Here is a 144,179-nt window from a genome sequence, read left to right on the forward strand (position 1 = left end):
TCATTAGAGTGTCCAGTTTCATGAAAGTGTTCGGTGATTCTACCTTCAAACCCACATGGCCAAAAATAGAATTAATTAAATAAACCAACCATTATTCTTAAAATGTTCTGTACCAAGTCAGGAAAATGCCAGTTGTTAGTTTATAGATTGTTTCTGTGTGTGTTGCATTGTCGTTTGTTTTTTTGTTGCACTTCAGTATTTCTGTTGTTTGTTTGCTTTCCTCTTGTAGTTGGTGCGTTTCTCTAATTTTAAGTATGTAACCCGAATTTGTTTACTCTCAATCGATTTATGAACAGCGGTATACTACTATTGCCTATACTTATGGTCCTTCAAAGACGATATTTATTATTTTTTTGTTTATTTAAAAAAAAATGAAAAGTAAGGAAACTGAAAACATAAAAAAATCATTTGCAATGCAGCGTTCACTAAAAAAACCGCAGATAAAGTAATGAATGATTTTATATTCCTTGAGTGCTAGAGAGAACGTCACAGACTCGAGTCTATAATTTAAAGAAGAAAAATATAATATACATGTATTCGCTTAAAACTATGTTCGCTATATTCTAAATTGATGTTCGTGTTAAAATCTTGGTTCAGTAGAAACAGACTGGTCAACTTCACGCTGATGGTTCACTTCACGCTGATGGTCAACTTCACTCTGATGGTTCACTTTTTCAGAAACGTAACCCACATCAGGTAATACAGTACTGGACTCTTTTAAGTTGTCATACTTATCTGCTTTAAACTTCTTAATAATAACTCGCCGCAATATGACCTCGTAACCTTTAAGCTTGAAGATGATAAGGGTTAATATTATGTTTAGTATCACCGACACAGCCAGAAAAACTGTACAAACAACTGATCCGTCGTTGCTTTTACAACCTTCTTGTAAGCCTAGAAAGAAAGATATATTATATGAATGTATAACTTTAATAAAGATTTTCTATTGTCTGTAAATTGTTTTTAAATGGTACTTAGCTAGGAGGAATGTAGCTTGATGGTTTATATTCATCCATCTTATTAACGGGTACCTTAATTAAAATAACAAGAAGTGGGGACATTGTATGTAAATCATATTTAGTTTTCATATCCCAATTTAAATGCAAATAACCAAAGGACGCACCCTTACCCTCTTTTAAACTATTTTTTTTATATCATGTGATGACCCGCTAATTTGCAAAGATTCTTAAAAGGAACAGTAAACATAAGAACTTTTTATTTTGCCTTTGTGTTTTACCATACAATTCATATCGCCTTTATAGACAGTGTGAATTTGTGACTTCCAAAATCGTTGTACTATTTGCTAACAATATCATTAAAATAATTTCAACACAACATATAAATTGTTTCTGTAAGAAAAGATTTCATTATTTTGCAATAGGCCAAATTAGTCAAATTACATAACTTGCAATATTTGTCAAATAATAAGAGACATGTACTACTGTCAAATACAAATAGTGTCAATCCCTCGCATGTTATAACATTAACAGTGCCATTGGTGAAATTCATTTTTTTCCAGAACATTTTTCTGTTATTTGGTCTACTTATTCAAGTAAATGTTTCCTATGTTAAGCAGTTTTTGGGTTTGAGTGTACCCGATGACTATAAATCCAGAATGTCGACTCGGACTTCCAACCCATTGAAAATGTTTATTATCAAGTACAATATTATGAAAATACACTTCAATGCTACGTTTTTAGTGAAAACAGTACAAAGCAGTGTATAAAACAATTATAAAGGAAAGTTAATCGTGTAAAATAATATAAATAATAAAAATAGAAAAATAAAAAATAAATGCATTTTTTAATTTTTTCTGAAACATAATTTAGAAGGTTTCTTTAAACAAAATACTTATCCAAACAATGTTCATAATTATGTTTATCATATACTTGTATGAAATATTACTAAAATTTTACAGTTCAATAACATTTAAAATATTAAAAGGGCTTTTAAAGGTTTGCTAGGTTTATTGAACAGATTTCTCAGAATTTCATCAGCGGGCTGATAAAGGGACCTTTATTGACTGCTTCCGGAATGTTATTACATGACTTTCCGTTCATTTCCGTGACGTTTATCACATGCAACTTCGTGCATTTCCGGAAATTTGTTCGAAAACGACAAAACAGTGCGGAAAACCGCAAGTGATTTAATACTTTTCACAAAATAGTTGAGGGGCAAATATATGTTGATAAATAAAATGCTTGTGATATCAATAAAAACAATTAAATCAAAAAAACTTTTAATCAATAGTTCTTGTCTGTATTTCTTCTGCTGAAGTATATGATAAAAAGATCATTACATGTCATTTTTCATATCAGACCCTTTATCGGCCCTCGTTCATGATATCATCCCTCGAGCCTGCGGCTCTTGGGCCGATATCATGACCTAGGGCTGATAAAGGGTCTGATATGAAAAATGCCATGTAATAATCTATACATGTCGCAGGAAAAATGGGACACCATATAAAATCGACTTGGGATGAGGGATAAACCACCATAAACCCATACACTTGTCGTTGTAATGCGTGTGGGCCATTTCTGCATTTAATGAGTCGTCCAATATATAAATACTTTATTATATATAAATCTGCAGCGTATACACATTAGTCTGCCGCCTCCCTGATTGTAATAATGACCAGTGACTCACTTTAAAAGTGAAATTGTATTAATATATATATGGTTAGTATTGCCGCGCTTTGAGCTCATGCATAACTCATGCTATTTAAGAATTGAATGCTTCTTTTTGTAAATTTATTGGGTGGTAAAAGCGTTGACCGAAGTACATTTTGTATGAAGCGCGGAAGCGCTTCATTCTAAAAATGTACGCACGGTCAACGCTTTTACAACCCTATAAAGTTTCAAAAAGAAGTATTCAATACTTATAATTACATTTTTTTAGCTAAAATCATGAAAACAAGATTTTTATCGAGTTTTATTTAACTCACCTGTGCACTTTTTTGTGGGACCTCGTGTCATCATGCTTGTTAAATGTTATTGTCTGATGCAATTGTTTACGGAATAACATGTTAGCCAATCAGAATAACGTATTCTCTTATGGTTGGTGCCTGTTATCTATTTCTCGCATGAATAGATAATTCTCGTATCACACTGTCCGGAGTGTGATACGAAAAAGTGATACGAAAAATGCGTTAATTTGATTGGCCAACGAAACCTCCTGAAACGATATTGCGGCATTTTCATTGGCTATTCGTTAGGTCATTGTTGACAGTTAAAGGTCACAATGATGTACATTTCATCCATTGCAACGGAGATAAGCGATTTCTTCAATAATATAGAAAATACGCACACTTTTCACCTTATTATATATTCTTATTCAAATATTATTACATTCTGAAGCGTACAAAATGTTTAAAAAAGTCTTATGTTGAAGATTGACGACGAACAGGACATATGACGTCACAATGCAGTTATGTTCAAGCGACTGGGTCGACGTTTCGCTGATTTTTTTTATTAAGCACAAAAAGCATGTTTACCATAAGAGAAATAGGTTTCACAACTCGGGAGAATTAGATATCGTTTGATATCAACTCTCTTTATTTAATTTAAATAGTAATAACAAACTCGCCACAGGCTCGTTTATTATTATATTGAAATTAAATAACTCGAGTTGATATCAAGCGATATCTAATTCTCACTCGTTATGAAACCTATAATTATAATGAAACTTACATCTAATGTAATTATTTTTATTTAAATATAAATATATATCATTTAAATAATAATAGGAATCGCTTTAACTTTCTATTGTACTAATTTAAATATTGAGTACGTAAAGCAAAGCATAGCGTATAAAGCTATAGTCTATTTCAAAATATGCAGCGCAAAACTATTGTCGTCAATCGTCAAGAAACATGATGATATGAAATTAGTCTCGATAACCCAGACGCATATTTAAATATAGCGTCTGGGGTGATTAACCGGACTGGTCAGATATTTATAGGGGGCGTAACAAATAATTAAATATAGAACATATCTATAAATAGCACTTCCGGTATCCCCATTCTATTTAAAAACAATTAATGCAAACAGTAAACAGTGTAACGTTACATGTATAAAAGTTATGTGATTATTAAAACTGACATTTTGTAGTTGACCCTATTTTGCCCAAATTGCAGATGGGCAAATTTAAAAGAACGATCGAAAACTGTAATTTATAGCGGTGGTCATTTTTCCTGAATTTTGTGTCACATGTAAAAAAAAATAATTAAGAATTAAGACAGAATTTTTTTTCGTGGGAAAAATTTGGTTGATTATATAAAGAAACAATGTAGCATGACTGTAGAGTGCCCTCATTATAACAAGGTCTGGGTCAGCCACTGTTTGAGTATAGGGGGTATCACGCTCCGCTATGCGCTAAGAGAGCCCAGGTATCCGTATAGGTGGACCGTTGTACATAAAGCCATACAATATACCCTAATTTTCTGGTGAATTATAGTTTCTCCGACATGTATCCCGAACGGCCTATAATCTAGGACCTCATCTTTATATTTATTGTCATTTTTTCAGTCCTGAACATTTAATACCAATATTTACCACAAGACGATAACCAAGCAACCCAAAATCAATCTATTTTTATATTATAAAACACCACGTTTAATATTCTCTTATCTTCATACTATAAAATGCTCGATAAAATGTCATTTTTCTATATTTGTATTATAGCATACACTCTCTATTCTATGAAATATTTTCCACTTGACGTTATAAGCAACCAACAATTTATATTGTATCCACATTAGTCTGTATTCTTTATTTTCCCCCCTTTTTTCTTAGTTTTGTCTCGTTATTCTTATTTCTGTAAATCCTTGTTATAATTTATGCTTTCCTTTTTATATAATCTTTCAGATATCTGACGCACTTACCTAACTCGAAAAGCACACATCAAGTTACGTTTATGGAAAGAAAAACAACTCATACAAATACTGAGATTTCAATGTAGAAAATCCTCCATAACAACTTATTACTGGCAGATTAGTGAGATCATACAATGAGCCAACTTTTTATTTACAAAATTAACTGATCTTAAAATTGCAAACGACAGAATAGTCTGAATGTTTCACAATAATCTATATCGCTCATCCTTTTGGGAAGAAAACATTTAGGGACCAATGTTCACACAATACCACTTTGTCAGTCTCCGTGTTCATGAGGAAATACATAAGTTAACCAGTCATTCATGAAACCCAATTTAATACTCTCTGAATACATGTATAAATCAATCACATGGAAAAGATGGAATGGTATTTGTCCCATACTGCATAACTTGTAAAAAAAATAACTGAAAAGTGTATTCTCCTACTACAAACTATTATGCTGAGTTCACACGTAATATATTATATACGAATTTGATTCCAATATCCATCATGTATTTAAGGGCAGCTTCACAGAAATTCTCCTGTACATGCGAACCTTTACATAAAATAAGTAGATTGGTATGATTGCTGATGAGAACAACCTAGCAAAGTTCAAATGACATGGATGTTCGCAAATATATTCACTGCTGGGCCTTCAATATTAAGAAAACTCCATACCATATAAATAACTGAGAAGGGCCAGACATGTAAATGAGATAAATTCAAACGTGAAAACTGTTAAATTTCTTATATGATTGTTGATTTGTTTAATTTCTCTGACATATCTGACAACAATGTGATTCTTGATTTTTGTTTTATTTACTTAATGACTGTCTGTGTACCTTTTTTCGCTTTATGGTTGCTGTCAGTATAATGTTTATACTGTGATTATAATGATTGCTGGCAGCTTCAGTATTTCAAAACAAATCTTTGAATATTTTTTTCTTATAAAATTGGAGCTGTTTATGATACAATGAAAATTCAAGTATTATAGATTTTTTTTAATTCTTCACATTTTACACATAATATCTGTGTCCAGAAATCTTCATTGGTTTGTCTACAAAAGAAAGTAAATGTTAAAATCATATTAATTTTTGGTCACCAGCATAGCATATATGAAAAACAAAATGTTTGGAAAAAACATCATATATAAATCAGGCCTCTACATTATCATTTTTTCTAACTTGTCCCTTCGGACAAGTTGCAAGAAAATTAACTTGTCCGAACTCTGAACTCACTTGTCCGAATTTTTAATTGAAATTCCTCCATATTGATAATATATGCTATTTGCAATAATAACACTTTCCCTTTGATTGTACCTAATAAAGATCAATAAAGGAGGCATTTTATTATGTTATATGAATACCACATCGAAATTCATTTTGTTATTTCAGACTGAAGGCTTATTTGCCAGTATGAGCTCTCTGACTCATTGTCACTATCATGTGTCGATCATTAAATCATATCTCTTTCCATACCACTAGGTTCTCCTATTCATGGACCTATATTCATTCTGAAGTAGTGGTATGGTGTAAACCAAATACACCTGGCACCTTTTTATAAATTTATTGATGGTGCCAAACAAGATTTTACAATTTATTTTGATTTTTACATACATTGATATTGATATACATGATATATGATCAGGAAGTACATAAAATATTTTAGTAAAAAATCTGCCTTTTTAGATTTTTTTTAATTTTTACATCTTAACTTATTATTTTAACATATATTTCTTATTAAATAAAACCTTTCTTAATTTAATGTTATGCTTAAAAGCAAAATCAAATGACACAAACTTTAATTTAAAATTTTAAAGTTAAGGTAAACAATGGTAGAACTCCATATCATGCATATGGAGGTGCTCCTAATTCAAGGAGGCTTATACTAAGAAGAAACATTAACATTGGGTTACTTCCCCTTACTTATTTCCCCTGGTCAATGGCTGCCAGCATGTTCAAATACGTTCAATCAGAGACATATTATACAAGTTTACATGTCTCTGGTTCAATCAATGAATATTTATTTCATTTTGTATGAACAATAAAACAATCATTCATGTTTTTAGGAATGTATAAGTCTTGAATTTGATCTATAAACATCTGACATCGATTTTTTCACTTGTCCCATCGGACAAGTAGTAAGATGAATCTACTTGCCCGACACCTATTTCCACTTGTCCCGGACAATCGGACAAACGGTAATGTCGAGCCCTGTAAATAAACATTTTAAAATGTCTTGGCGCAAGCTGAATCCCGCTACGGCATGCAAGATTATCTCGCTGTGTTGATGACACAACCCATTGGTAGCATTGGGTTGTTTCCTGTTCTTTTGTCGGGTTGATGTCTCTTTGACACATTCCCTGTTTGTAATCTCTATCAAAATCATGCATGAACTGTTATCATTATTGAAGGCCATACCGTTGCCTATAAGTGCTCACATCCACCTTGTTTGAACTTGGGGTGGATAACTGTTTCATTGGTATTCAAACCACATCTTCTTATTTTTATAATGTTGACCTTTTGGTACTTTTATTCTCAACTTTTGTTTAAGTCAACAGTATGTCCTCTTAATTATGTTGATGTCTACTTTTGGTAATGTATATCACTGGGATCAGTCATCGGTTGTTGCCTCATTGAGACCTCCTTTCATTGATGCTGGATCTATTGTTTTGCATAAAATCGAATTTTCAGTGTTTTCCCCATGCCATGTTTTTATTTTAAGGTTTAGAAAGCCAATTGGTATATGTTCACCGACAACATTGTATGATTTCTTTTATGATTTTTTTTTAGTATGGAAAAAATGCCTTTTAAAAGTGCAAAAAAAGTATTGTCCAGTTGACCAGTCCAGACTTTGTTTACTAACAGTATATTTAAACTACTTTTTATAACAACGTGTCCCACTTCTTCTATGTTTGTTTAAGCTAAATGCATTTGTTTAAAAAAAATCGAGCACAAATCATTTACACCGTTTGGTATATGTTCAAATTGGCATCTTCTAGATATACTTTGTTTGGTTTTCTTCTGCTAATGGTTTTGGATTGCTTTCCCTCTTTTAAATGTGTACAACATTGCGCATCATTCCTCCCCCTTTTTTTTTACACATATCAAAATGCTTTCTCCATTATACATTGCAGACAGATACAACAAACTTATCCTGGATGAAGTTCATATTTCATAGCACTTTCAATAAAATTTATAAAGTTAAAGATTATACAAATCAACCACAAAATGTATTTATAGCGTACACACGACTGTTCGAGTGGTCCCAGTCAATACAAAAATTGCCATTTATTATATTATTAACTGCTTGCGTAGCACGGACATACATGAAAGAATATAACTACTCAGTGTTTCAGGTTGTATTAAAATTTATGTAACAGTTTGTGTTGTTATATTATGATTATATCTTACCAAAGTTTGATGTGCTGTTATTTTCCTATGCGGTGATGGAAGCCATGCTGTCTGGTGTTTTCCACGACTTGTATGTCGTCACAGAAAAATATAAATAGCTTTAAACAACAATCGGTACACTCGGGCTTTTCAATAGTATTATCGTAATATAATTTCTTCCGAAGTCAATAACCAACTTCTTGGTTATTCGTCTTGGACATTATCTTTAAATACAAGCTAAAAAATCCGATACTATTCCGAATGTCATAAATTACCATTTTTATATCACTTGTCATCCAGACGCTCTACTTTGAAAAATAAAGCGGCTGGATGATCGAGACTAGATATGAAATATGAATATGATATGAATGGAAAACATATAACACGGAAAACACAATTAATATGAAATGCATAATCATGAACCAAAATGGATAAATATATCCGGTGACATACATATTGTTGAATTATATTTTTTTGTCGATTCGTATATATTAAACGGTTGTTTTGTTTTTCTTTCCGTTGAGGCATATGATAGAAAATTTTCATATTGAATGTATCAAATTTTTGGTCCGACGTCCGTGAACGTTTTTACTCTCAGTTAAACTTCGGGAAACACGTGAAAGGATTTATACCTTAGTTTGTTATTTTTTCTTTACTATTGAAGCATATGATAAAAAGATCACAACATGTCATTTTTCATATCGCATGTATTATCAGCCCTAGGTTCAATATCAGCCCAAGAGCCGCACATAATTGTACGACATATAGAGACACCATGTGACACTCTTAATTTTTCGATTATATTAGTGTAACAGAGTTGATTTTCTACTGAGATCTAGAAAAAAAATAACGGATATATTTACATCAATTTTAATGCTAGTAGAAAATTTAAACCCGATTTCAATATTCAAAATATGAAACTTGTATTTAAAATATAGATTAAAGAGAATGTGCCCTCAGAACACGAATGCCCCACTCATACTATCATTTTCTATGTTCAGTGGACCGTGAAATTGGGGTAAAATCTCTAATTTGGCATTAGAATAAGAAAGATCATATCATAGGGAACATGTGTACCAAGTTTGAAGTCGATTGGACTTCCACTTCATCAAAAACTACCTTGACCAAAAACTTTAACCTGAAGCGGGACAGAGGGACGAACCGACACACAGACCAGAAAACAAATAAATATAACATAACATAACATAACTATCGTAGGTGGGGCATAAAAATAGAACTCGATACGGTTAAAGAATGGAACTCTAAAACAGATAACCGAGTTGCTTCGTGTCTTAATTTTTTTACAACACGTACGTCTTTGTTTAATAGGCACATGTTTTTTGTGTAATTCACGTCTTTTTTGGTAGAGTTTAGTCATATATTTAACTAATATTCTATAGTGCGTCTTTTCGTTTTGTAATGTCATACATATACGTACTACTTTTTAGAAAGGGGAGAAGGTTGGTGCCTTTTAAAACATTCATACTTCATACATCGTTGTCGTCGGCGTCGTCTGCGTCGTCCGAAGATGGATGGTTTCCGGATAATAACTTTAGTTTTTAAGTTAATAGAAATTGATAAAATTTTGACACAAGGTTAATTACCACTAAAAGAAGGTTTGGATTGAGTTTGGGGGTTTTGGTCCCAACGGTTTGTGAATAAAGGACACAAATAAGCATTTTTCTTTGTTTTCGCACAATAACTTCAGTAGAAGTAAATAGAAATCTATGAAATTTAAACGCAAGTTTTATGACCACAAAGGGAAGGCTGGGATTGATTCTGGGAATTTTTGTCACAGCAGTTTAGGAATTAGGGACCAAAGGGTCCCAAATTAAACTATGTTTGTTTCATCAAAAATTGAATTATAGGATTATTTAATATGCTGAATCTAATCGTGTATTTAGAATCTAAAATTTTGGTCCCGTTTTCAAATAAGTCTACATTAAGGTCCATTGGGGTTCTTTGCTGTCCTCAATCTAAATATGTACTTATAGTTTCGATTACGTGCCCAGTTTTCAAGTTGGTCCAAAGCGGGGTCAAAAATTAAACTATCTTTGAATATGATCATATATTAAGCTATACTCCCAGTTCATACATTCCCATATCTAACTGAATCTTACCTCGAAATCCAGAAGTTTATAATTTTTATAATTTTTTAGATGACACGACTACTTCCAGAGCTAAGGAAGTTTGACCTATTTTTATAATTTGGATTGTCAATGGTTTCTGAGATACAACAGGGATTGAAGCCAGAGGCAGGGGATCACCCCCACCCCCTCCCCCTTTTTTGTGGAAAAAATGGTTGATTAAATAGGGAATCACTGAAGAATAACTGGAGCCCCTCTAAGGCAGTCAATGGGCCCCTTTTATGAAAGTTTCTGGATCCGCCACTGGAAGTGGTATAGATTTTATTTTAATTCGATTAAGATAGATTATTTTCCATTGTGTTCATTTTGATCCCTTTTGGTAAAGTCAATGTTGTTGAGTTTAAAGTGAAAATCACACTTAACCTCATTTTTTTTATTAGTATTTAATATTCTTATTTCCAAACCGAAATTTATGGGGTCTTTTGCATAATGTTCCTAATTGTCAACTCTTTTAAACGTAAGAATTAAAAGCTTTAACCGTATCCAATTCCTTACTGTGTCCCAACTTTTTGTTTCAACACTTACTAAATTGTACTGCAATTACGCGGGCATCATTCAGTGTATGCTTATATCAAAGAAAATGCATCGACTAGCGACGTTCTATCAATGTTTTCTTTAATCTTTATATTTAGAGAAATGGAACAAAACATCTGTTATTCGATTTTTTAATAACTGGATTTAAGTATGGCCGTTGCATTTTGGGTACTCCTCATTACGGAACCATTTGAAGGTCTGTTTAGACCAATTTTTCTTTGATTCAATATGGATTCAAAAACATAGTTTTATTTAATGTCGATACATAGTAAACAAAGTACTAAAGTTAGCTTTTAAAATCGACATTTTTTCAAAATTCAAAATTAAATTGGTGTAAACAATGATACCTCTACAAAATAAACACAGAAAGGAAATTTTGTCTAAATAATAAAAAAAACGTAGGTGATTTTTTTTTCAAAATAGGTGCAATTTATACTATTGTTACTGTGTATATTGTTTGGTGAATTATGTGTAAAAAAAAATAATGATAATACTTTATATTATTATTATTTTTTAATAGTAATCAATTCATTATGAGCTCTGTAAATTGGGAATAAAACATCCTCTTTTAAACGCTTTATCGATTACCACTGTGCCTGAAGTGAAATATTTATAAATAGATATTAGAACGTTGACGTGATAGAAAGCCTAATTTAGAACATTGTCTAGTCTAGAAGAATTAAAGCCGGGAAGGAAATAAGTTGAGTTAAAAGTGAATTTATACTTAAGATTTGCATTATTCAATGCATGGAACGACAAACAAATGCTGGCCCCTCGTCATTCTTTGGAGATATGTTGATAGTGGCCTGGGTCTTCCCATGGACAGAAACATGTAAGCGCCTGTGTATGAAACACCTCTTTAGTCTTCCTTATTTTTTTGTAATTTTTGAACAGGCAAATTCATCCAATGTCCCTCCTCCTGAGTTCGGAAGTGCTAAGGGATGTATAATAAACGTATTTACTCTTTTGGTATTTAGCTGTATTTTGCCTCCGAATGGCCTTACATCACCTCCGAATAACCTTTTGACGTCAAGCAATAATCACTTTCTAGTTGTGACTTCATATGTTTTGAATTATGAAGTCAAAGTTTACGGGAACCTGTGTGATGTTATGTAATGGCGGACAAATTTGCATACAAGTGTAAATACGTCTATTGTATTACTAGCACTTGTCGCCCTATTAACGCCATGTAAGTCCGCCAGTAATTATCATTTATAGAAACCATGCACATCCCCTTTTCATAACTTGGTCTAACCATAGTCCCCCAGCCAAGTACACGATAATATAGCAGTTAGTGTAGTAAGTATTGTGGTGCTGAACACCAATATACAGTACTGAACCAGTCCATGTTTTATATGTGCCTTATCATGTATCCGTGACGTAGTACACAGAACACACGATCCCGAACTCTACATGTATTAACATTATTGATTGCATTGATTATTCCTATTATTACTGTATTTTATGTATAATTGCTGTATCACCTGAATAAACCCTGGTGAGTTTCATATATATTGTTCTTATATTATTAATTATATGCTCGGATCACAACAGTAATATGGATTTACCTACTACAGTTTTATGCCAGGACTTACCTTTTATTCACGATCATTATTTACGAAGGCTTAGTGAAACGGCTGTAAAACCTCAGATTTATTAACGATGGTTGACACTATCACTTATTTTTCTTTTCTTTTTTATTTATTTTTTCAATAGTCAGGATTTAACATCACCCTTACAGCACCACCTGACTAAGGTTGTACAGGGTTTCAAATATATAACAACATAGGACTATTGTTTTATCAAGATTAAAACAATCAAAAAATAAATTTTTTTTGAAAATCTCTTTCACTATCACTTATGGGTCTGATGACACGTAGACTTCCGAAGGCTTTGTAAAACGGTGGCCAGGTTTATGAACAAAAGATGACTATGTTTCCTGTACGAATTAAAATAGTTATCAAAAGTACCAGGATTATAATTTTATACGCCAGACGCGCGTTTCGTCTACATAAGACTCATCAGTGACGCTCAGATCAAAATAGTTAAAAAGCCAAATAAATACAAAGTTGAAGAGCATTGAGGATCCAAAATTCCAAAACGTTGTGCCAAATACGACTAAGGTAATCTACTCCTGGGGTAAGAAAATCCTTAGTTTTTCGAAAAATCAAAGTTTTGTAAACAGAAAATTTATAAAAATGACCATATAATTGATATTCATGTCAACACCGAAGTGCTGACTACTGGGCTGGTGATACCCTCGGGGACGAAACGTCCACCAGCAGTGGCATCGACCCAGTGGTGTAAATAGTTATCAAAAGTACCAGGATTATAATTTTATACGCCAGACGCGCGTTTCGTCTACATAAGACTCATCAGTGACGCTCAGATCAAAATAGTTAAAAAGCCAAATAAATACAAAGTTGAAGAGCATTGAGGATCCAAAATTCCAAAAAGTTGTGCCAAATACGACTAAGGTAATCTACTCCTGGGGTAAGAAAATCCTTAGTTTTTCGAAAAATCAAAGTTTTGTAAACAGAAAATTTATAAAAATGACCATATAATTGATATTCATGTCAACACCGAAGTGCTGACTACTGGGCTGGTGATACCCTCGGGGACGAAACGTCCACCAGCAGTGGCATCGACCCAGTGGTGTAAATAGTTATCAAAAGTACCAGGATTATAATTTTATACGCCAGACGCGCGTTTCGTCTACATAAGACTCATCAGTGACGCTCAGATCAAAATAGTTAAAAAGCCAAATAAATACAAAGTTGAAGAGCATTGAGGATCCAAAATTCCAAAAAGTTGTGCCAAATACGACTAAGGTAATCTACTCCTGGGGTAAGAAAATCCTTAGTTTTTCGAAAAATCAAAGTTTTGTAAACAGAAAATTTAGAAAAATGACCATATAATTGATATTCATGTCAACACCGAAGTGCTGACTACTGGGCTGGTGATACCCTCGGGGACGAAACGTCCACAAGCAGTGGCATCGACCCAGTGGTGTAAATAGTTATCAAAAGTACCAGGATTATAATTTTATACGCCAGACGCGCGTTTCGTCTACATAAGACTCATCAGTGACGCTCAGATCAAAATAGTTAAAAAGCCAAATAAATACAAAGTTGAAGAGCATTGAGGATCCAAAATTCCAAAAAGTTGTGCCAAATACGACTAAGGTAATCTACTCCTGGGGTAAGAAAATCCTTAGTTTTTCGAAAAATCAAAGTTTTGTAAACAGAAAATTTATAAAAATGACCATGTAATTGATATTCATGTCAACACCGAAGTGCTGACTACTGGGCTGGTGATACCTTCGGGGACGAAACGTCCACCAGCAGTGGCATCGACCCAGTGGTGTAAATAGTTATCAAAAGTACCAGGATTATAATTTTATACGCCAGACGCGCGTTTCGTCTACATAAGACTCATCAGTGACGCTCAGATCAAAATAGTTAAAAAGCCAAATAAATACAAAGTTGAAGAGCATTGAGGATCCAAAATTCCAAAAAGTTGTGCCAAATACGACTAAGGTAATCTACTCCTGGGGTAAGAAAATCCTTAGTTTTTCGAAAAAATCAAAGTTTTGTAAACAGAAAATTTATAAAAATGACCATATAATTGATATTCATGTCAACACCGAAGTGCTGACTACTGGGCTGGTGATACCCTCGGGGACGAAACGTCCACCAGCAGTGGCATCGACCCAGTGGTGTAAATAGTTATCAAAAGTACCAGGATTATAATTGTATACGCCAGACGCGCAAAAACGTTTAGAATGATGCGAAAATCGGAATATTGTCAATTAAATTTATAAGCTTGATTTTCTCAATCGACTGATAAATTTAATCGATTTGGCGTTCACACGGTCCGATTCCAGTTAAAACGTCGGATGGAAATAGCGTACGTTTCGATTTCAAAACGACGTTTTGACTTGACATTCGACTTCAGATTTTAGTGTTCACACGATACGATTTTAGTCGAAAGCAGGTGCACAGGTAAAAATCGAATGAAAATCGAATGGAAAATCGTATCGTGTGAATGCACCTTAATATAATAAACCGACGAAAAGATGAGGAGTATGTCTTATTGACCGTAGACATTCAATTGGTATTGTAATGTTTAATAACTGTTAACATTATTTCTTGGAAATATTGTGATACCTGATGACATCGATGATTTTGTTGAGTCAGTTATCGATATCTTTGTTGATGAATCAGTAAGCAATGTCTTTGTAGTCGAATCGTACACCTTAGTTGTTAATTTTGACATCGGTCGGCTATAAGTTGATGAATATGACGTCAACCCCTTAGTTGAAGATTTAGTTGTGGGTGCCGTTACAGAAGAGTAGGTTGTTGACCCCTTAGTTGATGATTTAGTTGTGGGTACCGTTACAGAAGAGTAGGTTGTTGACCCTTTGGTTGATGAAGTACCTGGTTTGCTTGTCGGTTCAATGATAGGAGGGCCCACAGTTCCATTGAAAACATTCTTCATTGTTGTCATTAACGGGTATTTGCCATGTCCACATGTACCATGGAAATCATCGATGTCTATTGCCCATATCATACCTCCACCTAAACTATTGTTAATGACATATTTTGTCTGAAATGAAAAAAACCCAAAACAAATGTATGCTAATCTTCGATAGTGACTGCTTCACGAAAATATTTTTATTCTGCTACATAAATATGTGCTGTTTTTGACATTATAATCCACATATATCGGGTACTTGCATCATTAAATCATGCTAAATTACTGAAATCTTTACAATTTTAGCATTTTAGTTAAATTTTAGACGGTTTTCGACTTAAATGGAAGTGGGCGCATTAGTGTTCATTCTAAATATTTAAATGGAAGTTGTAGTTGATGATAATAAGTAACATATTTAAAGGTTGAGGGCGAACATGGTTGCGGCCACTTTCATTTTTGACAAAAACTATCTGAAAAGTGACATATTATGGCATATTTGATAGATTTTTCATATTTAAGCTTGAATATGAGCGTCTGAAATGACTTAATCAGTTCAAACATTTAACCCAAACTAATAGAATCGACTGAAGTAGACACTTAAGTGTTTAAAAAGTGTCCAAAATCTTTCATCAGATGAACCTGAAATTTGAGGCCAAAATCGGCCATTACCGGACCTACACCTTTCCCGTGAACATGTGTGTATCCACTCTCCAAAACCATGACTGTTGACATCTTTCCCAAAATCATTTCGTTTTTAAATGCGCAATTGATTTTCCAATCTTACCTTTATTTCAATACTTCTAGGATTATCGTAACCAACCCATTGATTGCCTTTGAAGGCATATGGTACTTGTTGTTCATCTAACCAACCTTCCGTCCATCCATGCTTGTTGATATTAGTACAGATCTATGGAAAAAAGATTGAGTTAAGAGATAGGTATATAGTTACAACAACTTCAAAAAAAGTTTGTATTTTATTAATCAAAACAAAAAGATGTGTTATGAATGGAAATGCGAATACTAGCCAACTGAAGGACGCCTCCGGGTGCGGTATTTTTTCGCGGCATTGTAGACCCATTGGTTGCCTTCTGCTGTTGTCTGTTCTATGGTCGAGTTGTTGTCTGTTTGACAGATTCCCCATTTCCTTTCTTAATTTTCTTAAAACAAAAGAACATTCATCATAGATCTGCATATAATATTTGGCACAGAATATTAAAAAAAACCACCTGTCAATCAAAAAGACAAAATGCTTTATGATAATGTGTCATTCTGATTGCATTCTTCAAATGACTATAGTAACACAATTTTATTTGTTTTGAAATCCATTATGCATCACGATTTTTAGTAATGAGAGTTTACAATCAGTGCTTGTTACAGATATGGTTTGTAACCTTCTATTCTAAAATTCCTCGTTGAAAAGTGATTTTTTTTCTCAGTACGACCTTTACTTAATTTAACTATTCTGTTAAAATCCATTTGATTTCCTGATATTTATCTCTTACGATTAAAACGTAACCACATAGCTCTAGGTTTCATATGTTTAGTTTTAAGCATTTAGAATGAGTATAATTCATTACAGTGCCTTCGACGCTCACAATTCAGAATTTTTTTTTAATACAAAATGACATAAACATATACATAGAAATTGAGGTCCTTTTATTTAGACTTTATATTAAGGTGGATGGTCAGTATATACGTCTATATAAGATAGAACTGTCTTACACTGTCACCGAACTTGTTTTCTTTGAACAAGTAATAGATGAACATTTTAATATCATTCAAGTACAAACATTTACTATATGAGCTATCTCCCCTGAAGTTAACAAGTTGAGACATTGATTAAAAAAAAAACCCAAATATTTTGTATTTGTTAAAACATTATCGATAATGCAATAAGTCATTGGATTTTATTAACATAAAAAAAAGTCTTACACAAACCTTGCGAGTCTGTCTGAAAATATGCATAGTTTGGCAAGGAACTAAACCGATTATGTACTGCTTTTGTACAATACAAGATGGCGGTTAATAGTGAATCTACCTTAAAGCAATTTTGGAACCATACCTCATAATACGATTGAAATCCCTTTTCTCGGGTATATGTTCCAGCTGTACCTTGACCGGTGGTAGGAGCACCAAATCCTGTGTCGGCTAAACTTCGTAATGTAAAAGATCTTCCATAGGTTGCCATTCCTACAATCAGTTTATGTTTCGGTGTTCCCCCATTCAACCACATCTTAACAGCAAAATCCTTAAAAAAACCCAGAAACATTAAATGAAAAGTAAAATCACAAAGATACTGAACGAATGGACAAGAACTGTCATATTCCTGACTTGGTACAGGAATTTTCAAATGTAGAAATGGTGGATTAAACCTGGTTCTATAGCGCCAACCCTGAACCCCACTGGTATTAGTGTAATTCTGACTGTTAAATGTAACACTCATTTAACAATCATTTGCATTGTCATTTCGGGGCCTTTTATAGCTGGCTACGCGGTATGGGCTTTGTTCATTGTTGAAGGTGGTATCTAGAGTAGTTAATATGTGTGTCATTTTGGTATCTTGTGGACAGTTGTCTAATTGGCAATCATACCACATCGTCTTTTTTATATCGTGAATAATCTTGTGTGAAATTCTTAACGTGAACTTTTTTAAAGAACGCAAGAAATTTTTCAAGGTTAAATTCATATTCAAAAGTTGAGATGTTGAAAATAATTATCTTTGTGTTTGATGATATACAAAGCAATCACTATTGTTCACTGTGACAATGGACATTAATACTTACTATATTATACGCTTCGTTAGGAGCCAAAGATTTGTACAAAGGACTGTTATGTTGTGTAACGCTGTTGTAATCGCTGAACAAATCATATGACATGAGATTGATGAAATCCAAATGTCTGAAAAAGCATGGAATGAAAATAGAATAACATAAACAATTAATTATGTATGTTGGCGACATTAACAGTACATTTGAAGCTAGACATTGTGATTACTATTATATATACGACCCAAGATATAGAAAATAACAGCTGATAATAAATAAATTAACAAGAGGATTTCAAACTCTGAAGTTAAATACAATAAGTCAATACCATGGCAACAAATAAAAAAAGTCGAAACAGGAAAACAACAGTCTACAAAACAGGTGCTTCAGATGGGTAAGCAGATACTGCCTCACATTTGGCACCGTCGTATTATTTGTGTCATGTAAGTACAAATTGAGGTATAATTTCTTGTTTGAATATGTTAAAAATCGAGAAGAAGGCATTATTGTGGTTATGAAAGTTCAAATGTTTGGCTTTAAGCGTTCCTGATGAAGGTAAATCCAGAAAAACTTTTCGGATGCATAGAATTATTAAACGTGTTGTTTTCAATTTTTTTGTAACAAATCTGTTGTCATCAATAAAACCGAAATTATTTCTCAACAGTTATTAACCATGTATCAAGCAATCATGATGAGAAATGCAATCATTGGAATATCTTTTTAACCTGGAGATATATGATTAATATGCAGAGACAACTGGAAAATCACCATATAAAAATAAAAAAGTTAACAATTTGAAAGTTGGAATCATCTCTTATGTAATTAAAGCTGACCCTTTATTGGCAACTTCTATATGTAAGTTTATTGATGAATTAATGTTATTGTATCCATGGTATCATATATCATCTCTAGTTAGATGGAATAGATGCTCTAAACATCGTAAGTAACCAAACTTTAAGTTGATTTGTTAAAAGAAATCATTTATATAGTAGAACTTAAAAATTAAAAGACATTCTAAGCTGTTCATTTTTCTTAAAAAGCTTTCTATAAAGTCAGCCTCAAATGAATTAAGAAACGATTTTGAAAGAAGAGGTGTAAACTTGTTTTTTTTATTGAAATGCCAATTGTTTGTTAAAAGAACACACATTCTCAGAATGATACAAATATGTAATCAATACAAAAACGTATCCATTTGGCGCTGACAGTATAAGAAACACCCTTGTTTGAGTCAGAGAGTTTTTTTTTTTTTTTCTATCTATGATTACACATCGTAAAACAAGTTCAAATATAGGTTGATTAATATACCATAACATATAAATATCGAACAAAAAGGAAAATTAAGAACAGGAAGTCCCTTATTATAAGGCAAAATCAAAAGTTATAATATATTTAACGAGTATGAAATACGTGACGGTTATACTTAGGTTATCATTATGAATGATACACCAATACATAATACACGTACTTGTAGTTACTAAAATAACAAAATTTTCACTTTTCTTTGGTCGGGTTGTTGTCTATTTGAAATATTCCAAATAACCATTCTAAACTTTATTGATTACAAAATTTCGAATAGTATATTCAATATCTGAAAATTGCTTGTTTAAAAAGAAACTATTTCTATACTCTTTTGAGAAAGTTGGTATGACAAACTTACTGTGCAATTATGTTGATTTCATACGCACTTTCAATAGTAGATTTACCGGCTGCCACAGCGGCAGTCAACAGAAGACGTGATTTCCCCGATTTCAATACTTCATTGTCATACTTTGTACTTAATGTCTGGAATGAAAAATGATATACTAGTATACACAAATTTGAATGTGAACGTTCCTGATGGAGGTAAATAATAAAAAGCGCTTCTGACAGATGAAATGCTTAGTTTTTTGTTTTCAATTTTCATTGATAAAACTTTTGTTTTGCATGATTCCTGTATTTATGTCATTTATCGATACTTTCCAACAATAAGAATAATCAACTGACCTTTACTAACTGAGAGAACCTCTGTTTATCTTCAGACGGACTTCCTCTGTTGGCAGGATATTCCCAGTCAAGATCTAAACCATCGAAACCATTAGTCCTGAGGAATGTCAATGAGTTTGTAGCAAACTCGTTTATATTTAATTGGTTAGCTACCACCTGGGTGAAAGGTGCACTGCCATGATTCCATCCTCCGATAGCTAGCAGGATCTTTAAGGCAGGATTTTTACTTCGTACATCACAAATCATTTCATACTGACCTTTAGCTTTGAAACACATTAAGTCAAGGTAAACAGTAAATAACAATACATGGAAACAAATATCACGAAATAAGATAACGTCATCATTCATTGAAAGACAAATTTATTATTTATTGTTTGCTTTTGAAAAAGTACTCATTTTATATTAATGAATTATTACATATACTTATAAATTTAGCTTTTAAGGAATATCAATCTATACACAAGCGTCCAAAGCATAATTTCTAATATTCCTTTAGATATCCTTTAACTATTCTTTAGCTATCGCCTCTATTTATAAATTTGAAGTAATGCAATCAATATTATGAATACATTACTCCACTTATTAATATCATTGCATATTGTACGGTTCTATATTATTTCATGTCATTTTATATAATATACGCTGGATAATTTACATAAAGGTAATAGTAGTACTGTATACCGCTGTTCAGTAGTCATCAATCCATAACAACAGAACAACAGAAACACTGAACTGCTACAAAAACAAACGCCAACATACATAGAAACGGAGTATGAGATAACAAATGCTATATAAATAAAGGCAACAGTAGTATACCGCTGTTCAAAACTCATAAATCCATGGACAAAAAACAAAATCGGGGCAACAAACCAAAACCGAGGGAAACGCATTAAATATAAGAGGAGAACAACGACACAACACCGAAACGCAACAGCACACAGAAACGGACCAAGCAACAGACAATACACCACGAGAATAACAAATATAACATCAAAACCAAATACATGAATATGGGATAGACAAGTACCGTGCCACGTCTTATCTCAAAAATAAGAGAAAACAGAAACGACTCAACGTTAAAATGCAACACACACACACAGAAACGAACAATATTATAATTGCGGACTTGATACAGGACATTTTGCACCTGTTTTTATAACTAGTTAAATCTCTTGCTTATATGGCAATGTTAAAATTACCACAGATTGACACAAAAACATTCAGAACAAATACATGAATAAATAACCCGTTCATTGAAATCATTTCATAAATACGGTTTGATATTTTGTAGACCTTATATTATCAACTATTGAAAACCTACCCCATTCATTGATATCATTCCATTCGTACGGTACGATGGTGTTGCCCACCACTTTGGCGAATGCATATATGACGTGTGTACATAGATAGGGATCTACATCACTAGCCATATACTTTCCGGTTCCAGGTCGATACTGGGCCCAGTTTGTAAAATAGCATACTCTTTTATAATTTCCCAACACTAAAATATATACGTATTCAATATAAAATTATGCAATTTCATGTAAAACATTCACCCAATCAAAGCTGTAAACGTTAACCTGTTTTACTTGCATAATGCAAAGTAGAGTTTGTGTTGCTCATTCATAATTTTCTTTGGTAGTATTATGTGATATCGTCTTGTCGGCGTTTTGTTTATCAACGCATTAATTATCTTCTTCTAATATGATTTAAATGATCTCGTGTAAGTCCCCTTTTCAAAGACTAATACATTTATATTGTAATATCATAAGAAGTCATGTTTTTTCTCCAGACTGTTCATGGTAGCTCTTCAGTAAATCCCTTAGATATGCACTGATAGTAGTTATCAATAGTACCAGGAATATAATTTAGTACGCCAGTAGGCTTTTCGTCTACATAAGACTCGTGAGTGACGCTTATATCAAAATAGTTATAAAGCCAAACAAGTAAAAAGTTGAGGAGCATTGAGGATCCAAAATCCAAAAAGTTGTGCCAAATACGGTTAAGGCAATATATACCAGGGACCAGAAATTACTTAGTTTTTCGAAAAATTCAAAGTTTTGTAAACAATATTTATAAAATGACCACATATATGATCTTCATTTCTACACCGAAGTGCTGACTACTGGGCTGGTGATACCCTCGGGGACGAAACGTCCACCAGCAGTGACATCGACCCAGTGGTGTAAATAGGTATCAAAAGTACCATGATTATAATTTAGTACGCGAGACGCGCGTTTCGTCTACATAAGACTCATGAGTGACGCTCATATCAAAATAGTTATACAGCCAAACAAGTACAAAATTGAAGAGCATTGAGGATCCAAAATTCCAAAAAGTTGTGCCAAATACGGCAAAGGGATCTTTCTGACCGTTAACAATAAGCAACACTCAAAATTGTACATTGAGATATAAATGACATAGAAAAAGAATCAAACGATAACGCCAAACCACAATAGTATTAATATCTGCTTTTTTTATTTGAAATATTCAATTATTATTCAAATCAATGTTCTAGTGCTCACGTGACTGTCTTCTGTCTTTGCAATTTGTGTTCGTTCACCAAACCATTGCGACCAAATATTTGAAAATAAGTGTTAAGTTATATTCCAAAATACAAAGGGCAGCAAGATGTACGAAATACATGTAAAGCAGTCAACTAATTTTTGTGAGCGATTCTTTTTCATATGTTTCATATAATGTTGATCTAATTTTATGATAGTTGGTTTTGAAAAAAGAAATACAAACAATCCAAAAAACTTTAATTTCAAAAAGTGATTGTTTATAAAAGCTGACAACACCAAACACTATGAATCAACGAAACAAGAAAAACTAACTGCCATATTCCTAAACACTTGATTATTCACATGTGTTAAATGGTCTGTGAAGCAGCCACAACAAGCACAAAAGATAGTATCTTGTAATGAACTACATCACATCTAACTATGAGGACGATTACTTAATTGTGACCAACTGTTTAACTTGAAATAATAATCGTCTTTGATTTAGACAGAGGTGTTCACTAACGAGATTTTATCTGTGTCTTATTTGTTTGGAAATATCGTGACTAACAAAACTTACCAGATGACAAAGGAAGTAAAAGAACCAGACCTTTGAACCAATTCATCTGAAAAGGAAATAAATGTATACTGATATGAAAAGAATAGAAATTTAGATAAGACTAGTTTATAACTGAGGTTAATAGAACGCAAATATTTGTTTGTATATTCGAATCTTTTCTTCAAGGCAATTTTCATGTAGGACATTTTTCTCTTAAAGACAATATAATAAAATGTTAATTTAAACACTTCTCTAAGAGTTTATGTTTTTTATCGTTATTAATGAATTAATAGGAACAATATTTCTAAATCCAACCAAAAACATTGTTGGTATATTTGTGCAATCCAATCACTAACACACGTTTACAAAACCCTTCACAACTATTTGATGTAATGACAGAAATTCTCAATACGTATGTTGTCTTTTCAAAAAGTAAAAAAACTGAAATACCTTACTCCGAGAAAAAATTAAAACGGAAAGTCCGTAATGAAATGGTAAATTTTTGGGAAAACATTTTCTTATGTACAAAATGGTAGAATTTACTTGACAAACTACCTATAGATATGAATTCACTGAATATATTCCGTGGTTACCCAGTGACTAATTCACAGAGATACTCGGCCAACTGCAGTAGGTAGAGTAATTTGGCAAAAATTAAAAGAAAAGTGCAATAAAGATATTATTTTAGAAAAAAAAAGAATTTACCTGACTTTATAACTAACTAAATCGTGCACTTGTATGACAGCCGCATATAATTCTATCATATTGACCTTGATGTGTGAGCAACATAAAACAGACTGCTCGATGTGAACCTATAATCTGTATTGAAGACCGTTTTTGAACATATAATGTTTTTTTTATTTTACAAATTGTGACTTCGATAGAGCGTTGTCTTATTGGCACTCATACCACATCTATTATTGGTAAAAAGGTCAAAGATAGGGGTACAGCAATCACCATTGTGTCATTATCACTATGAAAAGAATTAAATATGCAAAAAAAAAGGCTTAAAGACAGACATAAGCTCATCAGAAAAAAAAGAATTATAATTATCAAAAGACTTTTGCCCATTATTTTTTTTATATAAATTAATAAAAACTGTTTTACTCTAAACAATTTCAAACTTACCACTGTCCTGAAGTGACATACGATGTCTTGAAATAAATAAGTGTTCTGTGCTCACTTGTAAGGAAACAGTTAATTTAAAAGATTATTAGTGGTTTATATATCCTTATATGGATCTTTGTTTTTTCATATGTTTTGTTGGTGTGATTTACTGTGTAAGATAGTAAATTAACTTAAACAATGTTTTATTTCCTCACATGAACTTTCAATTTTTGTTTTGATTCTGTTATAAATCTTTTCCCGCTTATTGTATAAAAGCGAAACAGAGTTTACATACACATATATATTAGTCAATAACGCACATGACAACGTTTGCCTTTGAACTGTATAGACAATATATATTTCCGAAAAATAGTACCTAAACGAGTATTGTTATGATTTTGAAATGGTGTATTCAATATTAAAGAAACAAATAAACATTGATAGATATTTTTGATACATGAACAATTTTCAAAAGTAAACAAAATTATTATCTTGGTATGTAAGCGGAAGAAATAATTGTTGCCTCCATCAGCAAACGTTAAGTCAACATATATTACACATTTTAACGTTAAAAATCATTTAAGCTAGAGATATTATAGAAGAAATCAGCAGAGTTACGGCATATGTTGAATTTTCTACGTCTGCGATAGTCTGAAATAGTCAAAATTCAGCCCACTTATGATAAACGTCTTGATACTTTGTTATATAATTTAATAGAAATGTGACAAAAGTTTGAAATAACGTACAGTTATTTTACAAATGATAGACCAAACGCCATTACAACATGAAAAAGGTACAGTAACATTCAACAATTGTTAGATAAAAAATGAAAACACAAACATACTGAACTTCGAGGAAAATTCAAAAAAGAAATCAAAGTCCCAAATCAAATGCCAAAATCAAAAGTTCAAACGCATCAAACAAATGGATAATAACTGTCATATTCCTGACTTGGAACAGGCATTTTCTTATGTAGAATATGGTGGATTGAACCTGGTTTAATAGCTAGCTAGATTTTTCAGTATACATAGTTGTTGGATATAATAGCCGAAGTACAAACATAAATGTAATCGCCAAAGTCTTCAGATTGGGTTTACATTCATTACAAGAGTGCTAATCGTTAAATGACATTTTTAGTAATATTTAGTGAATGACAAGCAAATACATAATCGCCAAAGTCTTGATAAATCACTGTATTTTACAAAGCAGAGAAGTTTCGATGCATTTTAAAGCTGACTATGCGGTATGGGCTTTGCTAAAGGCCATACGGTTACATGTAGTTGTTAATTGCTGTGTTATAAGGTCACTTGTAAAGAAACATTAAAATCACAAGAATACTGAAATTCGGATAAAAATTAAAAATAGAAAGTTCCAAATCAAAGGCATAATTCAAAGCACAAACACATAACACGAATGAATATACTGACATATTCCTTACTTGGTACATGCATTTTATTATGTATTATTCATGTAAAAACCGAAGTGTTGACTACTGGGCTGATGATACCCTCGGGGACAAAAAATGAAAATGTGGTATGACTGCCGATGGAACAACTCCCCACAAGAGATGTCTTTTTGAGTTTCTTTGTTACATATTTGTTATATTTCATAGATTTTCAGATTGTAAGACAATGTTGATTGCTGTATCCTTTTTTGACATTGTTACCTATTATTCTATTTAATTTGTTCACACACCTTTTTTGCGACCGTTATACAAGAGAGGGGTTTAGGAAGCTGTAAAACCATCTTCTACATAAGAAAATGCCTGTACCAAGTGACTTTCCAATTGGATATTACTAGTTCAGTAGTTCCATGATTGTACTTTTTATAACGACATTGTAGATGTTACAACCATTAAATATTACTGTATTATTGAAGAAGTAAACCGACCTCAATTAACACCGTTATTTTGATATATCTGTGGTGCTTGCGGCTTAGACAACATTTGATTTTCGAAATACAGAGTCAGTTGTGTGTATACCATATATAGTCCATCGTTCTTTACAAGACAATTCCTAATATATGTGTAGTGATTCATAATGAAAGATATAGATCTTAAATAATTTTTCGTATAGTTTTATTTCCTTACATGGATTTATTGCACAGTCTTATCTATATCTTATTTTTTCTGGATTATTGGTTACTACAATATATGTCACTTATTTATTTTTAAGATAACAATTTGAAGGAACCAGGAAGGCATTTCGAAAAATAATTTCTTTTCATTCAAGCTCGACGCAAACACATTCAAACTTCCAAAAATATGAAAGTCTAAACTAACCCAGATGACAACACCTGCCATTAACCTTTTAACCACTGTTCAAACTTCAATCTGATACATCAAATATAAAATAAACAACAAAAACGATTTATTCCTCTGCATAGGTCATATGCTTCAAAATGATTATTTCAGACTTTTGTGACTTATAAACGTATTCGTTTTTCAAAAAACACTATGGCATGATATATTTAGCAGATAATAGGTGACTCATTAAGGCAACACAAGTCGTAAATCGATTGAAAGAAAATAAGTCTACATGAAGGTAACAAACCAAAATTGACGGAAGCACGTCAACTTTATGAGAGTTTACACTCTAAAAAATACATGCGAATTTCTAATTGTCAATTGCAAACATTCGTCCCTAAAGGCTACCTATGCTGAAAAACATGTAAATTGTGCACATTTTATACAAATATAGAATAACCGTTTCACAAATGATATCGGATATGTTCCTTACGTCGTAATTACAATCCCCTTCCCTTTCATGAATGTGACTTACCGAATTATACTATTTACCGGATTTGTAATCACATAATCAACACGACGGATTCCACATGTAGAGCAGGATCTGCTCGCCCTTCCGTAGCACCTGATATCACCCCTAGTTTTTGGTGGGGTTCGTGTTGTTAATTCTTTAGTTTTCTATGTTGTGTCATATGTACTGTTGTTTTTCTGTTTGTCTTTTTCATTTTTAGCCATGGCGTTGTCAGTTTGTTTTAGATTTATGAGTTTGACTGTCCCTTTGGTATCTTTCGTCCGTCTTTTATGTTCGGATTATCTTTTAATCAAATACAAGCTTATCAAGTTGGTACATACGACAGTTATGAATCAGAACATAAATGAAAACAAAATGCAAACAATTTAATGCTACAAAGATTTTGATCAAATTCTAAGGACGCATGACTTAAAAAATATGATTTATGTGTTTTACTGTCCCTTTGGTTTCTATCGTCCCTCTTTTATGTCCGGAGTATCTTAAAATCAAATACAAGCTTATCAAGTTGGTACATACGACAATAGAGGGAAATTTCTATTGTTAACAAAAATATCAAGCTTTTCAATAACAAATATTTATGCTGGTCAAAATGCTATATATCTAATGACATTTTCCCGATAAAGAGTGTGGTTCAAACTTTTTTAATAATTTTTTTTTCAAAGGGTCAAAAGTAAATATTTCGTCAAAATTTAAATTTATATATTGTCTCTATTGCCACTTTAATGGATAATTAAAAAATAGCGAAAATAGATAAACTCGAAAAAGATTACCTTTCAATTGGATTCATATTTATGTATATCGATGTTTGGTACTCTCATAACTAAGGAGTAAACTATTTTCTATACTAAAGTCTGATGTAATGAACGTTTACTTAAGAATTAAAATTTGATTGATTTTTGTACGTATCAGAAATGTATGAGGTTTTATTTTATCAAAATAAGTAGATAAGAATTGAAATAAATTTGATTTATTTAACATGATATAATTTGATAAAATCAATACCTCTGTTTTTGTATGGTATTGTATTTGTATTAAAATGTGTCTACATTATCTTTTAATTTTGAGAATATGATGGAAAAAGTTATATCCGTAAAAAAACAGTTATGATACAGAACATAAATGAAAACAACACGCAAACAATTTAATGCTACAAAGATTTTGATCAAATAAGAGATCACGATGAATTCTAAGGACGCATGAATTAAAGAATATGATGTACTTTATTCAAAAACCATAAATAAAACTTGTAGAATTGGAATACACACTGGACGTGCATTGGCAAACACAAAAAATGACACAGATCATAGCTAAACAAGGATCAAATGAAAGTGACAAGTTCCTAGGATATATATTTTCAATGAATATGCAACGACATATGATAAGTCATTACTGATTTAGACTTTTTCTTATTGACAATTATTATGCAATCAAAACGATTACATGTCGTTAAATTCCCTACATTATATTTGTACAAAATAGATATAGGATGATGTGGTGTGAGTGCCAATGAGACAACTCTCCATCCAAATAACAATTCAAAAAGTAAACCATTATAGGTTAAAGTACGGCCTTCAACACGGAGCCTTGGCTCACAACGAACAACAAGCTATAAAGGGCCCCAAAATTACTAGAGTAAAACCATTCAAACGGGAACACCAACGGTCTAATCTATATAAACAAAACGAGAAACGAGAAACACGTATATATTACATAAACAAACGACAACTACTGTACATCAGATTCCTAACTTAGGACAGGTGCAAACATTTGCAGCGGGATTGAACGTTTTAATGGATCCAAACCTTCTCCCTTTTTCCGAAACAATAGCATAAAAGAGGGACGAAAGATACCAAAGGGACAGTCAAACTCATAAATCTAAAACAAACTGACAACGCCATGGCTAAAAATAAAAAAAAGCCAAACAGAAAAACAATAGTACATATGACACAACATAGAAAACTAAAGAATAAACAACACGAACCCCACCAAAAACTAGGGGTGATCTCAGGTGCTCCGGAATGGTAAGCAGATCCTGCTCCACATGCGGCACCCGTCGTGTTGCTTACGTGATTACAAATCCGGTAAATAGTCTAATTCGGTAGGTCAAATTCATGAAAGGGAAGGGGATTGTAGCTACGACGTAAGGAACATATCCGATATCATTTGTGAAACGGTTATTTCATAACGGTCAACCAACTCGTGATGGCGTGCGTAAAATTTACGAAGGGATGATTTCAACTTAACCATTTGGAACTCTTGGTTTAATAGCTTCCTTGTGAGCATTAACCCTCTATCAAGAAAATCATGATAGGAAATGCAAGCACGGGAATATCGTATCAGTTTGGGAGATATATACCCCGTATGCAGGTGCTGCTGGAATGTTGTTACTAAGAAATGGAAAGTTCACAATTGGAAAGCTGAAATCATCTCTTTTGTCGTAAAGTTTTGTCTTCAACCGACCCTCATTGTCAATTTCTAGACAAAGAAATAAGGATATTGCTAACTTCTTATCTTTCTTCCTAAGAAGTTCCTGCATGAAGTCAGCCTCATAATAATAGAGAAACAAGTCAGCAAGTAGAGGGGCACAGTTTGTTCCCATTGGGATGCCGACAGTCTGTTGAAAAACACGTCCTCCGAACGTAACACATATGTTGTCAATCAAGAAATCAAGCATCTTGATAATATCGGTTTCAGAGAATTTTTTGTTTGAATCAGAGTAATTCTTTACAAAGTAGGATTTATCCCTCCCTAAGACAAGATACTTGTATCTACGTTGGCCATTCTTTTTTATGAAGCAAAGTAAAACCAACTCTTTTAATTTGTCTTTTAGTTTGGAATGTGAAATACTTGTGTAAAGAGTGGAAAAGTCAAATGTTTTAATACTGTTACAAGATGAAAGAGAGTTAGATTGTATGTACTCTAAAAGATCTTTGGAATTTTTAAGTATCCACATCTAATTCACGCCACCTCTAGAATAAGTAGTTTCACAATAACGTTGAAGCCCGTCTTTGATTGCTGATAAAATAGATGTTAATAATTTAGAAAGGGGTTTCGTTGAGCACTTGGAAGACCCAGCAATATACCGTTGTTTGTAAGGACACTTATGTAGTTTAGGTATCCAATACAATGATGGAAGATCCAGTTCTTCATCTTTGGTTGATCTTACACACATTAGCATCTTTCATCATAACATCACAACATAGAAAAACACACGATAAAATATCAATTGGCAGACTTAACTCAATCAAAAAACGTATGATTACACAATGAAAGAATAAATTTGATCTGCGATATCTGAATACAAATACACAGTTAATTAAATATTAGAAACAAACATTCATGAAATACCTTTCAAAATAAAAGTATGTGAAAAGCAAAATAACAAAAATATCGAACTCCAAGGAAAATTCATAACAGAAAGTCCGTAGTCAAGTGGCAAAGTCAAAAACTGAAACACATCGCACGAAGAGATAACAACTGTCATATTTCTAACTTAGTGCAGGCATTTTCATATGCTGAAATTGATGGACAAAACTTGTTTTATATGTGGCTAAACCACTCACTTGTATGACAGTCGCAAAACATTTGATTTTATTGACAACGATGTGTAAACAAAACAAACAGTTATAAAAAGTAAACATGTAAAAAAAGATGGGGATTCAGCAGTCACAATTGCGTTATAATATTAATCACTATAAACACCAAGAAATATGTAACAAAGAAATACACAAAGGCATATATACAAAACACATTAGAGAAAAAAGAAGGAATACAAAAGTTACTTAAGACTGATTTTTTTTTATTCGAGCATCTCTGACGAGTTTGTTGTAGACTAAACGCGTTTGACGCAAATAAACAATTTAAAAAAGGTTAAAAAGGAAGTAATATGTTAAAGAGAATTTAGGACCTTAAATTACAAAAGATATCAATTACATCTAATGTAATTTGTTCCTTGGATAAATAACTCTTAGTTATTCGAAAATGTTAATGTTTTGTAAACAGTTATTTTATAATTCAAACCATATCAATAATAATGCTACCAATGTAAGGTCTCCAGACACAATTCTAGATATTAAAAACCTTTAACATGTTTGCTGAGTTCACTGTAATAAATGAATTGGTTTATAACCGACGGTTAACATTTTAGATCCGTCGCAACAATTTCATCAGTTTCACCTTCTATGTTAATTTCGTCATAAATATAACCAACATTCGGCAATACACTTGGACCTTTCAAGTTGTCATACTGTTCTGGTTTAATCTTCTGTATACAGAAACGCAACAGGACGACCTCATAACCTTTTAGTTTGAAGATGACAAGGAGTAGCAATATAACTGTTGCCAGCGCTATCGCCAGTAACACACCAAGAACAACATCTACAGATATGTTACTGCTTTCGCAACAATCTTGAAAGCCTAGAAAAAATGCAGATTGAAAACATTTTGATATCAAATACAAATCCAGTACTTGTGACACAAACTCAATCAAAATGTCAGAATGTAAAAAACCATTAAAACAATTAGTTTTTCAACTAGATAATATATTGGATGGACCAGTATTTTGTGAACTAGATAAATATATGATGGCCCAATATTTTGCAAATATAGTTAATAGCATGGTTGATTTAATTCAAAGAAATGACGTATTGTGAAATCAGGACGAATTACTAACTATTCCGTGGTCCGGAATGCAATGTATTCTTATAACATTTTAAAAACAGTAATTCCCATAAAGAAGAGCTTTCATACCTGATGATTTAGTTGAACCATTTATCGATATCTTTGTTGTAGAATCACTTATTGATGCCTTTGTTGATGTATCTGATGTCGATATCTTAATCAAAGATTTAGTCGTTGAAGATTGAGTCGTTGATACCTTTATAGAAGAATAAGTTGTTGATCCTTTAGTTGATGGCGTTATGCTTGGACTTGTTGGTTGAAAGACAGGAGGAACCGCAGTACCATTGAACACATTCCTCATTGTTGTTACAATCGGGTATTTTCCAAGCCCACATACATCATTAAAATCATCAACATCTACTGCCCATATCATACCTCCACCTAAATGGTTGTCCATGACATACTTTGTCTATAATAATAAAATCAGAAGCAACTCTTTTTTCGTAATTATATAGTATAAAGACTTTTGCTAAATTAATGTAAATTTTGATTTCTTAGTTTCTTTTCGTTGGATTCCAATTTAAAACCAATAAGATTTAAATCCGTTATGAAGGGAAATGCACGTTTAATTGTTCAATGTACATGTTTCTATGACATATGAATTTTTAGTAAAAAAGTTACTTCTAATTGTTTAAAAAAAGTAATCTTCAAAGATGATAATGTTTTCATTGTATTTTAAACGGATCTGAGTGCTAGTATATTTTCTGGGAAATGCACAAGGCTTTTTGTATTGCTCTCTGACAACTAATAAGCCATTTGCAATATATACCGTCGGAGGTGAACTGCTTGACAGTCTTGACAGTAAAAAACAATGACCTTTACTTTGTCCCAATTGTCTTTTTGAGATATATTTATTTTGTTTATTAAAGTGAATGGGGACTATTCGACTGCGCATAATTTCACGCATGAATTACAATGGGCACGAAAAATATTTGTCTTAAATCGATATTATTTTTAAAACATATTTTGATTGATTAGAAATGTTAAATCATTGAAGTTATGTCACTGAAGAAATATTTTCGTTATTAGGTGTATCTGTTAAAAAATGACATCTCACCCATTTTCCCCATTTTCCAGCCAGAATTTGGACCAAGTATTATAGAAGGTTTTTCTGTTATTATGATAAAAAATTGTCAACACCTACATTTTATCTATCATTTCATTGAAAAAAGTTTTAACATACCTGTTTAAATTTATTTTTTTTTAGATTAAATGGTACATGATCCCCTATTTGTTTTTCGACCAATTTGATTCACTATTGTAAAGAATAAAATAACAAAAAATACGGCACTTCTGATAGAAACTTCGAATAGGCCCGAGCCACCACCTTAAGTTCGATTTTAACAGTTGCCTCTAATGACGTGTTTAAACTCCATTGTACGAGGTCAACACACTTAAAATGAGTCAAATATGTTACAACTCGCTTCTTTATCTATGTGTATGTCCAAAGCCAGGAACATGCTGTTCAGTGATTGTGGTTTAACTTTGTTGCTGTCGACCATGTATATCAATTTAAAATTTTCCACAGAGCAAATATGCGGTGAAATTAAGCAACGATATCGGCGTCAACAATGTACAATATCAATAGCATCAGCTATCAAATACCACAATATAACCATATTGCGATATCACAACTGTGAAACAATCTAAACAACCAAAAAAAAACCACAAAAAAAACCGCCCCGATTTATGACAAAACAATAAATAAAATTTCAAAAATATAGTCATTAATAACAAGCTTGAGTTTGGACAGGCACATCCATAATTTGGCGAGGTAAACATGTTTCCATCTGGTTTTACGCTGCAATATCTCAGCAACAAAACTGTAAATGACTGAATTCAGTTATTTAACTTCAAAAAAAGACTCAGAACAAATCAAATGTCTGCGAATTGTAATATAAACTTATATTCTTGGACATGCACGTGCTCTTTGTCGTTTGAAGTTTAGCATTCAGTAAATTTTGAACCAATCAAAATTTGTTTTTGGTTAATGAAGGAGTATGTTTCGTGTTTTGAATTCTGGTTATATCTTACCTTTAATGCCACGCTTCTAGGATTGTCGTAGCCAACCCATTGATTACCTTTGTAGGCATATGGTACTTGTTGATCATCAAGCCAACCTTCTGTCCATCCCTGATTGTTGATATAGGAGCAGATCTGTCGAAACATAAAAAGTAATTACACAGATCGAAATCTTTTAATTAGTTGTTTCTTGAAAATATATCACGTAAATGATGATCGAATTGCTGTGAAAATATTCAATGTGTGGCTAGAAACTTCATGCATACATACACTCATCATAAATACCAGGATTCAAAATTCTTTTTTTACGCCAGACACGCGTTTCGTCTACAAAGACTCATCAGTGACGCTCGTATAAAAAAATGTTAAAAAGCCAAATAAAGTATGAAGATGAAGAACATTGAGGTTAAAATTACTAAACATTTTGCCAAATACAGATAAGGTGATCTCTTCCTGAGGTAGAAGAGCCTAAGTATTTCAAAAATGAAAAAAATTGCTAGCAGTTAATTCTAATTCATAATCATGAACATATCAATGATAACTCAAGTCAACACAGAAATGCTGACTACTGGGCTGTTGATACCCTCGGGGTAATAAATATCCACCACTAGTTGCATCGACCAACTATATCTTTATAACTATATATTTTATTATAAGAACCAGTTTGTCTAAAGTCTTAACAAAATATTTTTTTATATTGACGCAACTGTGGGCTTATATAAAAGAAACATGTTTACATGGTACACTTCTTGTAAATATACGGCATATTCAGTAAATTGTCCATTGATATTAGGACATAACTTGAGAATGGTAAAAATGACAATATTCGCACCTGTTTCTAGCTTTTTGGAGTAGACATTTTGTGTAGAATATTTGGTTGAGGCAAAGTAATGTTAAACTTGACAGTTTTTCCATATTCATAAATGATCTGTAATTGGTGATAATTAGCAATGTGTTAAAGCTTCATAACAGTTGCTTAGGGAAAATAATGTTGAGATACAGAAACTTATTTTTGGGACCGACGTACAGATGAAGAATGATAAATCTTAATACCCATCTGAGAGAAAAAAAAATCCGGGTTACAAACTAAAACTGAGGGAAACGCATCAAATAAAACTAAAATGTAATGTTTAAAGTTCTTAATAAATGCTTCGTTTTATATCAGTATCTAGATTAAAACGAGATATAATAATCTACAACAGTAGTACTGTGGAATGACAAACTAAGCATTTTGTCGTTTATTAGACTGCCAAAAAAAAAAAAGCAAAAGAAGAACATGTAGAGGTCTTCAACTTTAGATAGAATGTCTACTCTGACTATGCCACAGAAATGTCTGACTTGAGACAGGGGTGTGAACTTTGTTATTTCAGGGTATTTCAATCTTCCCCTTTTTATTTTCAATTGGGGCAATGATACAGCGAAAGTTATATTTAATCTATTATACTACTTTATTTTTAATTTCTGGAAAGTTATACATTTATTAATAGATCGTATAAAATATGATCTAACATTCAATATCAGGTATTGTTTGCTACCAGACATAAGTTACTTCTTTAGTTTTCTTTGTTGTGTCATGTGTCCTTTTGTTTGTCTGTGCCATGGTGTTTTCAGTTTATTTATGATTTATGACTTTGACAGTCCCTTTGGTATCTTTCGTCGATCTTATACCTCGTAATATGATAGATATCCTTTTTCTTTTGTAAATTTTCCTGGTGTTCCTGCTCCCATTGTAGGAGCACCAAATCCTGTCTGAGCTGTATTTTGTAACACAAAAGACCTTCCATATGTTCCAATTCCAAGTATCAGTTTGTTTGTCGGTGTTCCTCCATTTAACCACATTTTGATAGCAAAGTCCTTTAATAGAAAATTAGAATAAATTCACATAATTTCCTTCTGTACTACATGCTTTTTGTAAAATTGTATGTTGCTCGTCCTATTAATTGTTTACGCCTTCCTTTAGAAATATTGTTTATATTCTGTCCCACCGAAACCTATAGAGAGGGGTGCTCATATTCGCCGTTTTATGATTTTGATGTGTAAAAACTTCAAAGGATGGCTGAAATGAAAGTAATATGGCGGTACATTATATTTTTATAACAAATATGACTGTTTTTTTAAACTTGGACACATAACGGCACTTACCGCAAAGGACCAAAAAACAGACTAGGATTTTCGGCCAATTTCCTGAATGAAAAATACGATAATGGAGAAATATTTCTTAGTAATTCCTTGACTCATTGCCCTTTAAATTTTAGTTCTTTACATCTCTGAAATGTCTGCTATCCATCTATTATAAAATTGATTTGATAAATATTGTTTAAAGCTGCAGTTATTTGGTTTTAAATAGATGTGTAAAAACGGCGAATATGTGTCCCCCTTTGACAAAACAATCAGGAAATTTCAGATAGCCTTTAATCTAACTTTTCAGGTTATTTCTTTTTACAAAAACGTGATTTCAAGCTAACCATATTTTACTTTTGGTGTTATGTTCATATAGAAATATTAGAATACTTCAAAAACATACATACTATAATAAAATTAACGGTACCAATTTTCTTGCACTAGATGCGCATTTCGACAATACATGTCTCTTCAGTGATGCTCGTGTCCAAAATATTTGAAATCCAAAGCTTATATAAAAGATGAAGAGCTATAATCCAAAAGGTCCAAAAAACTGCAGAAAACATGGAAACATGCAAAAATTAGTACCCCACTCTATATAAATAAGAGAGGTTGATTAAAACCTAATTAGTTTTTGATCTGAGCTTTTGAGTTATTAAAAAATTGATAAGGTCATCATCGGTGAAAGAGTATGTTAAAATCCGGTCATAGATTGAAGTTCACACCTCAAATTTTTGAATCAGAATGATGTCAGCTTGAATTGATTACTCTTATCTTCATCCTCTTTTCGACGTCCAATTTACTCTTCAACTCAATGCTCTTCAACTTTGTATTTGTTTGGCTTTTCAACTATTTTGATATGAGCGTCACTGATGAGTCTTATGTAGACGAAACGCGCGTCTGGCGTATAAAATTATAATCCTGGCACTTTTGATAACTATTTACTGTCATGCATAATCAAACGTTCTACATGTTCTACAGAGAATATTGAGTTAATTATATTTAGTGTATATTGAGAGCACTGTTTTACAACGAAAAAGATCAAAGCCGCATCTGCATATCGAGTAATTTCTTACTCTTGATACGATGTTCCGGAGTTTGTACACATTTACTGTCATAGCTTCCTGATTAGAAGATTGCTGTTCACAAGCCAGTAATTGTATAACAGACCTCTTTACTTGGCGCAATTATTGTATAAGCATTGTATAAAGGACCTATATACTGACGCAATTATAGCCATCTAGTGTTTAGAGAGAGAGAGTGTTGCATTTTTTTTTTGCCTCCATTTTGCTTACCCTTGAATTCATAATTTACATACTTTGTACTTGATCAAAAGGATGCTTTATGCAGTATGCTAAAACCTTAGTTCTCGTCGTCTTTGTAAGTTTGATACAACCCCTTTCCTGTTGGTGTGTTTTATATTAGCTACAGCCTCTTTTCTATTGGTGTCTTTACCCTGAACTGCACGCATTTGTTGTTGATGTCTTTTTTTATGAATTTTTTGTTGGATAGTTTTGTTGTATATGTCCATTGTGTTCATTTGCATAGTTCACTACTGGCCTGTTATATCTGCATGGGTTGCACATTAACCATTGTCATCAAATAATGGAACTCTTATGATCTGTCTCATAAGTGAAAGGTTTGGCTAGATATAGACAAAGGTTTAATTTTTACGTTAAATGCATGTAGACAATCAGAAATTTGATCATTTTTATTAACGTCCTTGGAGCTAAGAACGTTGTTCTACATTTGCATATTACGGATCTTTATACTTACTGCATTGATGGCGGTTAAAGGAGCTATATACATGTATTACGGTAATTTATACGTACTACATGACGGGTGCCCTATATGTGGATCGGCTTACTCTTCCGTAGTAACAAAGATTACCTCCAGTTAGTGTTTGGGATCGTGTTGCTTGGTCTTTTTTTCTATGTTGTGTTTTGTGTACTATTGTTTATCTGTTTGTCTTTTTCGTTTTTTGCCATAAGATTGATAGTCTATGTATACTTACAACGTTAAAGGCCTCGTTCGGGGATAACGATTTGTACAAGGGACTGTTATGTTGTGTAACGCTGTTGTAATCACTGAACAAATCATATGACATGAGATTGATAAAATCCAAATGTCTGAAAGTGATAGAATATTGAAAAATTGTATTTTTACATTTGTGTATTTTTTTTCAATTGACAGTTTCACATTTTATGATCCTTAACATTAATACTTAATCATAAGATTCATGATTGATGACAGAAACAAAATAAATAGATGTAGTCTGATTAACTATACTAGTTGGTAAACGGAACAAATGAATAAAGACGAAAACCCCATTAGAATAAAAATTGTATTGCAGGGGAAATCACATGACTGAGATACAATGTTGGTAGATATTTAGTATGTTTGTGTTGTTTCTAAATACACTGCTTTAATCACATAGTATGCTGTATTCTGTCAGGAATCTGATGTACAGTAGTTGTCGTTTGTTTATGCAGTCTATACGTGTTTCTCGTTTCTCTTTGTTATTTAGATTAGACCATTGGTTTTCCCGTTTGAATGGTTTTACACTAGTCATTTTGGGGTCCTTTATAGCTTGTTGTTCGGTGTGAGCCATGGCTCCGTGTTAAAGGATGTACATTGACCTATAGCATGTATAATGATTCACTTTTATAAATTGTTTTTTGGATGGAGAGTTGTTTCATTGACACTCACAACACATCTTCTTATATCTGTTGAATATAATATTGCTTACTATTACGAACATGAAAATGAAAACAAAGCATACATATTTAATCTTTTTACACTGCTCTCAAAGAAAGTAGGAATTTTTACGAGGTTTTCAGGAATATTATTTTGAATAAGGACTTAAGTCTTACTGTGCGATTTTGTTGATTTCATAAGCGGTTTCAATAGTAGATTGTCCGGCTGCAACAGCGGCTGTCAACAAAAGACGTGAGCGACCGGAAATCAACATTTCACTATCATATCTTGTACGTAATGTCTGAAATATGGAAATATAGAAAAAAAAGCATATGTTGCCTAATCATACAGTTCATTTACGATTTTTACAATAGAAGAAACGATGTTGGTAATTGTATTGAAACGACTTTTTTGTAATACGTATTGACACTGTAACATTTCGGAGTTTTTCACATTTAAAAAATGTTTTACCATCAACATGTATCATAAACTCTCCAACCAAACGTACCAGTGGTATATGTTCTGACCATTGTAAAGTTTCTACATCACTTGGCATTACCATGGGATTCTGTCGACTAGTGATTTTTAGTGTGCTTTTAGTAGATTCCATATAAAAGACCTTGGACTTCCTTAATATAATTGCTGAAATATGTTGGTTCATAAATAGGACTTGATGATTTAAAGTACTTTTTTTTACAACTTATTATGTTAAACCAAGATTAATAAATGCACGTTTGCTTTGCGTGTTCTTTGCAAATTATCAAATTGAATAATATTACCTGTACTAATTGAGTAAACCTTTGTTTATCTTCTGGAGGACTCCCTCTGTTGGCAGGATATTCCCAATCAAGATCCAAACCATCGAAACCATTAGCCCTGAGGAATTTCACTGAATTTGTAGCAAACTCCTCTATATTAGATTCAGTGGCTACCATAAGTGTAAAATTGTCACTTCCATGATTCCAACCTCCGATAGCTAGCAGAATCTTTAAGGAGGGATTTTTACTGCGTACATCACGAATCATAGCATACTGTCCTTTACCTATTGAAACACAGAAACTGTTTTAACATTACCACTCAAATACAATTTATATTGAAAGGAAAAGAAAATGATCAAATGAAATGTGGAAAACAAAATGAATTTCTTTGGTAAAATATATATTTCTGGCTTTTTTGTTATAGATGACAAAATATTTTTCAATTACCACTTAAAAATGTAGTTTGAAAAAGAACCAATAGCGCAAATATAGGAGAAAAAATATACATTTTCACTGAACTATTGCACATTTTTTTTTAAAGTGGCCAGCTGAGTACTACCTGCGGGTGCGGGATAGTCTCGCTGCGTTAAAGATCCATTAGTGTCTTTCGGCTGTTATCTTCTCTTTTGTCTGGTTCCCATTCTTACTTTTACATTGTAACTTAAAATAATATTGTATCGATCGATAACTTACCCCATTCGTTGATATCATTCCATTCATACGGTTCGATATTGTTTCCCACCACCTTGGCGAAAGCATATATTACGTGAGTACAAAGATACGGATCAACATCACTAGCCATGTACTTCCAAATTCCTTCCCGATACTGAGCCCAATTTGAAAAGTAGCACACTCGTTTATAATTTCCATAGACTGTAATTAATATTTCAAAGATATATGAATATATTCAATCATGCAATCTCAAAAAAGACTAACAATGTGTTTTGACTCTTCATTTACATTTATCATCAGTGTTCAACATCCTACATGTCAAACACGCTTAAAAATTGTCATTTATCTGATTTATGTTGTGTTTTTCTTAGTTTCAAAGAAATTGATGTAGGAGAGTATTCACAATTATTCTTTGAATTTATGTAAAATACACAGTGGATATAATGTTAAGATAAAAATGAAGAATAACCAAACATGTATCTTTAACAGTTATTGGAACATTTCGAGCTAAACAAGAGTCATTGTCCTTGTTTCGAACCTTATTTTATTTTACTTAAAGTAAAACTTATTGTATTTACATTTCATTTGTTCTAATATATCGCAATCAAACTTACCAGTTGCCATTACAATTAAGAAAACCAGGCCATTGTATCTGTTCATCTGAAAGGAAAATATTATAAAATTGTATGCAATAACAGACTTTTGTAGATTTCTTATTGACAATATCTGATAAAAATAGATTAGCGCTTTATAATAATGGTCAAAAGTGATAAGGACGTAATAAATAAACAGTATAATAGTGAGAGAAAAAAGGTGAACAAGAGGGCAATAAATATTTCTTTTTACATTTTGAACCTCTTTCGCTTATTCATTTTATAACTGTATAATATGATTTACATAGAAAAGTCAAAAATACGGTTTTTTTTGTTTTTTTTAAATTTTTTATATAAATCACATATTTAGGAAATTTAAAGAACAGCCATATTAATGGGACAAACAATAATGCTCGGTAAAGGAAATTACGAATAAAATAATTGATTTTTCATGATAAAAGAATAAAAACTAAGATATCGATACAAATTCATGCAGAAAATAAATACTACCGTTCCACATAAAAGACAAAGAGGGTAGAAATAAAAAAAAAATAAACAACAAACTCAGAACTAGTTTGACACTGCCACATTTGAGACACATTTTTTGTCGAAATGCGAACCTGGTGCAGAACAATTGGTACCGTTAATGTTATTGCTACCACTGGGTCGATAGCTCTGCTGATGGACTGTTAGTTTCCGAGAGTATCACCAGCCCATAAGCCAGTACTCCGGTACTGTCACGAAAATACGGATTTTTTGTGTTAGTTAGAAATTGTTATAAGTTAAGGAATGTATCTCCCTCATGCAAAGCTCTGATTTCTTTTACGGATTTTGCTATACTTTTTGAACCTTTTGGAAAGCAGTTCATCTTTTGTATAAGCTTTGGATTTCAAATAGTTTGGCCACGAGCATCACTAAAGAGATATGTATTGTCGAAATGCGCATCTGGTGCAAAAACAAATTGGTACCGTTAATGTTATTGCAGATGCGTATCTCAAATGCAAGTCAATGACCTCGTCTTATCGTCTGTTAATAGGAGATCATTAAAGCTAGCTAATACATTATATTATTCTTCAAATTTTTTGTCTTAGTTTTTAACTGCAATAAATAATTGAAATTTGCACTCTATTTATAAAAGCTTAAGATCATCTTGTTGCTAGGTTATTCAAAAATACACGATAACTATTATCATAATTGATGGCTGATGTGGTTTGTGTTTCTGTTGTACATCTAAAGTGTCTTTGTTTTGTTCACGCATAGTTGTCAATATAACGGAATTGAATGCAACTGTCGTACACGTGAGAGGTTTAGCGTTATCAAACCATGTTCTGAAAATGCCTGTACCAAGTCAGGAATATGGCAGTTGTCCTTTTGTTTGATTTGTTTTATCATTAAATTTCGCCATTTAATTAGGGACTTTCCGTTTTGAATTTTTCCCTAAGTTCAGTTTTTTACTTTTTTATAGACGAAATGCGCGTCCGGCGGACAAAATTTAAATCCTAGTTTCAAAAATGAATTCATCTTCCACGTAGGCACTTGTTTTAATAATACAGTAATATATACTTTTATACAATTTTTTAACTTACCATTGTCGTGTAGTTCTTTGTCTTATTTTGAACGGAATAATTGTTCACGTCTACGGAAACAATAGCTCTTTAAATCAAAGTGACAGTTGTTTGTATTTCCTTATATGGCTCGCCGTTGTGGTTTTTTTTACAGAACTTTGTTTTATGGTGTTGTAAATAAAGGTGAAAAAAAATCAAATCAATTAAAAGTTATGACTTTTAGTTTCATTTCTATTTCCTTAGCGCCATGTGAGTTTAAAGAGAGGTAGTATACACGTCGTCGCGATATCAAACAAATGACAAACATAACCAGAAGACAATCAGAGGCCAGAATACTGTCTTAATAGTAGATAAGTCTTCACAGTTTGTGATACAATTAATCATGTTAGTCAACCCGAGTCAAATAAAGTGGAGAAATAGTTCAACAGAAACAATTACAATTCTGCCATCAATGCTTTATTATCCAAATAATGAAAATATTAGAAAACCGCACATTAGGTTATTTTCGCGTCAAGATTTGTTTTCGGCTTGGACATGCTATTCTAGAGAAAGTCTGTATTATAGTTTTTTACAATGAATTTAATTCAATGAACATAACATTGAAAAGCAAATCCGAGGACTGATCTAGTTTATATTGGATACCACAGCTTCACAAAATTCTATACAAAAATGGTACATTCCTAATCTGCATGTTTGACAAAATAGTTCATTAAATTGAGAAAGATTCTGTCCGCTGTCAGAGAGGGTTTGTATGATTACAGTGAAACTGTTTACTCGCGTAATGATATACATAAAGGCAAGAGTAATAAACCGTTGTTCGGAAATTCGTAAATCGATTGAGAAAAAGAAAATATATGGGTTACAAACTAAAATTAAGGGAACATATCAAATATAAGCCATATGTGGATTTTGAAAAACTCAAAATAATAATAGATTATATAAATCTCAATCTTTCTCATAATTAGAATTCTCAAAACTTTTGATTATTCAATCCTGTAAACCACAGTTCTCAAAGTGAAATAAAAAAAGTATTATAGAAAAAAAAATCCACAGTGCTTTTAAACATAAAATTGTTGGCACATGCCTTGCATTCATTTCTTTTGGACAAATTGGCATTTGTTGTTTGTTGTTACTGTGAACAGAAGTTTAAAAAATGCTACGCATATAATTAAGTTATCATTGTAATGGAGTACCTTATTGACAAGATATTTGTTAAATTTGGAGACAAATTGTCGCAATTCCAATGGGAATGAACTGTGTGCATCTTCTCTTTTTGTCATATATGAGTTTGAGTTCCTTTCACCACTTGACAAACACAAGAAGATAAAAGAAGCCGGGAAATTTAATTTCAAATTCAGATATATTGATGATGTTCTTTTCAAAAACAACTCAAGCATTTTCTGATTGCGTTCCATATAATATATCATCCAGAACTACATAATAAGGAAACAAGAGACACGGCTTCCTTCGTCTCATTTTAAGACTTGAATTTGAATGGTGAGTCATATGACACTCTCGTTACCAATATATAGTTTGTACTTTTGACGACATGTTTATTGGATTTTGATGTAGAATTTTGAAGCACAGTATTCCTGGAGGATTGTTTCATACTTATAAATGTGTCAGATTTCCCGTAGTCACTTGTAAAACAATGTATATAAAGAAGCAAGATTATTTAACATACAGGTGCATTGGTGGTTTTCTTTCCATTAACAATCCAAACTTTTCTGATTGGGTCCAAATAATATATATATATATATAATATCAACTTTAAAAAAAAAAATTATATATAAAAGAAACCACATATAAAACTTCCTCTGCATCAGTACAGGACATTTTACTCGAATAAGACAACAGCGGTAATCTCAGTACCAACAATAATTTGCATTTCTATTTACATTTTTTAATCTATCGAGACAGTGAACATACATTATACAATATGTTTACAAAGACAAGTTTTGTGTCACGTTTGCTATTTTATAAGGATTTTCTTATCCCTGGCATTGAATATATTAGCCGTATTTGACATTTTGGAATTTTGGATCCTCAATACTTATCAATTATAATCCTGTTATCTTTGATAACTACCTTCACCTTCCTTTTGTTCCATTGTCAAATTTACTATCTACTACACCTTTAGTGTTGGTAAAATTGAGAATTTAAATGGAGAATATGTCAAAGAGACAACAACCCGACCAAAGAACATGGAACGTGGAGGGTTACCAAGTAGTCTTCAATACAGCGAAAACATCCCGCACCCGGAGGCGTGCTTCAGCTGGACCCCAAAAAAAATGTGCACTCGTTCAGTGATAATGAACGTCATACTAAACTTCGCAACATATAAATGAACTAATATAAAAAATCATACAAGACTCACAAAGGACAGGGGCTACTGACTTGGGACAGACACAAACATGTAGTTGGGTTACATGTGTATTTATTTGTTTGTTAGGTTTTTGTTTATTTTTTATTTTTTGTTTGTTGGTTTTTTCATTTTTTGTTTTTTTATCTCAAGCCTTCTTTTATACCTCTTGCCAATGTAGAAAAAACAACACAGAGCTATACGCATAGTAAAACTAAGTTAAATATAAGTCCAAGTCCGATGTCAGAAAAGGTAACAAAAGAAACTATACAAAATAACGATGATGCATAAATTAACAAAGGACTGACATGCCAGCTCCAGTGTCTTTGTTCGAATAATTTATCTGTTTGTCTGAATTTTTTATCAGTTGTGTTATATGTCTGTGATGCATGTTGACACAGTTTTGGCTGATGAATTCAAATAATGGTCACTAAAACTATTATGTCTTTTCGGGTTACCCATCCAATTTTGTCAATGGTCACCTATTAACAACTGGAATATAAGAGTAAGGCGAAGTAAGCTACACAAAATATAAATCACAAAAAAAAGAACTATGCGGAATATTCAAAATGAAAAATCCACACTCAAATTAAACAAGCCAAAGCTCAAACTCATCAAACGAATGGATAACAACTGTCATATTCCTGACATGGTATTGTCTTATCAGGGCCTTTTATAGCTGACTATGCGGTATGGGCTTTGCTCATTGTTGAAGGCCGTACGGTGACCTATAGTTGTTAATGTCTGTGGTTTTTTTTTGTCTTTTGTGGATAGTTGTCTCATTGGCAATATATTTATAACCATACCACATCTTCTTTTTTATATAGTACAAAATAGTTTCAATCTAATTCAATTCTTTTTCGGAAAATGTTAGTACCTAGTCAGGATTATCAGTCAGTTGTGTTTAACGATATCGTTTTATTTTGTCATTTTTTTACTCCCCTTTTAATTTGTCTTGCAGAGCGTTTTTTTTTTGTAAGATCTCCATCTAGCCGTCGGCCTTCGAGATGATCTTAGACTGGCACACCAAGTATTCATGGGATAACTGTTATTTATCAAATTGTTCTTTTCTATGTATGTTTGCATATGTATTTGTTGAACTTCAATATTCAGATTTATGACTTTAGGACAGCAGTATACTTCTGTTGTCTTTATCTGTTTGAGATGTTTGTAGGCCATGCAGTCTATTGTCAAAATATGAAAATAAACAGATGCCCGGGAAAAGATTTATTTTTCAATATAATTCCTGTGAATGTAACATTATACAACGAGTAGTACTATACGTGCTTTGTTCACAAGTTCCATAGAGTTGTGCCCCCTTTTCTTCAATATGACGTTAATCACAGATGTGAATACGGACAATGTTGTTATGAATTCCAACTATTCTGTGTTAAACTTAGCATTATGTATTCGGGTTTAGTTTTCTGTAATTAGTTAATACTTCAGTTTCATTATGTATATCTCTTTCATATTCATTTGTTAAAATTTACTGTTTGTAATAGCATGAATTGTTCTATATAATAAGGATGTTCTTATCCCGTGCATAAAAACAATGCCCTATTTGGCAAAACCTTTTCAACTTTTGATCTTCAGTGCTGTACAACCTTGTATCTTTTTCACTTTCGATCATTTATATCTGGGCTTTATGTATTCGGGTTTAGTTTTCTGTAATTAGTTAATACTTCAGTTTCTTTATGTATATCTCTTTCATTTTCATTTGATAAAATTTACTGTTTTCAATAGCATGAATGGTTCTATATAATAAGAATGTTCTTATCCCAGGCATAAAAACAATGCCGTATTGGCGAAACCTTTTCAACTTTTGATCTTCAGTGCTGTACAACTTTGTCCTTTTTTCACTTTCGATCTTTTATATCTGGGCGTCACTGGTGAGTCTTGTGTGGACAAGGCGCGTTTTTGGCGTAATGAATTTTAAACCTGATGATTTTTGTTATCTATTAATCATGTTTTTCTTTGTCTAATACGTTCTCCTATTTATTTGTATTGTAGTCCTGTAATATTATGTTGTCATTTCAATGTTATATTTAACTTTGCCATTAAAGTGCGAGGTTTGGCATGCCACAAAACCAGGTTCAACTCACCACTTTTATTCCCCTTTAAAAGTGTCCTGTACCAAGTCAGGAAGATGGCCATTGTTATATTATTGTTCGTTTCTGTGTGTGTTGCATTTTAACGTTGAGTCGTTTGTGTTTTCTCTTATTTTTGAGATATTGAGATAAGACGTGGCACGGTACTTGTCTATCCCAAATTCATGTATTTGGTTTTCCTGTTATATTTGTTATTCTCGTGGTGTTTTGTCTGATGCTTGGTCCGTGTCTGTGTGTGTTGCGTTTCGGTGTTGTGTCGTTGTTCTCCTCTCATATTTAATGCGTTTCCCTCGGTTTTAGTTTGTTACCTGATTTTGTTTTTTGTCCATGGATTTATGAGTTTTGAACAGCGGTATACTACTGTTTCCTTCATTTAAGGTAATGAATAATCTTTCTCAGTATAGATCCACAACAATTCCCACAACAAATACACAAAAGTCTTAGTCACTTTTGATCAATAACATATTTGCTCAGATTGATGGATCGACATTCCATCATATATTTCGGTGCTCCAATGGGAACTTATTGTGTATCACTATTTTGATACTCATCCCAAGCATAATTCATATAGAATCTTCTCAACGTCAATTATAAAAGAAACATCTTGCAAAGTTCTTTCATTTCAATATAATTTGATGATGTCACTGGCGAACTAGCGCCTTTTAGATTTAATATCAGTTAAATCGTGTGTCCTATTTGCAATAGACAATCTAATTATGGACATGTATATCAAGAGATGTCAACTCTGTAGGAACACCAATTCTCTCTCATTTTAAAGTACATGTGATTGCCTCAGTTTTAGTAATTATCATCATAAGAGCATGCAACTGTAAGGCGGTTTAAGAAAAGTTACGGTTTTGTAGAAAACATTTAATGCATTGGTTTGACATATCACAAGTAGAACTAATAAACATAACTTTAATATTTTATAACAAATAGGAAAATATCTAAATACATTCTGGAACATTGCAATGTGTGTTACATGTTTTTAAAACGTGTTTTACACATAAAAGTCAGAAGAAATTTAAAAGAAAACCAGCAAACTTGCATGACTTCAATCAATATCTGAGGTGTTGTGAATGTTTTGAAAAATAAATGGAAAGAAAATAATTTATGTAGAAAGGTGTTCCCAAATTCGTTCAATAGCTATTGTAGTACGTTATTGTAAAAATCCAATGGTAAATTAATTAGTTATCTCAAAATTATATCGGTGGATTATAGTAATTTGTTTTCAACGATGAATTCATTGTTATGGACCACTTATGTAACGCACACAACCATTGCATACTAAACATTTGTTTAATGATATGTTTACATCGATGAAATGTAAAAAGAAGGAAGAAGCTAAAGCTGTTAAAATGAATAAAATGAAATCAATTACAAAATATGCATTACCTAAACACAGTATTAGATGAAAGGTGTTATTGTCGAGTGAACAATATTTCAAAACAATAACTTACATAAGGAACGCGTTCATTTCAGAGAAATTTTAAAAAGTAATAAAAAAAAGTAATAAAATTAAATAATTGAAATGAGTTTATAAGGTGTGAGAGTTTACAACCAAAAGATAACGAACACAAAGATAACAAACCTTAATGAAAATATCTTCACATGGTATTATGCACAATGCATTTAAACATGAAATGTATAACTTAAATAATTAAAATTACAAAAAAAACACAAGAAAAAATAAGCCTGCGGTTTGTAAGCGTATTAGGTCAACATGATTAGATAGTGTGATCACTGTTTAATGGAATTTATATTTTAAGTTAATACAATAAAAAAAAATACAAAGTAATAAATATACCAGTCTATGCGTTATAAACTAAGTTGTTAATGATTTGACGTGTATAATGTCATTATACATTGGTTGAGGTACCTAGTTTTCCAGACTTTGATATGACTGCGTTATAATTCGGCGGTTCAACCACATCGAAGTTATTGTAGTTACTATTCCTTTGTTCAAAGCCATAATCTTCACTTTCTAATGAAGGGTTTTCATGTAAAGTAACATGTGACTGTTTTTGTCTTAGAATGTCATCTGATCTTGCACTATCACTTATGTTTCTTGTGTTATTTTGTCTTAGAATGTCATCTGATCTAGCACTAGCACTTATATTTCTTGTGTAATTTGATAGAAGAACGTCAGGGGATGAAGCACTATAATTCACAGGATTCGAATTAGGTGGTGGAAATCTAGGCGGAGGTGTATTTGGCGGTGGTTTGTTAAAAGCATCGAAACGACTTACATTGCCATGCACATGATTAACACTGGGAAGATATTTCGCCTGCTCGGGCCGATCGTTAAAATACACTGGTTCAGAATCTTTTTTAAATCCTGAATCGTCCATATGCATATTAACTGTTTGAACACTTGGTGGTGGAATGCTAGAAAAATCTGATTTCTTCTTTTCTGATGATTTCTTACCGCGTATTATATACAACGGGTTTATTTCATAACCTTTGAGTCTAAGGATATATAACACTAAACATATAATGATCACTAAAGCTATGGCCAAGAAAACTCCAAGAACAGCTCCTACTGCAGATCCATCATTATTTGGACAATCGCCTTGTAATCCTACAAAACAAGGTGGAGAAGTAACATATAACTGACGCAAAGTAATCATTTTATAAATAATCTCGTTTTGAGAGCGGCACCTGTAAGATATGTAATTTATTTATCATGTGGGTTAAAAAGAACATACATTTGGTCCAAAAGTAATGAAATTGAGACAACAGCAGATGGTCACCAATAGGTTTTCAATGCAGCGAGAAATATCCGCACCCGGATGCGTCTTTCAGCCTGCCTCTAAACTAATATATATATACTAGTTCTGTGATAATGAACTTCATAATAAACTCTTAATTATACACAAGAAACTAAAATACAAAAATATACAAGACTAACAAAGACCAGAGGCTCCTGACTTGGGACAGGCGCAAAAATGCGATGGGGTTAAGTCAACCTGATGTTCAGGGGTTGTCGTTTGTTTATGTGGTTCAGAAGTTTTTATCATGTATCCGTTGTTATATAGATTGGTCCATTGCCTTCTCCGTTTAAATGGTTTTACACTAGTGATTTTAGAGCCCTAAATAACTTGCTGTTAAGTCTGAGCCAACACTCTGTGTTGAAGACCGTACTTTGACTTATAATGGTTTACTTTTATAAATTTGGATATGGATAGAGAGTTGTCTCATTAGCACTCATGCCACATCTTGGATTGATCTCAGGTGCTCCGAAAAGGTAAGTAGATCCTGCTCCACATGTTTCACTCGTCATTTTGGTCATGTTAATACAAACCTGGTAAAAAGGCTAATCAGGTAGGCATAATCGGGAAAAGGGGATTAAATAATGTTTTAAACTAGGTATTACGTGCATGTATAAAACATCTTAATTAAGATATAAATAAATATGGTTCGGGTAAGTAAGTTTAGTTGTTATAAAGAATTTCATAAGCACAAATATAAACTTGTCCCAAGTTTTTGTATCTAAAAAATTAAATTATTGACATATTAATGTTGAGCCCAATTGCCATGCGCTTCTCATTTTGTGTGTAATGTATTATAATATCGAACAAAAATGTTTGCATCTTCAAAATGAAAATGAAAATGCATGAAATGTATTTGGAGGATAAAATTAAGAATGGAAATTAGGACGCAGACAAAGGGAAAATAAAATTTCTGTTCTGAGGACATATTTATAACCAAAATGCATTGATAAAACTATTTTAATATTATTAGATGTTTAAGGGGTTTGAGGGGTTATTTCTCATGGTTGTTTTCCTATAAAGGCTACATTTCAAAAAAACTAAACGAAATATTTTTGGAAGCCCATATTAAACAAAAAGTGGATCTGCAAAAAGTGACTGCTAACAAGACATTTTAAAACATACACAATCATTACTTGACAAAAACATGTTTGCAAAGCCCTATCTTCCATAAATGATGCATCACCATTCTGTATATATATATATCCTTTACCCTCATTCACTACTTGCTTTTCACCATATTTTGTACTGATAGATCCAGTACCAAAAGATTTAGCATGTCTGGTTTTTGTTCCGAATCTATTTTACACTAATTGGGTCACTCAAATGTTAATTTATAAATAATATTAATATTACCACTTGCTGCTAAATTCTGGAAATGAAATTCGTAACCGTATGTATAGTATTTCAATGAGAGTATAACCCTCTAGAAAATTCTGAAATTCACATTTCCTCATTTTTCCGATCACCTAACCAGCTATTAAAATGTATTAAGTGGACTAAAAAATAATCAATATAACCTCGAATAAAAAACTTTATCGTCAATTTCAACAATTAATTATATTATTTTCTGTATATCTCCAAAAAGAAATACTCGGCAACCCATTATTTTGAGACATCACTTTGTTTATCCAATATCAGTTTCCCATTTTGCAATCATGCCTAAGTACGTTCTATAACTTTTACCTCGAATTAATATGTAGGGCGATATTGGAATACACCAAATTGGTCTCATTTGTCTTGAATCATGAGTTGTACTCTAGCAATTATTTTAATAGTTGCTAGTGTGCAAGTAATTGACGCTAGGTGGTGTTTGAAATTTAGTAATTTTTCATCTTCTTTTTTTATTTAAATGTTCATGCTTCGTTCTTTAAATTTTCATGTTACCTGACACAACAGGGCCGTTAACTCCAGAGCTTGGTGTTGTTGAATCGGTCAATATAGCCTGGTTCCCTCTTTTTGGAGCATTATTATTGTTAGAAGTTAAACGTGAGGTACCTGTAGATATCGATCCTTTGTCTGGGGCATTCGTTTGTCTAGGTCCTGGTGCATTCGTTTGTCTAGGTCCTGGTGCATTCGTTGGTCCAAACGTTGGAATAGGGGCACCATTAAAAACATTCTTCATAGTCATCATTAAAGGGTTTTTGCCTTGTCCACATAGTCCATGGAAATCGTCAAGATCTAATGCCCATGTCATACCACCGCCTAAACCATTGTCTATAACGTATTTTGCCTGTAATGTAAAGATATTGGAAAACGTCAGTTGGTATGATTGTTACCGTACACGTTTCGTGACGTTATAATTATGAAATATTGCGATTATTCATCTGCTGTCAAAAACAATAGGAAACACAAAATAATGCAAAGAACATTGTGCTTTTTCTTCAAGGACAAGAATATGATTACAAGGAAGGAATACATTTAAATGGGAAGCCTACGAGTTTGCAACAAGGAAGTCAGTATTTAGATCTGGTATCACATTACTTAAGTTGCAAATCTACAACCATAATTAATAGTTAGGCGCCCGTTAAAATATCCCCCGCCACAATCAGTTAATATATATGCGTTTGTTTCACGTCAAGAGCATGTAATTAATTTGTTGCTGTATACCGATTCTAGCACGGATAAAAAAATGAGGGCGAAATTTTTTTCCCTATACAATGTTCATCATGCACAGAAGGATTATGTATGATCCTTGATGCATGAAAACAGAAATCTAATGAAAACAATGACTCAATATCCTGTATCTTAGCTTATGTGCAACTTTTATGAAATTGCTAGTTTATAGGACAACGTGTATTGTACGTAGTTTATGAGCTACCGGATACTACATAGTTTAACGTCTAATTTGCCACCACCAGCTTACCTTTATCTCAATACTTTTAGCATTGTCGTAGCCAACATAGTTTAACGTCTAATTTGCCACCCCCTGCTTACCTTTATCTCAATACTTTTAGCATTGTCGTAGCCAACCCATTGTTCACCTTTGTAGGCATATGGGACTTGTTGATCGTCCAACCAACCTTCCGTCCAGCTCTTATTTCTTATATTAGAACATATCTGTCACAATAGAAATGTTGATTATTGTTGACAGTATTGACAATCGAATATAGAACAGAACATAGAATAGTACAAAATTTAATGTACAAAATTATAGTACAAAATTTAATGTACAAAAATCATTCAAAAGAGAAGTGTATTTCTTTAATCGTAGTAAAAATTTGACTACGTTCAAGTATTGCTTTTCTAAAATCGTCTGTCTGAGGGAATCTAGGGTCAAATTTGATTTCAAATAAAATCAGTGGATTATAATAATTCGTCATTATTAATTCTTTAATGCTTGTACCTCGTAATATGATAAGAATCCATTTTCTTTCGTGTATCTTCCTGCTGTACCCTGTCCCTTTGTGGGAGCATTCAGTCCTGTCTCTGCTGTGTTACGTAAGCTATAAGATCTTCCATAAAAAGCCATACCCAGTATCAGTTTTTGTTTAGGTGTACCTCCATTCAACCACATTTTTATTGCAAAGTCCTTTAAAAAAAAGGAATATTGATATTAGCATATATGCACAGTAACAAGCTTTGCACAATTAAACATAATGTTAAGGTCCTATTCAAAATTGAAAAAAAACCACCACACATGTTCAGATATTTTTCAGATGTAAAAGCAACATTTTCGCGTGCCTTCCACATATCGATACCGAATGTTAATGTTTGCCTTCATGATTTGTTTAACTGAAATTGTTTACACTGCTTATTCCTCTGCATATGTCTACAACACCATTTAAAAGACTGAGAATACGATATCGACTTTGATAAATATAACTGTAATGTGCAATATATTTGTTTTAATGTGTATTGGGCAATAATATGCTAACATTGTCATTTCGAGGCCTTTTATAGCGGACTATGTTTAAGGCCGTATGATGACCCATAGTTGTTTATTTCTGTGTCATTTGGTCTCATATGGAGAGTTGTCTGATTGAAAACAATACCACATCTTTTTTTTTTATATATATTTATAATATTAGAGGAGGCTTCGTTAGGAGCAATAGGTGTGCATAAATTTAAATATAATATGATTTTTTACATAGAAGGCTTCGTTATGAGCCATGATTTCGTAATAACAATATTGAAGGGCTGAAGGCTTCGTTAGAATCAATGGATCTGTGTCACTTTACTATAGGAAGAAAGATAAGAAGTTAGCAATATCCTTTAACTATACTTTCCGCTATTAGATGACGTTCTTTCACTAAACAATTCAAAATTTGGTGACTATGTGAAACGCATCTATCCCATCGAATTGGAGATAAAGGATACTATAGATACAGTTAAGTCGGCTTCATATCTTGACTTACATCTAGAAATTGACCATGAGGGTCGGTTGAAAACAAAACTTTACGACAAAAGAGATGATTTCAGCTTTCCAATTGTGAACTTTCCATTTCTAAGTAGCAACATTTCAGCAGCACCTGCATACGGGGTATATATCTCCCAATTGATACGATATTCCCGTGCTTGCATTTCCTATCATGATTTTCTTGATAGAGGTTGACTGCTCACAAGAAAGCTATAAAACCAAGAGTTCCAAATGGTGAAGTTGAAATCATCCCTTCGTAAATTTTACGGACGCCATCACGAGTTGGTTGACCGTTATGGAATAAACGTTTCACAAATGATATCGGATATGTTCCTTACGTCGTAACTACAATCCCCTTCCCTTTCTTGAATGTGACCTACCGAATTAGACTATTTACCGGATTAGTAATCACATAAGCATCACGAAGGTTGCCACATGTGGAGCAGGATCTGCTTACCCTTCCGGAGCACTTGAGATCACCCCTAGTTTTTGGTGGGGTTCGTGTTGTTTATTCTTTAGTTTTCTATGTTGTGTCATGTGTACTATTGTTTTTCTGTTTGTCTTTTTCATTTTTAGCCATGGCGTTGTCAGTTTGTTTTAGATTTATGAGTTTGACTATCCCTTTGGTATCTTTCGTCCCGCTTTTACTACATACTTACAACATTAAAGGCTTCGTTAGGAGCCATTGATTTTTTATATTTCTGTTATATACTTACAACATTAAAAGCCTCGTTTGGAGCCATGGATTTGTATAAAGGACTGTTATGTTGTGTAACGGTGTTATAATCACTAAACAAATCGTACGCCATGAGATTTATGAAATCTAAATGTCTGCAAAGAAAACAAAAAGGATGGTCAACATTTTATTTTACAAGACATTCAACTGATTGATTAGTGTTGGCTTACCGTCCAGTGACAAATGGTTCGCATATATTAAGGACCAGAACACAAACTAGCATCAAACAGAATGGGAAAAGTAAATTGACCAGGATAAAGGAAAGAAATTCAGACTGCTATATGAAAAAAAGGTGTAAATAGTAAATTGCAGCTGACAACTGATCGACCCTTTACACAGTCCATGCAATTTTTCTTAAACGTGGGTGACAATATCCAAACATGAACATCTGTTTGTATTCCTTATGTTGATCTACTGTGGGTACTTATTTTTGCATCCCGTGCAGTAAAATCAAATTAAAGCATGACTTTTGTGTTTATTTCACGGTGTTGCTTTTAGACTTATCTTTAACGTAGTGAGTCACATCCTTTTGTCTTAGGGGGATATTAACTCGTATAATTCTAATTAACTGTAAATGCCTTTTTTTTTAAATCAATTAAGCATGGAAATCATTTTATGTACTGTAATAATATAAATATTGAATCAAGGGCATGGAAGACAAATTGTGTTAAACCCATCAATGCTTTGTGTTGGTGTGGTTGGACTTTTCTTTTGAGTTTTAAATAAGAAATGATTTCTGATCGACATATTGTTTAATTTTTGTTGTTGTCCATTCTTTTGATGTGTTTGAGTTTTTGAATTAAGGACTTTCCAATATGAATTTTCCTCTTAGTTCAGTATTTTGGTGATATAACTTTTTAGTCGTCAAAGCCATGTATTGACCTTTTAAACATTTCATAGGCTAGAAAGCGCCTAGAAAAAAACAGATTCTGGTCACTGATACTGAAATTATTTGGTGTCTGGTTAGCAATCTTTTCACCTTTCTTTATTTACGGATTGAAAAAATGAGGGGGTTTCTACGATAAACTTTGAAAAAATAAGTACTCGATATTGATACTACTTTACTTCTGTAATTTGTTCTTACATACTTTTGATTTTTTAACTCTGTATGCTTACATTGCCTATGTAAATTTTAAAACTGTTTGTATGCACATTGAACGACAACTTTATGTGACGTATACAAATTGTATGACGTCAGACACTCAAGTCAATCCATGTGTTCGTAGATAGATGTTTTTGTGTTCTGTTAAATTGTCCCTTTTAAAATTGTTATGCGATGATGACTGATGTACCCATATTTTGACTATTTTATTAATTGTGACTGTTTATTTAACGCATCATGTAAATATAACGGAATTTGATGAGACTGTTATTAAAGAGAGAGGGTTGGCGCTATAGAACCAGGTTTAATCAACCATTTTCTACATTTGAAAATGCCTGTACCAAGTCAGGAATATGACAGTTCTTATCTATTCGTTTTTGATGCGTTTTGTTATTTGATTTTGCCATGTGATTATGGACTTTCCGTATTGATTTTCCTCTGAGTTCAGTATTTTTGTGATTTTACTTTTTACTTCCCCGCAATTGATGAATTTTAATGAAAACTAATTGCTGCAATTCTACACCAGAGCTGATATTTAATCTAGCCTTTCGATAACAGGGCTTAAAATATGTCAAACCTGTATGGGTTGATTTTAACCTACTTAAATAAAATTAAAAAATAAGTATGCAATGAACGTGATTGTTTAACTTGATATATGTTTGTTGTGCTTCTTTGTTAGTATTTGTTCTATTGGAGATTATGACACGGTGGTGACTACTGTACCCCTATTGTGAAATTTTTACCTATATGTTATGTCTGTTTTGTTCACGCATCGTCAACAAAATAGAATTGCATACTTTGTCATACAAGTGAGAGGTTTAGCTAGCTAAAATACCAGGTGTCTGTACCCAGAATATGACAGTTGTTGTCCATTCATTTGATGTGCTTTATCGTTTGATTTTACCTTTTGATTAGGGACTTTCCATTTTGAATTTTCCCACGAGTTTAGTATTTTTATGATTTCACTTCACGGTACAGGTTGAAATTGATAACTATTGTAAGGTCCCAATAGAGCTGTTATGGTACGATACTTACTGCGCTATTATGTTAATTTCATAAGCACTTTCTATCGTAGACTGACCTGCGGCCACAGCAGCAGTCAATAGAAGCCGTGATCGACCGGAAGTTAATACTTCATTGTTATATTTTGTACGTAACGTCTGAAATATAAAACCATACCTTTATAATACATGTATATTATATATATGCTAGCTGTACAATAGTACATTATATTTTTGTTAGATTCCTTAATCTATGAGAATTGTTAGGCAGCAACCATTTGATTTTCTAGTCATCTAGTGGGGGCTATGGATTTTTTTTCTGTACAATATTTTTTTTCGCCTTTGGCGAAGAACAATCTATTTTTTTATGCGACAAACCGAAAACAATTTTTTTTCTTTCAATTTGAGCATTACATATAGTGGCAGCTGAGGGTGAAACATTTTTTTTTCTCATGGTCCAAAACAAATTATTTTGTTCACCAAAAACTGGAAACAAACTTTTTTTTCCAAAAAAACATAGCCCCCCCCTAAAGTCAAATGGTTGCTGCCTTTCTTGAAATGAAAGTTTTGAGAAAGATGAGTTTCACCAATTATTCATTTGAAAATTTGGTTTCTTTTCACAAAACACTATATTTTTATAGTTCAAAACTTTAACTATAACAAGAATATGCTTTTTGTCTCTATAAAGTTTCAGCATCCCTTTTATTTTTATTAGAGTGATATCTTTATAAAAAGTAGACGTGACCTATAGATGATATCTTTTACGTTATTTGTCTCTCGTGGAGTGTTGTCTTTTTGGCAATTTTACCACATCTAAGTTTTACAAGATTTTAGGTGCACAATTCATTCATTCGTTTATTTTCAAAATTTGTCAACACAAGTCATCATTTATCTATATATTCCAACTATTTGAAAACTTTACTGACCTTCACTAATTGAGAGAACCTTTGTTTATCTTCAGGGGGACTCCCTCTGTTGGCAGGATATTCCCAGTCAAGGTCTAGGCCATCGAAACTATTAGCTCTGAGGAAAGTCAATGAATTTGTAGCAAATGCGTCTATATTTGGTTGGTTAGCTACCACCTTGGTGAACGGTGAACTGCCATGATTCCATCCTCCGATAGCTATCAGTATCTTTAAAGCAGGATTTTTAATCCGTACATCACGGATCATTTCATACTGACCTTTGGCTATTGAAACAAATTTAAGATAGAAATAATATTATTTATAAAAGACTGTCCAATAAAATCAGAAACATTTATCTCACAAAAAAAATCATACTAAATAATTACAGAAATAAAATATTTCGAAATTAAAATATTAGGCTCCTTAGGTAAATAAATATTTCTTGTGTATTTTAAAAAATATACAGCACCAATTATTTTTATGTCTACCTGTGTGAATTTCAAACGCGCAATTTTACACCAGCAATTAAAACCTTCTATCCTTTACGGGTAGACTTTATATAGATAAATTAAGTGGTATAAGAAAAGCAAAATGAGTACGTTAAATTTGATGTATGCCTTTTTGTGCTTCTTCGTTACATTTGTCGTTTTTATAGTGATGCAAGTATGTATGCCTTCATACTTTTAACGACAAAATTATTTTTATGTCTACCTGTACGAATTTCAAACGCGCAATTTTACACCAGCAATTAAAATCTTCTATCCTTTACGGGTAGACTTTATATAGATAAATTAAGTGGTATAAGAAAAAGCAAAATGAGTATGTTAAATTTGATGTATGCCTTTTTGTGCTTCTTCGTTACATTTGTTGTTTTTATAGTGATGCAAGTATGTATGCCTTCATACTTTGAATGACAAAATTATTTTTATGTCTACCTGTACGAGTTTCAAACGCGCATTTTTACACCAGCAATGAAAACCTTCTTTCCTTTACGGGTAGACTTTATATACATAAATTAAGTGGTACAAGAAAAGCAAAATGAGTATGTTAAATTCGATGTATGACTTTTTGTGATTCTTCGTTACATTTGTTGTTTTTATAGTGATATTAAGATGATAACACAATATTGACTGCTGTACCCATATTTTTGACATTTTTACTCTTTGAGTATGTTTGTTTTGTTCATACATCGTTGACAATGTAATGGAATTTGATGCGACTGTCATACAAGTGAGAGGTTTAGCTAGCTATAAAACCAGCTTCAATCCACTATTTTCTACATTAGAAAATGCCTGTACCAAGTCAGGAATATGACAGTTGTTATCCATTCGTTTGATGTGTTTGGACTTTTGATTTTGCCTTTTGATTTTGGATTTTCCTTTTTGAATTTTCCTCGGAGTTCAGTATTTTTGTGTTTTTACTTTTTGTATATATATATATAAAATATATCATTTATTTTTGAACTTATGAAGTGAAGTCGATAGGTAAAATATAAGAAGAAGAAAAACACAGATAAATATCCAAAATTAACCAATCTGTTGTTGTCAATTTTATAATATATTCTATCACAATTTCTGATGAACTTACCCCACTCATTGATATCGTTCCATTCGTATGGTTCGATACTGTTTCCTGTGACTTTAGCGAAAGCATAGACCACATGTGTACATAGATTTGGGTCTACATCACTAGCCATATACTTTCCTATTCCGTCCCGATACTGGGCCCAGTTTGTAAAGTAACACACTCTTTTATAGGAACCTGACTTAACTGAAATGAAATATGTTATCATTGTATATTTGTTTGTTTTACATAATGATTAAGATTATAACACAAGGTTGAATGCTGTACTCCTATTTCTGACATTTTTACTTTTAATGTCTGTTTGTTTTGTTCACGCATCGTTGTCAATATAATGGAATTTGATGCGACTGTCATACAAGTGAGAGGTTTGGCTAGCTAGGTTCAATCCATCATGTTCTTCATAATAAAATGCATGTACCTAGTAAAGAAAATGACAGTTGTTATCCATTCGTTTGATGTGTTTAAGCTTGTGATTCTTTCCATTTGATAAGGTACTTTCCGTTTTGATTTTTTTCTCGGAGTTCAGTATTTTTGTGATTTTACTTTAATTCAATAAAGAAATAAAAGATTGGTATAAGTGCAAATAATCAGGGAGACATTGATTTATACCAAATGACAAGTAACATTTTATGATAAGTTTATGATACGGATTCATAACATACCATATAATCTACTTTCAATAATAAGGAAATAATGGCAAGGTATTTCTGATTTGATAACTTACTAATTCTAGAAATGCGCATATTTTGCAACAAATTCACCGTGGCATCAATTTTGTTTGATCATTACTTGCTTTTTACAACTTTCTTCAGTAGTAATTGAAAATATAATTTGTTACGCCATATTAAAAAGTGTGAGTGTACACCATTGTTGTGTCCAAAACCTGCCAAAGAACATCATTACATATAGGAAAGATGAATTAAAACACAGAATTAAAAAGAATGGAGGTATTAATTCAAATGTCTAAATTTACTACAAAAGAGAGTAGATTATGTATATTCCTGTACCAAGTCAGGAATATGGCCATTGTTATATTATAGTTCGTTTCTCTGTGTGTTACATTTTAACGTTGCGTCGTTTGTTTTCTCTTATTTCTGAGTGTAAATTCACAATGCGATAAGAAGTGTCACGGTACTTGTCTATCCCAAATTCATATATTTGGTTATATTTGTTATTCTCGAGGTATTTTGTCTGAAGCTTGGTCCGTTTCTGTGTGTGTTACATTTTAGTGCTGTGCCGTTGTTCTCCTCTTATATTTAATGCGTTTCCCTCGATTTTAGTTTGTTTCCCCGATTTTGTTTTTTTGTCCATGGATTTATGAGTTTTGAACAGCGGTATACTACTGTTGCCTTTATTATGTAGAAAATTTAGACATTTGAATTAATACCTTTATAAAAACGCAAACATCTTACCGTCATTTACAAGTAGTAACAGTAACGCAACTAAAATGTTCCTCGTCATCTGGAAAAGACAGAAAATAATCAAAGGTAAAGTCACTATATTATTATTTTCTATATTTCAAATTTACAACTTCATTTACTGTAATATGAGTATAAATTAATGCAGTACAGGATATATTGTTTTCTAGATTGTTGAGACAATTAAGTTTTTGGAAATTAAACACCAGAAAAAGACAAGCTAGCCCAGTATTTATAACAGCATATATACTGACCGACCTTAGAAACGCAACACTAGATTATTTTTATGTTATTTTTGAATGAATGTGCCGCCGTCAAACGCGATGACTGCCTGTTACAAACGCCAAAATTATTGTCAGAAAGGTCAACAAATTCTGTCTGACATGTTTTAGGTTCTGTTTTATACATTCTGATTTTGCATTTGTTCAACCCATTAATTGGTTGTTGCAATTATACGGTTGGAACTTAAGGGCTTTAAAGGTTCACTTCAGTCGATTCTTTGGCACTTCAGTTGATGGGAAATATTTATGGCATGTACTCAATGGCACTCGGCAGTTTGATTAGCAGTTGACGTTGCGGTCGTAAACATGTCTTGCAAATGACGTTGCGTATTCAAATTCTGTTGACGTTTCGTTGTCCCTACACGTTAATCTGTTCATTGGTGGCCAGAAACAAATCTGGTCTACTTGTATCGTTGTCGTAAGGACAATTAGACGAGTTTCTGAAGTCATAAAGTATGGTTGCAGCACGTTATTTTTTCCTGTTTGCAGTATTCTTAAGGGATAATTCAGTTTTTTTATTTCTCAGTCTTGGCAAAATGGAGATGCACCACTTTTAAACTGAATGAAGTGAGGCAATAGATTGAAAAAACTGTTTCGAAAAGCAAAAAAAAACCTGAAACAATCTTTCATGGGTCCAAAATTTCGCTTTAAGAAATTCGTGCGACTTCAAAAATTCGGTATGTTCAATAACCAAAGGAAAGTCAGATTTTTATTTTTTGTAAGGAGAAAGAAGTATGATAAGCATGAACATAAGTTATAAGAGAATCAAACAAGATTTGTAAAAAAAATCAACAAAATGAGTGTTGCGTTTCTAAAGTCGTTAAGTATATAAGACGATAATAACATTTATTTTCGAATCCATTGCTACAGAACATTTTTTACGAGCGTCGCTGCATCAGGAATATTTGAGATGATACTATTCCTGTGTTATGATTTTAAATAATTGATTACTGCCATGAAAATCAGATGTTATCGTTTCATGTGTTTGGGGCTGATGCCTCTGATATGAGAAGACTACATCTAATACAAAAAAGTTAGCCAACTACCTGTTCATTAGATAAAAGTTTGTCCAGTATGATACAGCTATATGTCACATTCAAAGAGTTTTCTCTTAGATCCGAATTAATTATTACAGTCACCTTATTTTTTTTAAGAATTATTTCCTGTATTTTGAACGGCAAAATTTTCATAATCGTCATATTTCGGTCCGGTTAATTTTTTTCAGTTTTAAAAGGCCAGAATAATCATTTCCAAAATACTCCTTTCTCATAACAGGCTAAAGACGTGTTCATATTGTATATTTTAAGGCTTTACAAATTTACAATTATACATGTTTTTTTGTTTTGTTTTTATTTACGTAGAGTTTAAAAATGCTGTATACATAAATTATATCAATAATCTGTATCTTTATGACATATTAAAAGCGAAATTCTATGTTATAAAAAGAAACAGAATGTAATGTGAGAGCATGGAAGTTTTATATATCTAGTACTTAGTATTATATATCTTATACTTTCACGATAACGTTGAATAACCACATTGTTATAATACAGATGTTTCATCATACCTTATCATTATATGTTTCTTTAGCAGGAAGGTATGTCACGCTTCAGTGAACAATTACAAACAAGACCATAGAAGGTTAAAAGCTTTGTGTGAAAACGTCCACAATCCCCGTATCCTATGTTTACAGTTTACATATTTAATCAGTGAGAATACAACGTAACATGTGCAGTAATTAATGTAACATAGATTTGACCACACAATTGATAAACAAAAACTCGTGACGTAAAGATAAAGATTTTAAATAATCGTTTTTAAAGTCTTAGTTTCAAAACACGATGGTGAAGTCTGAGTCACCATTCAATAATCTTTTATTTTTAGTGCTTTCGTAACCATCTTACTTTTTATATTATTTCCGCTATTTTTCGTTTAAATTCATTATTTGTTTATTTATTTTATCTTTTATCTTATTTCTCTCTGTAAACTACCATCATTGGAATACTCGAATTATTTTGTGGCTTTCATTAGTACTGACTTGACAGAACACATAATCTATTGCCGTTTTACATATGTCATGTGTCTGCAATTAAGGATGTAAAGCAAATATATTTAAGTTTTTTCCAATTGTAAACTTCCCATTTTCATATCATGGCATTTTTTTTGGAGTATTTACATCTCCAGGAGAAACACTCGAATTGCATTGGTAGTATCATCATTTTTGACAGATAGAGATGGGTTTCTATTTTGTAGATTTTGAACATGTTTAACTGGTGAACATATATTATTATTTGGAACTTGTCTTGACTTTATAAAATAGAACAAGTTGCTTTCAAAAATCTGACGTGTCGGTTTCCTTAGTAAATATACAGTTTTCAAAAAGGTAATAAAAAGTGTCTTCATGTGTTTCTCCCTTTTTGTGTTTAATATTCCATACATCACACGTTATCGTCAATAAACGAAAAGATAATTGATAACTGAACAATTAAAATAAACTTAATAATGAATTAACTATTTAAAAAAGAAATTAACAGCAAATTACAGTAACTGTGTACAAATTTTAACTGTCTGTTCTTCAATTTCAACAAACTATTTTTCACCCCGTTTAAAAACTATAAAATTCAATATTTTTATACCTAGTTGCTAGATATATATATGTTTTACAATATTTACCTCTTGTTTGTGGTTCTGAAACACAGCCCGAGGAAGAGCAATGACAACATGAGAAAAAATTCCATCTAGATCTGAATTACTAAATATACTAATTAACCGAACAGGTTGTACAATGCAAAGGAAGATGACACAAGGAAGTGATATTGTTATGGTATGACGAGATTTTGTTTTAAAACCACAAACAATGCATGATTAAACGGTAGACAGAGATTTGACAGTGATATAAATAAAGATGCATGAGATTGAATAAAAACAAAGATAAAATATAAACAAGACAAAGGTCAGACAAACTAAATGAACTATTTTGATAGTGAGCAACAACATGGTTGTGTTAGGAAAATAAGAAACAAAAATAACTACTCAATAGCAAATGCGACAACTTCAAAAGGGAAAACTACCACACCTTTAAAAACACAAAGCGACAGAAGATAGATTAGGTTACAAGCTATTAAGTAAACCAGAGAATAAGACACAAAAAAAGAGACCACATACAATGTTAATAAGGGGCACTAAACATAACGCTTCATGAGTTCAACAGTGACTTCAACGTAAAACATCTTTTATCGGTAATTGTTTGGACGTTATTAGTCATCCGGTAATAATTGCATTTATTTATTTTAAATCTTTCATAATCTAGTATATACTAACTTTAAGTATTTGCAACACTAGATACTTATATACGAAAGTAAACATTATCTATAAATTGCAGACCTCTGATTCATCATTTGAACCGATCTATTAGATGCAAGATTTTTTTATTAGTTGTTAGTGGCTTTGAACTAGCTGTCAGATAACTGCGAGTACTCTCAGATATGTTCATTGTGTCTTTTTGTGTCGGGATGTATAAGTACCCGGCCACGTCCACTTATACTTTGGTCCATCTGATGAGTTAATCCTTTTTCAACTGATATTTATAGTTCGTTTTTATGTTGTACTGTTATACCACTGTCCCAGATTAGGGAGAGGGTTGGGATCCCGCTAACATGTTTAACCCCGCCACATTATTTATGTATGTGCCTGTCCCAAAGTCAGGAGCTTGTTTATTCAGTGGTTGTCGTTTGTTTATGTGTTACATATTTGTTTTTCGTTCATTTTTTTTACATAAATAAGGCCGTTAGTTTTCCCGTTTGAATTGTTATACATCGTCTTATCGGGGCCTTTTATAGCTGACTATATGCGGTATGGGTTTTGCTTATTGTTGAAGGCCGTACGGTGACCTATAATTGTAAATGTTTGTGTCATTTTGGTCTTTTGTGGATAGTTGTCTCATTGGCAATCATACCACATCTTCTTTTTTTTTATAAGAAAACTAAGGGACTAATTTACACACAAAATATTGAACGAAACCAAATACCATGCTTAACAAATTACAGTTGGAAATCAGATTTGGTAGTCGCAATGACATTTTGAATTTTGACGAAGATTAAGGGATGGACCGATTTAGTTTTTTAATTTAACTATATTTTATTTGCTCAAAGCAAAATGGATCAGACGCAAGTAAATAAAATTGAGAATGTAAATGGGGAATCCGTCAAAGAGACAACAACCGGACAATAGAGCAGACAACAACCGAAAGCCACCAATGGGTCTTCAATGCAAAACATACTTATAAAGTTTTCTCTACGATACAATATATATATATATATATAAGAAATTGACAACCAGAGTAAAACAATATATCCCTCACTCGTATCGAGGTATCAAAAAACGAGCGCAGAGCGTTATTTTCACTTTTTCTATACTGACCAACTTTCACTAAAATAAACGTCTATGTTAGCCGGTTGCGTTTTACTTAACAGCTTAATTTCCTTATCTATCTAGAACAACAACAATGTCTTCTATCTCCATATCAAAATGGCTGGGACGTATGCACTGACGAAAAAGGAATCACTAAACAAACATAGCCCATAACAAAAAAGGGGCAAACTACTGTCACATTTCGTCATATATGGAAGGATTGGGAAAGTCACGTGCAAAGAATGGTGATAGTCGAGATTAATCAAACAGATCCAAAGCTTTTGCATCTTTGATTTAACCTTAGAGTATTTAGCACTTACATATCAAAATAATATTAATAAAACTAAAATAGGAAATGGGGAACGTGTCAAGGACAACAACATAACCATAGAGCAGACGACAGGCGAAGGCAACCAATGGGGCCTTCAATGTAAGGACAACAACATGACCATAGAGCAGACAGCAGACAACAGTCGAAGGCAACCAATGGGGCCTTCAATGCAGCGAGAAACTCAAGTGACAAACAATGATTGAAATGTTTTGGACTCTTGTGATGTTTAAGATAGTGTTGTGTTGTGCCTGAATTTGTTACTTTTCAATTAGTAGTCAATTTATGCACTTTTTGTGACTCTTTCAATTCCCAGGATCGTATTATGCATGAAAAACGGAAATAAAAAATATGTATTTCGAAAAATGCCATTGAAAATTTTAAAAACCGAGAGAGAGTATTTTTCAAAAAATCATTTTTGTTCTAATATTATCATGTATTAGTAAGCATTATTCACTTTTGTAAATAAATAAAAGACACGAAATTCGATTATAATATTTTAATAACAATCATTGTCTGCATTTACCTCGTCTTCCTCAAACATCTGAACATTATCGGTAGGATGAATGGAAACGAAAATAATGAGATAATTGTAACCAATAGATTATTACACAAAAAGCTTTACAATCAGAGACAAAGCCTTTTCAACACGTTCGTTTTAACATTGTATTATCTTCCTTATATATTTATTGTTTGAAAAATACCTATCGTTAAGTTAAGTGATTTATGAAAGTAAAATAAACTAATGAATGAATACATAAGAAAGAAAACCAGACCATATTTGGATATTTGTATGTTGAACACAATTATGTATCGCGTTATTTCCTTATTTCAAGTACAAAATATTTGGATGGGACAGAAACAAATATAACATTAAGATCTATATTTGTATACAGCATACGTTTGACACAAATGTTTCCTTTTTACGTTTGGCGTTTTGTCAAATATGAGTTTATCAGTATTTTATGGAAACATAAATTACCAGTTTCTTTTGAAATTGATAGACAAGCAAACCAAAATCAAATTTCTTCTCGGTAAAGTTAAATGTAAGATGACCTGTAAACATACCATAATAAATAAATCGTTTTTATCTATTATCGAGAAAAAATACGTTTAAAAAAATTAATTTACTTCCTTTATTCAGTCATGTATAAATGAGATGATTTGTCATTTCCACCGATTCAAAGGAAAAGTTAAACTTGTAGATAATGACATTATTCGTCTTTTATTTTACATTAAATGTCCAAAGTTTTAACGAGGTTTCATGGTCATAGATTCCCCGAGACCACAAGATTCTTACTTCAAATAAAGTGTATATCAAGGATAATTACAAGAACCGCAATATCAAAAATAAAAAGGCTACATCGCAGAATTTTACAAAAGTTTTAAATCTATTTGGATATGTTGAACTCGAAAATCGAAGAAGTAAAATAATTTAGCTGTAATATTTCCTAGTATATCACTGAATTAAATTCAATAAAAAGGTTAAACATTTGTATTGGAAAAATGTAAAATCTGTGGAAAACTATATAAAAATTAAATTTTCCGCTTAAACACCCAGTCTATATCTTGAAGTTCTCTATGCTGTAGCCAGATAGATTGCACAGGATCACCGATTTCGTACTGTGGTTATACATCTGTCAAACCCTGTCATTAAAGTCAAATCATTCAAACGTTAATTTATGTAGCTATATATTCATTTTAAAGAACAATATATAGTTGGGAATTGAATGTTTTTATGATTTTACAACATTTTTACGTTGTGTTTATATCTATATTAATATAAAGAAGAATTATTTTAATAATATTTCAGAAAATAAAATTTTACTGCAAAATCTAATAAAATCTGTGATTTGATCCGTTTTCTGTAATTTGACCTAACAAGTAGTTGCTGTGTCGGGTTAAGAAGTATTCGTTCGGTTAATGTCTTACAATATCGAGAAAGTTTTAAAACAAAATTCCATATCTATTCCATATTTTTATGATAGTATATGGGTTTTTATTTCCCTATCTGCGAGTCCGTCCGTCTGTTCGTCCGTTCTTAATATAAAGTTAGTTTATCTTAAAGTTGTGGTCCGATTTAGTCGATTTAGTTCTAAATAAAATAAGAAGATTAGGTATGATTGCCAAATGAGACAACGCTCGCTAAAAGTGATGTAGAAGCTTCCATGTTCATAGTGTTGATTAGTTTCTATAATACATTCTGAATTCGGGGTTTGTCGTTTAAACATGCGAGACAAGCATGCTGTTTTATTGACCAATTTTTGCTTTGTTCTAGAAAATAGTTAAGTAACAAAAATATCGAACTGCGAACAAAATGCTAAACGAAAAGTCCCAACGCAAATGACCAAATCAAAAGCTTAAACTAATCAGACGAATGAATAACACAATTAACAACTTACAATAAGAATGGGCTACTTTTGTCAGAAAATGCTTACCCTATCCACCGTTTATAAACCGAACCTAACGAGTTCAAAATTCAACAACTTACATGAATTAGATAAACACCACACTAAACTGTTTCTTTGTCTCACTGTGAAATTTTGCAGAAATAGCAACGGATATATTAACATGGAATTTAGGGTAGTTTGTTTAATCTGGTTAATGCATTTTAGGATCGTTATCTTCGTAGGTCTTCTTAATATGCAGTTTTGTTTAAAAGAACGGAAGTGGAAATGAATCACCTTCCCTCCTTAAACGTACACATAACCATTCACTAGTCAAACATGGAACACAACTTATATCAAACTAATCACCAGTTTGTGTTTTAATTTATTAAAAAAAAAATGTTCAACAACAACATTTTTCATTTTTGACGTGTATCTTTTTATTAAAACTTTTGTGGCACACTCATTACAAATAATTGTTTTAATGGTCATTAGTTTTACGTCATACTATTTATATTAAACAGTGTGTGTAAATACATGTACTGACACATATGAACTATAGGACAATAACTAAAGTATAAGTGTATGAAATTTTAGCACATGGTTCCATTCCAAATTAGGAGGATTGGTATTTAGAGAAGGGGTTATTGTCGTAGCAGTTAAGTAATAACGGGCTAACATAAATATAAGTGAATGGATCTATATTATTTTAAGCCCACTGTTCCATACCAAGGATTCTGATGTTTAGTAATTGTCGTTTATTGATGTGGTTTATTATATAAGTGTTTATATAGATTAAACCGTTGGTTTTCCCGTTTAAATCATTTTGAACTAGTTATTTTGGAGCCTTTTATGGCTTGTTGGTCGGTGTGAATCTAGGCTCTGTGTTGAAGACCGTACTTTGACCTATGATGGTTTACTTTTAAAATTTTTGACTTGGATGGAAAAGATGTATAGAAAGGTCGGGGTTTTTTTAAGGGGGGGGGGGGGGGGGGTTGAGGTGTTGTCGCCAGTAATTGGAATATTAATGTTGGCCCTGTACGTGGTAAAATGAATAAGGTCCATGAAACAAACAAATATTCAGATTTCGATATGACACCTTTTCCCTATCCTAGGTAATATTACAATGATTGATTTTCCCTATCCTAGGTAATATTACAATGATTGATTTTCCCTATCCTAGGTAGTATTACAATGATTGATTTTCCCTATCCTAGGTAGTATTATAATGAATTTCCCTATCCTAGGTAGTATTATAATGATTGATTTTCCCTATCCTAGGTAGTATTACAATGATTGATTTTCCCTATCCTAGGTAGTATTACAATGATTGATTTTCCCTATCCTAGGTAGTATTATAATGATTGATTTTCCCTATCCTAGGTAGTATTACAATGATTGATTTTCCCTATCCTAGGTAGTATTATAATGATTGATTTTCCCTATCCTAGGTAGTATTACAATGATTGATTTTCCCTATCCTAGGTAGTATTACAATGATTGATTTTCCCTATCCTAGGTAGTATTACAATGATTGATTTTCCCTATCCTAGGTAGTATTACAATGATTGATTTTCCCTACCCTAGGTAGTATTACAATGATTGATTTTCCCTACCCTAGGTAGTATTACAATGATTGATTTTCCCTATCCTAGGTAGTATTATAATGATTGATTTTCCCTATCCTAGGTAGTATTACAATGATTGATTTTCCCTATCCTAGGTAGTATTACAATGATTGATTTTCCCTATCCTAGGTAGTATTACAATGATTGATTTTCCCTATCCTAGGTAGTATTACAATGATTGATTTTCCCTATCCTAGGTAGTATTACAATGATTGATTTTCCCTACCCTAGGTAGTATTACAATGATTGATTTTCCCTACCCTAGGTAGTATTACAATGATTGATTTTCCCTATCCTAGGTAGTATTACAATGATTGATTTTCCCTACCCTAGGTAGTATTACAATGATTGATTTTCCCTATCCTAGGTAGTATTACAATGATTGATTTTCCCTACCCTAGGTAGTATTACAATGATTGATTTTCCCTACCCTAGGTAGTATTACAATGATTGATTTTCCCTACCCTAGGTAGTATTACAATGATTGATTTTCCCTATCCTAGGTAGTATTACAATGATTGATTTTCCCTATCCTAGGTAGTATTACAATGATTGATTTTCCCTATCCTAGGTAGTATTACAATGATTGATTTTCCCTATCCTAGGTAGTATTACAATGATTGATTTTCCCTATCCTAGGTAGTATTACAATGATTGATTTTCCCTATCCTAGGTAGTATTACAATGATTGATTTTCCCTATCCTAGGTAGTATTACAATGATTGATTTTCCCTATCCTAGGTAGTATTACAATGATTGATTTTCCCTATCCTAGGTAGTATTACAATGATTGATTTTCCCTACCCTAGGTAGTATTACAATGATTGATTTTCCCTATCCTAGGTAGTATTACAATGATTGATTTTCCCTATCCTAGGTAGTATTACAATGATTGATTTTCCCTACCCTAGGTAGTATTACAATGATTGATTTTCCCTATCCTAGGTAGTATTACAATGATTGATTTTCCCTACCCTAGGTAGTATTACAATGATTGATTTTCCCTACCCTAGGTAGTATTACAATGATTGATTTTCCCTATCCTAGGTAGTATTACAATGATTGATTTTCCCTATCCTAGGTAGTATTACAATGATTGATTTTCCCTACCCTAGGTAGTATTACAATGATTGATTTTCCCTATCCTAGGTAGTATTACAATGATTGATTTTCCCTACCCTAGGTAGTATTACAATGATTGATTTTCCCTATCCTAGGTAGTATTACAATGATTGATTTTCCCTATCCTAGGTAGTATTACAATGATTGATTTTCCCTATCCTAGGTAGTATTACAATGATTGATTTTCCCTATCCTAGGTAGTATTACAATGATTGATTTTCCCTATCCTAGGTAGTATTACAATGATTGATTTTCCCTATCCTAGGTAGTATTACAATGATTGATTTTCCCTATCCTAGGTAGTATTACAATGATTGATTTTCCCTATCCTAGGTAGTATTTCCCTATCCTAGGTAGTATTACAATGATTGATTTTCCCTACCCTAGGTAGTATTACAATGATTGATTTTCCCTACCCTAGGTAGTATTACAATGATTGATTTTCCCTACCCTAGGTAGTATTACAATGATTGATTTTCCCTACCCTAGGTAGTATTACAATGATTGATTTTCCCTATCCTAGGTAGTATTACAATGATTGATTTTCCCTATCCTAGGTAGTATTACAATGATTGATTTTCCCTATCCTAGGTAGTATTACAATGATTGATTTTCCCTATCCTAGGTAGTATTACAATGATTGATTTTCCCTATCCTAGGTAGTATTACAATGATTGATTTTCCCTATCCTAGGTAGTATTACAATGATTGATTTTCCCTATCCTAGGTAGTATTACAATGATTGATTTTCCCTATCCTAGGTAGTATTACAATGATTGATTTTCCCTATCCTAGGTAGTATTACAATGATTGATTTTCCCTACCCTAGGTAGTATTACAATGATTGATTTTCCCTATCCTAGGTAGTATTACAATGATTGATTTTCCCTATCCTAGGTAGTATTACAATGATTGATTTTCCCTACCCTAGGTAGTATTACAATGATTGATTTTCCCTATCCTAGGTAGTATTACAATGATTGATTTTCCCTACCCTAGGTAGTATTACAATGATTGATTTTCCCTACCCTAGGTAGTATTACAATGATTGATTTTCCCTATCCTAGGTAGTATTACAATGATTGATTTTCCCTATCCTAGGTAGTATTACAATGATTGATTTTCCCTACCCTAGGTAGTATTACAATGATTGATTTTCCCTATCCTAGGTAGTATTACAATGATTGATTTTCCCTACCCTAGGTAGTATTACAATGATTGATTTTCCCTATCCTAGGTAGTATTACAATGATTGATTTTCCCTATCCTAGGTAGTATTACAATGATTGATTTTCCCTATCCTAGGTAGTATTACAATGATTGATTTTCCCTATCCTAGGTAGTATTACAATGATTGATTTTCCCTATCCTAGGTAGTATTACAATGATTGATTTTCCCTATCCTAGGTAGTATTACAATGATTGATTTTCCCTATCCTAGGTAGTATTACAATGATTGATTTTCCCTATCCTAGGTAGTATTTCCCTATCCTAGGTAGTATTACAATGATTGATTTTCCCTACCCTAGGTAGTATTACAATGATTGATTTTCCCTACCCTAGGTAGTATTACAATGATTGATTTTCCCTACCCTAGGTAGTATTACAATGATTGATTTTCCCTACCCTAGGTAGTATTACAATGATTGATTTTCCCTACCCTAGGTAGTATTACAATGATTGATTTTCCCTATCCTAGGTAGTATTACAATGATTGATTTTCCCTATCCTAGGTAGTATTACAATGATTGATTTTCCCTATCCTAGGTAGTATTACAATGATTGATTTTCCCTATCCTAGGTAGTATTACAATGATTGATTTTCCCTATCCTAGGTAGTATTACAATGATTGATTTTCCCTATCCTAGGTAGTATTACAATGATTGATTTTCCCTATCCTAGGTAGTATTACAATGATTGATTTTCCCTATCCTAGGTAGTATTACAATGATTGATTTTCCCTATCCTAGGTAGTATTACAATGATTGATTTTCCCTATCCTAGGTAGTATTACAATGATTGATTTTCCCTATCCTAGGTAGTATTACAATGATTGATTTTCCCTATCCTAGGTAGTATTACAATGATTGATTTTCCCTATCCTAGGTAGTATTACAATGATTGATTTTCCCTATCCTAGGTAGTATTACAATGATTGATTTTCCCTATCCTAGGTAGTATTATAATGATTGATTTTCCCTATCCTAGGTAGTATTACAATGATTGATTTTCCCTACCCTAGGTAGTATTATAATGATTGATTTTCCCTACCCTAGGTAGTATTACAATGATTGATTTTCCCTATCCTAGGTAGTATTACAATGATTGATTTTCCCTACCCTAGGTAGTATTATAATGATTGATTTTCCCTACCCTAGGTAGTATTACAATGATTGATTTTCCCTATCCTAGGTAGTATTACAATGATTGATTTTCCCTATCCTAGGTAGTATTACAATGATTGATTTTCCCTATCCTAGGTAGTATTACAATGATTGATTTTCCCTATCCTAGGTAGTATTACAATGATTGATTTTCCCTATCCTAGGTAGTATTACAATGATTGATTTTCCCTATCCTAGGTAGTATTACAATGATTGATTTTCCCTATCCTAGGTAGTATTACAATGATTGATTTTCCCTATCCTAGGTAGTATTACAATGATTGATTTTCCCTATCCTAGGTAGTATTATAATGATTGATTTTCCCTATCCTAGGTAGTATTACAATGATTGATTTTCCCTATCCTAGGTAGTATTACAATGATTGATTTTCCCTATCCTAGGTAGTATTACAATGATTGATTTTCCCTACCCTAGGTAGTATTACAATGATTGATTTTCCCTATCCTAGGTAGTATTACAATGATTGATTTTCCCTATCCTAGGTAGTATTACAATGATTGATTTTCCCTATCCTAGGTAGTATTACAATGATTGATTTTCCCTACCCTAGGTAGTATTACAATGATTGATTTTCCCTATCCTAGGTAGTATTACAATGATTGATTTTCCCTACCCTAGGTAGTATTACAATGATTGATTTTCCCTATCCTAGGTAGTATTACAATGATTGATTTATGATTTAGATATAATACAATTATCTTTATCGACTGTATTAATATGAATGAGCCTGTAGGTACAAATCTGACATCCTCACATATGAACAACCTAGCAAACTTTGCATTGTCAAAATTTTAGGTCCTTTTTTAGATTGAACCATTCTTTAACATTTGTACAGGTTTGGTTATCCAATAGTTTGCACTCGAGTCTCACTGGAGAGACATTATCTGCCAAAATGTGGTGAATTAACATTAGTACCGTTTATGCATTTAACGACGTTTAATACAGAGCTGTCAGAAAGTATAACATTTCAAAAATTCTGTTTAAACATTGTAAATCAATCGAATTTTTATTTTACGCAAAACAAAATGATCGTGCAATACGATTCTGTATTTTGAGCAGTATATGGACTTTGCCATAAGTGTTTTCTTTTTCTTGCCATGAATTACTGTTTAACACCGAATGCATTTCCCCCTTATATTTGTAAATCGTAAAGTATGAGTCAACTATATCTATTACAGTATATGACAATACATAATTACATGATTACTTTAACAATATTATCATTATTTTTTATCACAGATTTTAGGGATGCATGATATATCAACCTTATATTACAGACGTTCATATATTATATTTATATATCTCAGTTCGTATTACGCCATGTATATTAACAAAAACATCCTTAGTTCATTGCAACAGCGTATTGTTTTTTGAATGGCAGTAACAAAAAGCATTATGCAGCAAGGCTGGTGCACATATATATACTGTCATGTCAAACAATTACGATGAACGTCAAAGAGAATTTTGAAATAATCATGTTTATAAAAATAATATCTGTAAATCTACATGCTACACAAGGTCGCTCATTTTAAAGACTGAAAATTGAGAATGGAAATGGGGAATGTGTCAAAGAGACAACAACCCGACCAAATAAAAAACAACAGCAGAAGGTCACCAACAGGTCTTCAATGTAGCGAGAAATTCCCGCACCCGGAGGCATATATTTTTGCACTTTGTCTAAATTTACAATATGTCAGAGGTAATTCTAGTGGAAAAGTTTACAACAATTTAGGTCCATTAAATGTCTTCAGATTGATACATTCGTTTTGTACTGAACTACATGGACCCACGTTATTATAAATAGTTGGTTAATGTCAGATATATGTAATGTTCCTTTCTGTTATTATTGATGTGTATATTTTTGGAGAGAAGACGTTACTAATTTGTAAAACATGATGTGTCTAATTCATTTGTCATATGTCATATGCAATAATAGAATATGTTTCAACTAACGTCTTATATGGGCTTCAAGAAAAACAATATTTATGAGGGTCTGGATTTGGGGACATTAATTTCTGTATTCTATATGTTTTAGCCCATATTTCCTTAATCTTTCTAGTATATGTTTTAGCGCTCAAATATTCTCTATTCTTAATTTTCTTGGTCCATTTTTCTCAATTCTAAATTTTCTTGGTCAATTTTTCTCTACTTCTTATTTTCTTTTATCAAGTTTTTTCTATAATGCTTTGTTTTTCTTGGTACTTATTCAGCAATTTTTGACCACTTTTCTCTATTGTGCAAATATCATTCAAACTTCAAACTTTTATATATTGATAGTATTGCGTACAGCAGAATGTCAGACTCCAGTCAGTTCCTCGTATGTTGTTGTGTTCTTTATATACAAAATATATACAGTACCTTAATTGGTAATAAATGTAAAGTTAATGTTACCGTGACAAATATAATTGACATACTGACCTTACTTTATAATTTAATTGTCGAAGTAAAATTATTTCCTCACAAATATAAAATTCCGTTCACATTCAAACAATGAAATCGAAATATAAAGTTATGTAAGTTATGTTATGTTCCGCACTAAAACATCCCTCATCACGAAAAGTTTTTTCTGCAATAAACATGCAATTATTTGAAAGGTAAAACACCAGTTTACGTCATAGATTACAGGTACGTAATTACCTGTATAAGGTGTAACATTGTCTGACTACAATGCTATGTTCCTGTCGTCTGCCCACAACTTTCCCTCATGACCTTTATCTAGTGTATACTTGTACATTTAAGTGGACATAACTTCTTACGATGTTTATCTCTGTTTTAGTTAAATATTGTCATTTTTATGGTACAAAATGTAAATATAATTTAGATCGGAAATAATGACCCACCGAGTCATCATAATATACTTCATTTATCAGCTGTTCTAAGACTAAGGCTTGAAAGTAAATATTTTAACACCAACTCATAAGATTTGTTAATGTTAAAGAATTTTTTACTAAAATTTGAATATCAATATGCAATATTTAAAGAACGCATACATGTAGTTGCATTTTGAGAGAGAAAAAATAAACGTGATTTTGGTTAGAGACGTTGGAATATGCTGCTATTATTATGAAAACGACCGCTTTTTTTTTTTAATAATTAATAACAAATCAAATTGATTCTTTACTCATCCTTCTTATTTATTTATTTTTTTTATCTTTTTTAACAGTAACGATACGTCATTAATTTGCTAGATAACTGACATAAATGAACTAAACTTCCGCATGTTTACATGATGCTTTTATTGTTTTATTAAAATGTGTACTGCGAATTTATATGTTTATTATAATTCGTTATAAATGCATGTTTCTTTTCACTTATTGACTTTTATAAATCAATCTTCAAGTCTTGTTCGTATGCTTCATGGTGAATACTTGTTTTTTTCCCTAAAAAAATCAAATCACCACACAGATTCCCAATTTTATCTTGGTTATACAGACGTGGAGTCTGTTAGTCTGTGTTTAAATAAAAACACTCTAACGTCTTATTTGAATGAGGTCGTTAAATTTTATGACCGGCTTTGTAAAGCATTGACCAGATAACATATGTGTAAACGAAACAATAACTGTATACGAGCCCTGAAAGCTGCGCATCTTTGTATGATAAACAAGATTTATCTTCCTTTAATTCTTTCTTGGTCAAAATTGAGCTTTATCTTTTAATTGCTTAAAAAGACTTGGACCAAGTTTACTGAGAAAAAAAATTCAACTGCTTTATTTGCTACAACAAAATAGGGAGAACATTATTTATTTATTAGTTTCAGTAACTGTGAGAACTCTTTTGACGTGCTTGTTGTATAACATTTTAATGTTAATAGTGTTTGTGTATCGTACCGATCTTTCAAATACATCAATTGCAACTGATTAAGAAAAATTATTTTCTCTTAATAAGATTGGGTGCTCATAAACAGATTTAACTCTGCTTCATCCTTTTAGTGTCTGTCCCTAGTCAGAAGGTTGTCTGTCGTTAGTTCTTGTCTGTCAAATCTATATTTCGTAAACTTTTGTTTTCAGTTAACGTGTTAGTTTTCTCAGTTGGGACCATTTCACATCTTTTTAAACAATATGCCTCTTTCTCATTGATGAAGGTCATATTAGGGTTGCCTATAATGGCTTACAGCTTACAGTTTTACACTCTGGTGGAAAGTTCAACTTGTCTCATTGTCAATCATACCACATCTCCTTAATTTTATGTTGAAAAAAAATCCCCTTAATGCATGCTAACATTACGTTTCCAGGATGAATGTATTTAATAAAACCGAGAGTAACAAATGTTTTGTCCGAAGGATAAGTGTCGGTAAAATGTCTATTCATCCATACGACTTGTGACAAATCAGGACTTGATGAGACAAAACGAGACAGACGAGGGACATATAAATCCAGATATGTGACAGAATAGTACAAATGAGGGAAATATGCTTCCAATGATAAAATTGATAATGGCAAACAATATACATTACACACACTAAAGCTTTGACAAAAATATTTGGTGCAATTTGTTAATGAGACAAAAAGTTATACAGAACTAATTGAGAAATTAATTGTGACCATGGGTCAAAGAGACAACAACCCGATCAAAGGAAAAAAGACGAGGGAAATTATGTCTCCAGTGATTTATACTACCCCTGACCAAAGCATATATGTCTTGTCAAGTTATCATATTATGGTCTCTCTTCAGTGATTGCTGTTTCTTATGCTTTCATTCCAATATTTGTTGTTTTACAGTTTCTTCGTTATATAATAGTGCATATATTCCTATATGACTCAAGACACTTCATCCGTGCTCAGAACGATATAAAATATTGCTATTTGTATGATTTCAACATTGACATTAAATGCAATTTTTGAGGGGAATTTTAATAATCTGTAAATCTTACCTTAGTGACTTGTATCTAATTGTACTTCCAAATGTTGCATTCAGTTTTGTTTTAGAGAGAATATAAATGGTAGTTTCTAGAGGTATTATATTCAACAAAGCAAGATAATGGACATATAGATGTATAGATAATGTTTATATTAAAAGCATCATGCATTTTTATTTCTCTGGTGTAAACAAACTTCGACGAAACAGTCATTACAGGATTACCGTTAGAAAACATTCCTTAGATACAACAATATGCGTAAACATGTTATGTACTTTAGAACTTATAAAATGTCTGATACCGACATTCCAAATTCTAGTTTAATAATCATTCATTACTTACAGGATACTTGATGATTTGATTCATCATTTGAAAGCAGTTCCCATGTGCGTATCTTTTAAAATATGTTTTCCTGAACAATATATGATTTTAAGGCGAAACTCGATGACAAAAATAAACGAAAAATGTTTCTACTTCGTCTTTATCGTAATGTCAAAAATAGGTTGTTTGGTGTGCACGTGTTTTGTTTTACTTTATTTACAAAACAAACTGTAAACTTTCACTTTTTCTATCCCATCAAAAGACCTGTGATATTGTTCATTCATATCATATTTATATGACGAACAGTTGCATTTGTAAGTTGTCTTTCTTTGTATGGAAAAGCGCGTAGTTGTCGTTCGTTGATGTCTGACATGTTCGGTAATCGAATATTTCTTTTGTTGGTAAATCAGGCCGTTGGTTCTCTCGTTTAGTTGATGATATCAACTCGATTTTTATTTTTAAAATCAGAGGAATTCTGATAGTGAATCGGACACTTTGAAATACAAAAAAGACAAAATCAGAGGAATTCTGATAGTGAATCGGACACTTTGAAATACAAAAAAGACAAAATCAGAGGAATTCTGATAGTGAATCGGACACTTTGAAATACAAAAAAGACAAAATCAGAGGAATTCTGATAGTGAATCGGACACTTTGAAATACAAAAAAGACAAAATCAGAGGAATTCTGATAGTGAATCGGACACTTTGAAATACAAAATAGACAAAATCAGAGGAATTCTGATAGTGAATCGGACACTTTGAAATACAAAATAGACAAAATCAGAGGAATTCTGATAGTGAATCGGACACTTTGAAATACAAAAAAGACAAAATCAGAGGAATTCTGATAGTGAATCGGACACTTTGAAATACAAAAAAGACAAAATCAGAGGAATTCTGATAGTGAATCGGACACTTTGAAATACAATAAAGACAAAATCAGAGGAATTCTGATAGTGAATCGGACACTTTGAAATATAAAAAAGACAAAATCAGAGGAATTCTGATAGTGAATCGGACACTTTGAAATATAAAAAAGACAAAATCAGAGGAATTCTGATAGTGAATCGGACACTTTGAAATATAAAAAAGACAAAATCAGAGGAATTCTGATAGTGAATCGGACACTTTGAAATACAAAAAAGACAAAATCAGAGGAATTCTGATAGTGAATCGGACACTTTGAAATATAAAAAAGACAAAATCAGAGGAATTCAGATAGTGAATCGGACACTTTGAAATATAAAAAAGACAAAATCAGAGGAATTCTGATAGTGAATCGGACACTTTGAAATACAAAAAAGACAAAATCAGAGGAATTCTGATAGTGAATCGGACACTTTGAAATATAAAAAAGACAAAATCAGAGGAATTCTGATAGTGAATCGGACACTTTGAAATATAAAAAAGACAAAATCAGAGGAATTCTGATAGTGAATCTGACACTTTGAAATATAAAAAAGACAAAATCAGAGGAATTCTGATAGTGAATCGGACACTTTGAAATACAAAAAAGACAAAATCAGAGGAATTCTGATAGTGAATCGGACACTTTGAAATATAAAAAAGACAAAATCAGAGGAATTCTGATAGTGAATCGGACACTTTGAAATATAAAAAAGACAAAATCAGAGGAATTCTGATAGTGAATCGGACACTTTGAAATATAAAAAAGACAAAATCAGAGGAATTCTGATAGTGAATCGGACACTTTGAAATACAAAAAAGACAAAATCAGAGGAATTCTGATAGTGAATCGGACACTTTGAAATACAAAAAAGACAAAATCAGAGGAATTCTGATAGTGAATCGGACACTTTGAAATACAAAAAAGACAAAATCAGAGGAATTCTGATAGTGAATCGGACACTTTGAAATACAAAAAAGACAAAATCAGAGGAATTCTGATAGTGAATCGGACACTTTGAAATACAAAAAAGACAAAATCAGAGGAATTCTGATAGTGAATCGGACACTTTGAAATATAAAAAAGACAAAATCAGAGGAATTCTGATAGTGAATCGGACACTTTGAAATATAAAAAAGACAAAATCAGAGGAATTCTGATAGTGAATCGGACACTTTGAAATACAAAAAAGACAAAATCAGAGGAATTCTGATAGTGAATCGGACACTTTGAAATACAAAAGACAAAATCAGAGGAATTCTGATAGTGAATCGGACACTTTGAAATATAAAAAAGACAAAATCAGAGGAATTCTGATAGTGAATCGGACACTTTGAAATATAAAAAAGACAAAATCAGAGGAATTCTGATAGTGAATCGGACACTTTGAAATATAAAAAAGACAAAATCAGAGGAATTCTGATAGTGAATCGGACACTTTGAAATACAAAAAAGACAAAATCAGAGGAATTCTGATAGTGAATCGGACACTTTGAAATATAAAAAAGACAAAATCAGAGGAATTCTGATAGTGAATCGGACACTTTGAAATATAAAAAAGACAAAATCAGAGGAATTCTGATAGTGAATCGGACACTTTGAAATATAAAAAAGACAAAATCAGAGGAATTCTGATAGTGAATCGGACACTTTGAAATATAAAAAAGACAAACTCAGTCGTATCGAACAATACGTAAAATCTGTAAGTTCAAATATCAAATAAGATGTGTCTGTCAAAAGGGGAAGCGAATATAAATATTTAGGAATATATATAAGCTGTTCTCGGCTGCATCGTACAAATAATTTTGAATAAGATGCATGATGGTCTTGAGCTCGATCATACAAGAAAGTTGATAATAAGCGAAACTCGGCTTCATAAAGCAAGTAGAAAGTCTAATGTCATATGTTTAGAACTTTCTTGAAGTCTTTTTTATTAACTTTCTAATGACCTCGGTAGACCTAAAGTATCATTAGTGTGTCAACGTTGAAGTTGTGAGTTCCCGCATATTACAGGTGAGCTCGACTTCAATCTAAATTCACTACGAATGTCATTTTCCCACTGAAGCTCAATGGTTATCTCCGGGCGCACCGCTTTCCTCCTTCCAAAAAATTACCGCCACGAAATAGCATAATATTACTGAAATTGGCGTTAACCGCCAATCAATCAATCATCGTCTTCGGCTCTTTAATGTTAAAACTCTTGAAATTACCAACACTTGAAATTACCAACTCTTGAAATTACCAACACTTAGATACCGTAGACTACGAGGCGATATGATCGAGACGTATAAGATTCTCAATAACATCTATGATGAAAGGGCATCAAGTGGTATTTTTACACTAAGTAGTGGTTCAACAACAAGAGGGCATTCTTTGAAGTTAGTCAAGAACAGGAGTAGGCTAGATCTTAGAAAGTATTATTTCACCAACAGAGTAGTGGAAGTCTGGAACAGTTTTCCTGAGACAATTGTAACTGCCGAAAACGTTAAAACATTCGAACAAAGACTAGATAAATATTGGAAAGAACATCCTATGATTTACGATTACACAGTAGATTACAACTTCATGATCGGAGGTAGCACAGTAATCAACAGTGATAGTGACAATGAAATAGAGCCAAATATAGAGGAGCAAGCTGATCTCCTGCGTTTGGAAACACTTAGGTAGACTTAGGTAGGTAGTTATTAGATTTTTGATTTTGCCATTTAAGGAGGCTCGCGGGTATAAGATTTAAAAAAACCCAACTAAACATTAATTTTTCATTCCAAATTTTATTTATTACCTCATGTAGTTGTTACTTTATCATATGGTACAAAAAGCATTCCAAAAAATCAATTCGTGTTGGCCCCAGGTGACTTTTAAAATATAAATATCATTCAAAAAGCTCGAAATTATCTCCCTTTGGTACATTTTTTGGCATTGAAATTGCAATATCTTTTTTAACTCCTCGGTGACCTATATTTTTATTGTTGTTTTCGAATAAGCTGTACATAAACTAAATAATTATAAAATTTAAGCGATTTCTGTTATTTAGTTCTTTTTTTTATTTCGATATTACCACTATTTCTCCTATTACAAGTAGTTCAACAGAAAAAAAAAGGACATTAACAAAAAGTATGCTTCTTTCGAAGACTGAGTGTGAGCGTAAATGAACGGTGACCCCATTTTTTTATTTCATTTTTCTATTAAGTATAAGATGAAGTCAATTTATAAAAAAATATAGAGAAATTCTATATTAAATAAAAAAAAAATGATTTAGACCCGCAAGCCCCCTTAATTGCGGATTTTGTGTTTAGAATTTTCCTCGATGATTGGGTCTTTTTGTAATTTTACTTTTTACCGTATGTGTTCAACAGACTAAACAAAAAATAGCAGAGGAGAAGCCAATTTTCTAATCTCCTGATTCAACACTTTTACAGTGTAGTGAAATCGTAATGAAATATAATATTTATTTTACTAATATCGAAAATGACTATTTATGGTTGAGAAGATATTAACATTGTTTAGAAATGCATCGATGTCGAATCAAACTGATTATTGTTTTTTCTCAATCATCCTCCCACGTGGACATATATCACGTGGACATATCAAAATGATTTGTTATGAATGAATGCTGACTTTTGCATTGAATAATTAATCAATATTTTTATGATGGGAGTTTTACGGGTGATTTGCGCAGTTTTATCTGAGTTTTTAGAGTAATGGTGTAAGGTTTATTGCATAGAAAATTACCATCTTATGATCATAACTCTGATAAAATTTAATGATAAAAAGTAAGTCTGGATAATGTGAGGTACTTAACCTGTAGCATTTGTATCATCACTGTTAGGGGAGTTTTTATAGAGGTTAACTCTGTGACGAGCAATGCATAATTCGATAATATTACTTCGTTCGCCTGCAGTATTGACAGGAAATTTTATTCTCAGACGATGTTCATTTTACCGACTGTTTGTTTATTTTGCAAAATTCGTTAAAGCTTCATCTCTTCTTTGGTAGAAAATCAGTTTTATAGCAACGTAAAAGTTGAGTTTGAACAATTAAGAAGTACAAATTATGAGCACATCAGCCATTCCCAACTGTCGCGAAAGGTTTGGGTGTCTGTTGATTACCACTGTTACCAGCTGTACTGAAGGTTTGGTGAACTCTTGATTACCGCCGTTAACTTGCTACCACTAGCTGGTGTGAAGGTTTAGTGATCTGGTGATTTCAGCTGCTAAAACTGTATTGCATGGTTGAAGAGGTTTTAATGATGTCCTTCAAAAGATTCCTCCTTGTATTAGATAATTGGATTATTGTATTATCAGTAACCTCGCAATGAAAAGGACACAAATTTATTCAAGTACTTCCATTGTGTGCCTAAAGAACACAGTTTGATTAACTACACTTATCATACCATCTCATTTTAAAAAAGTCATTTAGTTTGCAGATCATATATACATGACGTTGTTCGTACGAGTTAGATATGACCCGAGTGTTCCGAATGATCGTTAATTTTAGCTGTCATGAGTGATTTAGACACACTAATGTTTCTTTTCACAACATTTCCATTAGAAAGTTTTAACTAGTTGTAACGAAGTGTAATTGTTACACGGTGTATCTGAAATTTAATCCATCATATTTAAGATAAATCTGACACATATAACCTTAAATTAATCAATCAGAATTTACAAGAAAAACTATAACATTTGTACAGAGATTAAAATTGTATTATTAAATAAAAATAATACGCAATGATGAAAATCAAGTTACAAAACCGCAGTTGCCATATTGTTATGGCTTTTGTTATGATTCATCCGCTGAATATAGAGTTAGCGATGGCTAAATAAACTATATTGAAAAAATATGAACAATATAATTATGTTATTGCACGAAAGCAAGAAGATTTTTAAAACAAAATTAATCGAATGTTTCATTACATTTAAAACCCCACTTATTTATGTCTTTTATAGTATGCTTAACATGATACAACACTTTCATTTTTTTGGTTCATAAATTATACCGTTAGTGTTTTTCGTTTGAATTGTTCAACATTGTCATTTGAAGCCTTTTATAGCTGACTATGCGACATAACACATACAAAAATTACCTACTGAGTTTAAAGCCCACTAAATTGTTTAACCAAGCCCTATTCTGTATGTACAGGTCAAGAGCCTGCAAATTAGTGGCTGTTGTTTTTAGTTGTGTACTTATATTTCATATTTATTTTTTGTTCATTTTTTGTACCTAAATTAATCCATTAGTTGTATAATTTTAATATTTTACATTTGTCATTTTATGGGCTTTTATTCTATTGTTGAAGGTTATACGGTGACCTGTAGTTCTTAATTTCTGTGTCATTTTGTCTCTTGTGAGGGTTTGTCTCATTGGCAATTATACCACATCTTCTTTTTTATATGTTAATTCAATCTAGGTTTCTAGAATCTCATAGTAACCTCATCTGACAAGTCTGTAGGACTATATCTTCCATTTCTACTAGAATCTCATAGTAACCTCATCTGACAAGTCTGTAGGACTATATCTTCCATTTCTACTAGAATCTCATAGTAACCTCATCTGACAAGTCTGTAGGACTATATCTTCCATTTCTAGGTTTCTAGAATCTCATAGTAACCTCATCTGACAAGTCTGTAGGACTATATCTTCCATTTCTAGGTTTCTAGAATCTCATAGTAACCTCATCTGACAAGTCTGTAGGACTATATCTTCCATTTCTAGGTTTCTAGAATCTCATAGTAACCTCATCTGACAAGTCTGTAGGACTATATCTTCCATTTCTAGGTTTCTAGAATCTCATAGTAACCTCATCTGACAAGTCTGTAGGACTATATCTTCCATTTCTAGGTTTCTAGAATCTCATAGTAACCTCATCTGTCAAGTCTGTAGGACTATATCTTCCATTTCTACTAGAATCTCATAGTAACCTCATCTGACAAGTCTGTAGGACTATATCTTCCATTTCTACTAGAATCTCATAGTAACCTCATCTGACAAGTCTGTAGGAATATATCTTCCATTTCTACTAGAATCTCATAGTAAACTCATCTGACAAGTCTGTAGGAATATATCTTCGATTTCTAGGTTTCTAGAATCTCATAGTAACCTCATCTGACAAGTCTGTAGGAATATATCTTCCATTTCAAGTTTCTAGAATCTCATAGTAACCTCATCTGACAAGTCTGTAGGACTATAACTTCCATTTCTAGGTTTCTAGAATCATAGTAACCTCATCTGACAAGTCTGTAGGACTATAACTTCCATTTCTAGGTTTCTAGAATCTCATAGTAACCTCATCTGACAAGTCTGTAGGACTATATCTTCCATTTCTACTAGAATCTCATAGTAACCTCATCTGACAAGTCTGTAGGAATATATCTTCCATTTCTACTAGAATCTCATAGTAAACTCATCTGAAAAGTCTGTAGGAATATATCTTCGATTTCTAGGTTTCTAGAATCTCATAGTAACCTCATCTGACAAGTCTGTAGGAATATATCTTCCATTTCTAGGTTTCTAGAATCTCATAGTAACCTCATCTGACAAGTCTGTAGGACTATAACTTCCATTTCTAGGTTTCTAGAATCTCATAGTAACCTCATCTGACAAGTCTGTAGGACTATATCTTCCATTTCTACTTTGTTTATTCATACTTTCAGAAACTTTGAATTTAAAGCATATCTTCTGACCCTAACAGTAAGCCGTTGAGTAATTTGTACGTTAACTTATTCTTTTCCACGAATGTTTTAAAGCTATTACATGCTTGTTCTGTAAAGAAAACACAAGTTATTAGCAATTATATTGGATTCATTATTTAAAAGTAATAATTCTAGGGAGCATTTGGGAAATTTGAACAATTGTACAAATTTTTTATTGGAATTAAACAGATATTATCAAGAATGTTATCATGGACGAATAATTCCTACCCTATAAATGTGAAGTGCTATCATAAGATTGCAATCAATACTATTATCTTTTATTCTATTTCTATAGAATTGTTTTTGACAGATTTTCAACACGAGAGGTAGGAGTGTTTTTTTTTTCATGAAGCATTTAAAAAAATAAAAGGTTAAAGTTAGACAGAAGTCTGTTTAGTTTTAGCTGTTACTTTTTTTCCAATCTACATTAACTTCAAATTTCTTTGCCTGTGTTTACTCAGATATGTTTGAAAACCCAAATCTTAAAATAATTTCTGAAATGATTATCCGTGTTGAGGCAAACATGGTTTTTATGTTGAATGAGGATCAATATAATATGTAACGTAAGGGTACCCAAATTGCACCTATTTAGAAAAAATAGCAACATAAATCTTACAAGATTTCCTAGAGACTAAACAATTTGTATTTTTATTATTTGATACTATGTACGTCTTTCAACATATGTAAATATATTTAGATATACACAAAACGTTCACAGTATTTATCAACAGATGGACTGTTTACTGAAAAAGCAAAATGTACGAAAACGTCATCATGCGACGTCATCAAAACGTCATCTTTTTAAAATTAGCAAATACAATATTATAAAAGTATCCCTTTCGTAAAATATGAAGAGTAAGCATGGACTAATATCCAATTGCTCAAAATATTTGAAGAAATTAATAAAAGCTCGGTTATAAGCCGTTTGACGATATGAATTTAAGCATGGATGCAATTTGGGTACTCCTCATTACAGAATAATGGATAGTTCGGAGGTTGATTCAAACCCCTTTTTTTGTATGAATCAATATGGATTAAAAATTAAATTGGTGTACCTTTACATTAAAGAAGGATAGGGCTACAAAATAAACACATTAAGGACATTTATTTCTTGATCATAAAAAAAACGTAGGTGAAAAAACTGTCAAAATAGGTGCAATTTGGGTACCGTCACGTTATATACATTACCAGCAAAGAAATCTATGGAGTTCCATTTTATAGTAGTCGTCTCGCATAATTATTCAAAATGTAATAAACGATCAATTTTAAATTTTACGGACGCCATCACGAGTTGGTTGACCGTTATGGAATAACCGTTTCACAAATGATATCGGATATGTTCCTTACGTCGTAACTACAATCCCCTTCCCTTTCATGAATTTGACCTACCGAATTAGACTATTTACCGGATTTGTAATCACATAAGCAACACGACGAGTGCCGCATGTGGAGCAGGATCTGCTTACCCTTCCGGAGCACCTGAGATCACCCCTAGTTTTTGGTGCGGTTCGTGTTGTTTATTCTTTAGTTTTCTATGTTGTGTCATGTGTACTATTGTTTTTCTGTTTGTCTTTTTCATTTTTAGCCATGGCGTTGTCAGTTTGTTTTAGATTTATGAGTTTGACTGTCCCTTTGGTATCTTTCGTCCCTCTTTTAAAACATAATTCATTAATTATAAATTACAAAATCACATTACGCTATAATATTATTGCAGGATCAGATGTAACTTTTATTTCGATATCAGTTCTATTTAATGCCATCATATTTTATTGAAATCTGTACATTTGTTAGTTTTAAAACATCAAGTACCGGTACCTTATCCCGGCCTCGTTAACATTAGTAAATAACATATATATACAACTGTTAGTTTTTGTTAGTACTATACATACAATTTTCCATATTTGAAAATATTATATACCATATCAGTAATATCAAAAAATGAAGTTTACCATTAAGATAATCAACCATAATTATCTAATATAACAAATGCACAGGTTATGAAAAAAATATATAATGTGAGTAGTTGAAGTAATAAAAAACAAATATATATAATCTATATATTTTTAGGTATGTCTGTAGATTATTTTGAATTCAAAATTAGGAAGAAAAAAAAAAAAAAGAAAAAAAAAAAGAAAAGAAAAAAAATAAAAATAAATAAATAAATAAGTTAATAGATAATTGAAAGATGAATATTCAATTTCAAGGAAATTACAAGTTTTTTGTTTGTTTTCAGTTATTTGCAGAGATGAATAATGTAGTTCTTTCTCAATACATAATTAACTTAGTATATGTATTTTTCTTAGATTATATTCAGCAATATATATTAGTAATATTGATCATGTTAGAAAATATCGTGGTAAAACTTGCTGCAATCGATTACGATTTTCTATTCGGTAAAAACAGATAACACTGATGACCAAAATTAGATTTTGATAAAATGGTACTTTAAATATTTTAAAGATGACAGCGTTACAATAAATACAACCGGATACGTATATAGGATAGCTAGTTTCAAATTTAAGCAAAATACCAGTTGTAAAAAATAAATAACCATAGCATTTAAAACAAAAGTGACTGTTTCAGTTTATGGAACAAAAATAAATTGATAAACTCCGACCAAAAGAGAGGTACACACAAAACATCATTATCTGTCTCATGACAATTTCAAATAATTTCCCAAGGAACTACAATATGAGCCTCATGAAATTTGACAGCATGATATCATGGTAGAATTAAAAAATCACAAGACATACAGCTGGTGCACAGATATATCTTTGACATTCTTTGCTTATAAACATGTTTGTACTAAATCTAAAATTCAATTTCTCAATTTCGTATACATTATTTGACTTTTTCATTCTTAATTTAATTCGAGTATACCTAATAAGACTGTTATAGACAAAATGGACGTCTGGATTTCTCAATCTATTCCTAGTATCTATGATGAGAATTAAGATATAAAAAACCAAAAGATGATATAAGAAAAATCTGCCTATAAATCATTTCATCTAAACAATGTACATGTAACATGCAGTCGACAAAAGTCATCCTAAAAACAGAACGTAACCTTATATATTAAGGAATCATACTGAAACTTCACATAAAGTCTAAGACTAATGAAGTAAAAATCTACATTATGTGTAAATATAAGTGGTAATCTTTAGATTTATCTTAAACCTATAGAAACGATAGATAGTGATGCTATTAGAAGATCATATGTGAGAGTAATCAATTTTAGATTGCATTTAAATAGGTAAAGTATTACTCTTATTCTCGCATATTTTGTTAACAAACCTATGATCATAACAATTACAAACAAAAAATACTTTTTGCTGAACATTTAACCGATCTTTGCAGGAAATAATGATAACAGTTTCAAATCTTAAAAGTTGCATGATAAAAATAAATACATCATAGAAAACACAGTATGTTTTTCGGTGCTGTAAAGGTTTTCTAGAATTTATAGATGAAAAGTGCGAATATATGTTACGATAAACTGTAACACTACCGTAACAGTTCGAATTGATAGCAACTGCGTGCTTCGTGAAAGAAAAACAAAGTCCCATGTAAAACTAAAAACAGAAATTGACAATTAAATTCCTTCCAAAATTGGTAAGAACAATATCATTTTCTAAATAAACTTAAATGTAAAGATATATGGTATGAATACCAATGATATAAATATGTATTGAAGGGTAAATGCGAACAATTGCAATTGGTTACCGTATGGGCTTAACAATTAGATAATTTAAAAAAGACATACTAAATAATAGAAATTCAATGAAAATCCCCGGTATGACAAAATCGGAGTCTCCGGGAATATGGCCTACATAAATAATTTAAAGGAATTGATGTAAAATGACGGGCATAGTGAGAAAATCCGTAATAGGGAAGTGAAATTTCATTAAAAGGTGTGTTAATTGTGAAATAACTATATGATATATTTCTGAACAAATCAACGTACAAAGATACGATTATCAATAATTCAAAAAACATAGTGAGTACTGTCTAAAATTGGTCATATAAAAAAAAATCGGTTACGATGCTGAAAGTGCCAAATATTTGATTGTTAATCAAACTCGACATTTTGTTAATGTTTCGAATTAAAGTATGACTTTTGTTCTTTTTACAGAACAACTTTGTATGATTTTAATCAGAAGATGAACATCAAATGTCAGTCAAAGCAATGCTTAGATAAGAAACGCAATATTCTATTTAATCAGAAACACAGAAGTAATTTCTTCATGTTTCAACTTCACAATGTAAATACCAATGCACATTTAATTTAGATTGCTTCAAACTAAGAAGAAAATGAAATGATAAAAGACGATATAAGATTTCTGAGTTATTATAAGCCGTGCCAGTTTTGATCAAAAACGAGCACAGCAGGTGCTGGATTAATTACCCACCGTATTGCAGGTAGCACATCAGAGAAAGCTTTTTACTCGTCGTACAAATGTAATGATACTTGGGGAACTCTATTGGAACGTTACGAAGCGTTCGATTGGTAAAACGCCAGGCATTTAAGATTCCATCATTCAGCTTTGTTAGCAGTTTATATGAGATTAAGTGTGCGCTTTACAGTAAATTAAAACACAATATATTTCAAAGAACTTTACAATGATATCTATATTTCTTAACTGGAAATTCCTTGTTCTTTAAAAACGGAAACATAAAATGTCCGTATTCTTGAGTAATGCCATCTTGTGATCTCGTAGCATCCTCTTCTAAGGCAGACGTTAACACTCGTCAAATACTTCCGGTGAAGTGGATAACACCTGTATGTTGATTGACTTGAAGTAGAAGATTAAAGGGTTGCTGACAGTGAGCGCTACAGGTGAGTTATGTTTGAAGTCGTGTTGTCTCTGTGTCTAATCAGTTCCATCATCCGTCCTTTGGTAGAGATGTAACATTATGGCCCTTTCTTAATTACCCTTTGTATCGTGATCCACAATCATAAATTCTATTTTCCCCTCTTGTAGTCTTTACATCACAATATTATTGTCTTTATTTTCTGTAGTTAAATAGTTATATGTCTGGCTAAATAAATTGATTTCGTGAGAAGGCCTGATTCATAGTATTATAAGTATCATTATATTTACTTAATCAGTTTATCCAACTTTTACAGTATTCACATATTGTTAAAAAAAAGTTCAAAATCATACTGCAGCAGTGTTTTGTTTATTATGCAATAGCTAGATAGTCAAACATGTTGGTTTGTAGAAAAGAATATAGACTGCATTTGTTTGCATTCTTTCTGATATGCAAATGGATATTTTATTCCAATAGACTCGTTAAGATTCCATAAAATGTTAATACGATTTGTTCCAATAGACTAATCTAACTTTATAAGATGTTGAGAAGCGCATTTCATGTGTTCTGTCTGTACATGTCGAGACCACTATTTTATCATCTTCACCTATTGTTCTTTTTATATTTATTGTATCCAGTTTTACTCTTTACTTTTTAAATTTGTCTCGCTCAAACATTGTGGTCAATAAAATGGAATTTTATGCGACTGTCATACTAATGAGAGGTTTAGGTTGCTGGAAAACCAGGTTTTAACCCTAATTTTCTACATACGGAATTGTCTGTACCAAATCAAGTATATGACAGTTGCTTTTCATTCGTTTGATGTGTTTGAACTATCGAATTTCGCTTTGATTTGGGAACTGTCGTTTTGAATATTCGTTGGAGTTTATAGTTTTTGTGACTTTACTTTTCTGATTAGTTTCAACTTAACCGATTTTATTCAAAATACACTAGGAATTTCCCGAATAGTGTTTTAGGTGCACATGTTCTTGAGATTTCGCTGAGAAACGATAGCAATTTGGTTGTGCCTAAAAAATCAGATATAACAAATCAATCTGGTATTGCTATTCAAGATGATGAATTATGTCTTTTGAGAATCAGTTTATCAGCATTGATGATTTTTTTACTTTTCTACTTCGTATATATAGACTAGAGAAAGTTCAAATAGATACAAGTTATAAACTGACACATGTTTGAGAAAAATCATTGTGTGGCAGGTATTTCATCAGTTTTAAATGCCCGTTATGTGACTAGTGCCACATATGGAGCAGAATCTGCTTACCCTTCCGAAGCACACGAGATTACCTCTAGTTTTACTGACGTTTGTGTTGATTATATTGTAGTTTTCTTTGTTGTATTTGTGTACTACTGTTTGTTTGTCGTTTTCTTTTTAGCCTTGACGTTGTCATTTTATTTTGACTGTGAAATTGAATGTTCCTCTGGTACCTTTCTCTTCTCTTTAAAAGAAAATTCTTTAAACAAGACATGCAAAGAAGTGATTAAAACATATTATCTCGGGGACTGTAAGTTAGTTATTTACAAATTGATGTAAATAAAGTCAATTGAGATACCAGGATTATTTTGTGTATTTACCACATGTACTCACACAGTGATTGTGTCTGTACTTATACGTTTCGTGATCTTGTTTATATCCTTTCTAGGAAAAAAATGCACTAACTGTTACTGTTTTTGATTGAGTTAAGCCTGCCAATTGAAATTTTATCGTGTTTTTTTCTATGTTGAGATGTTATGCTATTGTTTCAGAAAAAGAGAGAAGGTTTGGTACCATTAAAACGTTTAATCCCGCTGCAAATGTTTGCACCTGTCCTAAGTCAGGAATCTGATGTACAGTAGTTGTCATTTGTTTATGTAATCTATACGTGTTTCTCGTTTCTCGTTTTTTTTATAGATCAGATCGTTGGTTTTCCCGTTTGAATGGTTTTACACTCGTTATTTCGGGACCCTTTATAGCTTGTTGTTCGGTGTGAGCCAATGCTCCGTGTTGAAGGCCGTACACTGACCTTTAATGATTTACTTTTATAAATTGTTATTTGGATGGAGAATTTTCTCATTGGCACTCAAACCACAACTTCTTATAACTAATATTTTTATTTTTCTATTCATGGTTTTTTCTTTTACCTAATATTTTATTAACGCCATCTTAATGTTTGCTGGCACAATGGTCCTTCTCCTTTTCTTGTCTACTTTAATTAATAGGCACGTATCATTTTTGATTCAATTGCAATAAATTTTAATATATAGACAAGAAACGGCAACTCTTTCAAATATTCTATTGGTACATTGATGTGTTCAAAATCTATTACATTTAACTGCATACGTGCTTACTAACTGTCTAAAAAAGGAATACATGTATACTAATGATCAATTTATTTCATAAAATGTATATGTAATGCTTCTGATGGTTTGTATCATGAACATTAAATATATTTGTATTCCAATTATGGTTCCCTTGATAGAGGGTTGCTGCCTACAAGGAAGCTATTAAAGAACGGGTTTCAAATATTAAAGTTCAAATTATCCCGTCGAAAGTTTTACTAGTTTTGTCATATACGAGCATCACCATGTTCTTTTGCTAAAATAATCTTATCATGTTTTTCTTAATTGTGTTATGTACCTTATGAGACTTATTGCTTATTTGTAAAAACACATGGCGGTGGCACTAGTGTAACACTCTTACCTTTATGGAGAACATGAACTCACCCGTAATTCTAAGTGCCTGTGCCTGTGAAATAACTGACATTTTATGAATTTGGTTACTAGTATATACTATAGTTAGAAAAATCTTAATCTTAAATCTTTGAATCTGTCTCTGTATGCTTAATAAGGGTTCATAACTGTTCTCCTCGAATCACTTGAGATCAATCCTCTGTGGGTTTTCTTGTTGTTCGTGTATTTGATTTTGTTTTTTCTTCTCTATAAATTATTTGACTGGGCGTTGTCTGTTTTGTCTAGGTTAATGATTTTGTCTAGTTGTTTTAAATTTCTTACTGACTCATAGTTTTGAACATTTTGCAGTCTTTTTATCATTGACTTATGAGACAATGACCATAATGCAGTCTATTTTGCAACAACCAATGGATTTGGCCATATTGCTGCCTATTTTTTTCCTGACAAATTGTTTTGGCCATAATGTTGTCTATTTTACAACTACTAATGATTTTAATCATATTGCTGTCTTTTTTTCTCTGACTAATGATTTTGACCATATTGTTGTCTATTTTTCCCTGACTAATGGTCTGGATCATGTTGCTATCTCTTTTCCCCGACTAATGGTTTTGACCATGTTGCTATCTTTTTTTACCTGACTGATGGTTTTGACCATGTTACTATCTATTTTACCTGTTTGATGTTTTGATCATGTTGTTATCTATTTTTCTCTGACTTATGGTTTTGACCATGTTACCATCTATGTTTTCCTGACATATAGTTTGGTCATGTTACCGTCTATTTTTTCCCTGACTATGGGTTTGGCCTGCCTCGGTGTGTTTGGTTATCTTTGACTTGTAAATTTTAATTACTCGCTTGATATTTTCATAATTCTCAAGGTCTTCAAAGCAAACTTCTAATGGAATGCTCCTTTATCAAAGATATACATATCCAACTCTAAAACGACAAACATAAAAAATCCATAAATTTTCAAAATGAACCATAAGCAATGCAAATTCTGTTAACAAACAGAAATATTAAACAAATAAAAATAAATAGAAAAAAAAAATGAATAAAAGTATTGACATGAATAAAAAAGAATCACTCAATTAGACAATATAAAGACATGCACTGTTGATTAGAATGCATCTTGTCCTTTAATGCATCGTTCTGAGAAGAAACTTAACAAATGTAGAAGATAAAATGGGCGGGAAACATTTTTGTTACAAAGAATGTTTTACCCATCAGCAGGTTTAAGACTGCCAATAACCATTGTTACACACAAGTTTTATCTCAAACATCACTGATAGGAAACAAAATTAACCAATATTATTCAACAAAAACAATTATTCTATTCGTTATCAGAATAATAATAAAAGATGAAAGAAACATAGAAAATGATGAGATTATCTATCATCGGTATGTTTCAAAATACTATTTTTAGGTTTAAGTTGAAGAGCAAAAACAGTCGTCTGACTTTATAAAAAAGTATAAACAATATTACCAAACTCTATTGTTAATTCAAAACGTGGAAAGTCAATATTGTTTTAAAACTTAAAAAATCAAATACTCGGCCAGATCAAACAACTGAATGAATGAATGAAAAACAACTGTCATATTCCTGTCAAAAAAAGGACTCTTAAAATTATTGCTTGTTGTCTAGTTACAGAATAGAATTACCGTTCTCCGTAAGCCCAATACATATACATAAACTCAGTAAAGATACCAGGATTTAAATTTCGTACGCCAGACGGACGTTACGTCACTCATGATGTTCTTTATATTGCCTTCAATGCACTGATGCATTCCAGTTTTGTAACAAAAAGTCAAATTAACCAGAAAATGCACATGCTGTAACGTCTTGCCTGCTGTGTTATATGTACATTTGTTTTCTTTTCGTTATTTGCTATGTCATTGTCAGTTTGTTGTCGTTATTTTGCCATGTCATTGTCAGTTTGTTGTCGTTATTTGCCATGTCATTTTCAGTTTGTTTTCGTTATTTGCTATGTCATTGTCAGTTTGTTTTCGTTATTTGTCATGTCATTGTCAGTTTGTTTTCGTTATTTGCTATGTCATTATCAGTTTGTTTTCGTTATTTGCCATGTCATTGTCAGTTTGTTTTCGTTATTTGCCATGTCATTGTCAGTTTGTTTTCGTTATTTGCTATGTCATTGTCAGTTTGTTTTCGTTATTTGCCATGTCATTGTCAGTTTGTTTTCTTTATTTGCTATGTCATTATCAGTTTGTTTTCGTTATTTTGCCATGTCATTGTCAGTTTATTTTCGTTATTTGCTATGTCATTGTCAGTTTGTTTTCGTTATTTGCTATGTCATTGTCAGTTTGTTTTCGTTATTTGCCTTGTCATTGTCAGTTTGTTTTCGTTATTTGCCATGTCATTATCAGTTTGTTTTCGTTATTTTGCTATGTCATTGTCAGTTTGTTTTCGTTATTTGCTATGTCATTGTCAGTTTGTTTTCGTTATTTGCCATGTCATTGTCAGTTTATTTTCGTTATTTGTCATGTCATTGTCAGTTTGTTTTCGTTATTTGCCAGTCATTGTCAGTTTGTTTTCGTTATTTGCCATGTCATTTTCAGTTTGTTTTCGTTATTTGCTATGTCATTGTCAGTTTGTTTTCGTTATTTGCCTTGTCATTGTCAGTTTGTTTTCATTATTTGCCATGTCATTGTTAGTTTGTTTTCGTTATTTGCCATGTCATTGTCAGTTTGTTTTCGACTCATGAGTTTGACTATCCCTTTAGTATCTTTCGTCTGTGTTTTACAAATATAACACCACTGAAGTTGTTTGTTTTAAGTTGTGAATTAATAAAAACGATACTGGTTTACCGATGTTTGAATCGAAAAAGAAACAAACCAAAAAACGAAGAAACAAATTATCATGTTAGCAAGAATCTAGGAGCGAGACCAGGCCTTGCGGTCATAAAACTTTCGAGCACGATTTTTGTACTCATACTCAAGAATCAACCAATCAAAATACTGGATTTCATGTTTCGAGCATGATTTTTGTATGATTTTTGTGCTCCAAGCACTGAGCAAAGTTTTATGACTTCAACCCCTAAATCGTTATGAAAACCAACATTAAGTCAACATGTCCCAATCGGCAATGTTACAGATTGGATGACTATACTGTAGATTGCAATATGAAAACACAGCTGTTTCACAAACCATGCCTTATTTTGGGAGATATTTAATGTTCACAGTTTTTGCGTTGTTTTACCTATTAGTTTCCAGATGCAAAATAAATGTTGGAAATATGTCTATATTTACAGAATTGCAACCTGTAATCTTACCTAAATTAAACAGGTAATTATAAATTCTGTTATCTAAATTAAAAAAATAAATTAGATTTGACTTGAATTGCATCTAGTAAAAAACAGGAAATAATAAACTACACACATACAAAAATGTACGTATATGAATGTCCTTCCGTTGATGTGAGTACATGCAGGTGATATATGTTCACTAAAGTTGTGTCTTTTAAACTTATCAAAAGCAAATATGAATCGAGATGTTGCAATTGTCATCTCTGTCTTTACGACACTGGCAGCACAATATGTTGTGTTGCCTTTAATTCAGTATTGTATAATGAAAATGATCTATGGCATAAAGAAGTCATCGATTGATCAAAGACCAGGAAGAACGTATGATGAACTACATACAGTCCAGGAAAGGACAAAGATATATTGTATAGAAACTGCGACTCTACCAGAACGAACGCCAATCGAAAAAGAAGAAACGGAACAGTTCTATGAAGTTTCCTACGGCAGAGTAATATCGTTCCAATGTTATATATGTTTCTTCGTATACATGCCTACTTTGATTTACACTGTGGTTAACAAGGCAAATCTAGAGGAAAAAGCTGAGCACTTATATGTTATACTTGTGACCGGCTTAAGCACTGGGATAGTGTTGTGTATTATATGGACACAAATGGAATCTTCGATTTCATGGGAGATGCAGTACTTAAAAAATATATATAATAAAGAGTCATGTGTGAAATATCTGAATGAACTTCGTCAATCTAAACCTATCATTAAAATGACTGTCATATGTTTCCATTACGAAGAACAAACTGTTATGAGATCAAGTAGGTCAGATACTACCTATACTCGAAAAGTTCGTGTGATTGACCACACGGAATCTCAAAACTTTATATTTGACACTTGGGTAGATAAATCTTCAGATCCGACAAGTCTCAATATTAATCGAAATAAACTCACAAGAGTTCGAATTCCTGCTGAAATTAGTTTTGGGAACGAATTTACTAAAACTCAGTTTAAAAAACAAAAAGAAGATTTCATTTATAGAGTTTTTCGGCGGGGGAATTGGGAAAACTTTGAATTTATCTTAGAGGAGATAGTCAACGGTCATGAATCTCGTATTTGTAGTGGATGGGAATCAGGGGAAAAGATTTGGTGGATGTCTAAAGATTGGTTCTGTTTATTTAATGTCTTATGTTGTACATGGGTTTATCGGTTGGCTTTTAATTTGTCAACAGCAAAAGTAGATTTCATACTGAAAAAAGATGTCATTTGTGATAAAAACATATATAAAAGGTAAAGTTTAAAGTTCTCATGTATTTAAATGATGTCGTTAAGGGGAAACATTATTTAACTAATCAATTGAACAAGTCTAAACGACATAATAAAAATAAACTACAGTGTGTTTTTTTTTTGTAAATATTTAATAATCAAGCATTAAGTTATCAAAGAATATATGTGTTTAGGCCTATAATACAAATAGGAATATGCGGTAGTGGTGTCAATGAGACAACTCTCTGTCGAAGTCGCAATCTGTAAAAAGTTAACAATTATAAGTCAAAGTAAGTCCTTCAACACGATCCTTGACTCACACCGAACGGCAAGATATAAAGGGTCCCAAAATATTTTTTGTATAAAGTATGATACAAATGATATAATTGTAGAACATTTTGCAATATTATCTTTTTACATTAAATCAAGTTATTCTGGCAGTCACAATAGTCATATAAAACTTGTCCGGTCTACTTCTTAATATACACAAACTTATGGATTTTTTAATACTCAGAGAAAGATGTTTCCAAAGTTTTACAGTTGAAGGAATGAAACTATTAAAGTAAAATCTAGTTCTAACTAGAGGCGGGTGAAAAGTTAAATTGCATTTCTCAAAGTATAAGTTGCTTGTCTGGGAATATACATGTATGGATGGACTAACTCATATAAGTATGCAGGTGTCATTCCATTTAATATTTTATAAAACAGGATAAGCTGATGTTTACGTCGTCTATTCTTCATAGTTTCTAATCCCAATTCAGCATAGTTTTTGTCTTGAGGAATTATCTCGTATTAGTCCTAGCAGTTTCTATCAGTTACAATAATTAAACATTTTTTTCTAATAATGTTCTGTGCCAATATAAAAAAAGAAGATATGGTTTGAATGCCGATGAGACAACTCTCCACAAGAGAGTCTTGCTTTTCTCTTATAGTTGGTGTGTTTCCATCGGATTTATTTTGTTACCCGGATTTGTTTTAGCTTAATCGAATTACTTATACATCGGTAAAATAATGTTGCCTTTATTTATTCAATCTCCCTCACACAAAGTTTAGCCTGACAAGGATTTCCAAGCTTGGTGTGTTATACTTGTTAGTTGGTCCTTATATGTACAGTTTGGATTTTAAAACCCCGGTCCGTGAACAATTTATTCCAGCAATGCATGTCACAAGCAAGTCGTTACAACCATTCATAAATATGGCTCTTTAGAAAAGGAACACACAGAAAACAAAGGATGTTTACAAAGTGCCAAATTGCCTCATAAACAGTATAAAGGCTCTACTTAAATTATACAATCACAAAGTATTTGAGGTATGTGGATTGTAAATTATATATTACAAAAGTGTAATAAATCTAGAGAACATGTTTTATGCCATATATTACAATATATTGCCGTTCCAAATGTATTGGAATCATTTCAAGCAATTTCCATATAGTTCTATTTGTTTGGAAATGCATTGTTTTCTTTAAAAAGACTAACGTAGTAGATTTTTAATGCGTGTTATCAAATACGTTCACAATATTTGCCATCTAGGAAACCACTGACTATACATTAAACCACATGTACTTCCTTTTACATGATATTATCATAGGTGTAAATTACAAAATAAAAAAACGCAATTCAAAACTGGATTACACATATCTTGATGTATATCGTTATTTATCAACTAGAACACACCCGTGACATCGCGGGTCCGTGACTGAATTAAAGTATATCACTATGCGCAAGCCTTACTTTAGTATTAGTATTGTCATCTGATAAAATCAATGCCGATTATAAGATGCACAGTTTTCTCTGCTTTCAAAACTTTCTGTTTGAACCCGTCGAACTGGAACTTATCAATTATTGGTCATGATAAATACTTATTATTTGGAAAACAAAAGGTCCTGAAATGGAGTATTTTTAATCAACAGCATTGTCCTGTATTAGTTATAAATTAAGTTGAATTCTTTGATTCGCTGTTTTACGTCACTCATGCCCGCTAACAAATTGAAAACTGTACCTATACGCCTTATTTTTAGTCCAGATTTTTAGTATTCGTATTGTTATCTTAGAAAGTCTTACTGATTAAAATACTACAATAGGTAACAATTTGGCCATTTAGTAGTGTCAACCCTGTGATTATGACCCGTGTATATAGCATATTAATCCTGTATACACTGTTTGGTGGTGCCCCTGTCAGATGCGGAACGTACAGATAAGGTAATAAGTAACAGGTGATTATACTATTGGTATCGGTATCGGACTCGACCCGGAACTTCGTAATTATTGGCAATATTAATAACGTGGAAAACAAAAGGGCCTGGAGTGGTGTAATTTTTAATCTACACCTTTATACTATATTAGTTGAATTCTTTGATTCGTCGTTTTCACGTGATGACGGCTTACAAATTGGACCTCGTAATTTTAGTATTATAGATATGTATACAGACGCGGCAAATATGATAGCTGTTTGCAACAATGTTTGCACAATATCTTGTATTTCCTTGTATCCAATATTTTTGTATGGCATCAGCATATGAAATACGTAGATCAGAAAACAGTCAGGATACTGATGATCTAACCTCAATTCTAATATGACGTCCTTATTACGCTTTGTAAACAAAGCCATGTTCTAATGAGCACAACATATGTTTGACACATGCGCACGAACTTAGTGTTTATATTAACGTTAATTCCATCGTTATCCTTTAAAATATATACATTTAAGCAGCTAACATAAATTTTTATGATATTTTTTTATGAAACAACATATATAAACCCTGCTCGTAGTTTTTAAAATTATCAATTATGAAATGCAATGCACAGACTCCTCGAGGAGGAAACTGGAACAGACAATTATTTTACGGTAATTTCGTACGCTTCGACCTATAAAAATATTGTATTTGTCCTATTAGAATCGAAATAATTCCTTCATGTCATGCTCTATACTCATTTTAACATGGGTAGGCATTATATTTGACCACATTTTACACCTCTATAACGCTCAACCAATGATGAAAAACGTAAGAGTATTCGTGATACATTTGATGCATCTCAAAATAGAATAGTCTAAGTCTTGGAAAGCAGTAATGCAACTACGACAGCGATCACTGGCAACCAACATAAATAAACTCATCATAGATACCAGGACTAAATTTAGTATATACGCCAGACGCGCGTTTCGTCTACTAAAGACTCATCAGTGACGCTCGAATCCCAAAAAGTTAAAAATGCCACATAAAGTACGAAGTTGAAGAGCATTGAGGACCAAAGTTCCTAAAAGTTTTGCCAAATACAGCTAAGGTAATCTATTCCTGAGGTAGAAAAGCCTTAGTATTTCAAAAAATTCACAAATTTGTTAAAAGTAAATTTATAAATATAAAATAAACGACAGCGATTTATGATAACCAGCATAACACAGCAGCGATTACTGATAACCAGCATAACACGGCAGCGATTACTGATAACCAGCATAACACAACAGCGATTACTGATAACCAGCATAACACGGAAGCGATTACTGATACCTATACATTCACAGGAACGATGTCATATTCTACCTACACATTCACAGGAACGATGTCATATTCTACCTATACATTCACAGAAACGATGTCATATTCCTCCTATACATTCACAGGAACGATGTCATATTCTACCTATACATTCACAGGAACGATGTCATATTCTACCTATACATTCACAGGAGCGATGTCATATTCCTCCTATACATACACAGGAACGATGTCATATTCTACCTATACATTTACAGGAACGATGTCATATTCTCCCTATACATTCACAGGAACGATCTCATATTCTACCTATGGCTCACAGGAACGATGTCATATTGTACCTATACATTCACAGGAACGATGTCATATTGTACCTATACATTCACAGGAACGATGTCATATTCCTCCTATACATTCACAGGAACGATGTCATATTCCTCCTAGACATACACAGGAACGATGTCATACTCTACCTATACATTCACAGGAACGATGTCATATTCTACCAATACATTCACAGGAACGATGTCATATTGTACCTATACATTCACAGAAACGATGTCATATTCCTCCTATACATTCACAGGAACGATGTCATATTGTACCTATACATTCACAGGAACGATGTCATATTCCTCCTATACATTCACAGGAACGATGTCATATTGTACCTATACATTCACAGGAACGATGTCATATTCTACCTATACATTCACAGGAACGATGTCATATTCTACCTATACATTCACAGGAACTGTGTCATATTCTACCTATACATTCACAGGAACAATGTCATATTCTACCTATTCATTCACAGGAACGATGTCATATTGTACCTATACATTCACAGGAACGATCTCATATTCTACCTATACATTCACAGGAACCATTTACTGTGAATGTATAGGAATAGATCATATTCTACCTATACCTACACAGGAACGATGTCATATTCTACCTATACCTACACAGGAACGATGTCATATTGTACCTATACATTCACAGGAACGATGTCATATTTCTTCTATACATTCACAGGAACGATGCCATATTCTACCTATGCATTCACAGGAACGATGTCATATTCTACCAAAACATTCACAGGAACGATGTCATATTCCTTCTATACATTCACAGAAACGATGTCATATTCTACCTATACATTTACAGGAACGATGTCATATTCTACCTGTACCTACACAGGAACGATGTCATATTCTAACTATACCTACACAGGAACGATGTCATATTCTACCTATACCTAAACAGGAACGATGTCATATTCTACTTATACATTCACAGGAACGGTGTCATATTCTAACTATACATTCACAGGAACGATGTCATATTCTAACTATACCTACACAGGAACGATGTCATATTCTACCTATACCTACACAGGAACGATGTCATATTCTACCTATACCTACACAGACACAGCCTCGTTTTACGTGTATTTTAATACTGACACCATCTAGTTAACTATCGAGTTGACCTCCGAATACATTCGATGGTTATATAAGCGACAAAAACATCAATATAGATATAATTACGAAGCGAACACATGCAATTGGATTTTTCTAGGTCTTTTTAACTGTTTAATTTCATATTATAGATGATACGGTTATGTTAATCGTCGTTTTTACCTGTTTAAGAATGATTTTTTGTGCATCGAATCAGTCAATCAAATGATAGCTTTTTTTATATATCTCGTAGCCAGTGCCCCTTCAGCTGATTTGTTTTCGACTATTGTTTAATTAACACTCATAAAAAACAGTGGTACAATATTTAACGTAGAACCTTTCGTGTACACGAGACTCATGGTCGAAGTTTAAGAATCACTCTGATTCAAACACAAAATTCTCGGAAACCGATATTATCAAGATGCTTGATTTCTTGATTGACAACATATTTGTTACGTTTGGAGGACGTGTTTTTCAACAGACTGTCTGCATCCCAATGGGAACAAACTGTGCCCCTCTACTTGCTGACTTGTTTCTTTTTTATTATGAGGCTGACTTCATGAAGGGACTTCTTAGGAAGAAAGATAAGAAGTTAGCAATATCATTTAACTCTACTTTCCGCTATAAAGATGACGTTCTTTCACTAAACAATTCAAAATTTGGTGACTATGTGGATCGCATCTATCCCATCGAATTGGAGATAAAGGATACTACAGATACAGTTAAGTCGGCTTCATATCTTGACTTACATCTATAAATTGACAATGAGGGTCGGTTGAAGACAAAACTTTACGACAAAAGAGATGATTTCAGCTATCCAATTGTGAACTTTCCATTTCTAAGTAGCAACATTCCAGCAGCACCTGCATACGGGGTATATATCTCCCAATTGATACGATATTTCCGTGCTTGCGTTTCCTATCATGATTTTCTTGATAGAGGGTTACTGCTCTCAAGGAAGCTATTAATGCAAGAGTTCCAAATGGTGAAGTTGAAATCATCCCTTCGTAAATTTTACGGACGCCATCACGAGTTGGTTGACCGTTATGGAATAACCATTTCACAAATGATATCGGATATGTTCCTTACGTCGTAAATACAATCCCCTTCCCTTTCATGAATTTGACCTACCGAATTAGACTATTTACCGGATTTGTAATCACATAAGCAACACGACGGGTGCCGCATATGGAGCAGGATCTGCTTACCCTTCCGGAGCACCTGAGATCACCCCTAGTTTTTGGTGGGGTTCGTGTTGTTTATTCTTTAGTTTTCTATGGTGTGTCATGTGTACTATTGTTATTCTGTTTGTCTTTTTCATTTTTAGCCATGGCGTTGTCAGTTTGTTTTAGATTTATGATTTTGACTGTCCCTTTGGTATCTTTCGTCCCTCTTTTATTACGACTGGGTCGATGTCTCTGCTGGTGGACATTTTGTCCCCGAGGACATCATCCGCCCAGTAGCAAAACTACAATTGCATGAACTCACGAAGAACTAACAGGAAACTGGCTCGGACGTCGCCCAGTATAAAAAGGTCCGAAATAGACGTCACCATGGACACGGTGTCGTCTGATACGGCAGGTGTCCCCTCATCACCTGACATGACAAATATCCCAAACACTACTCATTCAGATCATCGGCCTAGTGACAACAGCAATATTACACATATACAGCCTTGTTCAGTTCTCCTTGAAGACATTTTGGTTTTTGATGACACAGTACAACACTGTCGCATTTCAAAATGTGAGACCAAAGGCTGCAAAACTTGTACTATTTTAATTACAGATGCTGAATTCACTAGAAATTTGACCAAGAAGTCATATTTTACTAGGAGTTACGATGATCTGAATTGTAAATCGACAAATTTCGTCTACGGATTAGAGTGCAACCTTTGCGGATTGGTATACGTCGGTAACGAAAGGAAGGCTAAAAAAACGTACATGCGGTCATAGATCAGACATTAACCTCAATGCTAACGACATTCTATACCAGCATTTCAACCAGTCCGATCATTCCATCGTTTCTATGACAGTTCGAATTATCGAAAAGATATACCATAGCTCGAACAATCCTAATCTTTCAACGACTCTCCGTAGACAAAAAGAAGACTACTGGATTAGACAATTGGGAACTGCAACACCGTATGGCTGCAATGACAAAATTGATGGTATAGATATTCTTTCTAGTCCTTCGTGTAACTCGGTGAATGTGATGAATATTTTCAACTCGACTCCTCGGCGTAGACGTTGTCATGGTCATCGTCATTATACATCACCCTCTCTGCATGATGTCTCTATTAATGACTTGCTGCCATGCATACAAAAACCGTTAGGTATTCATCACATTCGCACGAAACTTTATTCATTACCCCTTTCAACACTTCATTCTCTGTTCAATTTATGTTTTGAATCCACTGTTACAAACCCTCATTCAAACCAATACAACTACAAGCTATAATTTTGAAGTATAGATTTTGCGTACTGACGTTGGTTGTCATCTTAATAATGCGTTATAGTATTATTTTATTAGTCTTTATTAATATTGCTTGTAAATTTTTGAGATATTCTTTTGAATTGACTCTGTGGTTATATAAAAACATCATGCTTTGAACGACAAAATTATTTCATTTACTTAAATTACTCTTACTTATGGATTTTGACATACTATGAATGATAAAATTATTTCATTCAATAAAATACTTTAAATTTCTGTTCAGTCTGTTTTTTATTTTATACATTTGACGTGATACTGTACGTATGTATCCCGTCATACTTTGAACCACACCTTATTTATTTAATATTATTACATTTACTGTTGAGTCCGTTGTTTGTTATATCAACTTTACGTGACTATGCATGTATGTAAACCTTCATACTTTGAACGACAAAATTATTTTTATGTCTACCTGTGCGAATTTCAAACGCGCAATTTTACACCAGCAATGAAAACCTTCTATTCTTTCCGGGTAGACTTTATATAGAAAATTAAGTGGTATAAGAAAAGCAAAATGAGTATATTAAATTTGATGTATGCCTTTTTGTGCTTCTTCGTTTACATTTGTTGTTTTTATAGTGTTGCAAGTATGTTTGTTTTGTTCATACTTTTAACGACAAAATTATTTTTATGTCTACCTGTACGAATTTCAAACGCGCATTTTTATACCAGCAATGAAAACCTTCTTTCCTTTACGGGTAGACTTTATATACATAAATTAAGTGGTACAAGAAAAGCAAAATGAGTATGTTAAATTTGATGTATGCCTTTTTGTGATTCTTCGTTACATTTGTTGTTTTTATAGGGATACAAGTATGTTTGTTTTGTTCATACTTTCAACGACAAAATTATTTTTATGTCTACCTGTACGAATTTCAAACGCGCATTTTTACACCAGCAATGAAAACATTCTTTCCTTTACGGGTAGACTTTATATACATAAATTAAGTGGTACAAGAAAAGCAAAACGAGTATGTTAAATTTGATGTATGCCTTTTTGTGATTCTTCGTTACATTTGTTGTTTTTATAGTGATATTAAGATGATAACACAATATTAACTGCTGTACCCCTATTTTTGACATTTATACTCTTTGAGTATGTTTGTTTTGTTCATACATCGTTGACAATGTAATGGAATTTGATGCGACTGTCATACAAGTGAGAGGTTTAGCTAGCTATAAAACCAGGTTCAATCCACCATTTTCTACATTAGAAAATGCATGTACCAAGTCAGGAATATGACAGTTGTTATCCATTCGTTTGATGTGTTTGGACTTTTGATTTTGATTTTGGATTTTCCTTTTTGAATTTTCCTCGGAGTTCGGTATTTTTGTGTTTTTACTTTTTGGATATTGCAAGTCACAGACTTTTCAAGCCAGTTCGCATTGGAAAAGATGAAAAAGAGAAAAGATCTTTTCTAAATCTTTCCTTTGCCAACAAAGGTCTCGATGGCGTCAACCTAGGCAATATCCTTCATCATAAATTAGTTCAATCCAAAGTACCTCCTTATTTCAAAGACCAGTCTGTACCAATAATTTCTTATACCATTACCAAACATATTGCAACTAAAATTTTTAATTACAAACGCGTTTTGCAGGATCTCGATATTGACGACTTCAAGTCTAAACCTCCTGATTGCACTTGTGCTAGTTCCCAATTCACATATAATCCTGCTTGCCACGTTATTACCGGTAACCTTAACATTGTTAATAACACTTCTCTACTAAACGTGTTATCGAAAGGTCCGAAATATCGTGAGCCTAAATCCATCAATTGGAAATACAACTTTAAAATTTTGATGGATTCAGTCGAGGATGATGCCAGGCAATGGGCTAAGCGCGAGAAGGAAGACGTAGACACTCCATTCGAATGGATTAAGGTAGTGAGGTCGTTAATACAAATCAGAACTAAGAAACTGAATGGTTCCATCAATGCCCATGCTACGTCAATCTTCAAAGATCCAAATGTTGCTAAACACCTATCCGACCTCCATGATAAATATGTTGTTGTCTCCTCAGACCAAGCCCCAAATAACATCGTTTTTGTCTGTAAAAGTCATTACATTAATTGCTTGATAAACGAATCGGGTATAGACAATTCACTTGGAAACTCAACATGTACCCTCGCTACACTTGCCAAAGAGGAAATCCTGGATAATCATAGGTCTGTTCTTTGTTCCTTTGGTATTTCAACCAAAGATGAAGAACTGGATCTTCCATCACTGTATTGGATACCTAAACTACATACATGTAAGTGTCCTTACAAACAACGGTATATTGCTGGGTCTTCCAAGTGCTCCACGAAACCATTTTCTAAAGTATTAACATCTATCTTATCAGCCATCAAAGACGGGCTTCAAAGTTATTGTGAAACTGCATATTCCAGAGGTGGCGTCAATCAGATGTGGATACTTAAAAATCTTTTAGAGTACATACAATCTAACTCTCTTTCATCTTGTAACAGTATTAAAACATTTGACTTTTCTACTCTTTACACAAGTATTCCACATTCCAAACTAAAAGACAAATTAAAAGAGTTGGTATTACTTTGATTCATAAAAAAGAATGGCCAACGAAGATACGAGTATCTTGTCTTCGGGAAGGACAAAACCTACTTTGTAAAGAATCACTCCGATTCAAACAAAAAATTCTCTGAAACAGATATTATCAAGATGCTTGATTTCTTGATTGACAACATATTTGTTACGTTCGGAGGACGTATTTTTCAACAGACTGTCGGCATCCCAATGGGAACAAACTGTGCCCCTCTACTTGCTGACTTGTTTCTTTATTATTATGATGCTGACTTCTTGCAGGAACTTCTTAGGAAGAAAGATAAGAAGTTAGCAATATCATTTAACTCTACTTTCCGCTATATAGATGACGTTCTTTCACTAAACAATTCAAAATTTGGTGACTATGTGGATCGCATCTATCCCATCGAATTGGAGATAAAGGATACTACAGATACAGTTAAGTCGGCTTCATATCTTGACTTACATCTATAAATTGACAATGAGGGTCGGTTGAAGACAACACTTTACGACAAAAGAGATGATTTCAGCTTTCCAATTGTGAACTTTCCATTTCTAAGTAGCAACATTCCAGCAGCACCTGCATACGGGATATATATCTCCCAATTGATACGATATTCCCGTGCTCTCGTTTCCTATCATGATTTTCTTGATAGAGGGTTACTGCTCACAAGGAAGCTATTAAAGCAAGAGTTCAAAATGATGAAGTTGAAATCATCCCTTCGTAAATTTTACGGACGCCATCACGAGTTGGTTGACCGTTATGGAATAACCATTTCACAAATGATATCGGATATGTTCCTTACGTCGTAAATACAATCCCCTTCCCTTTCATGAATTTGACCTACCGAATTAGACTATTTACCGGATTTGTAATCACATAAGCAACACGACGGGTGCCGCATGTGGAGCAGGTTCTGCTAACCCTTCCGGAGCACCTGAGATCACCCCTAGTTTTTGGTGGGGTTCGTGTTGTTTATTCTTTAGTTTTCTATGGTGTGTCATGTGTACTATTGTTTTTCTGTTTGTCTCTTTCATTTTTAGCCATGGCGTTGTCAGTTTGTTTTAGATTTATGAGTTTGACTGTCCCTTTGGTATCTTTCGTCTCTCTTTTAAATTAAAAACCGTTGAAAAGCCAAATCCAATACATAGATAAAGTTTCTTTAAATCAAAAGTTTCAAGAGTTTTATAAGTGTGAAAAAAGTACCGAATTCCAATGTAAATCAAAAATAGAACATCTATAAAAAACATAATTTAAAAGTTATCGGTCAACGGAGTGTGAGTGAGTAAAAACTGTCATAATTTAGACTTCGTAAAAGTTTTGTCCGAAGGAAATAGTAGTTAAACCTGATTTAATAGATAGCTAATCCAACCCCTTGTATTACAGTTGTTTATGATTTCGTTATATTGATAAAATATGGTGAACAAACATAACAGACATAAGTCAATAAAACACGAAGCGATACGAACCAAACCGAAAAACGAGGAGGATCTCTAGGGGTCCGATAATTAAAAATGGAGATGAAGGGCTAAGACTTTTGAAACATAGCTATGGTATGTGGCATAGATAGTCAAGAACGGTCAAGCATATAATGATTACGGTCGTACCCATTTCAAGAGAGAGGGACGAAAGATACCAAAGGGACAACCAAACTCATAAATCTAAAACAAACTGACAACGCCATGGTTAAAAATGTAAAAGACAAACAGACAAACAATATTATAGTACACATGACAAAACATAGAAAACTAAAGAAAAAACAACACGAACCCCACCAAAATCTGTGGGTTATCTCAGGTGTTCCGGAAGGGTAGGCAGATCCTGCTCCACATGTGGCACCCGTCGTGTTGCTTAAGTGATAAATAGTACGACTTTAAAACTATATTAATAGAACGCAAAAAAACTCAAATTCTTTATTTTCAGCAATCCAAGCAAAATAAATGTACAACACAAAAATAAAATGGCAATTGTTGGTGTGGTTCATACTTTTTTTTTTTTGGTTTTCTGTTTTTAAAAATAGTTTACACATGTCATTTTTAGGATCTTTTATATCTTGTTTTTTCGATGCAAGCTTTAATAGGCACTGTGTTAAAACCGTGCTTTGATTTAAAATACAGTGTGATTTGTATGGAGAGTTGTCATGTTGGCACTACAATTACAGTTTCTTATTTATGAGTAATTAACATTATGGAAGAGGGGCGAAAGATACCATGCAGAGGGACAGTCAAACTCATAGATTTAAATTAAACTGACAACGCCATGGCTTAAAAAGAAAAAGACGAACAGACAAAAAATAGTAGACAAGACACGAGAAACACTAAACCCACCAAAACTGGAGGTTATCTCAGGTGCTCCGGAAGGGTAAGCAGATACTGCTCCACATGTGTCACCATTCGTGTTGCTCATGTTATTATATAAAGATGTTGTCTTGCATAAGATCAGGAATCAAATTAAGTAGTCAACAATTGGAGTATAAAAATATCCGTATATTGTCTTGTTATTTCATTCAGTTTCATTTATTTAGGGGTGAATGCTACGATCTATTCTGTATGCATTTTATTTTTGCTTTGTACCTCTCCCAAACAAATTCACTCTGTCTATAAAAAGGAAAGAATCGTTTTCCTACTTCATCACACATATATTGTATTTCATATTCCGGAAGTGACAGGTACTCTTTATGACAAATTACATAGTTATTACAGAAGCAATGACATAACAAATTAGAATTAGTTCTATTTTTCTGTGAATATATCATTGAACCCTGATTGAATATCTAAACAGCGAATAAATGTCGGTGTCAGTATTAGATAAGATGTAACTATTGAAATTAATGGCTTTCTTCAGAAAACAAAGTTGAAAAATGACAACAGGCCTTAATATTGGCGCTTGACGATGATTGATTTGAAGATGATAATGTTATAAGATATGGCCAATTAAACCTGCGCTGTCAAACTACCAGAATACATGATGATTTTTAACATGCAATAATTTCCAAGCTGCATTTCATTTTCAATTGATTTTTCGATGGTTTTGAACTTTTGATCGTATTTAATCTTTACTTTCTTTCAACACACTAAACCAAAACTCAAGTGTGGATATACAGACTCAGGAAATAGACATGCACTCTTGGCATAAATCAGAGATTTCTCTCTTTTCTGAAACGTCCAAACATTGACCAATATGTCTTGCAAAATTGTTTGATAATCGTCTTCACCTATATGTTTAGATATTCAATCAGGGCTCAAGGATATATTCATTCGAAAAATAACTAATTTGATTTAAAGTATGATACAATAATGGATTATATTATCAATCGTATACTTCATGATAGTCATATTCATTACATCTCATTAAATGTTTAAAATAAATAAAACTTGAAGTACAATAATGTGTATACATATAGATTAACGTTGATCATCTCAACGAAATTGATTCTCTCGCTTGAGCCGGTTTATCGCTTTATTACGGAAGCGTATTAGGGACATAGAAAAAATAAAATTGGCAGTAAATTTTGACATTTCAAATCTCGAAATTTCGACTTTATCTCGAAATTTTAACTTTTCTTATCTTGAAATTTTGAAATTCTAAAATCTTGAAATTTCGACTTTTTTGAAACTCGAAATTTCGACTTTTTCTAAACTCAAAATTTCGACTTCTTTTAAACTCAAAATTTCGACTTTTTTTAATCTTAAAATATCAGCAAGGCGGAGAGCCATATACATCATAAAATTCATAAGCATATTTTAATAAACTAAACCATTTTAAAGAGGTATTTTAGATAGAAAATCTTGTTTTTGCCGAAGAATAAATAAAAAATGTTTCATGTTCAAATACATTTTTGAAGTCTAGACTTCAGATATGTGTATCAAGACAACCCCGCTATTCCGACACACCTATATTACGACTGCAAACTTCCCAAACTAGAAAACTGAGCAGCTCATTGGTTGTCCTGAATATGTATGGCATTTTTTGCTTCTTGATTTACCATTGTTTAGACAAGGCAAAGTCAGTGACTTGCTATTGGGATAACAAACAGGCCTTTGAAACTGTGATGCTAAATGTACTCAGATCTGACGATCCTATGACAGTGTTGTGGAAACTAAAACATGGAATATGGGGGGGGGGGGGGGGGGGGGATTCTGTCAACATGCATGCTCTTTATGAATAATTTCTTCAATATTAAATGCTAATCCATATCTTAATTTAAGAACAAAACCAATTTCTGAATGTAAATTGCCAAAATATATGGATGACGCTTTAAAAATTTCCGACCATGTCTACTCCTTCTAAAATTGTTATAACTGTGTTTGAACACTAACATCAAAGTTTTAAAAGTACTTAGAAAGAGTCAAAATTTCGAGATTTCATCAGTCGAAATTTCGATTTAAAAAAAAAAGTCGAATTTTTGAGTTTAAAATAAGTCGAAATTTCGAGTTTAATATAAGTCGAAATTTCGTGTTCAAAATAAGTCGAAATTTCGAGTTTTTAAAAAGTTGAAATTTTGAGTTTAAAATAAGAAGAAATTTCGAGTTTTAAATATGTCGAAATTTCGAGTTTCAAATAAGTCGAAATTGTGAGTTTAAAGTGGAAATTTCGACTTTTTATAAGTCGAAATTTCGAGTTTCAAAAAAGTCAAAATTTCGACTTTTCAAAAAGTCGAAATTTCAAGATTTTAGAAAGTCAAAATTTCAAGTTTAAGTCAAAATTTCGGGATTTGTAAAGTCAAAATTTCAAGTTAAAGTCAAAATTTCGAGATTTGAAAAGTCAAAATTTCGACTTTGAAAAAAAAGTTCACTGCCAATTAAATTTTTTCTATGTCCCTAATACGCTTCCGTACTTTATTACCTATGTCGACGTTGTCATTTTCATGTCAATTTCATTGACAACGCCAAGTGCCCCTTATTTTCTAGCGATACTTTTTCATATTACTTGACTCCGCTGAGAAAGGAAATTATTAGTCAGCAAGACCAAAGTTGAATTAGGTTAAAAGTAAACACACAAAAATACTGAACTCCGAGGAAAATTCAAAAAGGAAAATCCAAAATCAATAGGCAAAATCATAAGTCCAAACACATCAAACGAATGGATAACAACTGTCATATTCCTGACTTGGTACAGGCATTTTCTAATGTAGAAAATGGTGGATTGAACGTGGTTTTATAGATTTTTAAAATTATAGTGATTATACTTATACTATATATTTTGTTTTTAATTTGAAAAAAAAAAAACAATCCCCAACAACAACACTTTATCGGTCTTGGTGTACGTGTCATGATTCTGGTTTCACTTTCATCAGGAACGCTCAGATCAATTCATTTGAAAGTCAAGGATTAATAAAACGTTTATGATTAAAATAACTTTAAGACAGCCAAATTCATTAAAGTTTAACATGTTCTTAAGCAGTTTTAATCTTAGTTTTTTTATTATACCTAACCATTAACTAAATTTAACGGGTATACATACTATGAATTCATTTATTTTCGTCGGTACCAATTTTCGTGGATTAAGGAAATCTTACATGTTCGTGGATATCTATTTTCGTGGTGTTGCATACATACCTATAGAAAACTTGCTTTTCGTTGAACATTTAGTTTTGTGGTTCACCTGTACCCACGAAATCCACGAAATTTGGTATCCAACGAATGTTATTGAATCCGCAGTATTACCTATTACTGTTCGGGTTACATGTCCATGGAGGGTATTCATAAGGACCATATACGTGTGATCAAAAAACGGTTTTGTTTTATGAAAGCTTTTAATAATATGAACGAAAATATTTTATATGTTATTGCCAAAGATAGAAATACTATTTCTGTTTGATTATTATGATTTATATGAAATACATACATATGCATGTGGTTTTGTCTTTTAGAAATTTATAATACATAGCTTACCTGTTGTTTATTTGTAACTCAGCAGTTTGTTGTGTTGTTATCAAACAATGATGTAATAAATTCGTTTTTAAAGAGAATTGTTGTGGCTTATCCTTTGAGCATGTTAATACAGAAAGATTTAAACCAGATGAACGTCACGAGGCAATTTTGACGAGGCATCATTGTTTTAATAAACATTTTTGTACTTACTGATAAATAAATAACATTGCAAACAAATCAGTTTGGCATAGTGTAAATTGTACCTTCAAACATTGAATGTGTCAAATAAGACAGTTGTTGAATTAGGAACAACATGCAGAACCGTACAACTGCAGGACTAACCCATTTTTCGAATACTTCTCGTGAACATAGTGAATGCTGTTACAAAACTAAAGCCGAAAAATAATGATTCTTTCAGTTTTACTGAATATGCCTTTAAAATCAATCTTCTGCCACGATGATAATTATCGGGATATATACTGTACTGTCCCATTTTGATATGAAAACAAATACATATATGATATGCTTAGGGAGCTACCATTTGATTTTTTGATGCAGGACAAATTTTTTCATCCTACCCCCCCCCCCCCCATAAAAATCAAATGGTTGCTCCCTTAGATCCATATTTATTGTATGCGATAGGACCAGTACTTGCAGTTTGACTCTTTGTTGCTATTGCAACTTACTAGTATTCAATAATGATATTTTGCTCCATAAACACTCGAACTAATAATACCATATAACCGTTTTAAAGCAGAATGTATTTGCACTTTACATTGCATTCCGTTCTGAAGTGTCGAGCAGTGCACGACAAATCTAGCAACTGCACTGTCTAGATGGAGAGTTAATTGTAGCGTAGATTTAGATGTTAATGGTGCAGAAACACAGTTTTTGCCGATCTTTCTAAACTTGTGTATCGAATATATATATATCCATTGTCAGTATTGACTCTAGTTTTTTTAATTGTTATTTTGTATGATATTATGCCAATTTCCAAACACTTAATAAACCGTACACATTTACATTTCTACATTTCTTCTAAGAGAAGATAAACGAACCTGCCAACATTTCAGGCTTTTAATGAAGTGATATTTAAATACATTTATATCTGTGTGAACATAAAAGTAACAGAAAACTTTACAATTTATTGTTTCACAATTAATAACTATCAAACCGACGGACTGTTAAATACAATAACTTGGTTTAAGTTTGTACAAAGCTTTGTTTATTTGATAAGCCGTATAATTACGAATTAAGTATTAAATCAGCTGGAATCATGATGCATTGGTATAGTGGTAGATCTTTTAAGTTTATGTTTATAATTCCACCATTCAGCAATCACTACAGTTCGTTTCTTACACAAAAATAATTACATTCCGTTACCTTTGCCACTTTGTGTGCGATGATGCCAATTACCTGCTTATATTTGTTTCCTGGATTACCTATTTACAGGGTTATCTTATCCACTAGTTGATACTAATGTATGATGAGGTTAATTTAAGAAATTGCAGCAAGCAAAATCTTGAAAAGTGTCTATCCAAATAAAATGTTACTTTCCTGTAAGTATTTTTGTTGTTAAAATGAACCGTAGAAAAAAGAGGGAAAACTGTCCAATTATCGGTTCTTGAATATGTATTGTAAAATGAAAAATAAATACATTCAGATTTTTTTCTCTGGTTGGTGATTTGTTTATAAATGAAAAACATTCCAGTAGAATGATCGGAAGAAAGCTGATTGTGCAGAAAACTGTTCCTGTACTAGAGATACTCATTTTAACTACATGTACGTATTTAAGGGTCCGTAGATTGCCCGTTACATGACTGTCCCTATCAAGTTTATCCTCGTTTTCCAGCGGCAGTCTCAATTTCCTGCTTTTCTTCATGGTAGACCCTTATTACAGAACTTATCATTGGTATATATCGTTAATTTTGGACTGTTTGCCACTGGACGTTAAACAACAAACAATTGATTAATCAACTATAAAACACTGAACACAACTTTTTGCGCCTGTCCCAAGTCAGGAGCCTCTGGTCTTTGTGAGTCTTGTGTGATTTTTAATTTTAGTTTTTTGTGTATAATTCGGAGTTAAGTATGACGTCCAATATCACTGTACTAGTATACATATTTTTAGGGGCCACCTGATGGACACCTACGGGTACGGGAATTCTCGCTACATTGAAGACCCATTGGTAGCCTTCGTCTGCTCTATGGTAGGGTTGTTGTCGCTTTGACACATTCCCCATTTCCTTTCTCAATTTTAAATGAGTGGTTTATAAAAACGTTAAACTCATGAAAAAGGTAAATTGTATTTCGCTCTCGCATCCAGGTGTAAAGATGATGTTTTAATCCCTTTCTTCTTGCTTTCCTTTTTTACTAATTCTTCTTTGAAGGAAAATAATGTATATACATAGCTGCTTGTGATACAAATTTTGTACTATAGAGTACTTTAGAGTTTATCGACAAATCACATTTGAATATCTTTTTTAAAACTGCAGCACTTTACACTAAAAGTATATTGAATTACATATTCAGTTTCACGCATGCCCAATCCCTTATTTAATGTTTACAAGACGAAGCATCGGAGTTGAATAAAAACTGGTACGATACATCCTGACGCCATTCTACACATTCTTTTCTCACTTCAGAGAATTAAATAGCATAAACTGACACATTGATAATGATTTTGTATTTGGTCAATTTAATTTTACATCAAATAGCACTCCATACATATTCCTTTAATACAGACAGTTTAATTGAATAGAAATAATAACGTCGCTATGTTCCTTTATAAAATAAGTACAGTGAATTCGATATTATTGACTCGCCTTTGTTGTAAGCCATGTTCACAAGGTATTCTTTGATAGTTTGTCCGTTTCATTAAACTTACAGAAAGTAGTGGCAAAGTTGTAAACAAAAATTTAAAGAAATAAAAATGAGAATATAAATCAATAGAAACAAAAACCTTCTATTTATTAAGGTCATATGGTCATTTCAATTTTTTGGACTTGATTTGACTGTAGATTTGATATATACTTGACTGTCATGAATAAATGCTGACTTAGTATTTTTAAAGATCGATCTTCAAATTAACACATATAAAATTATCTTAAAGTGGCAAATGACTGACATCAACCTAACTCGTCCATGTTCTGCTCTTGCTAAAGGGGAGGAAAATCCTTTCATTAGCTACTTTATTTGCCAGTCATCTCACACATGGAATGCTTACATATACCCAGAGAGTGTGGAAGGGTATTTGTTTTAATGTGGTTTATGTTTGCAGCTGGCTATATGATATTAGGTACCCAAAGCATATTAATTTTGCCAGTGTATACACATACATTTTCATGCAATATGTTTTTCATAATTTATTATGTTATATATGGCATCTCAAGTTTCTCAATATTCCAACAGAATTAACCAAAATTTGAATGACAATATAATAGACTATTTTCTGAATCCCCTGGTGTTATTCATTTGAATGCCTCATAAGATTTTGCCAACTGACCCCTATTTTTCTTTTTATCATCGTGTACATGTATACTGATAAGCCATCTGTTAACAACTTATAAAATTTTAATTATTCTTTAATAGTTTTTTAGAACTTAAGCTTGTCAATGATAAAGGTATGAAAAGTCAGAAGAGAACATTTTCCCGCCACAATATCCATGGCCAATATCTTAATTACAAGCACATTGACCTACATATATATTTTTTGCTCTTTTGATTTCTTTATTAATCACCTATCAATGTATACTAGTATTTTGGAAAGCTTATTATTTTGAAACTGAGCAGCGAACTCCCTTAAGCACATAATAGCAGTGTCATCTATTTAATTTACATGTATGTATTGGCACTCACATCACATCTTCCTATATCTGTCCTATATTACTGGGAATTCCTCTTTACAGAACAAGGACAGTGTAGTATAAAAACAAGAGAACTCTTTTTTTTTATTTATTAATATCGTCTCTAAAATAACTAAAGGGAATTAAATGATACACGTTCAACAAAAATAACTATTCCTCCATCATGTTATTTTGTCCTTATTCATTTTATTGTATGATTAGATCTTTTGAAATGGAAGTGCAGTATTTGCTCATATTTTCGTTGGTACTATAAACGCATTTTTCACGACATTTCTGCGACACCTTCTATTATTTTATAATAGTGTTTATTATGCCAACATGTGGATCAAATTTGTTAGTTTCACTAAACGTAAATAAGAAGAATTTGCGCTACATTGGCTAAATGTTTTCATCTGCTTTAGTTTGTTTTCTCTGTGCCTCTGGTACAAATTATCACGTCTTAATTGATAGTAACAATTCGAACTGTGCTATTTTTGCTTATTTAAAATGTCAGTTCATAATAAGTGCAAGTATTATATAAGAGAAATATCTATGTATGATATTTACTAATGTAAGACCCAGACTTAATTAATTTACTCTGGTTTAAACAGACATAATTCATTTACGCAACATTATTCTTAAATTTTTATTATTTTTGTTAATCTCATTTCTGATTCATTTCTGCAATATTGCAAAATTATGTCTTGTACTTCTTTACACGTCTCTTTTTAAGATCAGATCAAAGTTAAGGAAAATTACAGAACATATCTTATTTCCTCCCAAGATATGCACAATTATATTCATTCATAGTAGACCGGCTTTATATCTATCGTCTTTAATCAAATAAATGGTTTTTGCATTGATTTTTATAAACTTTTACAGCTTTACACCTGAATACACATTACACTCATGCATAAATATACAACTCTGAGACAAGCAGCAACCTGTTCGATATATCATGTACTTGTTAACAGCAGATTAATACTTGTAAATGCCAGAGCAATGACTAGCTGGCAGATTGTACCCGCGGAGGACTATCAGTTCACACACAGTGGTACAAGTCAAACTGAGTGTACGGTAATGCATTTGCTCTTTTTTCTATTGCCGTGCGAGGACTTAATTTGCTCGCATCCAAGTATTTTTTCTCATTAGCAATCATACCTGATCTGCTCATTGGTATACAAATTCTTCGTTTCAATCATATAGTCATAGTCCTCGTAAATATATGTGGCAATGTAAAGACCAAATACCTGATAAAAACAGAACAACCTCGAAACAGTAGTTTGAGACAGCAAAAACTTTGCTTATAACAAAATACAAAATCTGAGGAATATCCGCAAATGTAAAACAACATGGCTCAACCAAGCCGCGTTCAATATATAAAAACTGAATCTAGAAGAAATGAAATAAATACAATCGGTATGCTACATCTTCTGATGTGACGTTAATCTGTTATACACACCGGGCGTTACACCTCCAAGATACAATTTAGTATTAATACTACACAACATGTCTCAGATCCTATTAAAATAGTTTTAGAAATATCAGAATAATGGACTATATATTGTATAACAACACCGTCTATACTTATTTAGAGAATAATCAGACCATATTCTATATTACAAAGCTATCTAGAACTGAAAACTAACGGTTGAACACTCTAAGGAAATGATATAAGATAAATTCTATGATTGATGTGATGGACGCACATACGTCATGTACCAATATTCTGATATCAAGAGAAATTCTATCAATGTTTGTCATTCTTACATTCCATCAACACTGTCTTTCTAAGTGTGGCTTACTTCCGGTAAGGTCAGGGGTCATAATGGTTGACTGACTACATAGAGAGAAGGCAGATAAGATTTCAGCAAAGTTCAATACTTGTCTGGAGATTTATGAAGGCAATTGGTTGAACTTTGTCTTTGTTTTGTGCATGTATATATGAAATCAATATCAGATAGCACATTTTAGCTGGTTTTGTCAATTACTTTATGTATGATTGATGACTGGTATCTACCAACTGTTTCTTAGGTATTCAATATCATATATCTTATTTACTCTTAATAACAAAATAAATATATATATATGTCTGATAATTAGTTTAGTTTTTTCGCATCTTAAAACAAAGTAAGATGAATGACATTGTACTGTAGTAAAAAAGTAAGATGAATGACATTGTACTGTAGTAAAAAAAAACAGTCGATTTATAAACTTTCCACGGCGTTTGATGTTTTACTTTGCCTTGTAAATTAATATGTTTTCTTTCCAAATTCAATTTGAACGAACATAAGGAGAAGTCAGCAGGATCGAGCTATCCCAGTCTTTGATTTCATCGGTTGAAGTTTTACAAGTCATTTAAAAGAAGAAATTGTTTGAAAAGAAGAATGCATGACATGATTAAAAATCCCCAAACTATAGTCTTGTTTTTCCCGCAATTTTATAGATGATAATTGATTCTTATCTTCTAATTTATTCTTGTCATTTGGACAATTACTAGTTATATGTAATTTACAAGATCTGACGTTCGTTTGAAGTGGTTGAAGACGTTTAATTCTGTACATAAAGTAGCTCAATAGACACTGATCTTTATTTTGTGCTTTGAATTCTTCTTTTATGTATTTCTATTTGCTCAAATAAATGCATCAGAGATTATATACTAACATTTTAACGTCAACAAAATGTGCATACTTAGTAATTTAATGCATGAATTCGAACAGAAGGGTAAAGTTAACTTGACAAATGCCTTCTAAAAAGTGTCAGTCCTTTTACCTATTTTTGGAACAATCGTAGTTCTATACTTTACATTTTGATGTTTGTTATAAATTAGGCTGTTAGTGTTATCCATTTCACATTTACTTGTCGGTGCCTTTACATTCGACTGTACGGTATGAATTTTCTTCATTGTTGAAGGATGTACGGTTGCATTTACATTGCTACATCCATTTCATTAGAACTTTAGTCGAGATTTGTCTCATTGACCATCATATCATATCACATCTCCCTATTTATATATGTGAATGTTCTACATCATTGTCAGATACCTAGATATAAGAAGATTTGGTATGAGTGCCAATGAGACCACTTTCCATTGAAGTCACAATGAGTAAAAATCAATTATAGGTCAAACTAGGGTCTTCAACATTGAACATTGTCAACAGAAAGCTACAAAGGACCCCAAAAATGTAAAATAATTCCAAAACCAACGGTCTCTTCTATATATAAAAAAAAAAGAAACGAGAAAAGAGAACAACTGATGACCCACATCAACAAACGACAACAATTGAACAACATGATGACTATTATAGAAAGTGTGCATAAACATTTATGCTTATATATAAGACATTATTAAAATATGCTGGATACATTTCTAATCCATATGAACCTAATCATGATACTTTTTGTATACAACTGCAACATGTTTCTGAATATAAGTATTGTAGTCAAATAAGGTCTTAGATGGTTCATTGCACTTGCTTTTCGTATTTGCCAGTTCAACCTTACAGATTATCTTTGCCAATCATTGCATGAAACACAAAACACAACCTTTATCTTTGACGATGAAAGACATTCAGTTGAAAGGTGCAAATGAACTTGAAAGTTTGCTTTGGTAATCAATTTCTTCATCGATATAAAAAACATAATTGGCAGGCTCTTCCAATGGGAATATTATATGTAACTATGATCAACTATACTTATAACTATGTAACTGCCAAGGACAACCTTCTCTATCTGATATCACGTGATTCATACTAAACTCATAATAACTTCTTATCAGATTTCAGTCAAAATAAATATATCATTCTTGCACAATGAAACACAATTCCCATTAATTCCAAGCAGAAATGATAAACAACTTCTTTGAAATATTCAATATTCCAGTATATGGCAGTATGGCAGAGGTTAGGATTTCTCTGTTGTGTTGATCAGTTAGTCTTTTCTTCAACGTTTTTATTGGTCTTTTGATTTTCAAATATTTTGCCCCGATCACCTCTGAAGACATGTTAACTGTTGAAATGCGCATCTGGTCTAGTAATAATGGTACCGTTAACTAAAACATAAACAATTCACTCAACAAAACAGAACGACTTCTTACTACCATACATTGCTCGTGTAGTGACTGTGTTTAGTTTTTGGGTGAAGTTGCAGGACCTATATGATGTTTGTAATTTGATTGTCCGTGTTCTGAATTCTCATGACATATTTTCTACTGAATGTAGAAAAAAACCAACCAACTAATATAAAAATATACTTCTTAGTCCCTTGTATACATTAGACACTAGAAAATAACCCAAAATGTTTAGACTTAATAAATGAAAAAAAAAATGTAAATTGAGGTATATAAGAACAACACAAAAGTCATACATGATAAAACAAGTTAGAGATTGCGTTACAATTTGCTCAACTAGAATTATCGTTTTAAAGTTTTGTTCTATATATTTCTTATTTTGTTTTCTTTTTAGGGAGAATCATTACAAATATCTTTGAAGCTATATGTTTACATTTGTCTTTGAAAATCTTTAAAACAGATGCATTGATTCATCGCAAATATAACGATACATTTTAATGAGACATGCGATATTGCAACACATATAATTTCATTGAGTTAATTATATGTTTTTCAGTCATAGTAAGTTCATGCAATAATAAAAAGAGGACAAAGACCTCACCGCAAAATTAAAAACAAACATCAGTATTTATGTAAAGTGTTTAATATTTGTAAATTCAAACTCCTGTGTGTTCCTTTTCTATCTACTTATGTCTACTGTTATACTACTGTTGAAGCCCATTATGTGGGCCCTTGAAGACTGATGTCAGATTGGAACAATTACTTATTTTTGAGAAAAACATGATCTAGATACATGTACGGTAGAGGCTCAAACATATTGTCTCAGCCATAAGTGACAAATACATGTATGTGTGACAAGAGTTGTTGTTCCTTCCTCCTCATTGTTTATGTTGGGTTTTACGATTTTATATGTGAAGCCTTGCCGCAAAATTACTGAATCATGAACTTGTCCGTATTTGTTTTGAAAGTTGAAAATCCATAGGAGGCTTCATATAATGTAAAACAAGTTTAATTCACACTTTCAATCGAACGAAATTGTGTTAATTTGGAACTATGACAATAAATCGCAAGTTGTTCCCTTAGAAATCGTTTCAAGTATTCAGAGCAAGGTGATTGATGTTTTCGAATAGACGTTTCACTTAGTAAAATTAAAAGTTAATTTCGTATTTCCTAACTTCACAATAAAGTGTATAGATGTCATTTGCAAGCCCCATGTTTACCCTGGCAATTCAAATCAAATCATATGTCTCATAAAATGTTGAATAAAAGCTGACATTACAATGGTAATTATATTATGTCTTTTTTAATAAAGAGTAGTTTGTCACAAATTACTTTTGACATCAACTTAATATTTCATAATGTCTGAACAGTAATTAAATAATTGCATTTTAATGTTTTGAACGTATCCTAGCTGGTCATTTTACGTTTAGAGTGCATATTATCCTATATATTTGGTTATACCAGTTTTTACTTACTCTAGCTGGTCACTACGTTTGGAGGTATATCACTCGACTGTCGACTGTCATACAAGTGAGAGGTTTACCGCTTTAAAACCAGGTTCAATCCACCATTTTAACTACTTTGAAAATGCCTGTACCAAGTCATGAATGACACTTGTTGTCCATTTGTTTGATGTGTTTTATCATTTGATTTTGCTATTTAATTATTGACTTTTCGTTTTGAAATTTCCTCGGAGTTCAGTATTTTTGTGATTTTATTTTTTATTATACTTGGTTTGAAAAATACCCTTCTTCAATATACATTACAAAATAGATTCTGTGTATATGATTTGCTAAGACTATGTTTCCGATAACATCAAACCGCTAACTTTTCTTTGAGTTTTAAAATATTTTTAACTATACATGCGGTATCCAGCTGGACATATATTCAAGTCTTTACATTAGGTTTAAATTATGTGTGTCGAACACACAACGGCTTATTCTTGAAGTGCTTTATATAAACACATGTATTTTTTTCCAGAATGAACTGGTCAGGTATACGTTACTTATTATTTTTAGAGTTTTGACTCTTAAACAGACTTTTCATTACTTTTTCGACATAGTCTTGCTAAAATACATTTATTCATTAGAAAATTTTGAATCATTGTCTTAATTATAATGATTATGTTTTGTTTATTACTTGTTGTCTTTTGTTATTTCGGTTTTTAGGAGGCGTAAAGGGGGAGGGTTAAAGACTAAAAGCAGTTATTTAACCTCGCCACATGGCTATGTTCGTCCCTTGTGGCTGTCTGTATTTATATTTGAATGATTCAGTTTTGGGAATTTTATGTCGATGCGAACTTTGATAATATCTGTTAATTTTATTATTAAACTCTTGGGGTATTTAAGAGCTTGACGTGTTTTTGTGTAAACATCTGTCTTTTGTCGGAGCATCAATATTTTCACCAATAATTACAACTTAAATACCATTTGTTGTTTGTGTCTTTCTTCTTTACAAACCATTGTGTTCTTACTGTCAATTGTAACAAAATTATCCCTTGTACTTATGCCCTCTGATTCTTTACACTTTGCAGTCGTTCTCCATATATATATATATATATATTCATAAGAGAAGACAACTCTTAAATATTGGAGAAAGAGTAAAATCCGACAGATCTCTTACTACATTTATCAGTTTAGTAATGTAGACATTTATAGTCAAATACTAAGCTCTCTTTTGATGAATTAAAACAATGAATTCTTATCAAAGCAGTTTTGGTATCCATTTGTTTAACTGCTGGATATATAATGGTTTATATTATATCCCACAAGACAGTCGTGCATTTATATATAAAGTACTGACAGCATAACGTATATGTTAGATAATATTATAACAACGAGTCAATATAAGTTCTTCCAAACATAGACAACAGAACATAAGATATTGCCTTGGTAAACGCAGGTTAATATTGATTTATAGTTTCGGAATCGACAGAGTAAGCGCAGGGTATTGTTTTTGAATCGAGCGAAACTGAGTCTGTTGTAGACGAAACGTGCTGAAGGACGCCTCCGGGTACGGGAATTTCTCACTGCATTGAATACATGTTGGTGACCTTCTGCTGTAGTCTGTTCTATGGTTGGGTTGTTGTCTCTTTGATACGTTCCCCATTTTCATTCTCAATTTTATTCTACAGTAGTTGTCGTCTTTTTATGTTTCATACGTGTTTCTCGTTTCTCGTTTTTATAGATTAGACCGTTGGTTTTCCCGTTTGAATGGTTTTACATTAGTAGTTTTGGTGACCTTCAAAGATTGCTGTTCGGTGTGAGCCAAGGCTCCGTGTTGAAAGCCATACCTTAACCTATAATGGTTTACTTTTATAAATTGCAATGTATGGAGAGTTGTCTCATTGGCACTCATACCACATCTTCCTATATCTATTCTACCGTATACAATTTTATTCCTGTTATCTGTGGTCAGCCCATTTGCAACCCCTTTCAACTGAAAAAGAATTATAAACTACGTCATGTTCAAACTTTGGTGTCAAATTCATAATGACATTCCAATCGTAATGTGATTTTCTAAATTTTCCATTAACGAATGCACTTTTATAAGACTACACCAAATATATAACCCACTTTAACATAGGAAACATTTTTTGAGAAGAAAGCAATTACTAGTGTATTGGTGTTTTACGTCGATTGTAATGTCCTCCCGGGGGATTCGACAATAGCAATGTTCCAAGTCTCTACTAATTATTTATACTGCGTGGAAACATTTACAGTGTTAAAGCCAACAGCTCAGCACAAACACCAAGAGAATTTCCGGTATCATACTTTTCATACAAATGTGTTGCTTACTCAGCCTTAACTTGAAATGACAACGTGGAACATTTCATAGGGTCGGTTCGTCAAGCTTTTACCTAACTTATTCCTTAACAGAAGAACGTAAATTAAGTTTCGTTAGATGTTATTTCCACTATGACACTTCATATGTATATAATTGTAGTATAAAATACGGAGATCTAACTAGTATGATACTCCAGAGACAACAACAACCAACGATCAAAGGTCGAGGATGTAAACAATTAAAGGTCACCTTCAACAATGAGAAAGTCGCAGACAATTAAGTAATTTAAGCTTTACCTGGGCACCGGATAGCAATTGATAATACAAAATTAAAGCAAACGAGAAAACTAACAGCCTGATTTAAAACTGACATACATGATAACATAACTAATAAAACATTATAATGGACGACGACCAGTTGGGTACAGAGTTCATTTTTTATTTAGAAAGGCACATATAGAGCGTGGTACATTTTATATGTACACTGTAAAAGTGCTTTTCAATAGTAACCTATGCTATATTACTATGTCATTTCTTTATTCTACATTGGCTAGAGGTAAAGGGGAGGGTTAAGATATCACAAAACATGTTTAAGGCCGCCTCTGTCATTTGTTAGATTGTATATGATTTTTAAAAATTTTAGTTCATTTATATGTTTTGGAGTTTAGGATGACGTCCAATTTCACTGACCTAGTACACAATGTTATTCAGGGGCCAGCTGAGGACTGTTGTCTGCTCTTTGGTCGGGTTGTTGTCTCTTTGGTATGTTCCTCATTTCCATTCTCATTTTTTTGGAGTAAATGTAAAACAGAAAATATTTTAAATTACGAAAAACTTAGTAAAATGTAAAATATGATAATGATATAAAGCCATCAGCTGCGATCTAAGACGTCTGAACATAATAAACAATCATAACATAAAAGATTAGAAATGGCACGAAAACATGTTTGAAAGGTGATGCTGACTTTTAAGACCCATCTCAGCTTTCTGTCTTTTAGTAAATGTCCTTTGCAATTCTGATTGGTCAAAATATGAAAGAAAGATATACATGTAGTTGCATATAAAAAAAAAAGTAACCACTGTTGGGATGGTCATGAAGTGATAAATAAAACTTTGACAGCTCTCAATACAAGATATTCAATAATCACTGATTACTGCAGTATTTCATCTTTTTAAAACTTCCCTCTATATATTTTCCCCATGAATTATTTAGATTTTTTAAATTCCTCTTATATACTACCTATTTGACATTAATGCCCTTGTAACAAGATTGTGACAAGTTGTAAGTCAGAGAAAGCAATTTGCACAAATTACAAAGGTACATATTGGTCACGTGATGTTTGTCTTACGTAGATAGATGAAATCAATTTAAATTTCATTTGTATTTTCTCTCAAATTATTGAATTATAAAATGGTAGTGCATTGTACCAGCGTTTGATGTATGATCAGATATAACGTACGTTGTTAATGATTTTTTATCTAAGCATTACGTAATCAGCGTTCTGTAGGGATAGTCGCCATCCAAAAACAATAAATAATTTTCCAGCAAAGATTTTTATCGCGATGATGGCGAATCATAAATCAAAGGATGAAATTAGAAAGTAGAATTACAGCGTCCTGACGTGTAAAACTGCCATGTTATATATGTGGTGAAGTTATAGTCTAATTACAAACATTTCTTCCTAATTCAGTTTGGAAACTTTATATACATTCATCATCCGACTTTTTGTATTGTAAGGTTGTTTAAGAAGGTTCCTATTTCTTATTTCTTACAAACTGTACCTCTTTTATCATAGATCAATGTTTTTTTGAATCTCATAAATCAAAATATATAAATCAGCTCAGTTTTCCGAATATACCTTATAACACATGCTCTAAATATAAAGAATACACGAAAAGAGAACGAACATATTGATTGTTTTCAGCTACATATAACCTTAGTAAAAAGTTTTTTTTGAAAAATGATCTGAATTAATATAAAAGAAGAAGATGTGGTATGATTGCCAATGAAACAACTCAGGGTCAAAAACAAATATTTTTTTTCTCGAAAACAGGAAACAAACTTTTTTCCCCAAAACAATCCATAGCTCCCCCCCCCCCTCCCCGGAAAATCAAATGGTTGCTGCTATAAGACAGACTACTCTTCATGTGTAACTTGGGATACAGAAAGTACAAAGATAATAACTTAAGAAAAAATAATTTTAGATATGCAACTGTTCCAACTGTTCATCTTCCAAAGTGTCACTCAAAATGCCCTTCGTAAAGTTTTATGAGCATTTCAACTCTGTAAGACGTAAAATTTCCCATGAATGTAATATGTATCAAAAGATAAACTATCAAATATCACTTATTACGTTTTTTTTAATAAGTACGTTCAGCTAGACGGCGCAGAATTATTAGAAATATCCCGAGTCCTTGATTATTTAATTTACTAGTAACATTTAACATTTTGTTAATTACGGTTTCCCGTACGAATTGCGTTAACCCCCTTTTCAAGTTTCAGATATTCATAGAATATTCTATTGATTTATTTGTTTGCGATGACATTACTTGCAAACTTATTTTCGTTTTCATTTCTCCCAAGCAGTCATTTACGTCAGTCAGAAACGACGGTGCCATTTCATTAACGTCAACATCTTTATGACAAGCAGTACACCCTTGACTCTAAATAAAACTCGTTCGCCTTGCATTCATCAAGATTATTAATTTGTTCAAGATATAGGCGTCGTTAAAAATTGTCAAATTAGGGCCAATTTTCTGGAATTTAATTTCCCGTTTAGATTTGATTTAGAATGGAGTGAGTCTGTAAAAGCTGAGTAGTCATTTAGATGAAATAATCTATTCCTGTTTAGAAGTTTCCTGTCTATATCATCTATCAATCAATACTCCGTAGATGAGCTTTGAATTATATTTATGCCAAATTTTCCCATTAATCTTCAATTATTAGTGCTTAAGTGAATTTATAACATGGAATGAACACATCCTCGTTCTCAAACAATTGTTCTGATTTTCAATTGACCTTATTTCTGTCGCCATGCATGTAAAATAAAGTTACATATATATAAGTGGCAACTACTGATATAATGACTAAGGTGTTTATGTAATGGAGGAATCAAGTATCGTGTTGGAATAGGTGCATGGTGCCCCAACACGTCAGAAGTAATCAGAGAAAATGGAAATATTTTCTTTTGAACCCCATCTGTTTACGGAAAAACGATATAGGGGGTTCAATAGGTAGTCCTGTCCAGAATTAGTATTTAGATTGCAACATTTTTTTTTGCTGTGGTTTTTTATTTAAATTAAAATATTGGGATTGTTTAATTTCTGGTTTGTTTTTGTTGTTGTCTTAATTGTGCTTTTACTTGTGTTCTTTTAATCTATAATCATATTTTTGTAATTTATATTTGGCTTAACTTTGAGAGAATTCAACTTTTTACTGTTCATGATACTGTGACAAAAATGCAGTTTAGGCATAAGACAATATTTGTAATTTATCGTTGAATTGTTATCTATAATAGATTACCCGTTTGAATAATGCGTTAACGATAAATACATATAGGATCATTCTTTTATCCTTGGTTTGTTATGAGACGCGTTAATTGTTACTAGGGTGCTCTCTTCGAGGTCCGCGCTCATGGTATATGAAGAAACCGATTCATTGCGTAAGTTCGCTCTCTTGTTATTTGGCCGTTGGTGGTTAAACATCGGGAAGGAAATACCAGCAAATAAAGAAATTAGAATTGAGAAGTTTGTAAACCTAGTTGAGTTGAAAGCGTTGTGGTTTTGAAACAAGCGGTTTTTGAAGTCTTTACGATTGTTGCAAGCTACCGCGTTGTTCCGATACTGTAATTTCCCTCGGGAATGGTCGCAGTCCCTCGAACAGGTGGTTTGTAATAGTCTGGTGACTTTGGTGCTTCGGAGACTAAGTATTACAATTATTAGAAGCTACCGGGTTGTTCCGACTCTGTAATTTTCCTCGGGAATGGTCGCAGTCCCTCGAACAGATAGCTTGTAATAATCTGGTGACTTAGGTGCTCCGGAGACTAGGTGCTTCTAAACTAGTTGTCTCAGGACTAGGTGTTTCAGAAACCTAGGATTTTTTAAGCTTGTTCTTAAGTTAAATAGTGGTTGAATGGTTGTAATATAATTGTTTGTCAAATCAGTTTGGAGTCAGTGAAATGACCAAGAACACTGGACACTTTTAATTTGCAAAACACTCATTTGCAAATCCGCCGCCGCCTCAAATAAGAGCTACAATATCATGTATATAACCAAAATGTGCAGAATTACATGGGATTCAATAATTTCATTGGTTTTCTACAGTTACTTTCAGATTTATTTTGTAATTTGAATTATAAAAACATGGGATTTTCAATATCCCATGGGACAGGGCAAAATCCCATGGGATTTACCATTATCCCATGGGATTTTGGTTAAATCCCATGGGATTTTTTTTTGTCCCATGGGATTATTGAAGTCCCATGGGATATTTGTTGTCCCATGGGACAAAAAAAATCCCATGGGATTTTTATTATCCCATGGGATTTTTAATATCCCATGGGACAAATTAAAATCCTATGGGATTCTAATTGTAAATATATAGATATAAATAAACAGTAATGTGTATGTTACAATGTATCTATTTGGTAGTAAATTATTAAAAGATGAATCTTTTTAATTGAAAATCTTTTTTTCTTGGGAAATGTTAATTTAGCATATTGTTCTTAAACTATTAAAAACTAAACTTTTAAACAACAAAGCAGATAATGTAAGTATCAATATATGTTTATTCATGAATTATAGAATACTTTCTTGAAACACAATTATTTGCCATTTGAAATCAATAAAAACTCTATTGTTAGGCTTAACATACTAGTAGCTATTTAAGTAAAATCTATTTTTTTTCAAAATATCCCTCAACACAAAACATTAATAGTTTCTTATTATCCAGCATTGTTTGATGGACATTCAGCACAGAACTTTGACATTATTGTGGTTTCAATATTTTTTTGAATTTTTAAAAGAACTTCAAATCATTGACTGAGTGATGAAAATAATAACTGATCCAACTTTGAATTTATTCTGGTCTTGTTTCTATGTTTTCTCCATTTATTCTAGGTGGTGAATTTCAATCCTTCTGAAAAAGAACCAATAAAATCTAAAGTAATGGATTGTATAAAATTGTTTTCATACATGTAGCAATAATATGATTTTCAATAAAAATAGCTATGCGGTATGGATTTAATGATTGTTAAAGGTTGTCCAGTGTCATCAGTTGCTAACGGCCTACATCCTTTTGTCTCTGATGGAGGGTTGTAAAATTCGCAATATACCACATCTTCCTATTCTAATATCATATAACAATCAATTAATTTATTCTTCTTTATAACATTTGGGTATTTTCCCAAGTTATATACATAATATATATATATACTGTAAATTCGGAATTAATGCAAGTTTTTGTTGTTGCGAAAAATGCAACGGAGTTGTTAACGCAATAATTTAAACTCGCATTATGAAATATTTTATATGGATTAAACAGGAATTTTCTCAAAATCGTAAAATTTAAAATCGCATTTAAGTCTAAAATGACAGAATCGCAATAATAAATGCACGCAATAATTTATGAATATATACAGTATAAAGATCAATGTTAAAACTTTAGACAACTATAATAACATTCCATTATTCACAAGAATTTGCAATATATTATACAAAATGCAGACAACAGAAACAATATTTCTTTAAGCTTTTGAAGTTCAGACAGATTTCAATTTGTGTTTTATTTCAATGAAAAAATACCTTGAACTCTTTGAACATATTGGAAATTATAACATTGATACAAAAAAAATAGGTATGTTTTATCCTTATTTTTTGTGTTGTTGGCTTGCTGTCTCATTTTAATATACATTTAAACATACATCAATAAGCTTCTTCTTTATTAAATATAAAAATGGGATATTTTTGATTTTGATATCCCAAAACATTATAGTTTTATCAAATAACTTATTACCAAGTTCAAAAACAGCAATGTGTTTGATATTAATTTAAAGACATGTATAAATGTTCCAGACCATATCAGTATTTGGATCTTACTTTTACAGTCCAGAACTTACAGTCCCACCATATGTGTACAGTCAGACCATTTAAGTATACTTGTACTGTCTGGTACCGGCTCGACCAAACCTGTGGTTTATTTTTAACTGCAATTAAACTTTTTGTATTAATCTATTAAAGATTTCAGTTATGTTGATCTGTACTGCACATTTGTTTGTAATAAACTTGACCAACTTCTTAAAATTGGGCAGACTGTATGCGTACAGTCCAAATACTTGTATGTTCTGGAACATAAACATGATTAACAAGCATTTGGCATGATGTCATGCTATAATCCCATTAGTATTAGTACTAAATTTTGAGTATATACATGTAAATCCACAAGTTACTTACTGAAATTCATGGTGAACACTCACCAAAAACTTACAATTTAGAGGAAAGACTGGAAAGATGAATGCACTAACACTATCAAAACAGAGCATACAACTTACCGAAAAACAAGATGTTTTACATTTATCCAGGAGCAGGATAATTGAAAAGTTTTTTTTTTCTTTCTCTGCTGTCCATCATATAACCTTTGAATTCATTCATGCAAAATATGAAAATCTGCAAAGGTAAGACCTAGAACCTCAACTTATCCACATTTTGAATTTTGAACTGCATACTTGTCCTTTTCATCTTGTTGACAACCTAAACATAAAAAAATGATAAAAACATAATTCTAGATTGACTTTGTGTTTTTATTTTTATTGGTACATGTACAAACAATTTTCCCAACTTTAAAACGAAAACATCATCACCAAAGAGGAGGTCATACTAACCTCCGAAATATTTAAACAAACCGAAATTATTACTTGATTAAGATCTTGTCGTAAATTAATGGCATAGATACTCTTATTTTTGAAAACTTCATGTCTATTGCATACTTATATTCCTTTGTACGAGAGTATGCATATTAAGATGGACTCCATGGACTTTAATGTAAGCATGATTAATTTTACAGTCACTGACAGTTTTTCAGCTCTATGTGTACATTTTGAGAGAATCTTGCAATACTGTATATTCTGATATTCAGAACTTATTGTGAGGTTTTTATTTATACAACTGAAAGCTGTATCTCGTTTTCATTTCTGATACATATTTATGAGCTGAAGACCAGTGCCAAATTTTTCTCACTGCATTGAAGACCCATAGGTGACCTTCGGCCGTTGTCTGCTCTTTGATTGGGTTGTTGTCTCTTTGTCAAATTCCCAGTTTCCACTTCCCATTTTAAATCATGTATGCTGATTTTTCTTAATTACAATATTCATCGTGCAATTTTGTCCATTATTGAAAATATGATAAGCAAAAATAAATGCACAAAAAACTTAACATTGTTATATATGTAAAAGACTTATTTTTAAATTCACAACAGTTGCCTACACTGTTAATTTCCTTGTTTGATTTCATATTTTTAAAGCCTTTATATCTAGCTAGATGGTATGCCGGGGCTGATCCAGCCATTTTAAAAAAGGGGGGTGTTCCCAACCCAAGACAAAGGGGATGGTCCTATATTCATTTGATTTGTTTTACTGTCTCATACAAGAATATATATGGTTTGAGGGTGGGGATCAGGTATGCTGAAATTTTTTCACCTAACCACTGGATGACAGGGGATCTCAACCATTTAAAAGTTTCTCAAACATGTGGGGTGGGGGTGAACCCCATGGACTCTCCCTATATTTCCTTTAATTTGTTTTATTGTTCTTTACAAGAATATATAAATATGGTTTAGGGGTGGGGATCTTGACCGTTTACAAGTTTTCAAACTAGAGGGGGTGGGACTTCACTTTTATTTTATTTCATTATTAATTTTATTGTCCCCGACAAGAATATATATGGTTTAGGGGTGGGGATCTGGATCGTTCACAAGATAATAGCACATTCTCAAATTGAACAGGGTGGGGTAACCCCAAAGACCTCCTTTTAATTTCATTTGATTTGTTTTATCGTCCCATTCAAGAATATATATGGTTTAGGAATGGGGATCTGGACTGTTTACAAGATAATAGCATATTCTCAAATTGAAAGGGGAGGGGATTACCTCCCATGGACTCACCCTCCTGTCTTTCTTCCCCCTAAATACCTTTTAATAAGCCCCAATGCACAGATAGTTCACAGTATTTTCCCTTGATTTACACTAAAGAATATACAGTATACAGGTGTAATTTTTTTTTAAAAAGATAACACAACTGAAGACCACCATGACCACAGTGGTGGATCTAGAATTGTTCATAAGTGGGGCCCACTGACTGCCTAAGAGGGGTCTGCTCCTGCCATGACTCAGTGATTCCATATATAATCAACCAATTCTTTTCCCAAACAGGGGGCCCCGAACTCCTGATCCCCCCTTTTTTTTCCTCATTTCAATCACCCTGATATAAATTTAGTTTTATCACTTACAATAGGAATGGTTTGAATTCCCCAATAATTCTTATATACCATTAATATCAACATATTTCATTTTTGATAAATGAAAGGCAAAAGTTTTCTATGGGTAGAAATGGATAGTGGGAAGCTTTCAGATTCACACCATGCCGGTGGCTGTGTTTAAAGTGCTGGGTTTTTATGACCCTCGTTGTTTGCGGACTAACTATTTAGGCCAGTGGTGGATAATAGTGTGCGTGCATTAATCTTCTATACCTTCTTAATCAATATATTCAAATACTGACGGCAAGTGTTGTAATGATGTATCAATGTCTTTTTGAAATCACCTTGCTGTTTACATGTGGGATCAAGAATGCAGGGGAAGGAAACTTGTCAATTATGTTTATTTCTAAGCCAACATAAAATGAGCCGCCGTCAAATTAACCTTGGGTAAAAACAGTGCATGTAAGGCTCGTCTCGGAGGGGTGTCTTTTTTCTGTCTTCTTTTTTTAGTTATATTTTTAATAACTTACACTTTTTTTCCATTATTCTCTTTCTTTCACTATTCTTTATTCCTTTTTTTCTTTGTCCTTTGATCTCTATTCTGTTAATTCACATCCATACCCTCTTATGTGTATGTGGACTAGCTTACTGTAGTTTATTTTTTAGTTCTGGCAGAGATATTAGATACAATATATATATATGTCTCTGGTTCTGGTATTATGCGATAAGTCAATTTCTTTTTCATGCAGTGTCATGAAATATAATGGTTTTATGCATATCAGCCAAGATTGTGCGCAACATTTTAATAAACAATTCAACACTATTTACACGTTATGTGAATTTTATTAAAATCGATGAAGAACATGAATTTGGCAGCTAGTGCCCCTGAAACAGGTAAAGTTCAATTAACAAATTCTGATCTACTGACATTCAACACCAAATTACTTACTTGCTGTATATTGATAAATGTGATTGTATATTGTCAATACCTCAACATCGAGAATACGTCATGTGAGGTGTTGGTCGCTACGTTTGATACGGGGTCAACGGTTGCGGCTTCGAGACAGAGAAAAACACCCAGGTAAAAAGTGTAGAATTTTGTTTTTTTGAAAATTTGAGTTGTAAATTTTCCTTAAAAGTACTTAATTCCGTTCATCTAGTTGTAAATTTTCCTAAAAAAGTACTTATTTCCGTTCATCTATTATGGGTATAAACTAAACTGAACAAGAAAAGTATTAGTAAACAGACAGAAAGTCCGACGTTGAATTAATTATTTTACAATTAATTGTTTAAATATATGAGAGAATGTTTTAGGCGAGTTTTCTTTAATTACAGATAAATGTATTTTAGGTTCAGGAAATGATTTATTCTTCGGGTACGTCTAGACAACCGCTACGGACCTCCTGAGTGCACTCAGGACATACAAAGTGCACTCAGGACCCATTACCGTAATCATATCTGCACACATGAGGGATGTTTATATTCGTTATACGCTTCTTATTTTAGAGTTAAATTTTGGTAGAAGTTGAAATCGCAGGGGCGGATCCAGCCATTTTAAAAAGGGGGGATCCTAACCCAGGACAAAAAAGGGGGGTTCAACTACATGTCCCCATTCAAATGCATTGATCGGCCAAAAAAGGGGGGTTCCAACCTCCCGGAACCCCCTCCCCTCTCTGGATCCGCGCCTGAATCGAACTTAGATAGATATGTTAATTCTTATAAAATAATGAGGGCACGTGTCACTGATTACACAACTACTGAGCCATGAATTATCCAATCAACAAAATTGATTGTATTATCTTAATTGTTTTTTAGGAATTGTATTGTTTAGTTCAGTTTTACCTTCAACATGAATTTGCATATAGAAAAAATAAAATAGGTATTTCATTCGAAGTGCTTTTTCAGTTTATTTTTCATGATGACGGGTAAATTAATTTGTTGTGTTTTGCAGTTCACGAATAAAGAAAATTATTTTATAGTTGCGTTTTTTTCTGTAACAAGTTCGATTTTGTTTTTCAGTGTGATTCTTTTCTCTCTCTTTCTCTAAATCAAGTTTTTAAACAAACACAATGTTGACTGAATATCAAATTTTATTACATTTGTATATCTTTATTCTGAACAAACCATTATACAAGAGAAGACAATTATGTACAGTATTCAGTTTAACCTTAACGGAAATCTGTGCACGAAGACTTAGTCGTGGTTTGAATGGATTTCGTGTCAACTTGTTTTACCAGACACTTGCGTACTTGGATTTCGTGTCTTCGAAATAGTCTTTCTTTCTTTGTTAATGTTAATGTCATTTTGGTCTTTTGTGGATAGTTGTCTTATAAGCAATCATCCCACATCTTCATTTTTATAATTTCTCGCTACTACAATCTAACTTACATACTTTTTAGAAATAATTATACCCAAAATATCATAATTTTCAAAAAACGGAGACGAAAACGGAGACAAGTTCATTTTCAGAATTTATTTTCGCATTGAAATTCGTTTCAGGCTTGTGAAACTGGACAAAACGACTTTAATTAGAGAAAAAAAAAATAATATAAACGGATTTCTTAAAATATTCGTATAACTCAAACATAAAATTCCTGGACAAGTTCGATAAAAATGAGAAATAACATCTAACTACATGTATATGAGTTTGATTGTTTGAAAAGTACGGCTTTTACCGTTAAGAACGGATTCCATATACAAAACTTTAATTAATATAAATTCTTTTTAAGTATGAACATTTATTTCCCTTTTCAAACTCGTGCAAAGAATTAATTACTGGTTCAGGACATGATAATAAAATTAAGAATTAAAATTAAAAATTTATGGAACGAAATTTTAATAAAAGACGAAAATCTTAAAACATCGTGATATTCATTCTAAACGTCACAATATTACTTCCCGCATGGTCACACTGTACTAACAACACAATTATATAAAACAACAATAAAGATAATCCAATTAATTTTGTTGATTGGATAATTCATGGCTCAGTAGTTGTGTAATCAGTGACACGTGCCCTTATTATTTTCTAAGAATTACAAATGTAACATATCTATTTAAGTTCGATTTCTCGATTTCAAATTCTACCAAATTTAACTCTAAAATAAGAAGCGTATAAAGAATATATGCATCCATCCTGTGTGCGATGACTATAAAGGGTCCTGAGTGCACTTGGTATGTCATGAGTGCAACCAGGAGGTCCTTCAAGCGGTGTTTAGACGTACCGTTATTCTTCTGGAAGCTTCCAAATTTTTTTTATCAATAACTTTTACACAAGGAGACATTTTTGTTTTTTGACAGCATGAACCCCAGTTAATGAGCAAACACAAATTAAGAAAGAAAATCGTTTACAATTAAATTTTATAGAAGGAAAAGGGGGGGGGGGGGGGGGGGGGGTAATAAACAAATTTTATTTACGCTCACATATTTCTGAACAGATTTGCATATGTAAGCTCTCTATAGATAATGTTAAATTATTTCAGGAGTTTTGAAAAAAAAGAATATATACAGTTTAATTTCGACTAAAATAGTGATTCTTTTTATAGATTTGGTACCTCAGTTTCGACTCAACATTTCATTTTGAATTGTTAGATGGCAAACTCTTTAGGAGAATATTGTTTCTGTTCTTTTTGTAATTATGGTGATATTGGCGATAATATTCATTATAACAAGGCCTTGTACAAATCCTTGATTATAGAATGTTTGGCAATATAAAAAGACGAAAGTAGACAAACCCTAATTATGCAGGGTTTCACAAGTTGATCTCCAAGCGGCCCACATTGTACATATAATAAGATCTATATTTTTCAACGTTTTCAAAATGAAATAACTTGAATCAAAAAATTCCCAACTGTGAAAATTTGTTATTTCTAAACGTCTTTAATTATTATTTCGGAAAAAAAAAAATATTTAGCATATTCATATATTTTCATAATTTTTTCCGAGAAACCTTTTTTTTGCAAAGTTTACTTCTATATGTTTTGAACCATCACCAGCGACTTATTCTCTGCCATCACCAATTAGTCCTAATTATTAAAGATCAATTGACCAAATTCAAATGATGATTGGTATATCGTATTGAATATGACCATCGGTCATCCGTGACGTATCCCAAATAACGTTACGACGCATGCCGATAGATAGATCATAGTTTATTAATTAGCGTCTCGCAATTTAAATTTCATCAAGGGGACTTAATTAAACCAGTTACTATACAAATCTTGAAAAAACGATGTACATGTACTTTTTAATATTTTTAAAACAAATTACGAAAACGTTTAGTGTAAAAATCACCGAATATAAATGTTTCTTTCTTGCAGGTTTTGGCATTTGTAAATAACATTAACGTTTTGGAATTCTAATGCAGAAGACAGTCGATTCAAACTGAAATAACTTCTTTAAAGATGGTTTGATTTTTCAGAGACACATGTATTATATATGTCTCAATACATGTATTATATGTCTCTGATTTTATCAAAACAAAAATTACAAAATTATAGAATATGTTAGTTATCGAATGTATACCCTGAACTCTTACTATTATATATACATGTCCTAAGTTACTTAATGTCCTGTGTGCAACCAGGAGATCATGAACGGTTTTTAAACGTACCATTATTTTATATGTATATATTCAAAGCTGTTCTTAATTATATGCATACTAGGTATCAGTGGCGGATCCAGGGGGAGGGTTTCGGGGGTTGAAACCACCCCTTTTTTTGAACGATCATTGCATTTGAATGGGGACATATGGTTGGAACCATCCCCTCCCCCTTTTGTCCTGGGTTGGGACCCCCTCCTTTTCAAATGGCTGGCTCCGCCGCAGAGGTATATTTATATATATATATGTGTGTACCAGCCCCCTCCTAAATCTTGGGAAACAAATGGTAGATTATATAGGGAATCACGGAAGCATGACTGGACGTGACCCCTCTAAGGCAGTCAATGAGTCCCCACTTATGAAAATTTCTGGATCAACCATTGCTTAGTTCTAGTTATCTTAGGTCCTAGTGTGAAATAAAGCCAATAGGTCTTTTTAAACACATCTTTATTCATACATGTATATACACGTTTTCTCACGGATTTGTTCATGCAATATTGTAATTATGTTTACTCAATGCGCAATTACTGAAGTTTATATTTGCTACTTTTCTTCTTAATTTCATACAATTTTTTTTTTTTTTTCTTCGAAAAATTAGTGGTGTTGAAATAGGAAATGGACACAGATACCTTATCACATTTAACCAAAGAAATGTTGTATAATGTCATCAATCTGTATTACACGTAGACAGGATGTTTTCTAGAAAATTATACGTTATACACACCCGAGAATACACGCACTGTCGTAATGGAAAATTACTGTATGTTATAGTTACCTGTAATCAGCTTTGCAACACCATGTCATGACAGTTCAAAAAGATTTTCTTCAAATCAAAATGGAATATATTCATTTTTTCTGTAAAATTTAAAACTTTAAAAAGTAGACTTTGACAAAATTATGAAATAGAAAGAATTGAACAATTTAAAATCGTATTTTAACAAAGATTTAGACATAATTTTACAACGATCCTTAAAAAATTACCAAACAAACGTTGAATCAAACGATATGAACCTACGCAGTTTTATATTAAAATACTGACACACACCAGTTTGCCATCTCAGTATGCAAGGCAAGGGTGCTTGGTGAGGTGCTGGAACATGATGTACATGTATCATTAAGTTAATACAGTTCTGTTAGGATTGACTGCCTTTTTACAGAGACTTTCTATTTCTACCAGTTAGTATAGACGGTTCCTGGCTTAGAATGATTCTCTGCTCAGCAAATGGTGCGTAATTAGCATTTGAATCAAATTTCTTGTAGAAGTAAAAACACAAATTAATGTTTTGACAACTTTATTCAGGAGCACAGTCTATATTATCCGGCGTAAATAACTTCGAGATTTATGTGGAAGTTTACTCTGCTGCTCGATCTATGCCAATCGATGTTCCAGTATATTTCATATTTATATTTATTCGTGAGGCCTCGTGATCGTTTATATTCACTAAAAGCACAGTCGCCTAAATATTATATATGGCGAAAAAATTGCGAAAATTGGGGGAAATAATATATTTTTAGTAGCATTATTATTTTAAAATCTTAAGAGGTTGCTTGAAAATTTAACTCTAAAATGAGAAGTGCATTACGATCTATAACGAATATATACATCCATCATGTGTGCAGATACGACGGCGACTATATAGGGTCTGCCATAAGTGCACTTTGTATGCCCTGCATGTGTGCACCCAGGAGGTCCTCCTGAGCGGTGTTTAGACGTACCGGGAAAATCTTATCTGATTCAGGATCAATTCATCGGTTACACTCCCCTGTCACCAGTGATTCTTTTTTGCTGACATTCAGAAAAAGTATAGTCCCTGTGTAAGTGTGGACTCTCAACTTGCACATGTGGTTTTTTAACACTCACCGGACTTCTGCAAAAAACAATTATTCAGTTCACTGATTAAGATGGAAGGTAAACGAACAGAAAGTCACAGGACATTCCGACAAAAAGTCATAGGACAAAAAGTCAAACACATTTCAAACTCAGACATAAAGTAACAAAGTTGATAGGACAAAAAGTCACAAATAATTTGTTGACAATTGATTGAATATAAATGAAAAAAGATTTTGAAATATCTTCTTTTTATTACATATATTAATTTTTAATTTTAGGAAATTGTTCATAATATTAAAAAGAAGATGTGGTATGATTGCCAATGAGACAACTGTCCACAAGAGACCAAAATGACACAGACATTAACAACTAGAGGTCTTTACGGCCTTCAACCATAAGCCAATATAAAGAAGATATGGTATGATCATGATGATTGCCAATGAGACAAAGGCAATCATACTTTATCTTTTTTTTTATATTAACATGTTAAAAAATGCGTGCAAATGTAATCAAAAGCTGCACACAAACGTAATGATTTTTGTGCGCAAATGTAATGGTAATGTGCACAAACCTAATGCACTGATTTATTTGTTTTTAATAAATTTTAATTTAAAGTTGCTACATCATGTTCATGTATAAAACTTCAAGAAAAATACCAAAAGAGTGTTTTCTTGTTCAACATGTTCAAAGAAAAATATCTCAAACTAAATTGTGACTTTTTGTACTGTGACAGTGTGTGACTTTTTGACTGTGACTTTCTGTCCTACATTCAGATTGAATAGGGGAGTTTGGTTGACCCCGCCTCCCTCTATCTGAGACTACTATCTCAGTGATGAGCTTTATGTTTCATATACAAATGTATTGTGCTTGTCATATATGTATGTCGGATAAAAGCTCTACAGACCTTTAATATGTTGTATTGTTTTATGTATAACCGACAATAAATAAATAGCCCCTAACAAGTAAGAATTAGGTTACTTCTTTTTGTTTTGACATCTTGCATGGGTTTTTATAGCCCCGTATTAAAATTATGCCCCCACTTTTAAAAGGGGGGGGGTATACTGTTTTACCCCTGTCTGTCCATCCATTCTGTGTCAGTCAGTCCGTCCGATGAATATTTTTCGTCCCATTTTCCTTAGGAACTACAATAGAAGGATTTTTGAAATTTGGTTTCAGGGTTAAATAAGTCAGCTATACCGTGTGATGCATTTTCAGATTCATTACTCGACAACTTCCTGTTTTCCCAACACTTGTATGATTTTACACATGATAGCCAAGTTGAAAGTTGAAAACGAACAACCTAATTTATGTACAAAAAAAATGAAAAACAGATATGTTACACATAAACAAACGACAATCACTGAATTATCGGATCCTGACTTGGAACAGGCACAACCATAACAAGTTGGCAGGGTATAAGGAACTTTGAAAATATTTAGTTTTTGTGGTTTGGTCTATTTTACGGATACTGTAAGCAATAAGGCCCCTTTATTTAGTGAGTGAAATAATTGTAAGATGCACTTAACTGTCTGTCATATTTTATATGAACTTGACCTCATTTTCATGGTTCATTGGTCAATGAAACACTGCATTGTTTTGTCAGTTTATCATATGTTTAAAGTTGCAGGTAGATTATATTTGGTAGATATGAAACAATTGTAAGGTGAGCATGTCTGAATGGCAGATTCATATATAAACCATGAACGCATTTTATTGTTCTTTGGTCAATGATAAGATTTCTTGGTTTTGTCATTTTATCAGGTCACATTTAAAAGAATGTCTGTTTCCCCTTCCCCGGGTCTACCCTTTGTAAACAGACCAGGAAGGCAGGTTCTTTTTAGCTCACCTGACCTGAAAGGTCAAGTGAGCTTTTCTCATCACTTGGCGTCCGTCGTCCTGCGTCTGTCGTTCGTAAACTTTTACAAAAATCTTCTCCTCTGAAACTACTTGGCCAAATTCTACCAAACTTGGCCACAATCATCCTTGGGGTATCTAGTTTAAAAAATGTGTGGCGTGACCTGTCAAACCAACCAAGATGGCCGCTATGGCTAAAAATAGAACATAGGGGTAAAATGCAGTTTTTGGCTTATAACTCAAAAACCAAAGCATTTAGAGCAAATCTGACATGGAGGTAAAATTGTTGATCAGGTCAAGATCTATCTGCCCTGAAATTTTCAAACGAATCGGACAACCTGTTGATGGGTTGCTGCCTGTGAAATGGTTATTTTAAGGAAATTTTGCAGTTTTTGGTTATTATCTTGAATACTATTATAGATAGAGATAAACTGTAAAAGCAATAATGTTCAGCAAAGTAAGACCTACAAATAAGTCAACATGACCAAAATTGTCAGTCGACCCCTTAAGGAGTTATTGCCCTTTATAGTCAATTTTTAACCACTTTTCATCATTTTTTGTAACTTTTTTAAAAATCTTCTTCTCTGAAACTACTTTGCCAAATTTAACCAAACTTGGCCACAATTATCATTGTGGTTTGTAGTTTCAAAAATGTGTCCGATGACCCAGCCTACCAAACAAAATGGCAGACATGGCAAAAATTAGAACATAGTGGTATTAAAAATGCAGGTTTTGCTTTATATCTTTGAAACTAAGACATTTAGGGCAAATCTTTCAAGATTTAAATGTTCATCAGAATAAGATATATCCCCTCACAAATTTTCAGTTGAATTGGACAACCTGTTGTTGGGTTGCTGCCATTAAATTGGTGATTTTAAGGTAATTTTGCAGTTTTTGGTTATTATTTTGAATACTATTATAGATAAGAGATAAACTGTAGACAGCAATAATGTTCAGCAAAGTAAGATCTACAAATAAGTCAGCATGATCAAAATTGTTAGATGACCCCTTAAGGAGTTATTGCCCTTTATAGTCAATATTGAACAACTTTTCGTCATTTTTGTAACTTGTATAAAAATCATTTCTAAAACTACTTGGCCAAATTTAACCAAACTTGGCCCAAATCATAATACTAGGGTATCTATTTTTTTTAAAAGTGTCTAATGACCCCACCTACCGACGAAGATGGCCGACATCAGTTAACACATTAACAGGTGAGCGACACAGGCTCTTGAGAGCCTCTAGTTTTTTTTAAAGATGTCTGCCTGCCAAGGTTAATTTTACTGTGACCTCATATTCATAGAATAATGATAATATTCATGATATTGAACAGCAAGAATGATGAGTAAGTTGATGTTATATACAAATAAGACAAAATTTTCAGCAGTTGCCTACTAATTATGTAATACATGTAGTAGTTATTTTTGTCATTAAATGATGTTTACCCTTTTATGTGTAGGGCAAGAACATGAAAGATAAAGGAGAAACTATAAACAGAAGAAATTATCAACAAAATAAGATTTACAGAGGCCAACAAAGCCTAAATGGTAAGTCCACTGTTATAAAAGTTTTTGTCCTTGAATAATGATTAAATATTTATTAAAATAAGATGTGGTTTGATGAAAGAGAAAACTATCCATCAGAGTTCAATTTAGTGGATGTAAGCATTGTAATTACTTATTAGAGGCCATTGATGACCTGTAAGTAATAAGAAAACCCATACCCTATACATGTTATAGTAATCTATAAAAGTTAACACTAACCAAATTTGAAATAGAGCATCAATTCAAACGTCAAATATACCAGACTAAATTTTAAAAACAAAAAATTATGAAAAATAAAAATGACGGATATGAACCAACATCAACCACTGAACTATGTACAAGCTCCTGATATTAGACAGGTATAATATGGCTGGGTTGATATAAAAA

At 32.4% G+C, this 144,179-nt stretch overlaps 1 protein-coding gene and 2 long non-coding RNA genes across 3 annotated transcripts; all 3 read right to left on the reverse strand.

Moving 5' to 3' along the window:
- Window positions 1–502: 502 nt before the first annotated feature.
- LOC134726727 (uncharacterized) lies at window positions 503–75,920 on the reverse strand. Its single transcript, XM_063591145.1, has 27 exons — window positions 75,770–75,920; window positions 60,564–60,612; window positions 59,155–59,337; window positions 57,589–57,851; window positions 56,697–56,821; window positions 54,540–54,654; window positions 52,810–52,995; window positions 52,401–52,523; window positions 51,351–51,696; window positions 48,555–49,273; window positions 40,679–40,724; window positions 40,086–40,265; window positions 39,414–39,676; window positions 38,811–38,935; window positions 37,952–38,066; window positions 35,485–35,670; window positions 33,829–33,951; window positions 31,864–32,203; window positions 31,291–31,530; window positions 21,492–21,671; window positions 20,171–20,433; window positions 19,845–19,969; window positions 18,206–18,320; window positions 17,485–17,670; window positions 16,207–16,329; window positions 15,116–15,554; window positions 503–894 (listed from the first exon to the last, which is right to left on the reverse strand). Exons 1-27 carry the CDS (start codon window positions 75,785–75,787, stop codon window positions 581–583), a joined length of 5,490 nt encoding a protein of 1,829 aa, XP_063447215.1. The 5' UTR covers window positions 75,788–75,920; the 3' UTR covers window positions 503–580.
- LOC134726015 (uncharacterized) lies at window positions 5,860–8,605 on the reverse strand. The gene is made up of 2 exons (XR_010108618.1): window positions 8,287–8,605; window positions 5,860–5,930 (listed from the first exon to the last, which is right to left on the reverse strand). It is a non-coding gene; the product is annotated as an uncharacterized LOC134726015 (long non-coding RNA).
- A 54,646-nt stretch (window positions 75,921–130,566) lies between the features above and the next one.
- LOC134727294 (uncharacterized) lies at window positions 130,567–134,332 on the reverse strand. Its single transcript, XR_010108753.1, has 3 exons — window positions 134,237–134,332; window positions 132,046–132,244; window positions 130,567–130,634 (listed from the first exon to the last, which is right to left on the reverse strand). It is a non-coding gene; the product is annotated as an uncharacterized LOC134727294 (long non-coding RNA).
- Between the last annotated feature and the right edge of the window lie 9,847 nt (window positions 134,333–144,179).

The sequence above is a fragment of the Mytilus trossulus genome, chromosome 7 (genome assembly GCF_036588685.1).
Source record: "Mytilus trossulus isolate FHL-02 chromosome 7, PNRI_Mtr1.1.1.hap1, whole genome shotgun sequence".
Taxonomy (NCBI): Eukaryota; Metazoa; Mollusca; class Bivalvia; order Mytilida; family Mytilidae; genus Mytilus; species Mytilus trossulus.

What these genes read in the sequence shown, in the direction of transcription:
- LOC134726727 (XM_063591145.1), bottom strand. An exon ending in TAACGGCCCTGTTGTGTCAG is followed by an intron (nt 49,274 to 51,350) that starts GTAACATGAAAA and finishes CTTGTTTTGTAG; the next exon opens with GATTACAAGGCGATTGTCCA. An exon ending in GATATCTATCATATTACGAG is followed by an intron (nt 33,952 to 35,484) that starts GTATAAGATCGA and finishes ATGTTTCGACAG; the next exon opens with ATCTGCTCCTATATCAACAA.